This window comes from Mobula hypostoma, chromosome 2 (assembly GCF_963921235.1).
Source record: "Mobula hypostoma chromosome 2, sMobHyp1.1, whole genome shotgun sequence".
Taxonomy (NCBI): Eukaryota; Metazoa; Chordata; class Chondrichthyes; order Myliobatiformes; family Myliobatidae; genus Mobula; species Mobula hypostoma.
Window position 1 is genome coordinate 71,978,961 of NC_086098.1, and position 144,179 is coordinate 72,123,139.

The 144,179-nt window shown below is 41.7% G+C and overlaps 1 protein-coding gene across 1 annotated transcript in view; it reads left to right on the forward strand.

Moving 5' to 3' along the window:
* Window positions 1-135,783: 135,783 nt before the first annotated feature.
* Window positions 135,784-144,179, forward strand: part of alkal2b (ALK and LTK ligand 2b) — a 16,511-nt gene continuing 8,115 nt past the window's right edge. Inside the window, exons 1-5 of the mRNA XM_063071369.1 lie at window positions 135,784-135,886; window positions 136,282-136,582; window positions 138,006-138,062; window positions 138,147-138,227; window positions 140,037-140,104. Of these exons, the coding sequence (XP_062927439.1) occupies window positions 136,324-136,582; window positions 138,006-138,062; window positions 138,147-138,227; window positions 140,037-140,101 (462 nt within the window). The 5' untranslated portion in view covers window positions 135,784-135,886; window positions 136,282-136,323 and the 3' untranslated portion in view covers window positions 140,102-140,104. The remainder of the gene's footprint in view (window positions 135,887-136,281; window positions 136,583-138,005; window positions 138,063-138,146; window positions 138,228-140,036; window positions 140,105-144,179) is intronic.

The following is a 144,179-nucleotide window of genomic DNA, read 5'->3' on the forward strand; positions in this document are numbered from 1 at the left end:
GATATACAACATTGGTCCATAGACAAAGGCTCAACTCCCCCACCTCTAACAAGTTAAATCCAGATTTCACACGAATGTACAGGGATCATGCAGGACAATTTTAATCTGAGAATAGCTGGCAGTGCCATCATTGCCAAACAGGATCAAAGAATCATAAAACATACAGCACACATTTGGGCCATTTCAGTCCCTCTTATCTATGCAGACAATGATGTCTATCTACACTAATCTCTTTTGCCTGCATTATGCCCATATCTATCTACACCCTTCCTATGCATGAACCTATCCAAACACAGTCTAAGCTTTGTAATTGTATTTGCCTCTACCACATTCTCTGACAATCTATTCCAACTATTTAGCATATGAAAAGCCTTTCCCTGAGATCCTCTTTAATCTTTCCTTCTCTTCATAAACCTGGGCCCTCTAGTGCCCATTTTCTTCATGCCCTAGGAAAAAAAGACCTTCCTCATTTTAAAAACCTCTATAAAGTCATTCTTCAGTCTCCTAAGTTCCAGCAAGAATGAACTTAGCCAATCCAATCTCTGCTAACTACAGACATCCATTCCATGCAATGTCTTTGTGATCCTTCCTTCGTTCTCTATTGCTATCACACCCTTCCTCTAATATAGCCAGTGCCTTTTCTCACACCCCTTTCAATCTACGTTACCACTTTCAGAGAGCAATGGACTACACCCAAGGTCTCTTTGTATATCAAAGCTCCTAAGGTCCCTTCCATTTACTCTACAGGTCCTATGAGATGTTGATCTGTCACAGTGCATTGCCTTGCACTTGTCTGATTTAAATTCCATCTTCTACAAATCTGCCCAACTTTCCACCCAATTTATGTCTATGTATCTTTAAACATTTTTTGTTACCTATAACTTTACTATGTTTGATGCCATCTGCAGGCTTATTAATCAAACCATGTACATTCACATTGAAAACACTTACGTGTATTACGAACAATAAATGCCCCAGCACCATTTGCTGCGGTAAACTATTTAGTACAGATTTCCAGTCAGAAAAATGCTATCAGTCAGCCAATTATGGATTCAGTTCACAGACAAACCTTGGACCACTTATATCTGTACCTTCTGAAGCATCCAATTATGTGCACCTTGTCTAAAGCTTCACGAATGTCCAAGTTAATAACATTTACTCTCCTTCCTAGATTTTGTATTGTTACCTCTACAAAAAATACAATCTGATTTCTGATGATCACTCCTGCACAAAATAATGCTGATTCATTGAGCCTCAATGCAAAAAAAAAACCCTTAAGTCTCCTTTAAATTTCTCTCATCTCTCCTTAAACATTTACCCTCTAGACGAGACCTACCTGCCCTTGGAAAATAACTCTATCTTTCCTATTGATGTCCTTCTTAATTTAACAAAACTCTATAAACTCAGACTTCAGACTCTTAGATTCCAGTGAGAATAAAGACAGACAATCCAAACTCTCTTGCTAACTAGAAGATTCCATTCCATGCAGTATCCTGGGGTTTCTCTTCTGCCCCCTTTCCATGAATACTACATTCTTCCTGTAGTGTGGTGGCCAGAACTGTAATCAAACCCATTGTTTTATACAGTTATAAACACACAAAATTCTGCAGATGCTGGAAATCCAAAGCGACACACACAAAATGCCAGAGGAACTCAACAGGTCAGGGAGCATCCATGAAAATTAATAAACAGTCAGTGTTTCAGGCCAAAAGACTTCCTCGTGAATGGAAAGGAAGGAGAAAGATGCCAGAAAGGTGGGGGAAAGGAATGGAGGATAGCTCGATTGGGGTCTTCACTGTTGAGACCCGTCATAAATTAGGGAACGGTTTCATCGAGCACCTCTACTCCATCTGCCAAAAACGGAACTTCCTGGCAGTGAATCATTTTAATTCCCATTCCCATTCATGGTCCAACGTGATGGGCACGGCCTCCTCTTGTGCCACGATGAGGCCACCCTCAGGGTGGAGAAGCAACACCTTATATCCCACCTGGGGACCCTCCATTCTGATGGCATGGATAGCGATTTCTCTTTCTGGTTAAAAAAAATTACCTCACCTCCTCCTCCTTCTTCTATTCCCCATTCTGGCCCCTTACCTCTTCTCAGCTGCCTATCACCTTCCGCAAGTTCTCTTCCTCCTTCCCTTTCTCTCATGGCCCACTGTCCTCTCCTATCAGCTTCCTTCTTCTCCAGCCCTTTAAATTTCCAACTCATCAGGCTTCATCTATTCCCTTCTAGCTCTTTCTCTATCTCCCACCTTTTAATTCTGGCATCTTCCCCCTTCCTTTCCAATCCCCCCTTGCTTTCCAGTCCTGATGAAGATTCTCAGCCCGAAATGTCAACTAATTATTCATTTCCATAGATGCTGCCTGACCTGCTGAGTACCTCCATTTTTTGTGTGTGTGTTGTTTTGAATAGTTGCTATTTGACTTCTTAATTCAGTTACTCAATGCTTCAACCCATGAAAGCAAGTAAACCAAGCCCTTTCTTTGCTATCCTTTCTCCATACGTTCCTCCAGAATTTGACTTCCCAAAGTACATTTCTTCATGTATGTCAGGATTAAATTCCATCTGCTATCCTTCTGGTAAACTTTCTAGTTGACAAATGATCTATTGTATTCTTAGATGACCTTCCTCTCTATCTGCCGCTCTACTAATTTTTGCATCATCTGCAAATTTGCTACTCTAGCCATCTCCAATCTCATCCATATCGCAATCAGCTATGGTCATTTGTTACAAATTTCAGTCAGAAGAACATCCACCCACCACTAACCTCTACTTCCTTACGCTCGACCAACTTTGAATCTAGGTCATGATTAAATCTCAGGCGCCTTGTACTTTGACCTTCTGGACCGGCTTAGTATGTAGAACCTTGACAAAGGCCATTATGAACTCCAGTCCTTCATCAATTTTCTTAGGTAATACCAGTCATATTTGAGAGACATAATCTGTCCTGCACAAAACTATACTGACGTCTTATTAATCCTTGCTTTTCCAATTATGCATAAATACTATAATGAGCATATTATATTAAGAAGCTCTATTTATACAAAAAATGCATTACAGAATTACAGCCTTTAACTTTTAAAAATCTATCAGAGCCATTCTCACATTTTCATATTTAACTAGGCAACAGAACACAATGGAATAAATTGGTTATTATATATTTTAAAATAAAACTAATTAAAATGCCATCATATGGGAATGGAAGATCAATGTTAGTCTAGTTTTTGAGGAAGTTCGACCAGTTCTTCCATACCAGCATACTGTACCTGTGAAGTGTACCATCCACAAGATGCACTGCCACAGTTCACCAAAGCTTCTTGGCAAACCTATTATTCAGAAAGACAAGGGTATCAAGTATTTGGAAATGCCAGCACTTACAGGTTCCCCTCCAAATCCCATGTTTTCACTGATGAGGAATTACATCAAAGTTCCCTCAATGTTGTAAAGAAAAAAATTCTGTAAATACCGATCTAGCAACGCTTTGTCTACCTTCTTTCAGTACAGGGTCCACACGGTTTAAGAAAAGAATAGCTCATCACAACTTTCAGGGGAAGCTAGGAATACAGTAAATGATATTCTTACCAGGATTGCCTCTATCATGAGCATAAATTATTAAAGAAAGGAAAAGTTACATCCAACTTGCAGCACTGACCACAGTGACGCACGATGTGTTTGCTGTAAGTAAAACTAAGCGAACTAAAATAAGAAAAAATGAAACCTAGGAAAAAATCTATAATGGTAATTATTTCAAGCTCCTTAATGAGTCATTGGGGTGGGTAAGCTGATATTCATCTGCCTTTATTGTACAATTATATTGTAACCAATGAATTTTCATTTCAACATCAATCTATGAGCACACAGGATCAAATTCAGTTCCTAAGATTCTTTGCAGTAAACCTGTGATATTATTTACTTTCACAGTCAGCCAAAGTGTTTCACACTTGCAGGGAAAACATGATAGCTCTGACAATACAAAAATGCTTGATACAGTTTGATCTCACTACAGAGCTTTAGTTGCAATGATTTCTCTCCCCTCTTTATACATTGTGAGTACAGTAAATTATTAAATTGACATATTCCAAGTTTAAATTTGATGGAATTAATTTTAAAACCAAACACATTTCCAGAATCATAACTGAAATTAGTGGAATCACTGGTAAATGAAGAATGATGGCAAAGTAGGTACGAGTTGCAGTTATACAGGGCACTTTCAAGGCTGCATCTTCTTAATTACTTTCCTTTAATGTAATCGAGTTTATCGGTTTGATCTTAAATGGGCTCTGCTCTGCTCTTTTCCAGGAAGCTCCTCCTTTGCTGGAAGTGAAGTCAAATGCATTTAAATGAGCTTGCATGCACTCAGAGTGTAAACGGTTGTTGGTTGGAAATGCTTGAAGAAATTTGTAAATGCTGTGTACAGAGAAAAATCATCATATATCATCTATGGTAATGGATCCACAACCTGTCATCACACTCAAAACAAAAATAATGATAAATAATTAAAATTTCATTAACAATCAGACTGCTTATTTAATAGTTCCTTATTCTATGCCCCCAAAAAACATTTTTTTTATTATTATAGATTAAATATAGAAATTTCCAAGTTCCTTGATGCCACCAAAGTAGGTGCAATTGTGAATAGGGAAGAAAATATGAGGGGTTTCAGGGGGTATAACTCTCAGTGATGAAAGCATACACAGCAGATGGAATGAAAAAAAAATATGAGGTGATCCACTTCAATGTGCAAGACAGAAAGGCTGAAGTTTTTTTTTAAAAGACAATGTTTGGAAAATGTTGGCGTTCAACTAAGTCCACGTGTCCTTGTATGCGAGTTATTGAAAGCTAAAAGCAAGTTCAGCAAGTAATTGGTATACTAGTTTTTCTTCTTCTTCTTGAGCCCATTATTCTTGCTGGGCTATAGGCAGCTGACAGCAGCGCACAGGAGTCCTTTTTCCTGGGCCATTCTTTTTATTTGCCCCCAGGTGTAGCCCATCTTGTTGGTGCATCCGGGTATAAGGTCCTAGCAGTTGGCATTTCTGTAGCTCTTAGTTTTTACAGGATAGGGTTGCTAACCCTATGCCCAACCCTCTTCATTTGCAGCCATGCTTGGGTCAGTCCCTCACTGAAATATATTAACTTCCACTTTGACAAAATTTGAATAAAGATATATTTCTATAATTATATAAAGCCTTGTTGAGACTGTGCAAAGTTTTGGTTTCTTTACTTGAAAAAGAATATCAATACAATAGACAGAATAAAGTAATGCTTCAAAATTCAAAGTAAATTTTATTATCAAAATCCATATATGTCACCATATACAACACTGAGATACATTTTCTTGGGGGCATACTCAGTAAATCTATAGAATTGTAACTATAACAGAATTAATGAACGATCAACCAGAGTGCAGAAGACAACAAAATGTGCAAATGCAAATATAAATAAATAGCAATAAATAATGAGAACATGGGATACTGAGATAAAGAGTCCTTAAGGTGAGATGTGTTCCTGGGTTGGTGTAGATGAAGCCTGTATTTTGTAAATTTTTGACAAATGAGAAAACATCTCATTAAAATTTGTGAAGGGTTCAATAAGATTTTTCCCTGGCTGAGTAGTCTAGAACTGGTTCTTAAAATGAAGGAAGGTCCATTTAAGTCTGAGGAGAGAAACTTATTTCCTGAGACGGTGGTGAACTAAAGCTGAGAGGAACTCCTGGGCATTGAACACAAGTGCTCTACAAAGCAATCACCTCATCTGAAATTGGTTTTTCCACTGTAGAAGAGGTCACATTGCGAACACAGGATGCAGTACACCAGACCTGAAAAAGTGTCAGTGCTTCATCTGGAAGATGATTTGGGCCTTGGGTGGTGGGAAGGAAAAAAGTGAAGGATAGATACAGCATTTCTTATAGTGGCAACATGCCATCAGATGGGAAATAATTGGTGGGGATAGAAGTTTAAGGACACACACAGCTTCAGTTGCCAGCCTCTCTAATTCACCATTGCACTTCACTTTGACTTTTCTATTCATGGAGTCCTGACTTGTTTATCACGCAGGGTCTGAATGTGAAACTTCTCTATTTCCACAGAAGCTCCCAAGCCAGTTGATCTTTCTCATGCTAGCTTCTCAAATTATTTCTCCTGTGTACTTTTATAGTCTTTCCCAGGAACTTCTTCAGCAAACTTAACAAGCAAAACTTTTCAAGGCCCACATTAGTAATAAGTCCATGCACATCAGTTTGTCTTCCCAGAAAATCTCAGGCACATTGCCTAAAATTTTTCACGTGCTCATATAAATGGATGGAAAATCATTGATCATATACAATACCTATTTCTATTCTGCTAATAATTGTCAGTGTCTCATCAAAGAAATTAAGTATTGAAATATTTTGCCCATTTTTCTGGATGAAAGTGTTCAGATTAATTTCTTATTTCCCATTTGTAATATACGTTCTTGGGTGTTTGAACACTTCAATATAATGAGCAGTTTGTAGTTGCATGGATCAGTTTTTGTCAATGTGATGAAGAACATTATAGAAAGCTGACTATAGTGGAGGAACATTTTCAATAAATAGCATAGTTTATTCCAACCTGATTTATAGAACAGCCTCACAGTTGACTTGATTGGGGCAAAACCTCACTTGGAAAGATGCCTAAGTTTTCTCAAAATGAAATAAAAGAAATATCTTGGCAATAAATTGCTGAATTTTTATGCTGAAATATTGTGTTATTTAGTTCAGAGATGTTCAGAGATTTAGTATGTAATAAGTAAAATCCAAACAAAGGAGAAGATAAAAAACAGCTTTGCTGTTTTCTTAAGTGCAACTGAAAACCAGCAACGCTAATGAATTCCCTTTAGAGTTTTACCATCAAAGTTAGGCTTACTGAGTTCCTGCCTAATGGATCTTGCTATAGAAAATGGACTTGCAGGGTTTTATTTATCCCACAGGGAAATGCCACTGGGTTATAATCATTTTTTTTTCCCATTCAAATCTATTATTTATTTGGTGAAACATTCCTGCGACCATTTTCTGAAAATGGCTCAATATTCCTGGCATTATGTTGTGGAATGTTATTGAAACTTTTCCAACTGAACCTTTCTGTTTGTAAAGGAGTATGTATTAACAGGATCAGACAGCTTACAGAATAATTGGCATTTTACAAATTAAAATAAAATAAATGACACTGTAGCTAAAAAAGCTGCAGGAATTATAAAGAAATTCATAATGAGATGTTCCTCTCCAGTTGGTAGCACTATGTATATATTATATAATCATACCAGTTGTGTGTTCTACTCTGCTTAGGTAATTAACAGTCTCTGGAATTTTGAATCATGCAAATGCTAATATTTCATGCATTTAGTAAATTATTAACCTAATAGTCATAAAGTTCAATTTGAAAATGTTTTCTGTTGTATTAAAGTGATAATAGTGAAGTATATTGGCACTGGAGTTTCTGTAGATGATGAAAACACACAACATTGGAAGGACCCGGCTGGTTGGACAGCGGCTATGGAAATGAATGAAGAGTCGATATTTTTAGGGAAATCCTTTCATCAGGACTGAAAAGGAAGGGGGAAGATGTCAGAAAAAGAGGAGTACAAGCTGCAAGGTGATAGGTGAAGCCACGTGGGTGGGGGAGGAGAGATGAAGTAAGAACTTGGGAGGTGATAGGTGGAAAAAGTAAAGGGCTGAGAAGAAGGAATCTGATAGAAGAGGAGCATGGACATAGGAGAAAAGAAAGGAGAAGGGTACCAGGGATAGGTAATAGGCAGGTGAAGAGAAGAGGTAAGAGGCCAGAGTAGGGAACTGAAGAAGAGGAAAGGGGAAGAGGCAAAAAATTACTGGTGTAAATACTCGATGTTCATGTCATCAGGTTGGAGGCTACCTAGACAGAATATGAGGTGATGCTCCTCCAACGTGAGAGTGGCCTCATCATGGCAGAAGAGGAGGCAATGGACAGGTGTGTCAGAATATGAATGGGGATCAAAATTAAAATGATTGGTAACTGGGAAATCCTGCTTTTGGCTGATAGAGTGCTGGTCCTCAACAAACCGGTCTCCAAATCTAAATTGAGTCTTACCAATGCAGGGGAGGTCACATTGGAAGCACTTGGTACAGTCACTTCCTGTGTGGTTCCCTGTTCCATTCGTCCCTCCCCACTAATCTCTCTCCTAGCACTTATCCTTGCAAGCGGACTCCTCTATATTTGTGAGACCTGACATAGCTTGGGGGATCACTTTATTGAGCACCTGCACTCCTTTCATAAAAAGCAGGATTTCCCTGTGGTCAACTGTTTTTATTCCAATCCCCATCTTCTTTTTGACATGTTGGTCCTTGGCTTTTTCTACTGCCACAATGAGGCCATTCTCAGTGTGGAGAAACAAAACCTCATATTCCACCTGGGTAGCCTCCAAACTGATGGCATCAAATCAAATCAAATCAAATCTAATGTAATTATCATTCAAACCATACATAGTACAGGTGAATGAGAGCATTCCTCTGGAGCCAAGGTGTAACACATTCATAATAGCAAGCAAACTTCAAAATAGCGAGTAACATTCAAAATAGCGAGTAACATCATTCAAAATAACAAGCACATTCACTCGAAAAAAATATATATATAGTCCAAGACCCTGAGCAACAACGTCTGGCAAAGAATGGTACAGTTTCCTGACAGTGTGCAAATGACAGAATCCAGCCTGTCATTCCACCACTCGAACACGGGAGGATAGCACTGATGGGAGAGACCAGGACCCATCAGGGTGTGGACACTGTGCTGTTGCACTTCCACGCCTCTCACCTGGTCTGCAGCAGCAGGCAAGCCCGAGACTTGAGGCTTCACAACTCCCATGTCATCTGTTCCTCCACCAGACAAGGATAACAGGCTTGCAGCAACTTACGTTATCACCGTCCAACAAAGTCTTATGATAGCAAGTGAAATGTCCAAGACAATCTCCCACAGTTATACTCCACCAACTTTGATGCTTCCAAGTGGGCAGCTGCACATTCTGCAGCCAGGTGTCCAAACTAGCTCCGCTGACATTCTGGCAGGCTCTTCTGATATCCCTGCCATATCCTTTCCCCATATCCCAATATTCCCGGCTCCTTCTCCAACATTACAGTCAGTCACTTAGACACCAATCCAGCTACTCCAATCAATGAGTTGCTCACTGATGGAATAGCTCTGTCTTGGATTGGAATCGTTTGGATCATAAAAAACTAATTTCACAAAGAAAAAAGCACTTTTGGTTGGCTCCCAAGAGACTGCTGTGTTCTGCCATCTTATCAGAAAAACATTAATTTCTCTAACTGCCAGTAATTTTTCTTCTCCCCTTCCCTCTTCTTCTATTCCCCACTCTGGCTCCGCCCTACCTCTCTTCTCCTCACCTGCCTATCACCTACCCCTGGTGTCCCTCCTCTTTCTTATCTTCCAAGGTCCACTCTTATCTCCTATTGGATTCCTTCTCCAGCAGTTTACATTTTCACCTATCACCTCCCTGCTTCTTTCTTCATCCCCCTTCCCCCATCTATCTGCCTTAACCTATCACCTTCTGACTTGTAGCCTTCCCCTCCCATGCCCACCTTCTTATTCTGGCATCTTCTCCTTTCCTTTCCAGTCCCAATGAAAGGTCTCAGTCCAAAATGTCGACAGTTTATTCATTTCCATTGATGCTGCCAGACCTGTTGTGCTCCTTCAGCATTTTGTGTGTGTTTCTCTGGAGTATTTTTGTTTGATTTTAACAAGCACCCCCATGATAAGTAGGCTGAATATCACTTGCATTGGAAATTTGTGATGAGAATAATTAATCCTCAGAAAGTTCCAGCTTCTGAATAGGCTATTTCCTTAAGAAAGACATATTTGTTGATCGTTCAAGCACAGTTGAAGTTACTGACAAGTTTAAAGATATATTTTTGATTCCTTGTGGAGGGAATGGCTAGTCACCTTCTTAAACAGCTGCAGTCCATGTGCTGAAGTTTATCGTACAAAGTTTTATTTATTTTAGTTAGAGATACAGCACAGTAACAGTGAGGCCAATGAGCCCAAACCACCCTGTTGCACCCATGTGACCAGTTAACCTACTAATCCATATGTCTCTGGACGTGGGAGAAAATTGAAGCACCTGGAGAAAACCCTTGCGGTCACAGGGGAAATGTACAAGCTCCTTACAGACAGGAGTATGAATTGAACCAAGGTCGCTGGTGCTGTAATAGTGTTATGCCAACCTCTCCTAAGTCAATAGATAGTCAGTCTAAATGTTCTGGCATACTCCCAGTAAGGGAACAGCAATGTATTGCCAAGTTAGTATATTACATGATGGAAAGAGATCTGAAGGTCTTGGGGCACCTATGCCCTACTAAAAGTAGTGAACACGGTGCTTTGGTGAGTAGCCAGAGAACAGTGTGACTATAGTCCATCGGTGAAATAAGGAATAAATATTTAGAGTGGGCTTTTAGCTTGTTACAAAGCTCGTCTGAATACCATGCACATGAATTCAAACATCTTCACTTCTTGGGCTCTTTGAGAACTTATTTGCAAGAAGAATGAAGAAGGAGAAACATTAGTAAAATGTACAGAGACAGTTTTGTCCATTCACAAATCCCTGTATTTCCAAAACTAGCCTTCTCAAGTAAAATATTATTGTTTATAATAACATACTGGCCAGAAGAGTGATGGAGCACTGGCCTTAGAAGTATGTAGTTCCAAGATGCTTAACACTATCCAGAATGAAGTAAGCCAATTGATAAACACTTCTTCAATACACATTACTCTCTCCACCATTGTCACAACACACAAGCTGTCTTCTCCATCTCCAAACTGCACTGCAGTTACTTAACGAGGCTACTCCACAGCACTCCCAGATCTGTTACTCTACCAGGAAGAAAGACAAGGGCAGCAATTTTATGGGAGTACCACAAGCTGCAGACGACTCTGCAAGTCACATACCATCCTAACATGAAAAACGTATTTAAAGTATTTATCATACAGATAATTTATCCTTACTTATCAACACATTATACTTAATTCCTTGATAAGCAAATGTAAAATTGTATTTTCCAACAAGTTACTGCCTTGAGACAGAAATATTCTTATTCACTTTAACTTTAAACAACTTGCAATAACCTTCACTACATAAAATAAGGGTAACATTGCATTGGAGCACAGGCCACCTGCACAGCCATTTTAATTTATCGTTAAGTTTCTTATTAATACTAATTTATAGGAATCATAATATTATCCCACATCTGTATTCCTTAACTATTAATAGAAGCACCATTAATTCTAAACTTTTAGCATCTTGACCAATAGTTTGCTAAAACAGTGCAAACAAATGAACAAGTTATGATATTTAGACAGTTTGAAGCAAAGCAGCAGTAAATATTCCTCAGTGCTTTATTTTAAGCTGTATCCATCCCATAGGTAATTATTATGAAGCATTAAATCTCCTTTAACCGTTGCAATCCAAAATCTAAGTACCTCCTACTTGTAACTTTAATTCCTCAAAAATCTTATGATCTTCGCACTGTTCACACTTCCTCCACATTAGGACGAACAAACTCAATTACGTCCTGAGTTTCCTCCACATTAGCATTTCTAAAGAAGTGTAAGCTGTTCTGAAAATCTGGTGCATTAGAGTTCACTTTCCAACGTAGTCAGTTTGAAATTGGCTTGATTTCCATTTTCCACTGCCTCACTCTTAAGCTAGAAGTAGATTGACCAACAAATTTTGTTGATACTTTCTAGTTTTCTTTTGTTCTCTAGTCTGCATCTCATATGTGCCATTATTACTTAGAATCATCTCAGGCTAAACCAACTAAAAGAGTTGTATAGTCATCTGACATCTTCAGCAACTTGAAATGGCTGTTTTTCTCTACTATCCCATCCCCATTGTCAATGTAATTTTTTTTGTACTTAATAGGTTTTTAGTCTGTTGGAAAGTTTATTATAGAGGATCTAAAGGGTGTGGAATATATGTAGGTTATTCAAGATCTCATCACCAACATAGGATATAGAAGAGTATATCACAGAAACAGACCCTTCAGCACACAATATCAGTGTCAACCATGAAGCCCATGTAAACTGCAGATCTGCCTGCTCATGATCTATCACCCCTCATTTCCTTCCTATATGCCTCATAAAAGTTTTGATTGTATTTGCTTTCGTTGCTTCCCCTGAAGCAAATTCCAGGCACCTAGCACTCTGTATAAAAACTTGCCATGTAATTCCCCTTTAATGTTTTTCTCTCTCACCTTGAAGATACACCTTCTAGAATATGAGTTTTCCTTTCTGGGAAATAGTCTCTGACTATCTACCCTATTGGTACCTCTCATAATTTTATATACATTAGTCAGATCATCTCTCAGCCTTTGGTGCTCAAGAGAGGAAACTTAGAACTTTGTGTAAACATTGTTGCAATCCATAAAGAAGTTAGTCAGAAGATGCAAACTTTGAAAGGATGACAACTTTAAAGCAATGAATGTTTTTAACAGCTAATATTAATATTAATATTTTGAAAGAAAACAGTTAACTTCTGAAGACATCTTCAGAGATGTTTTTATTGAAATGGTAGTAGTAATGAAGCAATTGGATGATTAATAAAAATATTAGCATTAGTTTAACATGAAACTAAAACATGGATTTCAAAGTCTGTCAACTGCAGATGGAATTTATTTGTGAAGTGCATTAACACGAGGCATTTTTAAAAATCCCCTAAATTAGGGTCAAACACTCAAAAATTGCAATATTTAAACCACTATCAGACCATTACTGAGTAGAAATATTTATTTTATTAATCTTCTTTTCCTATTTCTTTGTAACATTTAAAGCACACAAATTTCTGTTCTTAAAAATCAGAGATCAGTAAAAATTGAATTGAATTGAATTGACTTTATTACTTACACCCTTCATATACGGGAGAAGTAAAAATCTTTACGTTACATCTCTGTTTAAATGTGCAATGTTCAATTATAGTAATTTATAATAAATATTATGTATAACAGGATAGTCAATATAACATAGAAATAAAGTTGCGTTAGTATGAATTAAGCAGTCTGATGGCTTGGTGGAAGAAACTGTCCAGGAGCCTGTTGGTCCTGGATTTTATGCTACGGTACCGTTTCCTGGATGGCAGCAGCTGGAACAGTTTGTGGTTGGGGTGACTTGGGTCTCCAATGATCCTTCGGGTCACACCTGTCTTTGTAAATGTCCTGAATGGTGGGAAGTTCACATTTACAGATGCACTGGGCTGTCTGCACCACTCTGTGCAGAGTCCTGCGACTGAGGGAAGTACAGTTCCCATACCATGCAGAGATGCAACCAGTCAGGATGCTCTCAATTGTGCCCCTATAGAAAATTCATAGAATTTGGGGGCCCATACCAAACTTCTTCAACCGTCTGAGGTGAAAGTGGCACAGTTGTGTTTTTTTCACCACACAGCCGGTATATACAGACCACGTGATGTTTATGCCGAGGAACTTAAAGCTGTTCACCCTCTCAACCCCAGATCCATTAATGTCAATAGGGGTTAGCCTGTCTCCATTCCTCCTTTAGTCCACATCCAGCTCCTTTGTTTTTGTGATACTGAGAGAGAGGTTGTTTTCTTGACACCACTGTGCAGGGTGATAACTTCTTCCCTGTCGGCTTCCTCATTATTATTTGAGATTAGGCCAATCAGCGTAGTGTCGTCAGCAAATTTAATTTGCAGATTGGAGCTATGGGTGGTGACACGGTCATGGATATACAGAGAGTAAAGGAGGGGGCTAAAGAGAGGTGCCTGAGGTTCAAAGGTTCAAAAGTCCAAATTAATGTCAGAGAAATGTATACAATATATACCCTGAAATGCTTTTTCTTCGCAACCATCCATGAAAACAGAGGGGCGCCCCCAAAGAATGAATGACAGTTAAATGTTAGAACCCCAAAGCACCCCCCAGCTCCCCTCCCTCTCACGCGTAAGCGGCAGCAAGCAAAGATCCCCGCTTCCCCCACCGGCACCCGCCACCGAGCACTCAAGTGTGAGCAAAGCGAGGGCAAAGACACAGACTTGCAGTTACCCCAAAGACTTCGCGTTTCACCAGGTATATGACATACTTGTGTTGAGGGTCAGAGCGGCAGAGGTGGGGGAAGTAATGGGTTACATCATTATTAAACATTCTTGAAATTAATAATATAACGTCAGGCAACATTTTAGAACTAAATATTCTACAATGGAACAGAAAATTAGTCAAAAGAATTTTTTCAACTTGTAACTTTAGAAGAAAATGGGATCATTTATTACCTTTATCATATTTATTAAATCACAAACTAATGATAATGTATTTGCTCACAAATGTAAGTTATATTTCCTAATTGTTCCAACTTGATAAAAGTACAGTAAACAAACTAAACAGAAAACAGAGCTGGGTTGCTAATATTAATCTGAATTCCATGAAACAAAATCAATTCTAAAATGCAATCAAAGAAAAAAAGCAACAGTAAAAATTCAGTAGATTAAAAATGAACTCACAATTGCGTATTCTAATTTTTTTACACTGAATCTAGTCCCTGAAAAACATGTTACTCATTAAGTAGTTGTATAGTTGGTAGTCAAAATGAAATTGATGCCAGTCACTTTTACAAAGAATAAATGGAGAAAACAAACATTCAACCTGCTGGCAAACCTGCCCACAAGAATACTGAAAAGAAAGGGAAGTTGTGGTACATATTGGTACCAACAACATAGGTAGAAAAAGGGAGGAGGTTCTGAAAAATGAATCCTGGGAGTTAGGAAGGAAGCTGAGAGGCAGGATCTCAAGGATAGTAATCTCAGGATTGCTGCCCTGCCGTGCGGTAGTCAGGATAGGAGTAGAATGAGGTACCAGATAAATGTGTGGTTGAAGAATTGGAGCAGGGAGCAGGGATTCAAATTTCTGGATAATTGGGACCTCTTCTGGGGCAGAGTGCGACCTATAAAGAAGAGACAGGTCGCACTTAAAACCAAAGGGGACCAATATTCTGGTGGGTAGGTTTAATAGAGCGATTAGAAGTGGTTTAAACTAATACGGCAGGAGGATGGGAACTAGTATAATAGAACTGAGGATGAGCCATCAGGTTTACAAGTAGATGATGGATGCAACATGAATATAAGGAAAGACAAGCCAATAATTGGGTACAAATACAGACAGAACAAAGAGTTAAATTGTATCACAGAGACATTCAAAAGAATGCAAGACTAAAGGTGTTGTATTTAAATCCTCTGAATCTAACAAGGAGCACTCTTTCTGATATTGCCCAATGTCCTAAAACACTTTTTGCCATGTTTTCATCCATAAGAATTCCTACTCCATTAGTATGGGATGTTCCACAAGAATAAATTAGTGTTTTATTTCTACTCTGACATGTTCCAGCACCTATCCAAAGAACTTCGCTAATTCCCATGATGTTAATCTTTAGTCTTTCCATTTCATTTATCACATTATCCAATCTTCCTGCTTGATACAGAGTTCTTACATTCCAAGTGGCAATAGTTGTTTTTGTGTTACTTGAATTTTATGAGCTGTAGCTTGATGACGGTCAGGGATCCCCTGCTGCCCAGAATCAACCCTACCGAGCGAAGCATCTTCAGAATTGTCTTGAAGATCCTCTTGATGCTGTTATTGTGTGATACATTTTGTGAGTTTGACCATGGTTTTCTTAGCAAATATATTCTAAGAAACCTAGTATCTAGCAATGATGGTTTGCTATTGACTTCCGTTGGGTAAACTAAAGAAATTGCCATTTCTCTTCCCAAATGTTTATCCGCCTGTACTATAGCCATTGACATTTGAGGTCCTAGCTCATCGGCCTTCTCCGTCATAAGTTCAATTACTGAACCTGCCAGATCTGCTGTTGGCCTTCACTCGTATCCTGAGCAGGAACCCTTGCAGGTGCTACTGTTCCGGGTCAGAACGGCCCTGGGAGCAATGAATGACTAAGGGGTAACTTCACTTTCCCCAAAGCTCTGAAAGTCCCCAATCAGAGCCTCATCACCAGTTGCAGTTTAGAGTCATACCCAGGACAAGAGCTAAAAGTAAGATACAAGCTGAAATAGGTAAAGAACAATATGGTTTTGTGAAAGACAAAGGTACAAGAAACGCAATATTAATGTTAAGGATACTATCGGAACGAGCTATTCAAATGCAAAAAGATTTGTTTGTTTAATTTATCGACTACACAAAAGCAGTTGATAAAGTGAAGCACAATAACTTATTTGAAATATTACAGCAAACTCTAGATCTAGATTTGAAAGACCTCCACCTAATCAGAAATCTGCTCTGGGAACAAACTGCCACTGTAAGAATAGATGGAAAAGTGAGTCTGTTTACGAAAATCAAGAGAGGCATTAGTCAAGGGTGTGTTTTCTCACCTGATTTATTTAATGTATACGGTGAAACAATATAACAAAAAATGAGAGACATCTTGGGAATCAAAGTTGGCGGTGAAAACATCAATAATTTCAGTTATGCGGATGACACTGTGTTAATTGCAAGTACAGAGGAAGAACTACAAAACTTAATTGATATAGTTGTCGAAGAAACTGCAAAAATGGGTCTATCCTATCTATCAATTGCAAAAATACAGAATGTATGGTGATATCCAAGTATAGACAATAGACAATAGGTGCAGGAGTAGGCCATTTGGCCCTTTGAGCCAGCACCACCATTCACTGCGTTCATGGCTGATCATCCACAATCAGTATCCAGCTCCTGCTTTCTCCCCATATCCCTTGACTCTGCTATCATTAAGAGCTCTATCTAACTCTTTCTTGAAAGCATCCAGAGAATTGGCCTCCACTGCCTTCTGAGGCAGAGCATTCCACAGATCCACAACTCTATGGAGAAGGAGAATCCTATAGACAGGCTGAGAATAAACAGGGAAGACATAAAACAAGTGCAGAACTTTCGCTGCTTAGGAAGCTGGGTGACATCAGATGGCAGGTGCGACATGGGCATCAAAAGAAGAATAGGGATGGCAAAAGATACCTTTACGAGAATGAAGAGTATACTGACCAATACTAAACTAGGCATGACAACTCGCCTCAGAGAACTGAAATGTTACGTTTATCCAGTTATTTTATACGGCTCAGAATGTTGGACAATATCTAGTAACATGAAGAAACAAATTGAAGCAGCAGAGATGTGTTTTTTGAGGAGGATGCAAAGAATATCATGGACGAGATGAATATCTAACGAGGATGTCATGAGCAGAGCAAACATAAAAAGCGAAATAATGTATGAGTTCATGAAAAGGCAACGCAACTTCATTGGACATGTGATTAGGAAAGAGGAGTTAGAATGCACGGTAATTATGGGAAAGATTGAAGGGAAGGAAGCAAGAGGAAAACAAAGATAAATGATGATGGAGACAGCAGCCAAAGAAATGGAAATGAATATCAATGAATTGATCCACTTGACCCGAAACAGGAGTGTGTGGGCCATGGCAGTCAAAGCTCAAACTGGGCATGGCACCTGATGATGATGATGATGATTTAAATGCACGTAGCATTTTGAATAAGGTGGACGAACTTGTGGAGCAATTAGAGGTTGGTCAGTATGATGTTGTGGGCATCACTAAGCTGTGGCTGAAAAAGTTAGGAGTTTAACATCAAAGGATGTACTTTTTATCAAAAGGACAGGCAGGAAGGCATAGGCAGTGGTATGGTTCTGTTGTTCAGAGATGGAATTACATCTTTAGAAACAGGTGACATAGGGTCGGAAAATATTGCATCTTTGTGGGTGGAATTGAGAAATTTCAAGGCTGAAGAAAACATTATAGGAATCATATATAGGCCTCCAAATAGTAGCCAAGATATGGGATTGAGATTGCAAAGGGAGCTGGAAAAGGCATGTAATAAGGGTAATGACACAAGTGTAATAGAGGACTCAATATGAAAGGAGATTAGGAAAATCAGGTTGTTGTCAGATTGCAAGAGAGGGAATTTACTGAACACCTATGAGATTGTTTTTTTGAGCAGCTTGTTCTTGACTCTACTCGGGGAAAGATTATCCTTGATTGGGTGTTGTGTAATATACCAGATCTTATTAGGGAGCTTAATGTAAAGGAACCCTTAGGAGGCAGTGATCATAAAATGATTGAATTCATATTGCAATTTGAGAGGGAGATGCATATCACTATCACAATGGAATAAAGCAAATTACAGAGGCATGAGCGAAGAGCTTGCCCAGATGGATTGGAGGAGGATACTGGCAGGATGGCTGCCGAGCAGAGATGGCTGAAGTTTCTGGGAACAGTTCACAGGGCACGGGATAAGTATATCCCACAGAAGAAATTCTCAAATAGAAGTGGTAGGCAACCGTGGCGGACAGAGTATGTCCAGGACTGCGTAAAAGCCAAGGAAAGGGCATATAAGATAACAAAAGTGAATGGGAAGTTGTATGATTGGGAAGCTTTTAAAATCCAAACAAAGGCAACTAAAAATGCTATAAGAAGGGGATAGATGAAATATGAGGGCAAACTAGCCAATTATATTAAGCAAGATGTTCAAAGTTTTTTTTTTCCCAGTTATGTAAAGGGTAAAAGGAATGTGAGAATAGATATTGGACCACTGGAAAGTGATGCTGGTGAGGTAGTAATGGGGGACAAAGAAATGGCAGATGAACTTCATGGGTACTTTGCCTCAGTATTCACTGTGGAAGACACTAGCAGTGTGCCAGAGGTCCATGAGTGTCAGGGAGCAGGAGTACGTGCCATTATTATTACAAAGGAAAACGTGCTAGGCAATCTCAAAGGTCTTAAGGTAGATAAGTCACCTGGACCAGACAGACTGCATCCCAGAGTCCTGAAAGAGATTGCTGCAGAGATAATGACTACATTGGTCAAGATCTTTCAAGAATGACTTGATTCTGGCATGGTCATGGAAAACTGAAAGATTGCAAATATCTTTAAGAAGGAAGCAATGCAAAAGAAAGGAAACTATAGGCCACTTAGCCGAACCTCAGTGGTTGGGAAAGTGTTGGAGTCTATTATTAAGGATGAGGTTTTGGGATAGTTGGAGATAATGATAAAATAAGTCAAAGTTAGCATGGTTTCTGTGAAGGAAAATCCTCCCTAACAAATTTGTTGGAGTTCTTTGAGAAAGTAACAAGCAGGCTGGACAAAGGAGAGGCATTGGATGTTATATACTTGGATTTCCAGAAGGCATTTGATAAGCAGCCAAACATGAGGCTTCTTTACAAGATAAAATCCTGTGGCATTACAGGAAAGATACTGGCATGGATAGCAGATTGGCTGACAGGCAGGAGGCAGCGAGTGAGAATAAAGGGGGCCTTTACTGGTTTGCTGCCAGTAATTAGTTGAGTTCCTCAGAGGTCAGTATGGATCTGCTACTTTTCACATTGTTTGTCAATGACTTGGATAATGGAATTGATGGCATTGTGGCAAAGTTTGCAGATGATACAAAGCTAGGTGGAGGGCTAAGAATGTGTTGAGGAAGCAGTTCAACTGCAGCAGGGCTTAGACAAATTGGAAGAATGGGCAAACATGTGGTTTACAGTATTGGAAAGTGTACAATAATGCATTTTGGCAACAGGAATAATAGTGTGGACTATTAACTAAATGGGGAGAAGGTTAAAACATCAGAGGTGCAGAAGGATTTGGAAGTCCTCATGCAAGACTCCCAGGTGGTTAATTTACAGGTCAAGTCTGTGGTAAAGAAGGTAAATACAATGTTGGCATTTATTTCAAGGAGAATAGAATATAAAAGCAAGAAGATAATGCTGAGAATTTATAGGATGCTAGTTTTGGGTGTCATATCTCAGAAAGGTTGAGTTATTATTGGAGAGCGTCCAGTGGAAGTTCAGAAGCATGATTCTAGGAATGAAGGGGATAACATGTTTGGTAGCTTTGGGCCTGTACTGTCATAGTCCGGACCGTGAAGTCCATCGACCCTTGCTCCAGGTTTTCCTATCTACCCTGTTTCTGTCTTGTTGAGCTCTAATTGAGTCAGCTGATGCTAGTTGGGGCTGGCTGCATAAATACCTCCAGAGACCAGGGTGTGGCCGCTGGATTGCTCTTGTCCTTACTCCTTGTATCCCTTCCCCTGCCTTGTCTTGCCTCACCTGAAGTTCTCGTCCCGTCTCGTCTTGCCTGGCTTTGCCAGTAGCCTTGCCTTATCTTGCTGTCTGGTCCTGGAGCCACCCTGTACCTAGCTCCTTTCTTGTCCCTTGTCTCCGCCCAGGTAAGCCAGGCCGTCTTGCCGTTACCTGGGGTTGGTTCTGTCCCTTCCTGTCCCTTGCCTCTGTCAGGTGGTGATCCGTACCCTGCCCAGGTGATCCGTGGCCTGCTCAGGAGGAGTCAAGGCTCGCCTCAAGTCTCCTGCCTCCAGCCTCGCCTCACCTCAAGTCTCCTGCCTCCGGCCTCGAGCCTCGCCTCGCCTCAAGTCTCCAGCCTCGAGCCTCGCCTCGCCTCAAGTCTCCGGTCTCCAGCCTCGCCTCGCCTCAAGTCTCCGGTCTCCAGCCTCGCCTCGCCTCAAGTCTCAGGCCTCCAGCCTCCAGCCTCGCCTCGCCTCGTCTCAGGCCTCCAGCCTCCAGCCTCCTGCCAAGCCTCGCCTCGTCTCTTGCCTAGCCTCAAGCCTGTAGACTCCAGCCTCCTGCCTAGCCTCTAGCCCCTCTTGCCAAGCCAAACCAAGTTTCTAGCATCGAGCCTCTTGCCAAGCCAAGCCAAGTCTCTAGCCTCGAGCCTCTTGCCAAGCCAAGCCAAGTCTCTAGCCTCGAGCCTCTTGCCAAGCCAAGCCAAGTCTCTAGCCTCTAGCTTCTAGCCTGAAGACTCTAGCCTTGTCCTGCCTGCCTACCAAGCCTCGTCCTCGCCTAGTTCTGGGGTCCAAGCCAGAGGCAAGACCCAGGTACTGGGTCCTTGTCCAGTCTCTGGCTCGGAGTCCAAGCCCGGGCTCCTAGCTCTCTTGTTCAGTCCTGTTCCAGGTTCCTGGTTTTCCTGTCCATGATAAAATGGTGGAGCAGACTCAATGGGCCAAATGGCCTACTTCTGCTCCTTTGTCTTATGGTCTTATGGTCTTATGGTTCTTGCCATCACCCTGTATCCTAGTCCTGTCCCTAGTACTTCAGTGTTTGTGTCTTGCACTTGGGTCCATTCCCAGCCGTGCCCCTATGACATGTACTCTCTGGAATTTAGAAGATTGCTTAGGGATCTCATTGAAACTTACTGGATGTTGATAGGACTAGACAGGGTGGATGTGAACAGGATGTTTCCTATGGTAGGGGTATCCAGAAAAAAGGAGAACAGCCTAAAAATTGAGGGGCGACCTTTTAGAACAGTGATAATGAGGAATTTTTTTAACCAGAGAGTAGTAAATCTGTCGAACGCTCTGCCACAGACTGTGGTGGAGGCCAAATCCGTGCGTATATTTAAGGCAGAAGTTAACTGTTTCCTGATTGGTCAGTACATCAAAAGATACGGTGAGAAAGCAGGTGTATGCAGGAATGATGAGTCACGATGGAATGGGTGCTCCTATGTTTTATGGTCTTAGGGAAGTAGTGACCATAATATGATAAGTTTTAATCTACAATTTGAGAGGGAGAAGGGAAACTCGAAGTGTCAGTATTACAGTTGAACAAAGGGAACTATGGTGCTATGAGGGAGGAGCTGGCCAAAGTTCAATGGAACAATACCCTAGCAGGGATGACAGTGGAACAGCAATGGCAAGTGTTTCTGGGAATAATGCGGAAGATGCAGGTTCAGTTCATTCCAAAGAGGAAGAAAGATCCTAAGGGGAGTAAGGGGAGGCCGTGGCTGACAAGGGACGTAATGGACAGTATAAAAATAAAAGAGAAGAAGTATAACATAGCAAAGACGAGTGGGAAGCCGGAGGATTGGGAAACTATTAAAGAGCAACAGAAGGTAACTAAAAAGGCAATACGCGGAGAAAAAATGAGGTACGAAGGTAAACTAGCCAAAAATATAAAGGACGATAGTAAAAGCTTCTTTAGGTATGTGAAAAGGAAAAAAATAGTTAAGACCAAAATTGGGTCCTTGAAGACAGAAGCGGGTGAATTTATTATGGGGAAGAAGGAAATGGCAGACGAGTTGAACAGGCACTTTGAATCTGTCTTTACTAGGGAAAACACAAACAATCTCCCAGATGTGATAGTGGCCAAAGGACCTAGGGTAATGGATGAATTGAAGGAAATTTATATTAGGCAGGAAATGGTGTTGGATAGGCTGTTGGGTCTGAAGGCTGATAAGTCCCTGGGACCTGATGGTCTGCATCCCAGGGTACTTAAGGAGGTGGCTTTAGAAATCGTGGACGCATTGGTAATCATTTTCCAATGTTCTATAGATTCAGGATCAGTTCCTGTGGAATGGAGGGTGGCTAATGTTGTCCCTCTCTTTAAGAAGGGAGGTAGGGAGAAAACAGGGAATTATAGACGGTTAGCCTGACGTCAGTGGTGGGAAAGATGCTGGAGTCAATTATAAAAGATGAAATTACGACACATCTGAATAGCAGTAACAGGATTGTTCCGAGTCAGCATGGATTTATGAAGGGGAAATCGTGCTTGACTAATCTTCTGGAATTTTTTGAGGATGTAACTATGAAAATGGACAAGGGAGAGCCAGTGAACGTAGTGTACCTGGACTTTCAGAAAGCCTTTGATAAAGTCCCACATAGGAGATTAGTGGGCAAAATTAGGGCACATGGTATTGGGGGCAGAGTACTGACATGGATTGAAAATTGGCTGGCTGACAGAAAACAAAGCGATTAACGGGTCCCTTTCGGAATGGCAGGTGATGACCAGTGGGGTACCACAGGGTTCAGTGCTGGGACCGCAGCTGTTTACAATATATATTAATGATTTAGATGAGGGAATTGAAAGTAACATTAGCAAATTTACCGATGACACAAAGCTGGGTGGCAGTGTGAAATGTGAGGAAGATGTTATGAGAATGCAGGGTGACTTGGACAGGCTGGGTGAGTGGGCAGATGCATGGTAGATGCAGTTTAATGTGGATAAATGTGAGGATATTCACTTTGGAGGTAAGAAAGGGAAGGCAGATTATTATCTAATTGGAGTCACGTTAGGAAAAGGGGAAGCACAATGAGATCTAGGTGTTCTTGTACATCAGTCACTGAAAGCAAGCATGCAAGTACAGCAGGCAGTGAAGAAAGCTAATGGCATGTTGGCCTTCATAACAAGGGGAATTGAGTATAAGAGCAAAGAGGTCCTTCTGCAGCTGTACAGGGCCCTGGTAAGACCACACCTAGAGTACTGTGTGCAGTTTTTGTCTCCAAATCTGAGGAAGGACATTCTTGCTATTGAGGGAGTGCAGCGTAGGTTCACAAGGTTAATTCCCGGGATGGCGGGACTGTCATATGTCGAAAGATTATAGTGACTGACCTTGTATACTCTTGAATTTAGAAAGCTGAAAGGGGATCTGATTGAAACATATAAGATTATTAAGGGATTGGACACGCTGGAGGCAGGAAGCATGTTCCCGCTGATGGGTGAGTCCAGAACCAGAGGCCACAGTTTAACAATAAGGGGTAGGCCATTTAGAATGGAGTTGAGGAAAAACTTTTTCACCCAGAGAGTGGTGGATATGTGGAATGCTCTGCCCCAGAAGGCTGTGGAGGCCAAGTCTCTGGATGCATTCAAGAAAGAGATGGATAGAACTCTTAAAGATAGCAGAATCAAAGGTTATGGGGATAAGGCAGGAACTGGATACTGATTGTGGATGATCAGCCATGATCACAGTGAATGGTGGTGCTGGCTCGATGGGCCGAATGGCCTTCTCCTGCATCTATTGTCTATTGTCTATTGTCTATATGGTCTTAAGCATGTCTAATTCACACTTCACACCAAAATCAAATTGCAGAGAGTTTATTATTTCAAAGAAAATAAGTGAATACATGAAGAATGTTGCAACTTCTTAACTAAGGCTTAACGTTAAAATTAAATGCTGCATTTTTTATTCTCTGCGCAATTTCTTTTGATTCAAGTCACCTCCAAAACAATAGTAGTGTTATAAACTTGTTTCATCACTCAGTTTTCTTTGATTCTGCAAATATATGCCACTTTACTTTTAATCATTGAGTGAGACATATAAATTAATTCTGAAAATGACTCACAAGTTGTTTAAACCCTTTGACTCTGACTCCATCAGTTCGATTTGACCATATTTTATGCCTTCTGAATTGCCCCCAGAAACTCCAGCCACTGCTGATCTGCCATCATACCTGACAGTGTCCCCTTCCAATCAACTTTGACCAGCTCCTCTCTCATGCTTCTTTAATTTCCTTAACTCCACGGAAATACTGATCATCTGACTGTATCTTCTCTCTCTCAAACTGCAGGGTGAATACTATCTTATTATGATCACTGACCCTGAAAGGTTTCTTTACCTTAAGCTCGCTAATCAAATCTGTTTTCTTACACAGCTCCCAATCCAGACTTGCTTTTCCCCTCATGGGCTCAACCACAAGCTACTCTAAAAGGCCATCTCATATGCATTCTATAAATTCCCTCTCTTGGAATCAAGCACCAGCCTTATTTTCGCCATCTATCTGCATATTGAATTCCCCCATAACTATTGTAATATTGCCCTTATTAAATGCCTTTTCGATTTCCCATTGAAATTTATATCCTACATCCTGGCTACTCAGTGAGGGCCTGTATATAACTTCTTTTTGCAGTTTCTTATCTCTACCCACAAAGTTTCTAATCTTCTGATTCTATGCCACCTTTTTCTAAGGATTTGATTCCATTTTTTACAAATACAACACCTTCTGTATATCTCTCTATCCTTTCAATACAATGTGTATCCTTGGATGCTAAGCTCCCAACTATGATCTTCTTCTGGCCACAACTCATTGATACCATAATGTCATAGCTGCCACCCTCTAACTGCACTACAAGATTATCTATCTTATTCTGTATACTGCGTGCATTCAAATATAACACCTTCAGTCCTATATTCATCACCCTTATCGATTTTGTCCCTGTATTACACTTCAGTTCATCCCACTTACTGCAATTATGCCTTGTCATCTGAGTGTCCATCCCCTCAGTCTCACTCCACACTGCATCTACTTGTATACCAATTGCCCCATCCTCAGCTCTTTCACTTCAGATACACACCTCTGCCAAATTAGTTTAATCAATCCCACAATAAAAACTCTTGCAAGCCTGCCTACAGGAACATTGGACCTCACAGGTTCAGTTGTTACCTGATCTTTTTGTACAGGTCATACTGTTCCCAGAAGAAATCGCAACGGTCCAAAAATCTGAAACCTTGATTCCTGCGCCAATTCTTCAGCCATTCATTCATCTGTACTATCATCCCATTCCTGCCATGACTAGCATGTGATACTGGGAGTAATCTAGAGATTGCTAGCTTGGAGGCTCTGCTCTTCGGACTCTTCCCTAACTCCCTATAGTCATTGCACAGGTAGTCTCCTATCACTGTGTCTTTACTATCGCATAGCACACACTTGGGCTTAGTGATTATATCGAACCACATTTAATTTTGCTGGTTGGGGGGAGGGGGATTGTTGCTTGCTGCTGCTTACACGCTGGAGGGGGGAGCTGTGGAGGGGACTTTGGGGTTCTCATGTTTAACGTTTAACTGGGGCACCTCTCTGTTTTCGTAGACTTTTTGCAAAGAAAAAGCATTTCAGGATGTACAAGGGTTGATTGATAAGTTTGTGGCCTAAGGTAGAAGGAGTCAATTTTAGAAAACCTAGCACATTTATTATTCCACCTCCCCTGGTGTTGCCACCATGTCCTTGTAGACCTCCTTGGGTGATAAGTCCTTGAGACCGAGGTAGCGGATGACTGCACGAAGGCTGATGATGTCAATTTTCAATTATCTGAAACAGATATACCACAAAAATCATTAACTTCCAACTTTCTACATAATCACTCAGAGTTGAACTGCATGTGCATGTAATGAGAGCTGTATAACTCATCTCTTTCTACTTTAGGCCACAAACTTATCAATCACCCCTGCTGTGGACCACATTCTGGAGGTCCAAGACACTGACTTCTACAAAGAAGGGATCCGTATGCTCCATGACCGCTGGACTAAGTATGTAAATGTAGGAGGGGACTATGTTGAAAAATTAATGTGCTAGGTTTTCTAAAATTGACTCATTCTACCTTAGGCCACAAACTTATCAATCACCCCTCGTATATTGTATACATTTCTCTGACATTAAACTTGACCTTTGAACCTTTGAACTGTGATGGTGTCCTGAATTACCCCTATGAACTGTGTTTTTGAAAAGAGAGAGAGAGCTGTTCAACACCAGACACCTTGTTCAAAAGAGAGAGGGAGAAAGAGAGAGAGAGAGGCGAAGACTGCTCACAGATTGTTTATACTTTCTGCAAGGACACTGGCAGCTTCCAAATTCTTACAGAGAGAGGAGGGAGGAGCTGTTTGATGGACAGTTGGTATTCAGCATGGTGAGATTAGATTAGATTAGATTAGATTAATAGAAGGTCATCTGTTAGACCTACAGACACATGGTTTTGGACACTGAATGAGCTCTGCTGTGCCCACAGAAAAGGTGGGTTTTGGAGGATCAATCAGGCGGATCGATCACTGCCTCTCACAGTATGAAAAGGGTGTAAGTGGTGGGGAGTTATTTGTGTGTCCAACCCTCGGCTGGGTTGATAATTCCACGACAGAAGAAAGGTCCCCTTTATTGTGGTCACAGTTGGTGACTTCTAAAGGATTTTGGATGACAACAGGAAGATCGACGGCATCAGCTCACCTGAAGACTCAAATCTCCCCCTCTCTCTCTCTCCATCACTACTCAACTCAATACCACGAACTGAACTGAACTTTACTCATCATCGTAAGACTATCTATTTACCCCTATACTTGAAGAAGCTTAGTTTTCGTATACTTCCGTACTTACTTATATCTAATCATTGCTAACCTGTTTGATATATCTGCACTTATATTACTGTATTGCGTAGTTACTAATAAATACCATTAGTTAATAGCAATACTGGACTCCAAAGTGCTTTTCATTTCTGCTGGATCTTTAACGCGTCAGGGGGTACACAACAGAGCCTTGTGTGCTGTTCATTGAGATGAATTTGTTCTACAGTGCATTGAGGTAGGACAAGGTAAATCAGTAACAGAACGCGGAGTAAAGAGCAACAGCTGCGGAGAAAGTGCAGTGCTGGTAGACTAAATAGTGCAAGATTATATTGTGAGGTCAAGGGTCCATCTTATAGTACTAGTGAACCTTCCAATAGTCTTATAACAGGAGGGCTGAAGTTACCATTGAACCTGGTGCTATGTGTTTTCAGGTTTTTGTATCTTCTGTTCGATGGGAGAGTGGAGAAGAGAGAAAGTCTCGAGGAGAGGTTGTCTTTGATTATGCTGATGCGGTGGGAAGTATAGATAGAGCCCATGGAGAAGTCTCTGGTTTCTGTGATGAGCTAAGCCATGTCTAATGACACTCTGCTGTTTCTTGTGGTAATGGCAGAGCAGTTGCCATATCAAATATCGATGAAAAAAATTGTTATCGATCGATATGGATATGCAAAATTTCTTTAACCTCCTGAGGAAGTAAAGACCTGGTGAGCTTTCTTGGCTGTGGTATCTAATGTGTTGGAGCAGGACAGGCTACTGGTAATGTTCACTCCTATAAACGAAGCTCTAAACCTTCATGGTGTTGAAAGAGTGGACAGAAGTTTAGCTAGATGTGCTCTCTGGAGTATTGGAAGCTAAGAGGACACCTGAATAAAGTTTTAAAGATATGAGAGGCATTGATAGGGTAGGAATGTCAAACACCAAAGGGCATGCCTTCCAGGTTAGAGGGGGAAAGTTTAAAGGTGACATGCAACTAAGGTTTTGTTTATGCAGAGAGTGGTAGGTGCCTGGAATGAGTTGCCAGGGCTAGTAGTGGAATCAGACAGTTTGATGGAATTTAAGAGACCTTTAGAAAGACAGATGAATGTAAAGGGAATGGAGGGATATGGATGATACACAGGAAGAGAATATTTAGAATACATCAGCATTAAGACTGGCATAATATCATGGGATGAATGGTCTGCCCAGTGCTGTACTGTTTCATGTCCTATGAAAATAAATTACTTTGTTATCTAAAGAATGTGTAACATTATATTTCCTGGAAGCTAAATATCACTCACATATTCTGTCATTTGCCTAAAAGCAGAGAGCTTCATATGAATCCAAAGTTTCAAATACAGATTTAGCCAATCTTATACTTCCCACTGCCTCAGAAACACTGCCAATATAATCAAAGATCCCTCTCACCCCAGCATACCCCAAACTCAAGAGCAGCTTCGATGTATGTGTCTTGATATGATGAAAGATGATCTCTTGATCTCCTAATTTAACTTGTCATGATCCGTGCACAACCTGCAATGCAGTTTCTCTCTAACTGTAATACAATATTCCACATTCTGAATTTTCTTTTATTCCTCATGTTAATTTGACATTCCATTCCCACAAGAAAATATGTTGTTCATCAATGTTATATTGCCGCTCATTATAACAGGTCATTGTGGAAATGCCATGTAGAACTAACATGAGAGACAAAGCTCTCAACCACTGTGCATTTGGTTTCTCCAAAGAAGAGACTACATTGTAACTCAGATGTAAGTGGGAAGGTATTGGATAAAGGGAGAAAAGAAGAATTTAAGGTAAGAAGTAGCAAAGTTAGTGGGCCAAGAGCAAACTGAGACAATTGGTTTGCCCAAAGAGTGCTGCTTGCGGATCTTTGACAGGAGATACAAGTGGGCTGTGGGGGATTTGGAGGAGGTAAAGATCTCCTGAAGAAATGGGAAGACGGAGATCTGATGCCAAGTATGTAAGTTGAAAAGGACTGGATGAGTGGAAAGGCCTGGATAAAACTATCACTTAAAATATACCACTGCCTTTGTTGGGTTAAAATCAATGGGATTTACAAGGATAGGAACAATTCAAGATGGCGGCTCATTCCATCTTCTCAGGAATCGGGCTGCAATGCTACCTTTGTTAGTGATGCCAACATTATGAATGATTTTTTTTTGGAATTCTTGATAATTATTGGGAAAAAATAATTGTTTCAGTGCTTCCAGCGCATAGCAGAAACTCATATCTTAAAATTCCATACCTCTGTTCATGATTTTCCATGCATTAAAATTTAACTGCATATGCTATTGATCAACCCATTGCACATTGTTAGTAAGAATATTTACTTACAAGAATCTTATATATTTTGAAGATTGTTGGGAAGTGGCTGCATTAAGTCATGGAACCAGATCAAGTCAAACCTCTTCATTTTAAGTGATTCTCAAGAGGAAATGCTATTAAGTAGTTTTTCTTTGCTTCATCTAATGTACATTTCATAGTACATGGCTTTATCAGACCTAACAGAAAATGAAAGAGATCATTCTTTGGATTTCACTTTCACTCTTTCTACTCAGATACTGGTATGTTGCTCAAAGTGGCATTCTACTGGTGGAATGATTTACATTAAGCCTGTTTAAACTACTGGTGAGCACATAATTAATATAGTAGGAATTCTATATTGAGCAGTGTTTGTAGATCTTATACTTGAGCTACCTACATTCTGGAAAGCACTCAGGATTTGGACATTTTACCAGCTTTGAGCTTCTGGTTATTATTTGGGATTTAATTTGCAGAACCAAACTTAAGAGTAGACAGTATTTGAATCTAGGGACAGTAGAACTAATGTCATTAAAGTTAAATTATTAAATAGGAATATGTGGTTAATCTTACCATCGAATTACAAAATAAAAAGTGCTTCACTTACTCACACAGGAAAAGCCCTTTAGGAAAATCTGCCAAAAGTTTGTTTATTACTTAAAGACATGGAAACTAGAAAAGTACGTGGCCTGGATACATGCAGATATATGAAAGCATTTGGTTCTGCGTAACCTAATTCACCATGGAGGATGCAAAATTTGCTAACCCTTTTATTCTTAAGAAATACATTGAATAAAAATGCACTCAACTTTCCAAGAGTTGAATGAAGCATTGTTGAAAAATGCTAAGTAAGCTTAAATAAAATATATTGAACAACATAACAAATTAGAGTAGAGCAGAAGGGTTAGAAATAAAGGCAAAAAAGTATGGGCAATACTCATCAGATCAGAGGCATTAGTGGTGGAAAAAGAAAATAATGTTTCATGATAGAGACCTTTATTAGAAAAATCAATAGATCAGCAGAAAGGTGGTTTATCTGTTTATTCTTAGTATTAATTCTTAGTCAAAAATATCCAAGGTACAGTGACAAGCTTTAATTAATCTCTCAATAAAGAGTTTAAAACCCTAATCAAAATGGCATTTATAATATATGATTCTGCTACTTTAGGGGAATGACTCCCCCTTCCCTTAGCACTACGTATTGATCTGTCATCTACGCATGCACATTGTTCTCTCTCTCTCTCTCTCTGCAATATGAATACACCAGTTAAATCCATCTCCCATGTGTGTACTTTCAATTAATATATATGTAGTTGTGCACAGACATAACAAATTGGCGACGAGTACAAACCTGAATATCAGAAAATATCATGAACTGCACCGAAAGTTATGGGACACAACAGCGAGAGTTAAACTGCATGAGAAAGTCATCACAAACACTAACAAACGTGTGAGTACAGTGTGTAGTGACAAAGAAAGATGAGCTGAATTTAAAGTGAAAATAATGTGGTGATGGCTTCATTTGGGAAAATTGATGAATCTGATAGCACTAATGAAGGCTAGAAGCTGTATATCAAAAGGGTGGAACTGTATTGTAATGCAAACAACATGGAGGAGCATAAGAAAGCCCCTACACTTCTTAGCTTAATGGGCCCCAAAAAATACAGTCTCTTATGCAGCATCCTGCAAAGCCAACCAGGAAGCAAATCATTCGATGAAGTTGGTACAACTTTACAAAATTGCTTGAACCCTATACCACTAGTTTTTTTTTAACGCCGGAATTAGTTACTTTCGGACACATCTTGTTAGCGTGGCAGCAGGATGGCCACATTGTGTATTCAAGAGACCAATTGATTGTGCTCATGCCCGTTGGTTTAGCAAACAGAGCAGCAGACATTCCGGCTGAAATCTGGAGGAAAACACACAGAGGATGCAGAGGGGGATCAAAAAGGCGAGGGAAGAGACCGGGTCGAGACAACGGAGGCTTATGGAGAAGAGAAGTTATAAGGCGTGTGTCCCCTCTCTCATCATGGGAAACGTGAGATCGCTGGGGAATAAAATGGACGAACTGACTGTGCTTGTCAGGAGTCAGAGAACATTTCGGGAGAGCAGTGTCATGTGCTTCACTGAGACGTGGCTGCACGAGGACATACCCGATCAAAGCATTTCCATAGAGGGCTTCCAGACCATTCGAGCTGACATCTTGGTCAATGTCTCCCATCCACTACATAATGTACTGGGTGGGCACAGGAGTACATTCTGCCAGAGACTTATTCCACCGAGATGCAACACAGAGTATCATAGGAAATCATTCCTGTGTGTGGCCATCAAACTTTACAACTCCTCCCTTGGAGGGTCAGACACCCTGAGCCGATAGGCTGGTCCTGGACTTATTTCATAATATACTGGCATAATTTACATATTTCTATTTAACTATTTATTACTATTTATTATTTATGGTGCAACTGTAACGAAAATCAGTTTCCCCCGGGATCTATAAAGTATGACTATGACTATGACTATGACTATGACTAATAGCTAAGATATTTAGATTTCACAAAAGGAACCACTCAAAAGATGAAAGCAAAACAAAATCTGCAGATGCTGAAAATCCAAGAACACACACAAAATGCTGGAGAAGTTCAGCAGGCCAGGCAACATCTATGGAAAAGAGTATAATCAACATAGTATAGTCGATATTACGTTGACTATGATGTTTTCCATAGATGTTGTCTGATCTGCTGAGTTCCTCCAGCATTTTATGTGTGTCGGCTGAAAGCATGAAAGCATTCCTGAGTACATTGCAGAACTGTGCAAACTTACCCAGTACCATGATTTTAGAGATGGACTTACTGATGTATTAAGGGATAGGCTTGTATGTGGCATGCATAGATAAAACACTCAAACGTGGTTACTATCCAAAAGAGACCTAAGCTTGGAAAGTGCATTGACCATTGCAATATCAATAGAGACTGCAGCAAATGATGCAGAAGAACTACAGAAGAGGTTAGACTGCGAAATACACAAAACGTTCCTGAATGGCTCAAAAAGTAAAGGATGTTATCAATGTGGAAAATCCTCCCATGATGCAAGTGATCAATGCTTCAAAGAAAAAGTCTGCAGAAAGTGTCATGGACAAGGCCATAGAGAGAATGTGCAAGGCAGACAAAAAACTCAAACAAGTGAGAAGTCTCAAACACAAAACTAAACAAATGCATAAAGTTACCAAATGTAAAACAAAATTAGACAACATAGAGTCTGACAAAGGTGAATCGTCATGCCTAAAACTGAAAAGTATAACTGAAGCAAACCACAAAAACATCTGAATCACAATAAATGTGTCTGGTGTAAAACTGAAAATGGAGCTGGATATAGGGTCAGCTTTGTCCTTAATTTCAGAGGCTGACTACAACAGACTGTTTTCTAAGCTGTCATTAGAAAAAGACTCCGTGATGCTGAAGACCCACACTGGTGAAAAGAGTCTCCCGAGGGCAAACTGAAAGTAAATGTGACATATGGAGTTAAAACACAACAGTTAGGCTTTATGTTTTGAAAAGTGGAGGAACAGCACTTTTCAGATGTGAATGGTTGAGAAAAATCCAACTAGACTGGCACTCAATCAAAGCTCTCAGTGTGGCAGCAACAGGCAATTGCAGCCCAAATGGTATCACTAACCAGAGCCTGTCAGAGCTGGTTAATGTTAATCAGAAGGTATTTGAGAAGGGAGTAGAAAAACAGATTGAAGACTTGGCCAACAGCTGTTTGAGATGCGAAAAAATTCAAAATGCATCCCCACAAGCAGTGTTACACCTGTGGGGGTGGCCATCTTAATCATGGCAAAGACCACATATTGACTTTGCTGGTCCATTCATGGACTCTATGTTTCTGATTGCTGAGAATGCTCATTCAAAGTGGCCAGAGGTTATACCAATGAAGTCAACTATGTCAGCAAAGTCTGTCTCCGCTCTGAAGACTAACTTCGCCAGAAACGGCTTACCCGAACAAATTGTGAGTGATAATGGGCCACAATACACATCAGAAGAATTCCGACTGTTCCTGAAGAAAAATGGCATCAGTTCCTCACTACCCAGCAGCAAATGGGCTAGCTGAAAGTTTTATCCAAACTTTCAAGAAGTCCATTAAAGTGATTGTCAAGGAGGACATTTTTCTGCAGCACAAGGTGGACAACTTCCTTTTTGGGTATCAGAACTATGTTCACGTGATGACAAATCAAACACCTGCAATGTTGTTCATGAACCGGAATCTGATCTCACATAGACCTCCTGAAACCAGATCTACAGAGGGAAGTGCAGAATAAGCAGTTCAGCCAGTTGCCAAGTGAAGCAGCAAGGAACTTCAAGATTTGACAGGAATTCCTAGCACATGAAGACAATTGGACTCCTGGTAGGAGAGCTACCAGAACTGGACCACTAATGTACGCAGTGGATATTGGAGATCAGACATGGAGATGTCATGTGGACCAGATACTAGATGCTCAACCAAAGAACACAGCTGAGTTGATTATATCCAACAAGATGGACATATTACATTTACCAGACTTACCTCTCAGTGCAGATCATGACAAGACACCTGCCAAACCTGATGCCACTCCAAAGGTCCAGAGGTGCTATCCTGAAAGAAACAGAGAGCCACCCAAGAGACTGAAGCTTTAGAACAGTGAAGTTGTTATGGGCTGTTATTGTGAAAGCATGTTTATTTGGAATGTGGATTTATGAAAGGAAAATTGAATGTTTTGTATATATACAGTTTTATAGTGCATTAATCTAAAGCAGGAGGAAGTGTAATGTATGGATCTACTTCTTTTAGAGCAATGACAACTCCCTCCTTAGCACTACATATGCATCTGCTGTCTACATGTAATGCCCAAGTTAAGCTTTTACTGCAAGTGCTGCATGTCATTTAATAGCTTTCTGCAGAAGCGGTGTGTTCGGCTGGTAGTGTTAGGGTTATCATAAAAGATAAGGGGTTGTGATGTTCTGCTTAGTAATGTCAGGTCAGCCAGTCAGGATGGTGAAATTGGGAGAAGGTTCTAGAGAAAACTGGGTGGAGAGGTTTGTGACAGACACTAAAGGGGTCGAGGCTTTTTCAGCAAGAGATAGAGAGAGGAAGATCGAGAGAACCGGCAGCAGGGTTTGGTCCAAATTGAATGCGCGATTCAATGGACTCCAGGATGGAAAGTTCTATCGGTGATCAGTGAAAAGGAGTTGACACCGTGAGTACTTGAAGACCACCAGCTTTTGGATAATCTAAGCTCTAACTTTGAGCACATTTGACTGTTTTAATTACAACAGGCCCTTTTACTTACTCTTTTTTTTCTTTCTTCTTTAATAACTGTTTGATTAAGTGGCATTCACAAATACACCTTTCTTATAATTGTATGCAGTGTATGATCTGTTGTTTCTTGCCGATGGGCACCTGCAAGTGGTCTGCATTTATACAGTATTCACTCAGATTGGGGTAAGGGTGGCTGAAACATCCCGGCTCTCCCGGTCTGGTGGGACCCCAGACAGAGTTCAAGAAAGATGGTTTTCTCACAGCTGAGTTCATTGGCTTGCTAGCAAGGGGCTAACCTGCCAGGTTTCTAGAGATACCCAGTAAACACTGTGGGGGCTATCATCCGCAATCTGATTCGCCAAACTATGTATTTGCTGTAAGATTTGATTAAGTGGTTTGTGTTTTTAAGCCTGTGTTTAATCTAGAGCCCAGAAAATGGTTAAGGTAATTGATTATGTGCTCTACTGGGATTAAGGGTTGGTGTGATTCAAAGAAATTACTCATAACTAAGGGTTGTGTTCTGAGCAGGGTGGATATCCACATTCCAGATGAATTGTTGATTAGAGTTTAAAGTTCGGTTCCAGTATTAGAAAAGTTACGATCATGGAACAGTGGTTTGACCAGCTGGTGGGCAAAGATGATATTTCAGTTCAGACTAGCAATGACATGATAGAAGTGGATCTGCCCATCATGATTGGGACACGCGGACTACCCCTACTACCTTTTTTGAACAAGAGGCCAACATTCACCTCCCTCCAATCCTCCGGTACCATTCCCGTGGACAATGAGGGCATAAAGATCCTAGCCAGCAATCTCTTCTCTCGCCTCGTGGAGCAGCCTGGGGAATATTCCGTCAGGCCCCGGGGACTTATCTGTCCTAATGTATTTTAACAACTCCAACACCTCCTCTCTCTTAATATCAACATGCTCCGGAACATCAACCTCACTCATATTGTCCTCACCATCATCAAGTTCCTTCTCATTGGTGAATACCGAAGAGAAGTATTCATTGAGGACCTCGCTTACTTCCACAGCCTCCAGGCACATCATCCCACCTTTATCTCTAGTCAGTCCTACCTTCACTCCTGTCATCCTTTTGTTCTTCACATAATTGAAGAATGCCTTGGGGTTTTCCTTTACCCTACTCGCCAAGGCCTTCTCATGCCCCCTTCTTGCTCTTCTCAGCCCCTTCTTAAGCTCCTTTCTTGCTTCCCTATATTCTTCGATAGACCCATCTGATCCTTGCTTCCTAAATCTCATGTATGCTGCCTTCTTCCACCTGACTAGATTTTCCACCTCACTTGTCACCCATGGTTCCTTCACCCTACCATTCTTTATCTCCCTCACCGGGAAAAATTTATCCCTAAAATCTTGCAAGAGATCTCTAAATATCGACCATATGTCCATAGTACATTTCCCTGCAAAAACAGCATCTCAATTCACACCCGCAAGTTCTAGCCTTATAGTCTCATAATTTGCCTTTCCCCAATTAAAAATTTTCCTGTCCTCTCTGATTCTATCCTTTTCCATGATAATGCTAAAGGCCAGGGAGCGGTGGTCACTGTCCCCCAGATGCTCACCCACTGAGAGAACTGTGACCTGACCCGATTCATTACCTAGTACTAGATCTAGTATGGCATTCCCCCTGGTTGGCCTGTCCACATACTGTGACCGGAATCCCTCCTGGACACACTTAACAAACTCTGTCCCATCTAAACCCTTGGAACTAATCAGGTGCCAATCAATATTAGGGAAGTTAAAGTCACCCATGATAACAACCCTGTTATTTTTGCACCTTTCCAAAATCTGCCTCCCAATCTGCTCCTCTGTACCTCTGCTGCTACCAGGGGGCCTATAGAATACCCCCAGTAGAGTAACTGCTCCCTTCCTGTTCCTGACTTCCACCCATATTGACTCAAAAGAGGATCCTGCTACATTACCCACCCTTTCTGTAGCTGTAATAGTATCCCTGACCAGTAATGCCACCCCTCCTCCCCTTTTTCCGCCCTCTCTGTCCCTTTTAAAGCACTGAAATCCAGGAATATTGAGAATCCATTCCTGCCCTGGTGCCAGCCAAGTCTCTGTAATGGCCACTACATCATAATTCCATGTATGTATTCAAGCTCTCAGTTCATCACCTTTGTTCCTGATGCATCTTGCTTTGAGGTACACACATTTCAGCCCTTCTACCTTACTGTCTTTACACCATTTATTCTGCTTCTCTTTCCTGAAAGCCTCTCTGTATGTTAGATCTGGCTTTACTCCATGCACTTCTTTCACTGCTCTATCGCTCTGGGTCCCATCCACTTCGCAAATTAGTTTCAACCCTCCCGAACCATGCTAGCAAACCTACCTGCAAGGATATTGCTCCCCCTCGAGTTCAGGTGCAACCCACCTTCCCCGGAAGAGATCCCAATGATCTAAAAATCTAAAACTCTGCTCCCTGTACCATCTCCTCAGCCACTCATTCAACTGCCATCTCCTCCAATTCTTACCATCACTGTCACATAGCACTGAGAACACCACCCTTGAGGTCCTGTTCTTCAGCCTTCTGCTTAGTTCCCGAAACTCACACTTCAGGACCTCATCCCTCTTCCTGCCTATGTCGTTGGTCCCAACAAGTATCACGACTTCTGGTTGCTTTCCCTCTCGTACCAGCAGGTCGTGCACCCGGCCAGAGACATCCTGGACCCTGGCACCCGGGAGGCAACAAACCATACAGGTGTCCTTCTCACGTCCACAAAATCTCCTGTCTGCTCCCCTGACTATAGAGTCTCCAATGACAACAGCTCTCCTCTTCTCCGTCCTACCCTTCTGCACCACAGGGTCAGACTCAGTGCCGGAGGCCCTGCCACCATGGCTCACACCTGGTCGGTCGTCCCCGCCAACAGTATCCAGGACGGTAAACTTATTATTCAGGGGAATGGCTACAGGGGTGCTCTGCACTACCTGTCTGCTCACCTTTGCTTTCCTCCCTCTGACTGTCACCCAACGACCTGCTTCCGACAGCCGAGGTGTGACTACCTCCCTGTAGCTCTCATCTATGACTGCCTCATTCTCCCTTACAAATTAAAGGTCATCCAGCTGCTGCTCCAGATTCCTTACACGCTCTTCCAGATCGCCCAGCCATATGCACATCTGGCAGATGTGACTCTGCGGGAGAGGGGAGTTCCCCCAAGAGTGCCACATCTCACATGAGAGGCACATCACCGTCTCAGGAGACATTGTAAAAACTAACTGCTAGCTAGCTTGTCCTCCGCCTCTTCTCGTTGAAGCCTCTCAAGTCAAAGCCTCAAAGCTCCACTCCTTCACTGGCCCACTCACTCACAGGTCACTTTCCACTGGCCGCTTCGCTTGAGCTATCCCTCTACTTATCTGTTTGAGCTTTTCAAAATGTTTGGTCACCTGACCTCGACTGCCCAATCAGCTGCTTTCTGCTGAGTCTGAGCTATTCAAATCTTGATTACAGTCAAATTCCTGAAGGCTTAGTGGGGCCAAGCTCCAGTGTATCCATACAGATTGAGGGTAATTATGTTAGAGCCACACTTGACACAGGTTCTCAGGTTACTCTTCTGTATAGATCCTCCTACAACCGGTATTGATGCATTTACCATTGATGCCACTCAGTGCCCAGGAGCTTTGGGGGCCTCAGTACTGAGGACTACCCATAAGATGGTTACTTGCCATTGAAGCTAGAGTTTTTGGAAGCAGTTGCTGGAGTAGCTGAGGCCCTTGATACATTGGTGTTGGTCTGTCCGGACCTGGCTGAGAAGAGAGAAGCTTCCATTTCTTGTGGGAACAAATACTCCTGATGTGAAAAGCTAGTGGGAACCTGCAAGGAGATAATTGGAGGTTTCTGAAAACCTTGTCCGTTCGCCCTGTGTTCAGAGCTGCTTTTGAGGAACTGTAAGCTCTTCCAAGGCTAGATGATGAGCACAAATGAGGGACTGTGTGATACACACAGCCCAAATCTGTCATGTTACAACCTGGGGAAGTAACTAGAGTGACGGGAAACCCCAGATTTCCTAGAATTCCTGATGCTGAGACTCTCCTGGAAGACCATGAAGCACACTCCCGGAAGACCACAAAAAGGAGTCATGCTTAACTGCTGGGGTACTGGTGCATCTGAAACCATCAGCTACTCAGATATAACATTGATTGTCAGGAACACCTCAGAGAGAGAGGTCATCCTCAGGAGGGAGGATGCCAATGGCACATCTTTTTCCAATGACTGTAATGTCTAGTTTTCCTGGGAGAAAAGCTGGAGAGAGGCCATCTCCTGGAATGGGAATGTTGACAGCCAAGTTATTCAACTTCGTTGACTCTCCAGTACTTGAGCGCTGGGGAAGGAGACTGACAGAGAAGATGTTAAAGCTCAAGGATGACTTTTCTACTGATGAGTTTGATGTGGGTTCCTCCAGGAGTACTCGCCATACCATCCGAGTGACAGAAGACACCTCTTTTAGAGAAAGGTCTCGACGATTAGCACCCGCAAAGGTGAAGGATGTTCAGCAGCATCTGCTGAAACTGAAGAAAGCTGGAATTATCACTGAGTCACAAAGTCCCTATGCGCCACTCATAGTTGTGGTGAGGAAGAAGAATGGGAAGGTACAAATGTGAGTTATCTATCAGACACTGCACCAACGTACAATCGCTAACCAGTGTACTGTTCCAGGGATTGAGGATGTGCTGGCCTGCCTGAGTGGGGTGAAGTGGTTCAGTGCGCTGGATCTAAGTGGTGGGTATTATAACATATCTATGAGTGAAGCTGACAAAGTGAAGACAGCATTCATATGTCCACTTGGATTCTTTCAAATTGGAAAGAGTGCCCCAGGGCATATCAGGAGCACCAGCCAATTTCCAACGCGTCATGGAGAAAACTGTTGGGGACATTAACTTGCTTGAGGTGCTGGTGTACTTGGATAATCTCATAGTGTTCGGGTCCACCACGGCAGAGCACGAAACAAGGCTACTGAAGGTGTGAGGCTGCCCGAAAGCTGAAGGGTTGAAAAGGTCTGGATAAGTGACAATTCTGCAAGCTGTCTGTCAACTATGCTGGGCACATAGTCTCATGGGATGGAGCAGCTATGGAGCTATCCAAGATAGAGGTGGTGATTGCATAGCTGAGGCCCAATAATTAGAATGCCCTTTGCTCATTCCTTACATTCTTTGGGTACTACCGGAGATTCATGAAGGACTACTCCAAAGTACACCACCCTTTGAACCACTTTCTGTGCACTTAGCACCCCTTGGAGAAGAAAGGAAGGGGAACAAAAGGAGAAAGATGGTAAAGTTTATTTTCGCCCTTTGGAGACTTTCAAACAAGATGGGATGCAACATGTGAAGAGGCCTCCCAGTCGCTAAAAGAGCTGCTGACTAAAGCACAAGTATTGGACTTAGCAAACCCCCAACTGCCAAATGAACTGCATAGAGATGCCAGCCGAGAGGCTTTAGGGGGCGTGCTGTATCAGGATCAGGACGCAGGGTTGAAACCTGTCGCTTTTGTCAGCTGGAGTCTGTTACCCTCCAAGCAAAACTGCCTCATGCACAAATTGGAGCTTCTGGCGTTGAAATGGGCTGTGATGGATATATTAAGTGACTATCTATATGGTGCCAAGTTTGAAGTGAGGACTGACAACAATCCTTTGACTTATATCCTGACCTCGGAGAAATTGGACGCCACAGGCCAACGATGGGTGGCGGCATTGTCTGCCTATGATTTCAGTCTGAAGTACAGGCCAGGGAGCCAGAACATTGATGTGGATGCATTGTCCCAACATTTGTATGACAGTCTAGAAATGGATGGAAGGGGGACAGCATTCCTGCCACTGGAGTTAAAGGAATGTGCCAGTTTTCTGCAATGGGGAGATCAGAGGCAAGATCAGGGCAGGATAGAGCTGTGGATTATTTGGAAGTTGCTGGTTGCACCATTCCACAAGATTACTGCAACCTGACCATTCTGAATATGAAGCAGTTGCCTGCATTGAGTCTGGGGAAGTGGCCACTGCTCAGTCAGGTGACCCCTGTATAGGTACCATTTGGTCAGCTGTTGCAAATGGGGAAGTGGCCCAAACGGAAAACTCTGCCATATCTCCACTGCTGACAGATTGGAACAAACTAGAGTTGAGGAACCAGGTTCTATGCCAAGTCGTGACTCCTCCAGACAGGCCTTGGACTTCATAGAAGTCACTTCATAATGATTCAGCTCATTTGGGATTTGACAAGACCTATGGATTGGTCCACGATCAGGTCTACTGGCCCCAAATGAAGCCTGAGGTCGAAGAGTACTGTCAGTCGTTCATTCGATATATTCGGAGGAAGACTCTGCCTGCAAGAGTCGCTCCCTTATCCCATTTTCAGAGTGCGGGGCATGGATGAATGGATTTCCTCTCCTCAGAGCATGATTCCAGCAAAACTGCGAATGTCTTGTTTATTGCTGATCGCTACACCAGATATGCTCATGACTTTCCTACAAAGGATCAGAGGCCATCACACCATAGCAAAACTGTCATGGGGAAAGTATTTCATTCAATATGGCCTTCCAAGGTGGGTGGGTACACAGCGATCAGGGAAGGGATTTGAGAGAAGGCTCATACAAGATTTACTGGGCATGCTTGTAGTCAAGAATTCAAGGACTATGCCTTATCACCCTGTGAGTGATCCCCAGCATGGGGAGTTTAACTGGGCATTGCTAAAAATGCTCGGAGCCCTGGATATCAGAAGAGCAAATGGAGTTAGCATATTGGGCACTTGGTCCACTGCTACAACTGTACACAGAATGAAGCTACTGGATATTTGCTGTACTATTTGATGTTCGAGCGCAAAGTGAAATTTCCTGTAGACCTTTGTTTTGGGACTGGGGGGGCAGATTTGTCACAGAAGACCTATCTTATGTGAAAAGAAAAAGATTGGTTAAGACAAATGTAGGTCCCCTACAGACAGAAACAGGTGAATTGATTATGGGGAGCAAGGACATGGCAGACCAATTGAATAATTACTTTGGTTCTGTCTTCACTAAGGAGGACATAAATAATCTTCCGGAAATAGTAGGGGACAGAGGGTCCAGTGAGATGGAGGAACTGAGGGAAATGCATGTTAGTAGGGAAGTGGTGTTAGGTAAATTGAAGGGATTAAAGGCAGATAAATCCCCAGGGCCAGATGGTCTGCATCCCAGAGTGCTTAAGGAAGTAGCCCAAGAAATAGTGGATGCATTAGTGATAATTTTTCAAAACTCTTTAGATTCTGGACTATTTCCTGAGGATTGGAGGGTGGCTAATGTAACCCCACTTTTTAAAAAAGGAGGGAGAGAGAAACCAGGGAATTATAGACCGGTCAGCCTAACATCGGTGGTGGGGAAACTGCTAGAGTCAGTTATCAAAGATGTGATAACAGCACATTTGGAAAGCAGTGAAATGATCGGACAAAGTCAGCATGGATTTGTGAAAGGAAAATCATGTCTGACGAATCTCATAGAATTTTTTGAGGATGTAACTAGTAGAGTGGATAGGGGAGAATCAGTGGATGTGGTATATTTGGATTTTCAAAAGGCTTTTGACAAGGTCCCACACAGGAGATTAGTGGGCAAACTTAAAGCACACGGTATTGGGGGTAAGGTATTGATGTGGATAGAGAATTGATTGGCAGACAGGAAGCAAAGAGTGGGAACAAACGGGACCTTTTCAGAATGGTAGGCGGTGACTAGTGGGGTACCGCAAGGCTCAGTGCTGGGACCCCAGTTGTTTACAATATATATTAATGACTTGGATGAGGGAATTAAACGCAGCATCTCCAAGTTTGCGGATGACACGAAGCTGGGCGGCAGTGTTAGCTGTGAGGAGGATGCTAAGAGGATGCAGGGTGACTTGGATAGGTTGGGTGAGTGGGCAAATTCATGGCAGATGCAATTTAATGTGGATAAATGTGAAGTTATCCACTTTGGTGGCAAAAACAGGAAAACAGATTACTATCTGAATGGTGGCCGATTAGGAAAAGGGGAGGTGCAACGAGCTCTGGGTGTCATTATACTCCAGTCATTGAAAGTGGGCATGCAGGTACAGCAGGCGGTGAAAAAGGCGAATGGTATGCTGGCATTTATAGCAAGAGGATTCAAGTACAGGAGCAGGGACGTACTACTGCAGTTGTACAGGGCCTTGGTGAGACCACACCTGGAGTATTGTGTGCAGTTTTGGTCCCCTAATCTGAGGAAAGACATCCTTGCCATAGAGGGAGTACAAAGAAGGTTCACCAGATTGATTCCTGGGATGGCAGGACTTTCATATGATGAAAGACTGGATGAACTAGGCCTATACTCGTTGGAATTTAGAAGATTGAGGGAAGATCTGATTGAAACGTATAAAATCCTAAAGGGATTGGACAGGCTAGATGCAGGAAGATTGTTCCCGATGTTGGGGAAGTCCAGAACGAGGGGGTCACAGTTTGAGGATACAGGGGAAGCCTTTTAGGACCGAGATTAGGAGAAACTTCTTCACACAGAGAGTGGTGAATCTGTGGAATTCTCTGCCACAGGAAACAGTTGAGGCCAGTTCATTGGCTATATTTAAGAGGGAGTTAGATATGGCCCTTGTGGCGAAAGAGATCGGGGGTATGGAGAGAAGGCTGGTACAGGGTTCTGAGTTGGATGATCAGCCATGATCATAATAAATGGCGGAGCAGGCTCGAAGGGCTGAGTGGCCTACTCCTGCACCTATTTTCTATGTTTCTATGTTAAGTATGTGTCTGACATGAGGAAGGAACTGCAAAAGGATAAGAACTAGCATAGGTCTCTGCTACCAAGCGGAATCAAGGAAACAAGGGGAGATGAGGTTCTCCCAAATGATGCCTGGAGATAAGGAACTTGGGACTATCAAGGAAGCACAAGTTGGCTGAATGCTGGGTGGCTATGCCTTACATAGCGAAGAGTCAGATGCCAAATGTGCCAGTTTTTCAGGTGAAACGAAAAGATGGGAATAAGCCTGCCAAAATTCTCCATTGGAATCACCTTTTAACCTCTAGGGCAGGAGGTAAGTGTTGACCCAGAGACTGACATGGACCCTACACCTAGTAGAACAGCGGTCCCCAACCACCGGGCCACAGACCAGTACCAGGCAGCAAAGCATGTGTCATCGGGCCGCGAGGAAACAATATGATTTGGCGATATGAGTCAGCTGCACCTTTTCTCATTCCCTGTCATGCACTGTTGAGCTTGAACGCACGCGAGGTCATTACGCACGCATCATTCATGTCAGCGCGGGAAGGAGATCAACTCCTCGAGCTTGCAAATGACAGCGGGCTGAAAAGTATGTTTGACATAACATCTCTGCTGGCATTCTGGATCAAAGTCAAGGCTAAATATCCAGAGATAGCCACAAAAGCACTGAAAATGTTGCTTCCATTTCCAACATATCTCTGCAACGAATGCAACGAAAACTAAATTGCGGAATAGACTGGACATAAGGAACCCCGTTCGAGTATCGTTGTCTCCCATCACCCTTCGATGTTGTTGCAGGGAAACAGGCCCAGGACTCCCACTGATTCAGCGATATTGGTGTGTTGCAATGATTTTATATGTTCATACGGGGAAAATATGTGTTGTGTGTTTAATATCCAAACATTACTTAAAGTGTTATGATGCTATTGACTTATAAGTGACTTATATAACCATATAACAATTACAGCAAGGAAACAGGCTGTCTCGGCCTTTCTAGTCTGTGCCGAGCACTATTCTCACCCAATCCCACCGACCTGCACTCAGCCCATAACCCTCCATTCCTTTCCTGACTGTATAGCTATCCAATTTTTCTTTAAATGATAATATCGAACCTGCCTCTACTACTTTTACTGGAAGTTCGTTCAACACTTACTTCCAGCTCACCTGTCCTCCCCTGATAATTAACTTATCACTATATTCATGCGAGGAAAATATGCGCTGTGTGTTTAATGTTAAATTTGTTAGATAAACCCTTTTAGAAACGAAATTGAGTGTATTAGCCACTTATCACCTATATTCCGGTCGTGACTAACACCTCCCCCCCGCCGAACAGAATCGGCAAAAACGATTTGTAGAAAAAAATCGACACGTACACGCATGCACACTGGTGCCCGCGCAAGGCTTCATGGTCATTGTAGTCTTTCTTGCGGTAAACACAATGTATTTGACTGCTACTCTTGTCCACTGGCAATCCTCCCCCCTCCCCTCCTGGTCGGCCGGTCCGCAAGAATATTGTCAATATTAAACTGGTCCGCAGTGCAAAAAAGGTTGGGGACCCCTGTAGTAGAAGGACTCTGCACCATAGAGGGAGAACAGAAAAGTAATCAATGGAATAGAGTTTTATAAAGCTGAAATATAACTTCCTGACTTTTGAACTCAATGCCCTGACTAATAGAATCTAGAACACAGAACACAGAAAATCTACAGCACATTATTGGCCGTTTGGCCCACAATGCTGTGCCGACCATGTAACCTACTCTCGAAGCTGCCTAGAATTTCCCTACTGCATGGCCCTCTATTTTTCTAAGGTCCATGTACCTATCCATGAGCCTTTTAAAAGACCCTGTTGTATCCACTTCTACCACCTTCGCTGACAGTGCATTCCACGCACCCACCGCACTCTGTGTGAAAAACTTTCTTCTGACATCCCCCTTGTATCTACCTCTTCATGTTATAACTATGCCTCTTCATGTTAGCCATTTCAGCCCTGTGTAAAAGCCTCTGGCTATCAACACGATCAATGTCTCTCATCATCTTATACACCTCTATCAGATCACACCTCATCCTCCATCGCTCCAAGGAGAAAAGGCCAAGTTCATTCAACCTGATCTCATAAGGCATGCTCTTCAATCCATGAAACATCCTTGAAATAATAAATGCAAGCATGCCAAATGCCTTCTTAACCATCCTATCAACCTGTGTAGCCACTTTCAGGGAGATATGAACTTGGACACCAAGATCCCTTGCTAATCAACACTGTTAAAGGTCTTGCTCTTTACAGTGTACTGTCTCTTTATATTTGACCTACAAAGTGCAACGCTTCATATTTGGCTGGATTAAACTCCACCTGCCATTTCTCCACCCATATCTTCAACTGATCTATATCCCTCCACATTGTTTGCCAGTCTTCTATGCTATCCACAACACCACCAGTCTTTATATCGTCTGTGAACTTACAAACCCACCTAACTACATTTACACCCAGGTCACTTACATACATGACAAATAGTAGAGGTCCCAGTACAGATCCTTGTGGAACACCAATAATCACAGACCTCTGGCTAGAGTAAGTCCCTTTGATATCTACCCTCTGTCTTCTCTGGGCAAGCCAGTTCTGAATCCAAAACGGCCTATTTACTATGGGTCTCATGCATCTTAATCTTCAAGATGAGTCGCCCATGTGGGACCTTGTGAAGTGCCTTACTAAAATCTGTGGAAACAACATTCACAGCTCTACTTCCATCGATAACATTTGTCACCTCATCAGCAAACTCAGTCAACCTAGTAAGACATGGCTTGCCCCACAGCAAAGCCATGCTGGCTCTCCCTACTTAGGTCAGGGTCTTCCAAATCTTTCCATATCCTATCCCTAAGAATTCTCTCCAGTAACTTTCCTACCACTGATGTAAGACACACTGGTCTATAATTTCCAGGATTATCCCTCGTTCCCTTCTTGAACAACAGAACATCAATAGTCACTTGGCAATACTTCAGAAACTTGCCTGTGGCTGAACAGCACACAGAGATAATGGTCAATGCCCCAGAAATCTTTTCAGTAGTCTCTCACAGTAACCAGGGATATATCCCATCAGGTCCTGGGAACTTATCCACCTTAACACTTTTTAAGAGACACAACACTACCTCCTCCTTGACTTCAAAACGTCCTAGCACATTAATACTCTCAGCACTGATTTCCACTATCCTCCATGTTCTTTCCTTGGTAAGGTATTCATTATGGACCTCACCCACATCCTCTGCATCCAAGCAAACGTTATCATTGAATTGCTCCTACCCTCTCGCTAGTTATCCTCTTGCTCCTGATGTATGTATGGAATGCCTTTCAATTCCCTTCAATTCTACTTGCCATCAACTTTTCATGGCCTCTCCTTGCTTTCCTAATTCACTTCTTCTGTTCTTTTCTGGCTTCTTTATACATACATTGGACTTTTGAATTCTTCCCATACCGTTTCATCTGATTATATAAATATCTCTTTACTCGTCTTCTTCTCTCATGTTGTCATTGATGAAAGAAGCAGAGTACTAACAACTTATAAGCTTAGATATTGTTGTTGTTTCTTATAGACCACACAATAGTAACAGGGACATTGAGGAGCAAATAGGGAGACAGATACTGGAAAGGTATAATAATAACAGGGTTGTTGTGATGGGATATTTTAATTTCCCAAATATCAATTGGCATATCCCTACAGCGAGGGGTTTAGATGGAGTTGAGTTTGTTAGGTGTGTTCAGGAAGGTTTCTTGACACAATATGTAGATAAGCCTACAAGAGGAGAGGATGTACTTAATCTGGTATTGGAAATGAACCTGGTCATGTGTCAGATCTCTCAGTGGGAGAGCATTTTGGAGATAGTGATCGCAATTCTTTCTCCTTTACCACGGCTTTGGAGAGGGTTAGGAACAGACAAGTTAGGAAGGCATGAACTTGGAAGCATAAATTGGAAACAGATGTTCTCAGAGAAACATACGGAAGAAATGTGGCAAATGTTCAGGAGATGCTTGTGTGGAGTTCTGCATAGGTACATTCCAATGAGACAGGAAAAGGATAGTGGGGTACAGGAACCATGGTTTACAAAGGCTGTTTTAAATCTAGTCAAGAAGAAAAGAAGAGCTTATGAAAGGTTCAAAAAACTAGCTAATGATAGGAATGTAGAAGATTATAAGGTTAGCAGGAAGGAGCTTAAGAATGAAATTAAGAGAGCCAGAAGGGGCCATGAGGAGGCCTTGGTGAACAAGATTAAGGAATACCCCAAGGCATTCTATAAGTATGTGAAGAGCCAGAGGATTTAATGTGAGAGAATAGGACCAATAAAGACCAATGAGAGGTGACCTGTTAGATGTGTATAAGATGATGAGAGGCATTGATCATGTGGATAGTCAGAGGCTTTTTCCCAGGGCTGAAATGGCTGGCACAAGAGGACACAGTTTTAAGGTGCTTGGAAGTAGGTACAGAGGAGATGTCAGGGGTAAGTTTTTTGCACAGAGAGTGGTGAGTGCGTGGAATGGGATGTCGGCAACGGTGGTAGAGGCGGATACGATAGGGTCTTTTAAGAGACTCCTGGAGAGGTACATGGAGCTTATGAAAATAGAGGACTATGGGTAACCCTAGGTAATTTCTAAAGTAAGGACATGCTCAGCACAGCTTTGTGGGCTGAAGGGCCTGTATTGTGCTGTAGGTTTTCGATGTTCTATGTTGCACTTACCAGCTGACAAATGTCTAAACCTATATGTGACTAGTTTCTGAACACCTCTGTAATAGCTATATAATGAGCTGACAAAAGAAAATCTTCAGATTCTGGAAATCCAAGGAATACAGTACACACAAGATGCTTGAGGAACTCGGCAGGCCAGACAGCATCTATAGAAAAGAGTATTGTTGACGTTTTGGGCAAAGACCCTTCAGCAGGCCCAAAAAAACGACTACACTCTTTTCCATAAATAGTGAACTGAATTGATTTCTTCTATGCACATGGAAAATTTATCACGTGAACATTATTTATATTTTACTGAGTGAATCAAATTGAATAATTTCTTCACTCATTAGTGCTTTAGACCTATTCTAAATTGGTTTATAAGAGGTAATCATGGCAATTGATCAAAAACTATGTTAATTACCAAGCTAATGTTTATTATCTCCCAGTATATCATTTGGAAGCAAGATATTGGTGAATTTGAGGATCTTCAGTGCAAGTATAAATTTTAAAAATTCTCAGCTCTTTATTACTGAAGTGATAATAATAATCTGGCCCACTGTGGTTCTGCAATTTAATTTTATGTTTGACAGGAATTGGAACAGCCTATTTGGCTAAAAGTTACATTCTTTGTAAGATGCTACATTCCTGTTCCCTATGAGTAATATTTACTATGGCAGCCCGTTCAATAGTTCAATAGATCCATTTAATAGCATACAAATGTATGCAATATACATCCTGAAGTTCTTGTTCTTTGCAGACATCCACTAAAACAGGAGTGCCCCAAAGAATCAATGACAGGAAAAACATCAGAACCCAAGGACCCTCCACTCTCCCTCCCATGCACAAGCAGCAGCAAAGGAGTGATCCTCCCTATCCTCAACCATTTCCACAAAAACAACAGCAGCACCCTCTAATCACCAAGCAAGCAATAGCAAAGCTCCCAAGAATGACCATGATCTGCAGTACACCAAAAATTGATCATTCACCCAACAATTTGAGATGACACACTCTCTCTCTCTCTCCCCAGTAAAGGGACAGGGATGTGTCCCTTTTCACAGCGACAGGGGAGACATAATAAAAACAACTCACTGATTGCAGTGATCAGGTCTGTCGTGTTGCTTTCTCCCCCACCGAGTTCTCCAACCCGAGAATCGGCAACAAACTCTACCTCAGCAATGAGAAAGAGTGAGCGAGCTCAAGATTTGCTGAATACAGAGCCTCCAACAGCTCCTGATGCTCCGCTTTCTCCTGCAACACTTCGGTCGGTGGCACCTGCAGAGAATCAGCTCATCCAGCTCATCCACAGGGCTGCGAAGCCTTAGATCCGTGAAGGTGCGCTCGTCTTCTAGGCCACGTCCTTGGGATTTTGAAAATCAGTCAGTTGTGAGCCGACACTGCAAAGGACTGAAGTCTGAGTGTAACTCCATGTCAGGGTCACATAGAATCACATCCATCCTGAAAAGGGAAAAAGAGACAACAAAAGTAGAAATTAAGCTGCTTCCACAGATGAGCTCGAAGGAATCACTGTTCAGCACCGTTGTAGGTCTGCCTGTGTGGAAAACAAAGGCATGACCTGTGGACCACCGGTTTATTGGAGCTGTGTTTCTGCACTGTTAGTATCTTGGAGTAGCAATATTTGATGATGAAAACCATCCTATCCTCCATAGACTCACTCCTCTCTGCTTCACTAAGTCAAAGACCCCTTCACCCCAGGTATTCTCTCTCCCAACCCCACCGCTACACATCCCACCATTGGGCAAAAGATACAAAAGCTTGAAAGCATATACCACCAGGCTCAAGGACGGGTTCCATTGCACAGTTACAAGACTATTAAAGGGACCTTTTGTAAGATAAGGTAGACCCGTTAATTCATAATCTATCTCATCATTGTCTTGCACCTTATTGCCTGCCTGCACTGCACTTTCCCTGTAACTGTCACACTTTATTCTGCATTCTGTTATTACTTTCCTTTGTACAAACTTGATGTAATGAAACAATCTGTAAGGAAGGCATGCAAATTAAATATTTTAACTGTATACATGACAATAATAAATGAATTTAGAAACTATATTAAACCATGAGTGATGTAAGATAAGGTGGATGGCCCAGTCTCTTTACCTCAAACTACAAGATATAAGTTTAAAATGAGAAGGGAAAGATTTCAAAGAGATCTCATGGAAACATTTTCACACGAAAGATGGTGGGCATATAGAACGAGCTGCAAGCAGAGCAGATACAATTACAATGTCTAAAGTGTATTGAAATGCATGGGAAATAAAGTACATATATAGAAAAGTTTTAGAGGGATAGGGGCCAAACACAAGCAAATGAGACTGTCTCAGATACACATCTTGCAAAACATTTCCCATCTAAATGGTTTTACTTCAACTTATGTTGCCTTGTTGTTTGATACGCCAGCCGTGGAAAAGGATTCTGATTCTCTACCCTCTCAATGCCTCATGTATTTTTATATACCCCTTTCAAGTCACCTTTCAGCTTCCTTTGCTTCAGAGAAAACAAACCCAGTTTCCCTTCATCTCCCCGTAACTAAAGCCCTCCAATGCAAATAGCTTGGTAGCATATGCTATTACAGTGCCAGTGCCCAGAGTTCAATTTCATCACTGTCTGTATATTCACCCCGTGAGTGCATGGGTTTTCCCTAGGTGCTCTGGTTTCCTTCCACATTCCAGAGATGTACGGGTTAGTATATTAATTGGTCACATGGGTGTACTTGGGCAGTGCAGGCTCATTGGACCAAAGGGCATGTTACCATGCTGGATCTCTAAACAAAATCCAAATTAAAATATCCCGGTAAATCTCTGCTGCATTCTGTCCAGTGGAAAGACATCCTTTCTATAGGTTTGTGGTCAGAGCTGCACACAATACTGCAAGTGCAGTCTAACCAATGTCCTGTAAAATTGCAATGTAACATCTCAACTTTCATTTTCTATGCCTTGATTTCCGAAGCTAAGCCTATCTACCTGTGTTACACTTTAAAATAATGATTTACTCAAACAACAAGGTCCCTTTGTTCATCAACATTCCATAAGGCCATAAAATCAAGGAGCAGAGTTGTACCTGCAAAATGCTGGAGGAACTCAGCAGGCCAGGCAGCATCTGTGGAAAAAAGTACAGTCAACATTTCGGGCCGAGACCCTTTGGCCGGATCTCCGAAACGTCGACTGCACTTTTTTCCACAGATGCTGCCTGGTCTGCTGAGTCCCTCCAGCATTCTGTGTGTGCTGCTTGGGATTCCAGCATCTGCAGATTTTCTCTTGTTTGTCAGCAGCCCATTAATCTCCTCCTCCATTCCATCATGGCTGATTTATTATCCCACTCAACCCCATTCTCTTGCCTTCTCCCCACAACCGTTGCTGCCTTGATTAATCAAGAACCTATCAACTTCTGCCTTAAATATACCCCATGACTTGGCCTACACAGCCACACAGACAAATAAATCCACAGATTCACTACTCTTTGGCTGAAGAAGTTTATCCTCATCTCTATTTTAAATGGACATCCCTCAGTTCTGAGGCTGTGCCCTTTGGTCTCAGACTCTTCCAGTGTGGAAAACATTCTTTCTACATGAACTCTGCCCAGGTGTCTCAATATTCGATAGATTTCACTGAGATTCCCCCCCACCCCACCAATTCTACTAAAATAAAGTAAGTACAGGCCCAGAGCCATCAATCACTCCTCATATGTTAACACTTTCATTTTAGAAATCATTCTCAAGAACCTCTTCTGGACTCCCTCCATTGTCAGCTTATCCCTTCTTAGATAACAATACTCCAAATGCAGTCTGACCAATGCCTTATAAAGCCTCAGCATTACATCCTTACATTTATATTCTAATTCTCTCGAAATGAAAGCCAACAATGCATTTACCTTACTTACAACCGACTCATCCCGCAAGTTAGCCTTTAGGAAGTACAGCACAAGGACTCCTAAATCCCTCTGCACCTCTGATTTTTGAATTTTTTCCCCATTTACAAATTCGTCCACACCTTTATTCCTTCTGCCAAAGTGCACAACCATGGACTTCCCTGCATTATATTCCATCTGCCACTTATTTGCCCATTTTCCCCAAACTGTCTAAGTCTTCCTGAAGACACCGTGCTTCCTCAATACTACCTGCCTTCCACCTATCTTCATATCATCTGCAAACTTGGCCATGAAGCTATCTATCCATTTACCCAAATTATTGACATATAAAGTGAAAAGAAGCAGTCCTAACATCAGCTCCTGTGCATGCCACTAATCACTAGCAGCCAACCAGAAGAGACTTATTTTATTCCTATGTTTGGCCTCCTACCAGTCAGCCAATCTTCTATCCATTCTAGTATCTTTCCCATGATACCATAGGCCCTTATTTTGTGAAGCAGCCTCGTGTGCGGTACCTTGTCAAAGTCATTTGCGAAATCCAAAAAAACCACATCCACTGACTCTCCTTTGTCTATCCTACCTGTTATTTCCTCAAAGAATTCCAAATGATTAGTCAGGCAAAATTTGCCCTTCAAAAAACAATGCTTACTTTGGCTTATTTCATTATGCGCCTCCAAGTATCCCAAAACCTCATCATTAATAATAGACTCCTATATATTTCCAACTACTGAATTGAAGCTAACTGTCCTATAATTTCCTTTCTTCTGTATCCCTCACTTCTTGAAGTGTGGAGTGACATTTGTAATTTTCCAATCCTCAGGAACCGTTCTTGAAAGATCTTTACTAATATCTCCACAATCTCTTCAGCTACCTCTTTCAGAATGCTAGAGGATAGTCCATCTAGTCCAAAACTGTCAGCTTCCCAAGCACCTTCTCCTCAGTAATAGCATGAGACTCACTTCTGCATCCTGACACTCTCACGTTTCTGACATCCTACTAATGCATTCCACAGTGAGGAGTGATGCAAAATACTAATTAAATGCATCCACCTTTTCTCTTCCCCCATTACCATACCTCCACTGTCATTTTTCAACGGTCCGATATCCACTCTCTTCTCTCTTTTGCTCCTTATATATCCGATAAAACTTTTTGTACCCTCTTTTATACTATTGGCTAGCTTACCTTCATATTTCACCTTTTCTCTCTTTATGGCTTCCGATCCTACATCATTTCTTTCTAAGGATTGATTTCATTTTTTACAAACAAAAGCATCCTATCCCCTCTGCCTATCTGCCTGCCTTTCCATACAATGTGTCAAACTCCCAACTATGATCTTCTTTCTGTCACAACTCAGAAATGCCTACAACATCATACCTGCTAATCTCTGACTACACTGCAAGTTTATCTACCTCATTTGATATACTGCATGCATTCAGGTTTAACACGTTCAGCCTTGTATTCATTACCCTATTTGATTTTTGGTCTTTTGTTACACTTTGACTCATCCCGTTGACTGCAATTTTACCCTGTCATCTGCATTTCCTTCCTCACATTCTCACTACACACTGCATCTACTTGTATATCAACTGCCACATCCTAAGTACGATCATTCTGGTTCCTATCCCCCAGCCAAATTAGTTTAAACCATTCCCACTATTTCGAGCAAAGGGGGAGAAGATGACAGCGCGACAGCAACGCGCGCGGCCACTTCGGTGGTGATATCTGTTATCTGTCAAGTAGGGGACCGTGCACAATTCTGATTTGATGGAGACAGACGTGAGAGTACGGAGGAACATCTGGAAAACCTCTGAAATGCCCACTTCGCTGCTACTGCTACTGTGTGGTAACTGGAATCTCCAGAGCAGAAGGCCCTGAAATCCTCGGCTTTGCTTGTTTCAGCGGCCGGGGTAAGGTCGAAGGCGCTCGGCAGAGGATGGCGCTCGGGAGGCTGTATCGGAGGAGCTGGTCGGAGGCTCGAAGTTTTCGGATGGATGGACTCAGTGTCGGCTGTGGTCGGCTGCTTCCAAGGCATCGGCAAGTTGACGGTGCCTGGAGATTTATGGTAGGGAGTTTCTCCCTTTTGCCACCTGCTATCGGGGACTCAGGAGTCGATCGACTTGGGGACTTTTGAGACTTTATTTACCGTGCCCATGGTTTGTTCTTCATCAAATTATGGTATTGCTTTGCACTGCTGTAACTATATGTTATGATTATGTGGTTCTGTCAGTGCTAGTCTTTGGTTTGTCCTATTTTCTGTGATATCACTCTGGAGAAACATTGTATCATTTCTTAATGCATGTATGCATTTCTAAATGACAATAAAAGAGGACTGAGTGTTCTCATAATCTAATCTAAAACCTCACCACATGATATTGGTCCCCATCAGTTTCAGGTTTAACCCATCCTCTTTGTACACATCATACCTTCCTCAGAAGAGATCCCAATGATTCACAAAGCTGAAACCCTGCCCCTGCACCATTTCTTCAGCCACACCTTCATCTGCTAAATCATCCTTGTCTTACACTCATGGCACAGGCAGCAAACCGGAGATTACTGCCTCAGAGGTTCTGTTTTTCAGCTTTCTATCTAAATCCTGATATTCTCTCTTCAGGCACTGCTCCCTTTTTCTAGAAACATAGAAAACCTACAGCACAATACGGCCCTTCACCCCACAAAGTTGTGCCGAACATGTCCCTACCTTAGAATTTACTAGGCTTACCCATAGCCCTCTATTTTTCTAAGCTCCATGTACCTATCCAAAAGTCTCTTCAAAAACCTTATCGTATACACCTCTACCACCGTTGCCAGCAGCCCATTCCACACACTCACCACTCTCTGCGTAAAAAACTTACCCCTGACATCTCCTCTGTACCAATCAGGTCAGGTCACCAGCAACTTTGATGTGTGTCAGTAGAGTTATTGACCCCTTCCTGTTCCTAACTTCCACCCACAGAGACTCCATAGACAATCTCTCCATGTCTTCCTCCTTTTCTGCAGCCGTGACACTATCTCCGATCAACAGTGTCACTCCCCCACCTCTTTTGCCTCCCTCCCTGTCCTTTCTGAAATGTCTAAAGCCTGGCACTTGAAGTAACCATTCCTGTCCCTGAGCCATCCAGATCTCTGTAATGGCCACTACATCATAGCTCCAAGTACTGATCCATGCTCTAAACTCATCCACTTGTTCATAATACTCCTTGCATTAGAATAGACACATCTCAATCTCAGTTTGAGCATGTCCCTTCTCTATCACCTGCCTATCCTCCCTCTCGCACTGTATTCAAGCTTTCTCTATTTGTGAGCCAACCGCCTCTTCAGTTTGGTTCCCGCCCCCCCCAGCAATTCTACAAACGTTTGTAGTTTAAATCCTCCCCAATTGCCTTAACAAACTTCCCCACCAGGATATTGGTCCCCTTGGAATTCAAGTGCAACCCATCCTTTTTGCACAGGTCGCACCTGCCCCAAAAGAGGTCACAATGATCCAGAAATCTGAATCCCTGCCCCCTGCTCCAATCCCTCAGCTACACATTTATCCTCCACCTCGTTCTATTCCTATACTCACTGTCACGTGGGACAGGCGGTAATCCCAAGATTAGTACCTTTGTGGTCCTGCTTCCCAACTTCCTTCCTAACTCCCTATTGTCTGCTTTCAGGACCTCCTCCATTTTCCTACCTCTGTCATTGGTACCAATATGTACCATGGTCTCTAGCTGTTCTCCTTCCCATTTCAGGATATCGTGGACACGATCAGAAACATCCCAGACCCTGCAATCCCAGATCATGCAAAGTGGTCATTGTCTGGCTAAGCTGTCATGATTAGGGATTTGCTATTTAGTTCAAGGACTGAATTGTAGAAGGGAAGAAGCTGTTCTTAAACTTGATGGTGTGGAACTTTAGTCTTCAGTTCCTCCTGCAGAATGGTAGCTGCAAAGTAGTGGCATGGCTCACATAGAGGGGATCTTTGATGATGACTGTTGCCTTAGATTCATAAACTGGCCCTTCAGCCCTTCTAGTCATCTAGTGATTTTGTATAATTCCATCAAATCTCTTCTCAATCTTCTATGTTCTAAGGAATAAAGTTCTAATCTATTCAATCTTTCCTTATAACTCAGGTCCTCCAGACCCAGCAATATTCTTGTAAATCTTCTCTATACTCTTTCAATCTTATTTACATCTTTTATATAGGTTGATAACCAAAACTGCACACATTATTCCAAATTAGGTCTCACAAATGTCTTGTGCAACTTCAACATAACATCCTACTTCCTATATTCAATACTTTGATTTATGAAAGCCAATATGCCAAAAGCTTTCTTTACAACACTATAATGCCACTTTTAGCTTATTATGGCCCTGTATTACCAGATCCGTTTGCTCTGCCATACTCCTCAGTGCCCTTCTGTGTAGTAACTTCCTGAGGTAGCTTCTCCTGCAGATGCTGCCAATTGTCAAGAAGGTCGTGCCTGTGATGTATTGGGTAGAATTCACTAACCTTTGTCGCTAGGATCAAGCACCTTGAAAATGTAGTACTAGACCATAATTCTACCAATTATGATAGTTCAAGCAGAACATCCGTAGAAATTTGTTTAAAGTTTTCAATGACAATCTGGACATCCCTAAACTTCTAAGAAAGTTAAGGTGCTAGTGCACTCTCCTTATGGTTGCATCTATATGCTGAGCGTAGGACAGGTCTTCCATAAATTAATACTCCAGAATTTAATTTTGCAGACTATTTCCACTACCAATCCCTAAATGTGGACTGGCACATGTTTGCCATCCTTCCCCATCCTAATGTCAGCAATAAACTCTTCAGTTTTGCTAATATTAAGGAAGTAGTTAGAATATTTTGGGTCAGAGCTGGTTGTAACAGAAAATGCATTGGCTCCTGTCCCTAGGTTTGTTTGTTACGAATTTTATATAAATATTTTGCCTATTAAATGTGTAAGCTTGTTATGTCACATTGAGGAAAACTGAGCAATTGCAACCCAAGTGAATAGGCAAGCAATGGTGTGTTATGTTAATAATTAGATTAAAAACTGTTGAAACAGTGTAAGATCTGATATAAAAAGTGTAACTCAGAATGCTTGAACTTAATGCTAAATCAGATCCAGTAACAAATAAAGAGGGATGAATAGAACAGTTTAAAATAAGACAAAAAGGGACAGAAATGAAAGTACAAAACAGTAAGCACTTTAATTTCTTTTGAACTATCTAGCAATTGATTAGAAAATGAGGCAGTTGATTTCTGGAATCAGAGTTAAATGGCATTATTTAAATATCCTTTGAGGAATGCATTAGAAATGAAATGAAAAGACATCTTTTAAGAGGCAGTGTAGTGCAAATTCATCCATTTAAAGGTTTTGACCAAATGGTAAATTGCCATTTTCAAGCAATTAATGGAAATCTTCATCTACCATAACAATAAAAATCATAGGAATTTCAATGAGATCAGTTCTAAAGTACTTCATTGATTGTAAAATACTTTAGAATATCTTGAAGGGATGTGAAAGGCATTATGTACATTGCTTACTCCTTCTTTAAATAGGATACAAAGAACAATGTTTGATTTGTTTGTCAAAACTGAACATGCCAATTTCAATACACAAACACAAGGAATTCTGCAGATGCTGGAATTTCAAGCCACACACATCAAAGTTGCTGGCGAACGCAGCAGGCCAGGCAACATCTCTAGGAAGAGGTACAGTTGACGTTTTGGGCTGAGACCCTTCGTCAGGACTAACCGAAAGAAGAGCTAGTAAGAGATTTGAAAGTGGGAGGGGGAGGGGGAGATCCAAAGTGATAGGAGAAGACAGGAGGGGGAGGGATGGTGCCAAGAGCCGGACTGAGCTCAGCTTGATTGGCAAAAGGGATATGAGAGGATCATGGGACAGGAGACCGATTTCAATGTTTTCTTTTAATTAGCTGAACCTTATATTTAGTTTTCTCTGAGGACTTCACTTGTGTTATCATTAATCCTGAAATGAAGGTCAAGTCGAAATAGCTTCATGGCTGAATGCCCCTCACAAGTGCCTAATACCTCAACTCCAAACTGACTGTTTTTCCATATATTTTAATCATTTTTATTCAGAAATTCAAACGAGATGTGCAGTTTTCTACACTGAGTGATTAATGTAAACAATGTGCTGCCAAGGGTGGTAGTGGAGACAAATACAGTAGAATGTTTCAATAGAGACATGAATATCAGAGAATGGGGGGAGGTGAATGTTGTATAGGCAGAATGGATTAGTTTAGTTAGGCATCTAATTACTAGGTTATTTAGTTCAGTGATGGGTCATACTGGACTGTTCTATGTTTTATGTTCTATACATAAAAAAGAATGTATCTTAAAAAATTCAGTATGACACTTGATACATTATTGCACCAACCATTACTACCAGATGTTAGTTCTTGTTACTTACTTTGGTGAACAGTGATGATGGCAAGCAGTGAGCACATTGGTTTATCAGTGAGCTGATGAAGTGCAACAGGTTCTTGCTACGTACATGGAACAAAATGAAGTGAATTTCTCTAAGTTGCATAAGAGAGAGAAATTTATATTGTCAAGTCTGGGAGAGGAAACAGGTGAGTGTGAGTGTGACTATACAATAAGGTGTATTGCAGGGTACGCTATTCTCATGTGCTGGTGGACCTGAGATGCTTGAGATGTCAGTGAGCTGCCATGCCACAAGCAATGGAAAAACTCTCATTTGAGGTCATTGTGAATGTCCTGAACTATTGTTTATGATACTCACAGCATAATTCTAAGTAATATCCAATAAGCACGCCTCAGTGATAATTTCACTTTGATGATGCTATAGAAGCTGCACCGAGATTTGCTTCTCGACAAAGAAGGTTTTTGCTAACTTTTCAGTAAGTGGTGACATGTAAAGTTCATTTTTGGATAAACTTCAGCCATCTAAAAATAAATTGCTAACTTCAAATATATTTTTAGATATTCATGAAAGCTTTTGTGAATGTTGGATGTTAATTACTAACATTAGTTGAATGGCTCTTACTTTAAAATAAAGCTCTTATTTTTGCAAACAAATCATTTACAAATACAAATCAATTTTGATCTATCACAGCAACAGAATTTTAAAGTTGCAAAATTATCTCACACATCCTACTGGGTCAGTAATTTATTTTGTATGCTAACATGACCATTGTCTTTTTGACTCAGGCAAGAGAGAGAGAAATGCAAAGATATACATTAATTTTTTAGCCCTATTTTGCAGCCTGTAGTCTCACGACATTTTAATTCTGGTTTATATTTATGTGAAAGTCCAAAGAATCTAAATGCTGTTTAGATGTCAACTGCTCTCTGCTCTTCAAAAAAAAAGCCACTTTCTACAAATTAGATCCAAGGCAATTTACAGGAAAAATACAGGATGTGTGCAATTTTTCCACTAAATCAACATTATCATTTCATGTCTGCTCATCTCCTAATAAAAATATTGCTGCAATTTATGGCAGCATTTAATAATTTACAAGCTAGAAGGCCAGCTCCAGCACCATCTTTGGTAGATGCTACTTATCTTGATTCAAAGTCCAAACCGAGAGTTCTGAATCAGAAGTAATAAAGAAAAAAAAAAGAAAGCTTAAAAGCTGTATTATTACCACATCCATTATATGCTTAGGATGTCATCTGCACTTTATAGCCAATTACGTACTTTGTCAAATATGGACATACTTGTGATGTAGGAAACACAGATCAAGTTCCCACTAACAGCGATGCAATAATAACCATATCATCTGTTTCTTGTTTAATTTGCAGAGGTCAATTAAAATAAGCTCACCCTTGCCTAAAGCAGAATCAATGTAATATTTTGAATCATACCCTGAGCAGGGAGGTTCTTCATTAAAGATCCATATGTTGTTACCTTTGTTAGCAGGCTATCAGGCCTGAGCCTGGAACTGTCAGCCTAACTCACTGGTTAAACCTACTGGAATGGGACCTACACAACTGCCTTTCTTACTCAAAATGTCTCCACTGAGCAATAATACCTGACAGAAGCAAAACCCAAAACATTATGTCACATACAAGACTTTTCTTCTTTCCTTGATTTTTCATGGATTTCATTCGCACATGGGATTTAGGATTCCAACGTAAATTTTTCACACTCAGTGCTCAAGAGAAGAGCAAACTGAATTATTAAGATTTCCTGCTATGGTTCTGCATTCATGTAAATGTTACTCATATCTCGTTCACCTCACTTTGTCCAGTACCATCAGTTTGGTGACCAAGCTGACAATCCCTCTGAACAAGTAAGCCTTAGACAGTGTGCCCAGACATTGATTGCAAAAGGGAAGAAATGTATTTTTATAATATAAATCAAAAAGAAATATTAAAATAGAGATCAGGGCTGAATGCCTTCAAAAATATTTGAATATGGTTACTTAATTGTACTGAACAAGCAAATGTGTGCAGGTGTCGATCGCTGCAGATGGAACTCATTCTGTGTATACTTCACCTGACTCGCATTCTCTCAGAGGAAATTAGCCCAATATGCTTCCTTTTCAAGGTGAAAACCTTATTAGTTGTCGGCATTGAGCCAACAACTTCTGGACAGACAATTCACCTGGGATTTTCTCAACGGGTTGCCTATTGTTAAAGAAGAGCTGTTCAATATCTGTTCTAAAAATCTTGTAGTACTTGATATTGCTCCTTTTGTTTCAAATTCAGCTCCACTACACTGAGTAACTGATGTGGGTCATTCAAAGTTGCAGCCATGGGCAAGTAGCTCTGTTTGAGTAGTTTTACATTTCTCAGATGGTTCTCAACTCTAACTCCTAACCACAACATTAACTGCATTTGTTTAGATGCAGTCTGGACCTTTCTAGGATCACTGTGAGTTATCTAAATCCTATTTGTTTTCTTTTTAGCATCTTTATTAAAACTGTTGGAACTGCACAAATCAACCCATATATTTATGTGGAGCAGCTGCAGTGAAGATTAATATGCCCTCTTCTGCTGTTTGTGAAGTCATCATAATCTAGCAATCAATGGATTATGTGCAAAGAAAGATAAAGGCTTTGAAACCTTTTATTCTAAATAGTTTAGAATCACCTCTAAGAAATTAAGAAGAATATTGCATAAACGGTCATATGCCATGACCTTATTCTATAAATCCCAGCTAGAGATAAGAATGCACAATGTTTTGATTTTAGTTTGAAAACTTTGTCATTCTATTATGAAGATCACAATGTTCTAGTTTTAAAAAAGTAAAAATTGCACCAAGAAAATTTCAAAAACAAGCTTACAAAACATTACAACAGGAATTCTGCAGATGCTGGAAATTCAAGCAACATACATCAAAGTTGCTGGTGAACGCAGCAGGTCAGACAGCATCTGTAGGAAGAGGTGCAGTCGACGTTTCAGGCCGAGACCCTTCGTCAGGACTAACTGAAGGAAGAGTGAGTAAGGGATTAGAAAATTGGAGGGGGAGGGGGAGATCCAAAATGATAGCAGAAGACAGGAGGAGGAGGGATAGAGCCGAGAGCTGGACAGGTGATAGGCAAAAGGGGATACGAGAGGATCATGGGACAGGAGGTCCGGGAAGAAAGACAAGGGGGGGGGTGAACCAGAGGATGGGCAAGAGGTATATTCAGAGGGACAGAGGGAGAAAAAGGAGAGTGAGAGAAAGAACGTGTGCATAAAAATGAGTAACAGATGGGGTATGAGGGGGAGGTGGGGCCTTAGCCTGCTGCGTTCACCAGCAACTTTGATGTATGTTACAAAACATTACATTTATTTACATGCCATCACACTCATAGACCATTGTTATATTTTAGTACACTTAGTGGCACAATTTCCATTGTAAACCTTTGTCCCTATTTACTTAGGAAGTAGAATTTGTCAACAACCATGTCTCCACTTCAAAACCTCCAGGTCCTCATCATCCTTTGGAGCTGAGGAATTCTTATGTAGCAACCAATTCTATTTTAAAGCTTTCCAGAATAATAATAAAACTTGTGCAAATTAACTACAAAAAAATAAATGTTCTGTAATCAGGAGTGCTAAAGGTCCAACATAAGTGGTTCTAAGAACTGTACTCTTCAGCGATTTTGTTCCAGAGTTAAGAAACTGAAAATTTGAAGGCATTATGACATCACATTTTGTAGTATGCAATGCAATCAGTATGTAAACAGAATTCATAGCTAGAGGATGCAAAACTCTAGTATGTCACAGTAAGTAAAAAGGTATTTATTTAGCAGGCGGAAAGAGAGGACATAACAGCAGTGCTCAGAGAGGACATTCCTGGCGATCATGCAGTGAGATCAAATGGGTAGAACAGAAACAGAAAAGGGGATGATATCTTTGATGGGACTGCTTGCTGTATCCTATGCCCCCAACCCATAATTAATTGAGATGAGAGAAGCAGATGTCTAGAGAGATTGGTAAATGGACAACTAGAAAGTCAGAGGTTTTTAAAAGTGTGATGTCAAGAGTTCAAAGGCAACATTGTGCTAATGATTTACAGCATGTTCCTCCTAGGGTGAAGGGCAATGCTGGCAAATATAGGGCATTCCCCTGTTGCTTGGCACAAATACCACCCATGCACATAAGGTATGTGAACAGCGCAATGACCAGCACAATGCACCCTGTACATTGGTATCTCACCACACCAAGACTTGAACTCAGTGCTGCTGTTCTAGCAGTTAAAATGGCAGAGATGATAACTGAAGAGTTGGACACAGAATTAGATGACTTCAAGTTCTTAACCAACAGCAAGGTTGTGCTCAGTTATACATTTAAAGAAACAAGGAGATTATATTTAATGAAACAAGGTTATCCACGTGATATCAAGAAACGGCTGAAAGCACTGGATACTGCAAAGGCTATGAGCCCAGACAAAATCCCAGCAATAGTTCTGAAGACTTGTGCTCCAGAACTTGCCGCACCACTAGCCAAGCTGCTCCAGCTACAACACTGGCATCTACCCGGCAGTGTGGAAAGTTGCCCAGGTATGTCCTGTACACAAAAAACAGGACAAGTCCAACCCACCCAGTTACCACCCTATCAGCCTACTCTCAATCATCAGTAAAGTAATGGGAGGGTTCATCAACAGTGTTAACATGCAGCACCTACTCAGCAATAACCTGCTTACAACTGCCCAGTTTGAGTTCCGTCAAGGCCACTCAGTTCCTGACCTCATCACCTCCTCGGTCCAAACATGGACCAAAGAGCTAAATATCAGAGGTGAGGTGAGAGTGATAGACCTCAACATTAAGACAGCATTTGACAGAGTATGATATCAAGGTGCCCTCGCTGAAATGGAGTCAATGGGAATTAGGGGGAGAACCTCCGCTGGTTGGAATCATACCTGACACAAAGGGAGATGGTTGTGATGGTTGGAGGTCAATCATCTCATCCTCAGGACATCACTGCAGGAGTTCCTCAGGGAAGTGTCCTAGGACCAACCACCTTCAGCTGCTTCTCAATGACCTTCCTTCCATCGTATGGTCAGAAGTGGGGATGCCTGCACAATGTTCTGCACCATTCATGACTCCTCAGATGGAGAAGCAGTTCATACCCAATTGCAACAGGACCTGGACAATAGCCAGGCTTGGGCTGACAAGTGACAAGTAACATTCAAGCCACGCAAGTGCAAGGCAATGACCATCTCTAACAAGAGAGGCTCTAACCATTGTTGTTTGACATTCAGTGGCATCACCATCACTGAATCCCCTACTATCAACAACCTGGGGGTTACCATTGACAGGAAATTGAACTGGTTTAGCCATATAAACACTGTGGCTACCAAAACAGGTCCAAGGCTAGGAACCCTGCAGCGTGTAACTCACCTCCTGACTCCCCAAAGCCTGTCCATCATTTACAAGACACAGGTCAGGAGTGTAATGGTATACTCGCCACTTGCCTGGATGAGTGCAGCTCCATCAACACTCAAGAAGCTTGACGCCATCCAGTACAAGGCAGACCACTTGATTGGTACCCCTTCCACAAGCGTTCAATTCCCCCACCACTGACGAACAGTTGCAGCAGTGTGTACTATCTACAAGATGCACTGCAACAACACACCAAAGTTCCTAAGGCAGCACCTTCCAGACCCACAACCACTACCATCCAGAAGTACAAGAACAGCAGATACCTTGGGAACATCACCACTTGGAAATCCCCCAGCAAGTCACTTACCATCCTGACTTGGATACATGTCGCCATTCCTTCATTGTCACTGGGTCAAAATTATGGAATTCCCTCCCTAACAGCACTGTGGGTGTACCTACACCTCAGAGACTGCAGCGGTTCAAGAAGGCAGTTCATTACCACCTTCTCAAGGGCAACTAGGGATGGGCAATAAGTGCTGGCTTTGTTGACAATGCCCGTATTCCGTAAATGATTAAAATAAAAAATAAATCAATAAATAAACTCTTCTCAGACTTCCATCGAAACATCAGTTGGAATCAATACCTGCACCCGGCTGAAAGCCTGAGAAGAGTTTATTCATCATATACTTTGAGAAAGCGCTAGATCCTTTCTCAAGGAGATTCTATACTTATGTACATAGCTGTGTAGTAAGACTGTTTTCAAAACCAGTCTCCGAGACTATCCTTCTTATACCAAAGACTAGTGAAGTGATCACTTGACTTTTAGTTTAAGTAGTTAAGTTTGACATTCTACGGATGCCAGGCATGGAGAGTTCTGGTCTGTAGAGGCAAAATTTATCTTGTATGAACATTACTTCCTATAGGTAAGCTGTTTTTTTATATCATTTCCTGAGTGGGTTCGTTTTGATTCAATCTGATGTTGCTTGGTAGAATGATACACACATCTCCATTCACTTTTTATTTGCCCTTGAAATAGGAATATCTGTAAGTCCTAAGTTTTTGAAAACATTTTGGTAAACATCTAGTGGACATATTTTGAAGGAAGTTTATTGTTGAGCCATAAGTTTACACAGCATAGTTACGGAGTGTTGCATATGTTGTACTATCTTGGTTAACACCAGTTGTTAGAATAATCTGCAGTGTTAGTATATTCAGGCACAGAATGATCCTGCATTGAACCTAATACATATTTTACTTAGCTTTCTGCAGTTTCACAAGTAAGAAATTTCATTAAAAACTCTGAAAAATGTTTCTGCCTTGAGTGAATATTGGGAAGTTGTTTAATCTGTTGCATAATTGTGTATAGACGTATAGCAAGGGCATTAGAACTCTATTCTTTCCTCCAATCACTTTAAAATTCTGCCCCCTTGTATTAGCCTCCTCTGCCCTAGGGAAAGATCTCTGGCTATCAACTAGCTCTATCTATGCTTCATCATCTGCTCCAGAGAGAAAACCACTAGCTTGCTCAAGCCATTTTCAGAAAATATGTCCTCTAGTACAGGAAGTATCCTGGCAAATCTCCTCTGTACCATCTGTAAAGCTTCCACATCCTTACTATAATGAGGCAACCAGAACTGAACACAATATTCCAAGTGTGATCTAACCAGGATTTTATGAAGCTCCAACATTGCTTCTGACTCCAGGCAAATATTTCCTCTGTTATTCTTGTTTGCTCCTACACTCCGGCCATCCTCCTGTTCTTCTGAGTTATTCTTCACATGTGTGAGCCTTGCTTCCTAAACCCTAAGTAAGCCTCTTTCTTTCTCTTTACTAGATTTTCCTCATCACCTGTCAAACATTGTTCCACCCTTCCATACTTGCTCTGTCTCTATATAACAATTCTATCCAGAACCCCCTGCAAATGCTTCCTACATAGCCTCCACATTTCTGTTGTTCATTTCCTTGAGTACGTGGGTCCCCAATTTGTGCTCCCCAGTTCCTGCCTAATAACATTATAACTTGTCTTCCCCCAAAGAAATACTTTTTCAATACTGTCTCCTCCTGTCCCTTCCCAAGATGATATAAAAGTGGGAGAATTGTGGTCACTATCTCCGAAATGCCCTCGCATAGAGATCTGACACTTAGCTCGTTTGTTGCCTAGCAAAACATTCATTATGGCCTCTCCTCTGTTCAGCCTGCCTACATATTGAGTCAGGAAATCTTTGTGAACACATCCAACAAATTCCACCTCATCCAAATAGTTTGTATTAAGGAAGGTGCTAGCAGTGTGCCAGATGTAGAACTCTGTGAGGGAAGAGAAGTGAGTGCAGTTACTAGCACAATGGTAAACGTGCTCAAAAAGCTGAAAGACCTAAAGGTACATGAGTCACCTGGACCAGATGAACTGCACCCTAGGGTTCTGAGAGAGGTAATAGTAGAGATTATGGAGGCATTAGTAATGATCTTTCAATAATCTTTGGACATTGGCGTAGTTCCAGAGAACTGGAAAATTGCAAATTTCACTCCACTCTTTAAGAAAGGAGGGAAGCAGCAGAAAGGAACTCATAGACCAGTTATCCTGAACTCAGTCATTAGGAAGATGTTGGAGTCAATTGTTAAGGATGGTTAAGGAGGTTATGGAGTACTTGGTGACACAAACCAAGATAGGACAAGGTCAGTATAGTTTCCTTAAGTGCCTGATGAAACTTTTGGAATTCTTTGAGGAAATTACAAGTTGGGGAGGCAAAGGTGATGCAGTGGATGTTGTACATTTGGATTTTCAGAAGGCCTTTGACAAGGTGCCACTGGCTGCTTACCAAGTTAAAGCCGATGCAACTACAGAAAAGATACTGGATTGTCTATAGTGTTAGCTGATTAGTAGGAGGCAGTGAGTGGTGTTACGTACCCCGTAACTGGGTTGCCAAACCAGCAGAAATGGACCACTTAGTTGGAGTCTGGATTACTGGAACTAAGAAAGTTTTATTAAAGAAATAAGCAACACAGTACTCTAATAGTAAGGATATAAATGCAACAGGTTAGCAATGAATAAACACACATGTACACAGAACTAGGATAATAGGATCAATCAAGCTCTATCGCAGTCTAGGGGTAAAATGATCAGTCTCAAGTGACACAGAGTTCAGTTCAATTTAGTTCAGTTCGCAGTAATCGCTGTTGTGCTGTTGGGGAGGGAGAGAGAGAGAGAACGAATGAATATGCAAATCGGATTCCAAACAGACCTTCGATATTCCTCGCAATTAGCTTTCGGGCGAGCCCTTTGTAATGTCTTCTTTGGTCACCGACTGTGACCCCTCCGTACCAGATACGATCGTTCTTCTGAGGTGAACCCGGCACCCAGGCAAGGGCGGACACATACACCGGGTTCCTGCCCGACCGCACCTTTCCACCCTGTGCGTCTATGGCTGGTCCCGCGACCAGACCTCCAGAACTTCCACCAACTTGTAGGGGCACACCGCTCCCAGGGTCTTGTTACCTCGTGGTGTCGTGGTGTGTCCTGCCTTAGCGAACCTGTTCCCTTTTATCCCCCTGCTGGGGTATCGCATGTCCATCAAACTTCAAACAGTTCGGGTTCAAAGCAACCGGTCTCTGACAATACTCAGAACTGTGTCTCCTTTCGGTAATCTCTCTCATCTCTCTCTTATTAGCATCTTGAATGTTTCCCCATTGTCCTCTTATTGGCATCAATCTTCTGATAATTTGGTCTGTTGTCACACCCCTATCCTTCAAGGATTTTTACCGGGGTAAAAATTATAGTCATGAATACACTATTAGATACACACAGATATACATGTTTATCAGCTACTTGGCTAATACAGAGAATTTTAAGTTGTCAACACCTGACAGACAGTCAGCAATCACATTTTCTGTTCCTTTTATATGTGTTATTTTAATAATCCTCTAAAACCAGGCTCCAATTTAGCAAACTTCATAGTGGCCAAAAACACTAATGACTGGTGATCTGTGTAACTTCTCAGTGGTTTTCGTCCCGGACACAGATAACAAGAGTCGTCCCATACCAACTTAGCATTCTTTGGCAAGGGCTTAGTAAGAGGGTGGATACTATCCGCAAAGTTGTTTTTTTTTCTGCAAAACTTCTGATAGTACCCCACCATCTCCAAGAACCTTCTCAGGGCTCTCTTGTTTGTCGGGGTGGGGACTTTAGAGATAGCCCGCCCCTTAGCTTGCATCGGAGCCAGCTGCCCCTGTCCTACCACAAATCCCAGATAAATGACATTTGCGTGGCCGAATTCACTATTTGCAAGGTTCACTGTCAGGCTGGCTTCAAACAGCTTTTTAAACAGCTCCTCCCACGTGTTACTCCAGACCATTACATTGCCAATATACACTTCTGTGTTCTTTAGCCCTTTTGTCACTGAATTAATCATTCTATAGGGATGTTGCTCACTAGGCTGACCTGACATGACAACAACACCATGTCCCGGGACATTCAGACATACGTGTGTGTGCCGTTTAATTAGCTCTCTTAACAGGTCGCTTTGTTTGGGGATTAAGTGAGAGAACTCATCAGCAAAGTTGGTCAACACAATAGAGTTCTCCCATCTGGTCAGCACCACACTTACCTTTTCAAAATGGGTTTTCCCCTTATCAGGTGACACCCTAGCCTCATTAATTTTCATGCTATCACCAGCTAGATCTGTTTTCTGATCGTGGTGAGCTTTTAACATGTTAATATCCTCCAACTGTGTTAACTCACGTCTGCATTAGTCAATAACATCCTTCCTCCTGTGCAGCCAGTAAAACTCTTTCATGATTCAGGCGACTGTTTTCCTCCCCCCAAAATGTCCACCGAGGGGTATCTTGTGGGCCAGGTTAAGAATCTCATCCCCATAAATTTTTGGCACTATCCCCCATTCCTCATCTGCGGGCACGGTACCTGGTCTCCCTTTCTTCTTTAGCACTCCCTCCTCCACACAATAGCCCACTGGCTCCCTTTTGATTCTGCTTCAGAGAGAGCTATCTCCGCCAAAACCATCAGCTCCTCGTCTCGCTCCTGTGTTTGTACAAATTCCTTCCTGGCTAATGCTAAATCTGCCTCAGCTCCCTCACTTCCTCCTGTTCCACTACGCTCCTTCTTTTCACTTTCTACCTCCCCCTAGTACAAGGCTGGTAGAAACGTCTCAGCTAACTCTATATCAGCCTCTGCAGCCTTTCTAGACATACGCCGAGTCACTGCGCAAACGGGATGAACCTGTGAGTCCATGGGCGGGGCCTCAATGCTGGCAGGCTGGCCTGTCAGTTTTACTGCTGAGAACACATTTCCGCCAGCGAGGTCATTACCGAGTAAGACTTCCATGCCTTTCATCGGTAGTTCGGGCCTCACCCCGATCGTGACCGGTCCAGAGACCAAGTCGCTTTTTAGGTGTATCTGGTGCAAAGGTACTGCCTCAGTCCCTTTCCCAATGCCCTTTATGACCCTGACTTTCCCAGTCTCAGTCTCTGAACTAAAGTCTATCACACTCTTTAATATCAATGACTGACACGCTCCCGTGTCTCTCCAGATCCATACTGGAACTGGGATTAACCCCTCCTTCACCGACACCAATCCGGCCGAGATAAACCTCTCACGCCCTTCCTGAACTTTGTCAGACCTCTTCTCTCCTAGCGTTTTGCTTACCAGCTCAATACAGCCAGTCGGAACCGCCACCTTTCCTTTTCCCGTCTCCTTCTTTGGGGTAAAGCACCTGGACGCAAAGTGTCCGACTTTCCCACAATTATAACATACGACCCCAGGAGACTTCCTACCAAACTGCTCCCGGTCTACCTTATCCTTCTCACTAGTCCCCGGCTTACTTTCTGACTTTTCTGGCGGACTCTCCCCACCGTCCTGACTACCCTTCTGGTAGCCTTTACTCAGGGAAAACTTCGTTTTATGTGTCAACGCTTACTCATCCGCTATTTTAGCAGTTGCGGCTAACGTGGCTGCCTCTTTCTCATCTAGGTAGGGTCTCATACCTTCAGGGACACAACCTTTAAACTGCTCAATCAGGATTAGCTGTAGCAGTCTGTCATAATCCCCATTTACCCCCTTTGAGGCGCACCAACGCTCACAATATGTCTGCATCTCACGGGCAAACTCTAAATACGTGCGGTCCCACTACTTCCTCACATTCCGGAACCTCTGCCGGTATGCCTCCGGGACCAACTCATAAATCCTGAGGATGGCCTCTTTCACCACCTCATACCTCTGGGCATCTTCTGCGGACAAAGCTGAGTAAGCTTGTTGGGCTTTTCCTTTAAGTACACTCTGAAGCAAAACAGCCCACTTATCCCTCAGCCAGTCCTGACTTGCAGCAACTTTTTGGAAATGGAGAAAGTACCGATCCACATCGGTATCGTCATATGGGGGAACCAGCCTAACCTCCTGGGTCGCCCTGAACCCTCCACCTTAGTTCGGCATGGGCCCCTGCTCTGCCATCATCTTTAACCTCTCCAACTCAAATTCCCTTTCCCTCTGTTTCTCCAACCGTCTCTCTTCTCGCTCCAACTGCCTCTCTTTCTCTTGCCGTTCTAACTGTTTCTCTTCGTGTTCTAGCTGCCGTACCCGGAACTCGTGCTGGAGTCTCAATTTTTCAATCTGCACCTGTCCTGCGTCTCCACCAGGTTTTCCAATAGACATCACCTCCAGCTCCCCTTGGGGAAACACACCTTTAGACACATAATGCTCTATGATAGCTCTGTGCATCTCCTCTCTCCTCATTGTCGACTTCCCCATAACAAGATTCAACCGTTTGGCCACAGCTGCCAATTCCGCTTTCCTGGCATCCTCTAATGCCTCCAAGGTCGGCGCCTTTAGAAATTCCTCAATCTCCATTTCTGCTGTTTGCCTTTTCTTTCTTTCCGGAATTTTCAACCCAATCAATTACCCCGTCCCAAATTTAGCGTTCAAAATCGCGGACGAGAACCCCACTTATGTTACATACCCCGTAACTGGGTTGCCAAACCAGCAGAAATGGACCACTTAGTTGGAGTCTGGATTACTGGAACTAAGAAAGTTTTGTTAAAGAAATAAACAACACAGTACTCTAATAGTAAGGATATAAATACAACAGGTTAGCAATGAATAAACACACATGTACACAGAACTAGGATAATAGGATCAATCAAGCTCTATCGCAGTCTAGGGATAAAATGATCAGTCTCAAGTGACACAGAGTTCAGTTCAATTTAGTTCAGTTCGCAGTAATGGCTGTTGTGCCGTTGGGGAGGGAGAGAGAGAGAACGAATGAATATGCAAATCGGATTCCAAACAGACCTTCGATATTCCTCGCAGTTAGCTTTCGGGCAAGCCCTTTGTAATGTCTTCTGAGGTCACTGACTGTGACCCCTCCATTCCAGATACGATCGTTCTTCTGCGGTGAACCCGGCACCCAGGCAAGGGCTGACACACACACAGGGTTCCTGCCCGACCGCACCTTTCCACCCTGTGCGTCTATGGCTGGTCCCGCGACCAGACCTCCAAAACTCGCACCAACTTGTGGGACCACACCGCTCCCAGGGTCTCGTTACCTCGTGGTGTCGTGGTGTGTCCTGCCTTAGCGAACCTGTTCCCTTTTATCCCCCTGCTGGGGTATCGCATGTCCATCAAACTTCAGACAGTTCGGGTTCAAAGCAACCGGTCTCTGACAATACTCGGAACTGTGTCTCCTTTCAGTAATCTCTCTTGTCTCTCTCTTATTAGCATTTTGAATGTTCCCCCATTGTCCTCTTATCGGCATCAATCTTCTGATAATTTGGTCTGTTGTCACAGTGGGAATAAAAGGACCCTGTTCTGGTTGGCTGCCAGTGACTAGCTGAATGAAGATCACAATTGGGAGCATAACATCTAAGGACACATATCATACTGAAAGGACAGTGACTAGAGCAGGACATCCTCAAAAACTGAGTGACCTTGCAAGAAGGGGACTAGTCAGGGAGGTCACCAAGAGACCTATGACAACTCTGGAGGAGTTACACACTTCAGTGGCTGAGAAGGGAGAGACTGTGCATACAATGGACAATAGATAATAGACAATAGGTGCAGGAGTAGGCCATTCAGCCCTTCAAGCTAGCACCACCATTCACTGTGATCATGGCTGATCATCCACAAACAGTACCCTTTTCCTGCCTTCTCCCCATATCCCTTCACTCCGCTATCTTTAAGAGCTCTATCTAACTCTTTTTTGAAGGAATCCAGAGAATTGGCCTCCACTGCCTTCTGAGGCAGAGCATTCCACAGAACCACAACCCCCGTGTGAAAAAGTTTTTCCTCAACTCCGTTCTAAATTGTCTACCCCTTATTCTTAAACTGTGGCCTCTGGTTCTGGACTCCCCCAAAATCGGGAACATGTTTCCTGCCTCTAGCATGTCCAATCCCTTAATAATCTTATATGTTTCAATCAGATCTCCTCTCATCCTTCTAAATTCCGGTGTATACAAGCCCAGTTGCTCCAAAATTTCAACATATGATAGTCCCTCCATCCCAGGAATTAACCTCGTAAACCTACACTGCACTCCCTCAATAGCTAGAATGTCCTTCCTCAAATTTGGAGATCAAAACTGTACACAATACTCCAGGTGTGGTCTCACCAGGGCCCTGTACAACTGTCGAAGGACCTCTTTGCTCCTACACTTAATTTCCCTTGTTATGAAACCAGCATGCCTTTAGCTTTCTTCACTGCCTGCTGTACCTGTGTGCTTACTTTCAGTGACTGATGAACAAGGACACATTGTATTGTATTACACATCTCATTGTACTTCCCCTTTTCCTAACTTGACACCATTCAGATAGTAATCTGCCTTCCTGTTCTTGCTACCAATGTGGATAATGTCACATTTATCCACATTAAACTGCATCTGCCATGCATCTGCCCACTCACCTAGCCTGTCCAAGTCACCCTGCATTCTCATAACGTCCTCCTCATATTTCACACTGCCACCCAGCTTTGTATCATCTGCAAATTTGCTAATGTTACTTTTAATCCCTTCATCTAAATTATTAATGTATATTGTAAATAGCTGCGGTCCCAGTACCGAGCCTTGCGGTACCCCACTAGTCACTGCCTGCCATTCTGAAAAGGACCTACTCTTTGTTTCCTGTCTGCCAACTAATTTTCTATCCATGTCAGTACCCTACCCCCAATACCATTCGCTCTAATTTTGCACACTGACCTCCTATGTCGGACCTTATCAAAGGCTTTCTGAAAGTCCAGGTACACTACATCCACTGGCTTTCCCATGTCCATTTTCATAGTTACATTCTCAAAAAATTCTAGAAGATTACTCAAGCATCATTTCCCCATTGTAAATCCATGCTGACTCAGACCTACCCTGCTACTGCTATCCAAATATGCCACTATTACATCTTTTATAATTGATTCCAGCATCTTCCCCACCACTGATGTCAGTCTATCTGCTCTATAATTGCCTGTTTTCTCTCTCCCTCCTTTCTTAAAAAGTGGGATGACATTAGCAACCCTCCAATCCACAGGAACTGATCCTGAATCTATAGAACATTGGAAAATGATTACCAATGCATCCACGATTTCTAGAGCTACCTCCTTAAGAACCCTGGGATGCAGACCATCAGGCCCTGGGGATTTATCGACCTTCAGACCCATCAGTTTACCCAACAGTATTTTGTGCCGGATGCGAATTTCCTTCAGTTCCTCTGTTACCCTAGGTCCTCTGGCCACTATTACATCTGTGAGATTGTTTGTATCTTCCCTAGTGAAGACAGATCCAAAGTACCTGTTCAGCTTGTCTGCCATTTCCTTGTTCCCCATAATAATTTCACCCGTTTCTGTCTTCAAGGGCCCAACTTTGGTCTTAACTAATTTTTTCCTCTTCACATACCTTAAGAAGCTCTTACTATCCTTCTTTATATTCTTGGCTAGCTTACCTTCGTACCTTATCTTTTCCTCCCGTATTGCCTTTTTAGTTATCTTCTGTTGTTCCTTAAAAGTCTCCCAATCCTCTGGCTTCCCACTCATCCTTGCTGTGTTATACTTCCTCTCTTTTATTTTTATACTGTCCTTGACTTCCCTTGTCATCCACGGTTGCCTTTACTCCCCCTAGAACCTTTCTTCCTCTTTGGAATGAACTGATCCTGCATCTTCTGTATTATTCCCAGAAATACCTGCCATTGTTGTTCCACTGTCATACCTGCTAGGTTATCTTTCCAGCCAACTTTGGCCAGCTCCTCCCTCATGTGTCCATAGTCCCCTTTGTTCAACTGTACTACTGACACTTCCGATCTTCCCTTCTTCTTCTCAAGTTGTAGATTAAAACTTATCATATTATGGTCACTACCTCCTAATGGCTCCTTTACCTCGAGTTCCCTTATCAAATCTGGCTCATTACACAACACTAAATCCAGAATTGCCTTCTCCCTGGTAGGCTCTAATACAAGCTGCTCTAAGAATCCATTTCTGAGGCACTCCACAAACTCCCTTTCTTGGGGTCCAGTACCAACCTGATTTTCCCAGTCTACCTGCATGTTAAAATCCCCCATAACATCCGTAGAATTACTTTTGCGACATGCCAGTTTTAACTCTTACCATACAGTTGTTGCCTGGGTGCTTTATGGGAGAGTGGCAAAGAGAAGACCACTGGTGAAAAATGTGAAATCTGAGCTAGGGTTTGCCAAAGGCATGTGGGAGACTCTGAAGTCAGCTGGAAGAAGGCTCTATGGTCTGATGAAACCAAAATTGGTCTTTTTAGCCATTAGACTAAATGTATGGTGTAAGCCAAACACTGCACATCATCAAAACACACCTTCTCTACCGTGAAACATGTTGGTGGCTGCATCATGCTGTGAGGATGCTTCACTGCAGCTGACCCTGGAAGACTTGTGAAGGTACAGGGTAAAATTAATGCTGCAAAGTTCAAGGAAATCCTGAAGGAAAACCTGTTGAAGTCTGCAAGGGAACTGAGACTTGGGAGAAGATTTGTTTTCTAGCAAGTCAATAACCTCAAGCATAAAGCCAAAACTACATGAGTGGCTTAAAAAGAGCAAAGTTAATGAACCAGAGTGGTCAAGTCAGAATCCAAATCTCAATCCAATTGAGAATGTTTGGGTGGACTTGAATAGGCTGTTCACTCACAATCTCCATGCAATCTGACAGAGCTTGAGAAGTTTTGTATAGAAGAATGGGGAAAAATTGCAGTGACCAGATGTACAAAACTGATAGAGACCTATTCACACAGACTCAAGGCTGTAATTGCTGTCAAAGGTGTATCTACTAAATACTGACTTGAAGGAGGCAAGTAATTATGCAATCAACTATTTTGTGTTTTATATTTGTAATTTATTTAGATCACTTTGTAGAGATCTGTTTTCATTTTGACATGAAAAAGTCTTTTTCTGTTGATCAGTGTCAAAAAGGCCAAATTAAATCCACTGTGATTCAATATTGTAAAACAATAAAACATGAAAACTTCCGGGGGGGGGGGGGTAAATGTCTTTTATATCGACTCTATGTCAGACAAAAATGCTAGTACCATTTAGCTGGTTTGAAGTACCCAAAAATAAAGTGACTCAGACTGATCATATGGGCTCTATTATGAAGCTTGTTGCTAAAATTAAATTTATTGGGAGCATGAAGAGTGTTTTGACTGTGATAATTATTTCCAGAATGATTATGTGGTATTGTCATTGCATGAACCAAAACTATAGACTCCATTAACTTCACTGTGCTCCAGATCCTTCAGAGACCTCTGAACTCAGTGATGGCTATCTAATTGTTAACAATTTTCAATATTGTATGCTACCATCATTTCAAACAACTGACCTCTGTCTACAAAATAACAGATGGTATCGCTTGATATGTAGCATACTGAAGGAAACTTTGTTCCACAATACTTCATATATTACAAATTCCAATCAAGTACGCTGTATGATATTCTTCCAGCTGAAGGCGGTGTTCTATGGATGCAGATTTGCAGATTTGATAAATGAAACCACTGACATTGATTGCGAGTAAGTGCAGAAACTATTTATTATCAAGCAAGCAATGAAACACTTTACTCAATTTAAGTCAAAGGAGTACTCATCCAAGTCAGCAAAACTATACAAAGTACAACACGAGACATTTAATACTCTTGTTAAATCTGTCCAAGTTACAAGATAAGATCAATAAACAACTACTTAATTAGGTGTGCTCTCAAAAAACAAACCATTCTCCCTATTAACTGTAACACTCCTTCCAAATGGTTTCTATGGCTCACAGACCGAAGTGGCTCAGGGTCAAGAGAAAGAGTACAAGCATATACGTGCATTCACTTAATACACCTGAAGACCGGAAATCAGTCACAGGTATCACAGCATGTAACCGATGCTGCAGGACATGGGAGCTAATCAGTGGGAAGGTGGTTACATACCTTGAGCAGGCCCATCGTTAACCAACATGGAGGAACCAACTTTTGGAACAAAATTTGATCGGCAGATAAGTTAACCTTCCATATTATAGGCAGTAAAATAAAACAATTATCTTTAGATAGTCAGGGCTACATCCACACATCTGTTAGAGGTTCTCTACTAAACAAGCCTGCATTTGCTAGCATACTGCGATTGTTCAGAGAACTCAGAATCACTTTTATTATTACTGCCTTATAAGACATGAAATGTGTTGTTTTGCAGCAGCATTACAGTGCAAAGGCATAAAAATATCATAAACTATAAAATAAATAGCGCAAAAAAAATGGTTATAATAAGGTACCATTCATGGGTTCATGAACCATTCAGAAATATAATGGTGGACTGGAAGAATGTGTTCCTGAATCATTGAGTGTGTTTCAAGCTACTCCCCAGTGATAGTAATGAGAAGTTGGCATGTCTTGGATGTTGAGAGTCTTTAATGGTGAATGATACTTTCCTGCAGAAACACCTATTGAAGATGCCTTCACTGGAGGGGAGAATTGTCCCTGTGATATGAGCGTACAGCTCACTGCAGCCTCCATACCAAGTTGTGATGTAACCAGTCAGAATGCTATCTGCTGCACATCTTTAGACACTTGTAAGGGTCCTTGGTGACATAACAAATCTCAAATTCCTAATAAAATTTAGCCACTGGCATGCCTTCTTCATGATTGTAATAATGTGTTGGGCCCAGGAAAGATACTCCAAGATGTTGACATACAGGAGCTTAAAGCTGCTGACCTCTCAAAAAGGAATTGTGTGTGATCTCCCGAATTCCTCTCCCTGAAATCCACAGCCAGTTCCTTGATCGTACCGATGTTGAGTACGATGTTGTTGTTGCAACACCACTCAATCAGACAATCTATCTCACTTCACTCCTGTACACATCCATCTGAGATTCAGTCAACAGCATTGGTGTCATCTGTGAACATAAAGATGGCATTTAAACATCGTATAGACACAGTCATGAACATAGAGAGAGTAAAGCAATGGGTTAAGCTTCCAGTCTGGAGGTGTACTTCTGCTGATTGTCAGCAAAGAGTTTTTATTCCCAATCTGTTCTGACTCTGGTCTTCCAATAAGAAAGTCAAGGATCCATTTGCAGAGGGAGGTACGGAGGCCCAGGTTTTCAAGCTTGGTGATTAATACTAGGGGGATAATGATATTGATTGCCAAGCTTTAATCAATGAACAGCAGCTTGACATATATTTTCCTGTTGTCTAGGTTCTCCAAAGCGTAGTAGAGGGCCAGTGAGATTACATCCACTGTTGAGGTGATATGCAAATCACAGTGGATCCATGTTCTTGGTCAGACAGAAGTTAAGTCTAGCCATAATCATCCTCTCAAAGCAGTTTGTTACAGCAGCTCACCTTGCTCTTCTTGGGCATGAGTACGATTCCAGCCCTTTTGAAGTATGTGGTAATCTTGGACTGCAGTAGTGAGAAACCGAAGATGTCCTTGGAAATCCGCCCCCCCCCCACCACCAGCCAGTAGGTTGGCACAGATTTTCAGTACCCTGGCAGGTCCACCATCAGGCCTGATGCTTTGTGAGGTTACATCCTCTAAAAAGGATGTTCTGACATTAACCTCGTAGGCAGAGATCCCATGGTTACCAAGCGCCATGGGAATTCTCACGTGTAGCGTTAATCTGCCTTTCAAAGCTTGCATAAAAGGTTTTGAGTGAAGCATAACTTACGTTTATGCTGTTAGGTTTTGCCTAATAGGAAGTAATAGCATGCAAATCCTGACATGGCTGTCGTGCATCCGCTTATTATTCAGAGTAGTTCCATCAACCTGCAGCTGGGGATAGCCCTCCATAACCCTTCTATCCATGAAATCTACCTATCCACATTTCCCTTCAATGTTAACATCAAACCTACATCTACCATTTCTGCAGGCAGCTCATTCCACACTCTAATCACCTTCTGAGTGAAGGCAACCCCCCCCCCGCCAAGTTATCCTTAAGCATTTACCTTTCACCTTTAACCCATCACCTCTATTTCTAGTCTCACACAACCTCAGTGGAAAAAAAGCCTGCTTTCATTTACCCTGTCTATCATCCTCATATTTTTGCATACTTCTATAAAATCTCCCCTCCTTCTCCTGCATTCCAGGGAATGAAGTCCAAACCTGTTCAACTTTCCCCAAGAACTCAGGTTTGCAAGTCGCTGCCATGTCTTTGTAACTTATCTTGCAACTGCAATTTTAAAAGGCATAATTTTTAGAAGCATGATAGGCATAGATAGGGTGGACAGTCAGAATCTTTTCCTCAGTGTAGAAATGTCAACTAGCAGAAGACGTGCTTTCAAGGTTGGGAGGTGGGGGCAGGGTGAAAGAAAATGCAAAGAGAAAGTTTTTTTTTGTGTAGAGAGTGGCAGGTGCCTGGAAGGAATTACCAGGGTAGTAGTGGAGGCAAGCAGCTTGACAGAGTTTTAAATAGATATATGAATATGCAGGGAATGGAGGGATTTTGAATGATACGCAACAAGAGGACAGTTAAATTGGAATCAAGATTGGCACAGCTAATCAAGTTCGGCCTGTCTAAACTGTTCTGTTCTATTTTTTTATACTAAACTCCAATAGTAGTCTTTGTTCATTCACAACTCTCCTTGTCTTGTTCATTGTCAATTTCACCCATAACAACTGTATGATATTGTTAGCACACCAAAACACTTGATTTGGTCCAATTATTTTCTGAACACTTGCCATGGTTTAACATAGTAACAGCACAGTAGCAAAATGCTCAGCACAATTTACAATACCAGTGACCTGGGTTCATTTTCCATTACTGCCTGTAAGGAGTCCAGTCTGTATGTTCTCCCTGATTGCATGGGTTTCCTCCAGGTGCTCCAGTTTCCTCCCAGAGTCTAAAAACATACCAGTGTTGGGTAGAACTAATAGAACATAAAACATAGAACAGAGAATAGTACAGCACAGTACAGGCCCTTCGGCCCACAATGTTGTGCCGACCCTTAAACCCTGCCTCCCATATAAGCCCCCACCTTAGATTCCTCCATATACCTGTCTAGTAGTCTCTTAAACTTAACTAGTGTATCTGCCTCCACCACTGACTCAGGCAGTGCATTCCACGCACCAACCACTCTCTGAGTAAAAAACCTTCCTCTAATATCCCCTTTGAACTTCCCACCCCTTACCTTAAAGCCATGTCCTTTTGTATTGAGCAGTGGTGCCCTGGGGAAGAGGCGCTGGCTATCCACTCTATCTATTCCTCTTAATATCTTGTACACCTCTATCATGTCTCCTCTCATCCTCCTTCTCTCCAAAGAGTAAAGCCCTAGCTCCCTTAATCTCTGATCATAATGCATACTTTCTAAACCAGGCAGCATCCTGGTAAATCTCCTCTGTACCCTTTCCAATGCTTCCACATCCTTCCTATAGTGAGGTGACCAGAACTGGACACAGTACTCCAAGTGTGGCCTACCCAGAGTTTTATAGAGTTGCATCATTACATCGCGACTCTTAAACACTATCCGTCGACTTAGGAAAGCTAACACCCCATAAGCTTTCTTAACTACCCTATCCGCCTGTGAGGCAACTTTCATGGATCTGTGGACATGTACCCCAAGATCCCTCTGCTCCTCCACACTACCAAGTATCCTGCCATTTACTTTGGAGTTCCTGCCTTGGAGTTTGTCCTTCCAAAGAGTACCACCTCACACTTCTCCGGGTTGAACTCCATCTGCCAATTCTCAACCCACTTCTGCATCCTATCAATGTCTCTCTGCAATCTTCCACAATCCTCTACACTATCTACAACACCACCAACCTTTGTGTCGTTTGCAAACTTGCCAACCCACCTTTCTACCCCCACATCCAGGTCGTTAATAAAAATCACGAAAAGTAGAGGTCCCAGAACAGATCCTTGTGGGACACCACTCGTCACAATCCTCCAATCTGAATGTACTCCCTCCACCACCACCCTCTGCCTTCTGCAGGCAAGCCAATTCTGAATCCACCTGGCCAAACTTACCTGGATCCCATGCCTTCTGACTTTCTGAATAAGCCTACCGTGTGGAATAAATAATAAAGATATGACCATATTAATGGTATAATACTAAAGACCACCTAATAATCCACAAAGTTTAGAGGAGCAAATTTGTAGAGAGGTCGCAACTGCTGCAAGAAACGTAAGGTTTGAAATAGTAAACAAGAGAAAATCTGCAAATACTGGAAACCCAAGCAATACATACAAAATGCTGGAGGAACTCAGCAGGCCAAGCAGCTTCTATGGAAAAAAGTACAATCAATGTTTCAGGCCAAGACCCTTCAGCAGAAAAGAAGATAAGGAATAGATTTAAAAGGTGGGGGGGGGGGCAGGGGGAGGGAATGGATAAAGACACAGTGATAGGTGAAACCCGGGGGGTGGGGTGAAGTAAAGAGCTGGGAAGTTGACTGATGAAAGAGATAAAGGGCTGGAGAAGGGGGAATCTAATAGTAGAGGACATGGAAGAAAGTAAAAGGAATCAATGGGCAAGCAAGAAGGTAAGGTAAGAGAAGAAAAAGGGGATGGGAAATAGTGAAGGAGGGGGTGTAGGAGGCTTTACTGGAAGTGTGAGAAATCAATATTCATATTTGAGGCTACCCAAATGCAATATAAAATGTTGTTCCTCTAATCTAAGTGTGGCCTCATCACGACAGTAGAAAAGGCCATGGATGGACATATCAAAATGGGAATGGGAAATGGGATTAAAGTTGGTGGTTACTGGGAGATCCCACTTGTTCAGGCAGACGGAGCGTAGGTACTGGGCGAAGCGGTCTCGCAATCTACATCAGGTCACACCGGGAGCACCAAACACAATATACGATCCCAACAGACTCACAGGTGAGATATCACCTCACCTGGAAGGACTGTTTGGGGCATTGAATGTTAGTGAGAGAGGAGGTGTAGCACTTGATCTGCTTGCAAGGATAAGTGCCAGGAAGAAGATCAGTGGGGAGGGATGAATGGACAAGTGAGTCATATAGGGAGTGATCCTTGCTGAAAGCAGAAGGTGGGGATGGGGAGGAGAGAAAGATGAGCTTGATGGTCGGGTCCCATTGGAAGTAGCAGAAGTTTCAAAGGTCTATATGCTGAACACAGATGCTGGTGGGTTGGTAGGTGAGGACATGAGGAACCCTATTCCTGGTAGGGTGGCAGGAGGATGTGGTAAGAGCAGACATGCGTGAAATGGAAGATATTCGGTTGAAGGCAGCATTGATGGTGGAGGAAGGAAGCCCTTTCTTTGGAAAAGGAGGACATCTCCTTTGTTCTAGAATGAAAACCCCCATCCTGAGAGCAGATGTGGCGGAAACGGAAGAATTGAGAAAAGCAGATGGCATCTTTACAAGTAACATGGTAGGATGAGGTATAGTTCAGGTAGCTGTGAAAGTGTGAGTTTATAACAGAGATTGGTGAATAAGCTGTTTCCGGAGATAGAGAGAGTGAGATCAAGAAAGGGGAGCAAGGTGTTGGAATTGAACCAGGTGAATTTGAGAGCTGGGTGGAAATTGGAGGCAAAGTGGAAGAAGTCAATGAATTCAGCTTGGGTGCTGGAAGCAGCACCAATGCAGTTGTCAATGTAGCATAGGAAAAGTGGGGGGGGGGTGGGCACCAATGTAGGCTTGAAACATAGACTGTTCCACATAGCCTAAAAAAAAGGCAGGCATAGTTGGGACCCATGCGAATGCCTATAGTTACACCTTTTGTTTGAAGGAAGTGGGAGCACCCAAAGGAGAAATTATTAACAGTGAGGACAAGTTCCACTAGGCAGAGGAGAGTGGTGGTGGTGGAGGGGAACTGGTTGTTTCTGGAGAGGTTTGAGGCCTTCCTGGTGGGGGATGGAGGCGTATAGGGACTGGACATCTATAGTGAAAATAAGATGATGGGAGCCAGGAAACTTTAAATCATTAAAAAGATCCAGAGCATGTGAAGTGAGATAGTAAGTGATTTTAACTTTCTGCATGTCAGAGGATCTGTCCTGGGGCATGTATGTTTGGGTGGGACATCGGCGCAGTTGTTAGCATAACGCTATTACTGTGCCAGCTGTCCAAGTTCAATTCCCGCCACTGTCCATAAGGAGTTTGTACATTCTCCCCATGACCGCATGGGTTTCCAGCGGGTGCTCCAGTTTTCTTCCACATACAGAATTTGTTACATTGGTATAATTGTGTGGCATGGGCTCATTGGGTTGGAAGGACCTGTTACTGTGCTGTATTTCTAAAATAAAATACAGCAAGCGCTGTTACAAAGAAGATACAACAACATCGCTGTTTTCTTAGAAATTTGCACAGATTCAGCATGTCATCTGAAACTTCAACGAACTTCTATAGATGGACAATGGAGAGTCTCCTGACTAGTTGCATCATGGCCTAGTATGGAAACACCAATGCTTCTGAATGATAAACCTACAAAATGTGGTGGATAGAGTCCAGTCCATCACAGGCACAGGCCACCCACCACTGAGTACATCCACAAGAAAGCAGCAGCCATCATCAAGGACCCCCACCATCCAGGCAATGTTCACTTCTCACTGCTGCCATCAATAAGGAGGTACAGGAGGAGCCTTAGGTCCCATACCTCCAGGTCAGGAACAGTTATAAACTTCAACCATCAAGTTACTGATACTGCATGGGCAACTTCATTCACCCCAAAGCTCAAATGATTCCACAACTTACAGACTCACTTTCAAGAACTCCACAATGCATGATCTCAGTATTAGTTTATTTACCTTTTTTGTCTTTGCATAGTTTGTCTTCTTCTTCTTTCTTCATTTATCAGTCTTTGTGTGTAGTATTTGATTGACTCTATAGTATTTTTGTTCGACTGTGAATGCTGTAAAAATGAATCTCAATATGGTGACATATACATATCATGATAATGAATTTTCTTTGAACATTGAAGTTTATCCAATAACACAGGATACTGATCATTTATAAAAATGGACAAAGAAATAGCATAGTGGTTAATTGGAACAAGTGTGGGGTATTGGACTTTGCGAGGTCAAATGTAAGAAGAAAGCACTCAGTAAAGGCAGGGCCTTTGGAGCATTGATGTACAAAGGAATCTGGGAGTGTAAGTCCATTGTTCCCAGAATGTGGCAACACAAATTTATAAGGGCAGTGAAGGAGGTGTACAAAATTCTTGCCATTATTGCTTGGGGCACTGAGTATAAAAGCATGGAAATGATATAGCTGTATAAAAATTTGCTTAATGCACATTTGCATTATTATGTGCAATTCTAATTGCTGCATTACAGGAAGGCTTTGGATAGGGTGCAAAGGAAATTCACCAGGATGTTGCATGGACTAGAAAATCTTTTTTATAAAGAGAGGTTGGACAAACTTGCATTGTATTGAGTTCAATATTGAGGGATAGTGCAGAGCACACCAGGTCACCAGCATGCAGGATATTCAACTCAACTTTACTGATAATTCTGCTTGTACAGTATGTGAACATCTCCCATTCAGGAGTAGCTACTTGAGTGACATGAGAATGACATTACTAACTACCACTACGTTTGCTCTCCTTGAAAAAAAGAAAGCCTAGGTATGTTCTTCTTGTTGATAGAACTGTAATGAAATTGTTGTCACTGAAATTGAGCCATAGCTGTTCAATTTACCCATAGTATATAACTTATATTCCTTACATAAACATAAAAAAAGAATTGCCAACATTATAGGTGTCTTTCTCTTTGTTTTAAAGGTTTTTCTCTCTCTTTGTTTTCCTCCTTTTTTCTAATTCCCTTCTTTTAAAAGAACAGTTTCATTTTGTGAAATGTTTTCTACATTAGAACTCTCTTTAAAGAAACACTAAATCTAATGGCATTCAGGGTAAAACACTCCAGCAAAGTGAGAGGATTATTATGTTCTTTAGTCACTTCTCCCAAACTATTATGCTAAGGAGTATATCTCTGTGATGGGACAGTTAAATGACCCAGTCTGGTACAGGTTCCAGGAAGTGTTGGAGTAAATAGAGAAATACAATCCCAGTAGCCACTTCACAGGAAGCTGTGCAGGCTTTGAAGAGTGTATAGAAGAGATTCTCCAGGATGTTGCCTGGATTAGAGGACCTTAGCTATAAAGAGAGGTTGAACAAATAAGGATGAAGTGATGGAGTACTTGGTGACACAGAACCAAGTCAACATGGTTTCCTTTAGAGAAAATCTTGCCTGACGAACATATTGGAATTCTATGAAGAGATTACAAGTAGGATAGATAAAGGGGACGCAGTGAATGTTGTATATTTGGACTTTCAGAAGGCCTTTGACAAGGTGTCTCACATGAAACTGCTTAGCAAATTAAGACACCATGATGTTACACGAAAGTTACAGGCATGGTTAGAGCATTGGCTGGTTGGTAGGAGATGCGAGCAGAAATAAAAGGATTCTTTTATTTGACTGCCAGTGACTAGAGGTGTTCTGCAGGGAATGGTGTTGGGACCACTTCTTTTTATGCTGCCTATGAATGATTCAGATGATGTAATAGATGGCTTTGTTGCCAAGTTTGCAGATGATACAAAGATGGGTGGAGGGGCAGTTAGCATTGAGGAAAAAAGAAGGCTGCAGAATGATTTAGACAGATTAGGAGAATGGGCAAGAAAGTGGCAAATGAAATACAATATTGGAAAATGCATGGTCATGCACGTTGGTGGAAGAAGTAAATGTGCAGATTATTTTCTAAATGGGGATAAAATCAAATGGATTTGGGAGTCCTTGTACAGAATATCCTAAACATTAACTTTCGGGTTGAGTCAGTGGTGAGGAAGACAAATGTAATGTTAGCATTCATTTCAAGAGGTATAGAACACAAGAGCAGCGATGTGATGCTGCTGAGCTTTTATAAGGCAATGGTGAGGCCTCAACTTGGGTATCGTGAACAGTTTTGGGCTCCTTATCTAAGAAAAGATCTGCGGGATTTGGAGAGGGTTCAGAGGAGGTTCACAAGGATGATTCCAGGAATGAAAGGGTTATTATACGAGGAATATTTGATGGCTCTGGGTCTGTACTCGCTGTAATTTAGAAGGATGAGGAGCTATCTCATTGAAACCTTTCGAATGTTGAAAGGCCTAGACAGAGTATATATGGAAAAGATGTTTCCCATGGTGGGGGAGTCTAGGACAAGAGGACACAACCTCAGGATAGAGGGGTGTGCATTTAAAACAGAGATGCAAAGAAATTCCTTTTGTCAGAGGGTGGTGAATTTATGGAATTTGATATCACAGGCAGCTGTGGAGGCTAGGTTGTTGGGTGTATTTAAGGTGGAGATTGATAGGTCCTTGATTGGACATAGCATCAAAGGTTACTGGGAGAAGGTTAGGGAGTGGGGCTAAGGAGGGGAAAAAAATCAACCATAATTGAATAATGGAGCAGACTCCTGACCACAGTGGGAATAAAACATCAGAATCACTGCAACACTTGCTTAAAGTCTCAAGTTTATTTACTAGCACATTTCCTTAAAAAAAAACAGAATGAGTTGTGGTAATTAGTAGGAGACCCTGCATAGTGCAGAGCACAGGAAGTTAATCAATCCTGGTTGAAAACATAGAGATTTAACAGGTAGACCAACTTAGAAAGATAGAAGATATAGCATAGAGGAAAAGGCAGGAAAGACTCAGGCTGGATATATAGAGTATAGAACATAGAACAGGGTAGCATAGGAACAGACCTCTATTCCCAAAATGTCTCTGCTGACCAGAATGTCAATTTAAACTAAACCTATCCACCTGCACATGGCCTATTTCTCTCCATCCACTACCTATTCACATATACATGCCCCTTAAATTCCCCTATCATATCTGCCTCTACTGGTTCTTGGCAGTATATTCCAGGAACCAACCACTCTCTGTAAAAAGGATCTTGTTTTGCAAAATTGTCTGAACCTCCCTCATCTCACTTTAAACCTATACCCTCAGGTTTGTGACATTTTCACTCTGCGGAAATGATTAATTATCTTCTGTATCTATGCCTTTCATAATTTTATCTAGGTCTATCAAATCACCAATCAGCTTCTGCTGCACCAAACAAAACCAATGTGTAGTGACAGTTAACAGTGTTACTCCTACATCACTCAGTTAGCCACTCCCACATGGGAGGATTTCACATACTGTACAAGGAGGGTTATCAATTAAGTTCAGTTGAGTATCCTGCATGCTGGCGTCCGGGTGTGCTCTGCAATATCCCTCAGTAATGAACACAATATGGTGTCAACAGTGGTTGCATCAATGAAATGGTGCTACAAACTGAGTGAGATCCCCAAGAAGAAAGAATTTACAATAAAACTGTTCTTGTTTTCATATATTTATAAAATATATCCAGAGACTTGTCAAGCTAAACTGCCTATGCTAGTTTGCTAATTGCATGCACAACATGAGCTGAGAACTGGCAAGGGATGCTAGGCAGTGACTTGGAGCTACACCCATAAGTGAATACATTGTAATAATCTGTAGACCACAAGCCCAAAGGAGACAGAGAGACAGCAGAGAAGTCAGAGAAGTCAGTCAAACTCTCAGGGAGAGAAAAGAAGACTATTGTAATCCAAATAAATAAAATAATATATAAAGAAACAAGCAGGAAAATGGAGAAAATATCTGCAGTACCTACATCTCTACATCTACTTACCTAATAAAGCCCCCCCCCCCCAGACATTTGTTTCCTCTGAACCAGGAGTCTCTGAGAGATGGCATCAGATGCTTTAAGAGGTTTAGGGTTGCAAGCAATCTAACTCAGGCTTTAGAAGAGTATCGAGTATGCATGTTGATATACTGTATGGGTGACAAATCAGATAACATCATGGGTGCATTAGGACTGACAGATGCTCTGAAAAAGGAATACAAAACAGTGTAGAACAGTGGAGAGTGAAAAGTGAAAGTGAAATAGAAATAGAAAAGTGAAATGCGATATATGAGAGGAAATAAGGTGCAGTCAGAAAGGTTACAGAAGAGGTGACAGTAAGGCTCAGCTGAAACATAAAAGACAAGTGAAACAAAAAGTGGGCAAAATGACCAACTGCAGGAGATGTGGTAAGTCTCATCCATTCAAAGAGCTCTGTCTAGCAAAAGAAGTGAAATGCCACCAATGCAATAGACTTAGTCATTATAAACACCAATGTTACTCAAAAACATTTCCTTAGGAGGTCAAAGGAGACGATGATTCAGATCAAGAGACAGTTTTCCTTGAGGCTTTAGGTTCAAATAGACAAGGCTGGTGTACTATGATTCAGTTGCAAAATGAGGCAGTGTTTGTTCAAAATGGATACTGGGGCAGATGTCACTGCCTTCCCCAAAAGTCTGTTCACAAAACTGGTGATGAAAACAAGCATTATGCTAAACCCAACAAAGAAAGTGCTCATTGAGCCAGGAAAACATAAGCTTAGCATAAAATTTACTGCTGTACTTCAATCCTTAAAAATACGAAACAGTCAAAGAGGATGTCTATGTTGTTCAAAATCTCTTGTCACCACTACCGGGATGACATGCCATGGAGAAGCTGAAGCTCATCGCAAGGCTGGATTTGCTAAACAATGTTCAGTAGCAGGAGAAATGTTCACAGGCCTGGGGGTACAGAAAGAAGAGTACCTTATCCAGCTGAGGCCAGGAGTGATGCCCTACAGGCTGACCACAATGAGGCTTATACTAGTCCCATTGATGAACAAAGTCAAAGCTGAACTTTAGAGGGTGGAGGTGCTTGACATCATAACGAGAGTGAATGGACCTGCTGACCGTCAGAATCTGAATCAGATTTAATGTCACTGACATATGTTGTGAAATCTGTTACCTTAGCAGTAGCAGTACAATGTAATACATAATAAGATAGAAAAAAATAAATCAGTAAATCAATTACAGTAAGTATATATATTGTACTCTTGACAATCATCCAAGGCAGTGTCTGTATGAAGTTAGAAGAATTGTAGAATAGACATAACATTGATACTACAGCTACCTCAAGTGATTCAAGTGTAACATGCTGTAGGGTTTCCCTGATGTGTAACATGCTGTGAGGTTTCACTGATAATGCAATGGTTTCTCTGCAGCAGCAATGTTTGGGTTATGACCAGAGATAACGAGGTTTGGAATGCTGCTGTTCTTTCTTGTGAGTCTGGAAGAGTGATTTTTGTGCTCTTTTGCCAGCGAGAGATGAGGAGAGAAGACATGAATGGAGAGAGTTGGTAGACCGCTGGACAGGATATATTTGGAGCGAGGGTCCGGAGGGCAGCGACAATTGAGGGAGGTCAATGTGGACGAACAGCTTATCAGTGAGCTCCAACATTGTGCAATAGACTGTTTCATAAGATTGGGTCCTTTTTCTTTTTTTTTTGTTTCTTTACTAACCATATAGTCAAAATAAGAATTATAAAGCTTAATCATTTAATCACATATTGCATACTGTTTGTGATTTCAGGGTACTGATTTGTAACAGGGGACACATCACATAGCATCCACCCAAATGGGATTTCTTAAGTTTGGCTGGGCCGGGGGCTATCACCCCCTATATTTAGCCACTAGCCAAAGTGAGTTACACAAGCAATTATGACAATCATAAGAAAATGGGATTGACAGCCATACGTCAACTAGCTCCATTGCAGTCCAAGTAAGTGAAACTGTGCAGGAAAGAAATCAGATGTATTCTCAGAAACCTTCTAAATCAGAGAAGATTACGAGATGGTCCATAAAGGTCCCACATCCTAAACGAGTGTGTTCAAAAACTTGGACTAACCTTCTGCATATTATGAATATACTGTATATACAAACTGTGAAGTGAGAAACAGAATTAATATTTCATTAATCATTTGAATTAATTATCTATTCTAAAATGTTGACAGTTAAGTATCCAATCAAGAACCTGAAATTCTATTATCTATTGCCACATAAAAGATTACATATATAACATTTATTGCTATATAATAGATAAATTATTAACAGAGCTAATGAATAGCATTTGTAATTTGATATACATAAAGCACAGAGAAATTCAGCCTTTTGTACTTCTTTGTAAATTATGTTTTTTTTTACTACATTATATTCATTTTAATCTCAGCTAATGGCAAGTAAAGCTGACTAAGTTACTTTTCTGCACAGGTCAACATCATTAACAATTTACACCATCAAGGGTTTTCAGTTGAGGTAAAGTGCAAAACTTACGCAGACATTTGCTGGATTTATGTTATCCTGCCCTCCACATTACTGCCACAATCTACTGCACCCTGCTATGGTTTCCCAGTGACTCTGAAAATCACCCCAAACAAAAAGCTGCTTTGCAATAACATTATCCTGCAGTAAATTTTGTGGTCACCATTGGTCATTTGCTTCAACTGAGAGATTGTGTTGCAGCAAGACTTCTTCTCATGCAGTTAATGAAACCAATCTCAAGTGGGTTTCAAAGTATTTTTTCTCCTTTCTAGAAGAAATTTGTGGCTTAATGTACATGCCTCCCAACATCAGAAACTCACTACATTAGGAATGCTGGAATGCATACACTTTAAACCCTTCATAACATTATTCCAGCAAATGTGTTACTAATAATTCATAATGTGTGCCTGGGTATTGAGAAAGTATGTTAGCTATCAGAATCAGCCCATCAAGTATGCTCCACCATTCCATCATGGCTGACTTACTATCCTTCTCAATCCCATTCTCCTGCCTTCTACCTGCAAATTTCACAACCTGACTAATCAAGAACTTATCAACTCCACTTTAAATATACTCAATGATTTGGTCTCAACAACCATCACTGACAATGAATTCCATAGATTCGCTATCCACTGGCTCAAGAATTTCCTCCTCATCTCCGTTTGAAATGGATGTCCTTCTGTTCTGAGGCTGTGCCCTCTGGTCCTAGACTCACCAATGATAGGAAACATCCTGCACACACCCACTCTATCCAGACTTTTCAAAATTCAATAGGTTTCAAAGAGACATCCCTCATTCTTATAAATTTCAGCAAGTACAGGCCCAGAACCATGAAACGCTCCTCATATGTCAACATTTTGATTCCCAGAATCATTCTCATGACCCTCTTCTGGAGCTACTCCAATGCCAGCACATCTTTTTCTTAGATAAGGGGCCCAAAACTGCTCACTATACTCCAAGTGCAGTCTGACCAACATCTTATAAAGCCCCTGCAAAGTATCCTTGCATTTGTATTCTAGCCCTCTGGAAATAAATGCTAACATTGGATTTGCCTTCCTCACCACTGACTCAACCAGCAAGATAACCTTAAGGGAATCCTGCACAGGGACTCACAAGTTCTTATGCACCTCTGATTTTATTTTTAATTTTCTCTCCATTTAGAAGATTGTCTTTGCCTTTATTCCTTCAGCCAAAGTGCATGACCATTCTCATCAAATGCAATACTCCATCTGCCACCTCTTTGCCCATTATCCTAATCTGTCATAGTCCTTCTGCAGAATCACTGCTTCCTTAACACTCCCTGCCTTTCTACCTATCTTCATATTGTCCACAAACTTTGCCACAAAGCTATCAAATCCATTATCTATATCAATGACACATAATGTGAAAAGAAGTGGTTCCAACACCAACTATTGCAGAACACCAATAGTTACTGGTCGCCAACCAAAAACAGCCTGCTTTATTCCCACTATTAAAACAATTGAAGGTTATTTGAAATGATTTTGGGAAGTAATGAAATAGATACAAAGTATGAGAAGATCAAAACAAATGGATCTTACTTCCAAACTGGAGCTAATTTCTTCAGAGACCTTGTGAGGAGACACATCTACAAATGAAGTATTCTGGTCACGTGTACCTCTCTACCTCAAATAACTGTTGATACTGGTGATCAGATAGGATTTCTGAAGCTGAGTGTAATAGATATTGGCTATATCTACTTTATCTTTCAGTACAAATAAAGAGTCTCAACTTGATAAGTATCTATTTCTCTCTATGGATGCTTCCTAACCCATTGAATTTCTCCAGTGTCTTGTGTGTTTCTCCATATTCAAGCACCTGCAAACTCTGTGGCTCTGTAATGGACAATTGCTTGATGAGAATAATAAAGGATATGGAGGTAAAGTCAAAATGATCTAAATGAATGATGACGTAGACTCACAGGGCTTCTCTTTCTATTTTCCATGCTTCCATTCACAAAAAGAAAGCATTGAAGCAGGCTTTCCCCTCATTGACACATTGATACAAGCAGCAAGATCATGGAGATCTCAAAGGAGACATCTTCAACTCTCCAGTAGCCACAGTTGAACCTGAATTCATCCCATCAGATCTAAGGTAGTTTGTTAGGCCATGGGCTGATCCAATAGAGAATGATATTCAATAACCTAATTAGTTGGATTCTAGACACTGATATAATTTGTGGAGAATACTCCCGGGGGGTTGGAGCAAAGCAGAGAGTGCAACTTTATTCTCTTTATGTTGCTGCTCGATAGTGGCCTCTGTTTAATGGTTATTTACTCCACTGTGGTTTCCTCATATTCTCCTCATAACCTCAATGAATATTTCTTCTGTATTTCCTGGAGGGAGGTTGTATTCCATGTCACAAGTTACACAAATCATTTCAGTTCTGTTTATAACATTTCTAATTACTTTCCAGTAAGAATAATACTGATGACAGTGTTCCTCCATTAGGCAGTAGACCATTGTGGATTTTTCAATAAATAGTTTATGGCTGATGCAGTTAAACACCTTTCAATTTCAGTTTATGTAATTAGTACAGTTTTGTTTAATGTAATGAACACAGTTCAGTGATGTTTTGTGTAATTAAACCATTCCACTCATCTCAGCAGCTGAGTACTAATGATCTTATCATAATCGAACCAAGCTGTTCTAAACTGGGGCTCAACGTTCTGTATCATTTAATAGCAAAATTACACCAAGCAGTTTTAATATTCTGAATCGGTCAATTTGAGTGGTGGGTCTCCTCTCCCTTACACAGAGGAGATACTTCCAGCTAACATTCTTTTCAGCAATACGTGTTTAAATTCAGACATTATTAAAACACATTTAAAACTCGCGTAGGATCTCTCTTATGAAAAACTTCCAAATTAAAAACAAAACATAGAAACATAGAAAACCTACAGCACAATACAGGCCCTCCAGCCCACAAAGCTGTGCCGAACATGTCCTTACCTTAGAACTACTTAGGTTTACCCATAGCCCAATATTTTTCTAAGCTCCATGTACCCATCCAGGAGTCTCTTAAAAGACCCTATCGTTTCTGCCTTCACCACTGCCGCCAGCAGCCCAAAGGATTTATAAAACACAGGGACAATTTCTATAAGCTAAAAAAGACATACCAATGAATTCCTCACAGAAAATGAAGGCAGAGGAATGGATGAGAGCATAGAACGGTACAGCACGGGAACAAACCCTTTGGTGACAGTGTTCAAGATGCTATGATTCTTATTCACCTCGTGCTTCTCTTATTCTGCTTGATGTTCTTTAACCATTCCTAAAAAGCCTCCACTGCTGTCTATATTTATACTATTTCTTTGCCAATTGGGTGACTTCATACATATGTGATTTTTTTTTCACTGTGTACATACATCTATTGATGCTTCTGGACACATCTTCAGTGATGTTCCTGGAATCATCGGGTGTTTCGGGTCTTTCAACATCATACAACCTCCTCCAGGTGACCCAGCCGGGGCTGATCAGACCCCAGCTTCTGTCCAGATAGCTAGCTACTTATGACTCCATGGCTCTCCAATTGGGTGACTTCATACATATGTGATTTTTTTTTCAGATACCTTTTCACACTGGTGATCTAAAAGCTTCTGGAGATAGCATTCCCAGGATTCCCACTATTAATGCTGTCAAGAAGGTTCAGTTGCTTCACATTCAAAATTAAGTAGCAAATTGGATTAGACATTTGCTTTGTGGGAAAAGTCAGAGAGTGGTAGTAGATGATTGCCTCTCTGGCTGGAGGCTTGAGACTAGTGGAGTCTCACAGGGATTGGTGCTAGGTCCGTTGTTGTTTGTCATCTATATCAACAATCTGGATGATAATGTGGTTAACTAGATCAGCAAATTTGTGGATGACATCAAGATTGGGGGTGTCATGGACGTGAGGAAGGTTATCATGGTTTGCAGAGGAAAAATGGGTTGAAAATGGCAGATGGAATCTAATGCAGACAAGTGTGGAGTGTTGCAGTTCAGTAGGACCAACCTGGGTAGGTCTTACACAGTGAACAATTAGGGGACTGAGGAGTGTGGTGGAACAAATGCCCCAGCACACCACCACATAGAAGATTGTACTGGTGACAACAGACTGGTAGAACATGTGAAGGAGAGAGCACATACTCCAAAGGACCTCAGTCTCCTCAGGAAGTTGGTGCTCCACTCAAGTCTGTCATCTAGGTGCACCCCCAGGTACTTCTAGGTCCTCACCACATCCGCGTCCTCACCATTAATAGTAACAGGTAGCAGTGCAAGAGAGTACAATAAATAAATTAGGATGGCAAAAAGAAGGCATGAGGTTGCCCTAGCTAAGAAGTTAAAAGAGAACATAAAGGATCCTAGAGGTATGTTAGGAGAGAAAGAATTGCAAGGGACAAACTAGTCATCTGAAGATCAGAATGGTAATCCATCTGTGGGGCCAAAAGAGTTGGAAGGGATCTTAAATTAATTTTTTGCATCTATATTTACTCAGGAGATGGACATAGAGTCTACAGAAGTGACGCAAAGCAGCATCAACTTCCTGGATCCCAAAAAGAGTCCGAGGAGGAGGTGCTTACAGGGAATTACAGAGGCATAGAGGAGTTGGGCAGAATTGATTGGAAAGGAACACTGGCAGAGATGATGGTGAAGCAACAATGGCTGGAATCTCTAGAAGCAATTCTGGAGGCACAGGATATGTACATCCCAAAGTGGAAGAAGTATTCTAAAGGTAAGATGACACAACTGTGACTAACAGGAGAAGTCAAAATTAGCATAAAAGCAAATGAGAGTGCATATAAAAGAGCAATAATTAGTGGGAAGTTAAAGGAGTGGAAAGATTTTAAAAACAACAAAAGCAACTAAAAAATCATTAAGAAGGTAAAGATGAAATATGAAAGTAAGCGAGCCAATCATATTAAAGAGGATACCAAAAGTATTTTTAGATACATAAAGCTTAAAAGAAGGTGAGAGTGGATATCAGACCGCTGGAAAATAATGCTGGAAAGGTAGTAATGGGGACAAGGAAATAGCAGATGAACTGAATAAGTACTTTGCATCAGTATTCACTGTGGAAGGCACTAGCAGTATGGAGGAAGTTCCAGTGGTCATGAAATGTGTGAAGTTACCATTATTAGAGAAAATGTTCTTGGCAACCTGAAAGGTCTGAAGGTGGATAAGTCAACTGGACCAGATGATGTACATTCCATGGTTCTGAAAAAGGTGGCTGAAGAGATTGTGGAGGCATTCGTAATAATGTTTCAAGAATCAATTGATTCTGGGATGGCTCCAGAAGACTAGGAAATTGCAAATGTCACTCCACTCTTGAAACATAGAAACATAGAAACATAGAAAATAGGTGCAGGAGTAGGCCATTCGGCCCTTCGAGCCTGCACCGCCATTTATTATGATCATGGCTGATCATCCAACTCAGAACCCTGCACCAGCCTTCCCTCCATACCCCCTGACCCCCGTAGCCACATGGGCCATATCTAACTCCCTCTTAAACATAGCCAATGAACTGGCCTCAACAGTTTCCTGTGGCAGAGAATTCCACAGATTCACCAATCTCTGTGTGAAGAAGTTTTTCCTAATCTCGGTCCTAAAAAGGCTTCCCCTCTATCCTCAAACTGTGACCCCTCGTTCTGGACTTCTCCAACATCGGGAACAATCTTCCTGCATCTAGCCTGTCCAATCCCTTTAGGATCTTATACGTTTCAATCAGATCCCCCCTCAATCTTCTAAATTCCACCGAGTACAAGCCCAGTTCATCCAGTCTTTCTTCATATGAAAGTCCTGCCATCCCAGGAATCAATCTGGTGAACCTTCTTTGTACTCCCTCTATGGCAAAGATGTCTTTCCTCAGATTAGGGGACCAAAACTGCACACAATACTCCAGGTGTGATTAGGGGACCAAAACTGCACACAATACTCCAGGTGAAGAAGGGAGAGAGGCAGTAGAAAGGAAACTATAGGCCAGTTAGTCTGATCTCAGTGGAGTGGGAAGATGTTGGACTCGATTATCAAGGATGTCAGGGTACTTGGAGGCACATGATAAAATAGGCCATAGTCAGCATGGTATCCTCAAGGGAAAATATTGCCTGAAAAATCTGTTGGAATTCTTTGAAGAAAGAACAAGCAGGATAGTCAAAGGAGAATCAGTTGATGTTGTGTACTTGGATTTTCCGAAGGCATTTGACAAGGTGCCACACATGAGGCTGCTTAACAAACTGTGAGACCATAGTATTATAAGAAAGATTCTAGCATGGATAAAGCAGTGGTTGATTGACAGGACGCAAAGAGTGGGAATACAAGGAGGCTTTTCTGGTTGATCATCCTCAGTGACAGGTGAGTTATCAGAGGACTGCAGGATAGCTTATGTTGTTCCACTATTTCAAGAAGTTACCAGGAAAGTTGATGAAGGCAAAGCACGTTGACTGCATGGACTTTAGCAAGGCATTTGACATTCCTTCAACCAGTATTGCCAGATCCCTTTGTTCTATTGTGCTCCTCAGTACCCTACCACTCACTGTGTAAGACACACACTAGTTGGTCATTCTAAAGGGCAACACCTCACACTTGTCTGCATTAAATTCCATCTGCCATTTTTCATCCTATTTTTCTAGTTGGTCGAGATCTCGCTGCAAGTTCTGATAGTCCGTCTCACCATCCACTACAGCCCCAATCTTGGTGTCAACCACAAATTTGCTGATCTAGCTAGCAGCATTATCACCTAGATCATTGATGTAGATGGCAAACAACAACAGACCCAGCACCAGTCCCACGGCACTCCCCTAGTCACAGGCCTCCAGTCAGATAGGCAATCATCTACTACCACTTCCTCATTTGTTCCTAGAGCCTGTCTTAAACACCAGAATGACATTAACTATCCTCCAATCCTCCAGTACCTCACCTGGCACTAAGGATATTTCAAAGATCTCTGCTAAGACTCCTGCAGTTTCTGCACTTGCCTCCCACAGGATCCAAAGGAACAACTTGCCACAAGACAGCAAACACCTCCTCCTCCGTGATCTGTATAGGATGCATGTCCTCACTGCTGCTTTCCCTCGCTTTTATCTATTCTGTGTCCATCGCCAAGGTAAATAAAGATAGAAAAAATCTGTTTAAGATCTCCCCAAGCTCTTTCGGCTCCACACATAGATTATGTGGTAAACCGTATATATGTTGTAACTGGGTTAACTCTGGACACGCCCCTCTCCTGACTGCCCCTGTGGCTCCTCCCACAGATCCCTGAATAAAGGCGTTTTCGCCCTGCTCCTCCCCTTCAGGCCAGGGGCAGACACTCAGCATGGAGGTCACGTCTTACTGCAAATGTGCTATCCTTGGGTGTGTCATGGAGAATGGAGTCATTGACCCTGTCCCCGACCATATGCGTCCCCTGTTGGAACTCCCTCTTCCCAACACCCTCAGAGCCCTCAAGAGGTGCCTGGGCTTCTTTTCATATTACGCCCAATGGGTCTCTAACTACGCAGACAAGGCCCGCCCCCGGTCAATTCCACCACATTCCCCCTCTCAGCCAAGGCCTGCGCGGCCTTCAGCCGCATAAAAAGGGGACATTGCCAAAGCAGCAATGCATGCGGTGGATGAGGCCATTCCCTTCCAAGTAGAGAGTGACGCCTCCGACTTTGCGCTGGCTGCTACCCTCAACCAGGCGGGAAGACCAGTGGCGTTCTTCTCCCATACCCTTCAAGGCCCTGAAATTCGGCACTCCACAGTGGAGAAAGAGGCCTAGGCCATAGTGGAAGCTATAAGGCACTGGAGGCATTATCTCACCAGCAAAAGGTTCACCCTGCTAACTGACCAGTGCTCAGTCGCATTCATGTTTAATAACTAACAGCGAAGCAAAATCAAAAATGATAAAATTCTGAGGTGGAGAATTGAACTCTCCACCTACAACTATGACATCATGTACATGCCTGGGAAGCTCAACGAGCCCTCCTATGCCCTATCCCGGGGAACATGCGCCAGCACGCAGATCGACCGGCTATATGCCCTACATGTAGACCTTTGCCACCCGGGAGTCACCTGGCTTTTCCACTTCGTGAAAGCCCGGAACCTGCTTTACTCCCTTGAGGAGATCAGGATGATGACCAGGGACTGCCAAGTCTGCGCAGAGTGCAAACTGCACTTCTACCAACCCGAAAAGGCACAACTCATCGAGGCCACCCGCCCTTTTGAGCGACTGAGTGTTGACTTTAAGGGCTCCCCTTCCCTCCACCGACCGCAATGTGTACTTTCTTAATGTTATTGACGAGTACTCGCGGTTCCCCTTCACCATCCCCTGCCCCGACACCATTACCATGTCAGTTATAAAAGCCCTGCGCAAGCTCTTCACTCTGTTCGGATACCCATGCTATATCCACAGTGACAGAGGGTCCTTGTTTTTGAGTGACAAGCTGTGCCAATACCTACTGGTTAGGGGAATTCCAACTAGTAGGACCACGAGCTATAATCCCCGGGGAATGGACAGGTGGACAAGGAGAATGGCACGGTGTGGAAAGCCACACTCTTAGCCCTCAGGTCAAAGGGACTGCCGGTCTCCTGCTGGCAGGAGGTCCTTCCTGAGGCACTCCACTCCATCCGCTCCCTGTTATGCACAGCCACCAATGCCACCCCTCATGAGCGGCTCTTTTCTTTTCCCAGAAAGTCGACCACTGGAACCACCCTATCAACTTGGCTGACGTCTCCGGGGCCAGTGCTGCTCCGGAAACATGCGAGGAGCAATAAATACTCCCCGATGGTCGAGAGGGTTCACTTACTTCATGCGAACCCTCAGTATGCCTATGTGGTTTTACCTGATGGGCAGGAGGACACGGTCTCCATCCGCGACCTGGCGCCCGCAGGAGCACCGGGCCCCTACCCTGAACACTCCGTGGTGACTGTTAACCCCACGTCCACCAGTATATATACCCACCAGTCACCGCGCACACCAAGCCATACACGGACACCACATGACACTCCCATACCGGGCGTAACGCACATGCACGAGGGATTACCGACGCCTAACGTGCTGGCACCTCAAGTCAGGCCGGAGCCAGCACAATCGCCGTCGCCAACGCAATCACCATTGGTGCTACGTAGATCACAGCGACGGACTCAACCACCTGATAGACTTGACCTGTAAATATATTTGTTTTAAATATTGTCAGTCACTTCACCCCGTGGGACTCTTTTTAAAAAAAAGTAGGGGTGAATGTGGTAAACCATATATATGTTGTAACTGGGTTAACTATTTGGACACACCCCTCTGCTGACTGCTCCTGTGGCTCCTCCCACAGATCCATGAATAAAGGCATTTTTGCCCTGCTCCTCCCCCTCAGACCAGGGGCAGACACTCAGCATGGGGGTCGTATTGTACAGCGAATAAAAGCCTTTACCCTACTTCAGTCATTTGGAATTATTGAAGGAGCTTCAGATTACCAGTCTATCTTGCACAGGACCAATTTTGACCCTTACAATCCTTTTGTGCAACATAACTATAGAAGCCCTTAGGATTTTCCTTCACCTTGTCTACAAAGATAACTTTGTGCCTTCTTTTAGCCCTCTTGATTTCTTTCTTAAGGGGACTCCTGCATTTCTTATACTACATAAGCACCTCATTTGTACCTACCTGCCTATACCTGCAATGCACCTCCTTTTTTTCTTAACCAGCCTCAAAATGTCTCGAAAGCCAGGGTTCCTTAAATATGTTATCCTTGCCTTTATTTCTGACAGCACATACAAGCTTCACTCTTGAACGCTTCCCACATATCAAGTACATCTTTGTCAGAAAGCAGCCTATCCCAATCCACATTTGCAAGATCCTTTCTGATACCATCAAAATTGGCCTTTCTCCAATTTAGAATTTCAACCCACAGACCAGACATATCCTTTTCCATAATTACCTTGAAACTAATGTCAGTATAATCACTAGATACAAAGTGTTCCCCTACACAACATGCCCTGTCTCATTAGTTAATAGGAGATCAGGTATTGCACACTCCCTCTGAGGGACTTCCATGTACTTTCCTGAGCACATTTGACAAACTCTATCCAACTAGTCCTTTTACAGTATAGGAGTCCCAGTTAATATGTGGAAAGTTAAAAGCACCCACTATTACAATCTTATGTTTCTTGCAATGGTCTGCAATCTCTCTAAAAATTTGTTCCTTTAAATCCTGCGGACTGCTGCGTTGTCTATAATATAGTCCCATTAACACAATCATACCTTACTTAATCCTTAGTTCCACCCAAAATACCTGACTAGACAAGTTCTCCAGTCTTTCCTGACTGAGCACTGCCGTGAGCTTTTTTCCTGACTAGTAACGCGACCACTCCCCCTTTAATCCCTCTCACTCTATGAGATCTAAAGCAATGGAATCCTGGAACATTGAGCTGCCAGTCCTGCCTCTCCTGCAACCAAGTCTCACTAATGGCTACAATATTATAATTCCATGGTTGGTCCACACCCTGAGCTCATCTGCCTTTCCGAAAATATTTTCATTGAAATATACACAACTCAGAACATTAGTCCCATCCATGCTCAACCTTCCAGATTCAAGAAATCTTCTTGTCCAAGATTTTAACAACAACTGTCTCCACAACTACTCCACTATCTGTTCTGGCAATCTGATTCTTTCCCCTGAAACTCCAGTTTAATCCCCACACCCCACCACCACCCTGTGCAGTACTGCCAAACCTTCCCACTAGGATATTAGTGCCTTTCCAGTTTAGGTGTAAACCATCTCTTCTGTACAGGTTCCTCCTTCCCTGGGAGAGGCCAATGATCCAAAAACGTGAAGGCTTCCCTCCTACACCAACTACTTAGCCACGTGTGAAACATTACTTATTTATTTATTTACTGAGATACAGTGCAGAATAGGCCCTTCTGTCCCTTTGAGCCATGCCACACAGCAATACCCTCACTTAATCTACGCCTAATCACAGGACAATTTACAATGAACAACCGGTAGGGCTTTGGACTTTGGGAGGAAAACAGAGCACCCGGAGGAAACCCACGATCTTTCTATTTCTGGTCTCATTTGCTAATCTGTGTGTGATTGACATCTGTAATTTACATTTTTATAATGAGTTTTTGGGCTGACTGAATGAACTGGTTCTTTTGTTGTCTCCAAGGGAATTCGGCATCGTTGATAGCAAAGTCGAGAACGGAGTATGTGGCCTTATGGCGGAGCACGAACTCATGATCGGCTCCAATTCTCATACTAACTTGCCGATTAAAGCATCAAGCAAGATTGAACTCAATGAGGACGAGAGCAGAAGGCAAGCAGATGCTCAGTACCATCTGCCTACATTTGATCTGTCTCCCTTTCTCTCTCACTCGCCGCTGCCAGAGGAACCGTGCAGGAGCAAGGTTTCATCAGCATGGTTTGTGGATTAGGATTGTGCATTTTTGGAGAACTCTGTAGTTCATGTTATATTAGTTTCTGGTTTCTGGTTTCTCCATTTTTGATTGCTATTTTGTGCAATTTTGATCAGGGCAGACTGGCTCTGCGGCCTGCATTCAAGGAACGACACAGCTCTACATTGAACTGAACTGAACTAAGCTGAACACTCCTAGGCTGTTTCAAGAACTCTGCAGTTTGATGTTTAATATTCTGTGTGTTATTTGCTCATTTTTTGTTGTTTGCGTGAATTTTTCTTCTGTTTTTTGCACATTGCGCGTTGATGTTTTCTGTGAGTGGGTTCCATTGTGTTTCTTTGTTTTGTGGCTGCCTGTGGGAAATCTCAGTGTAACCCAGGTTGATTAAACACAAAAATGTGATGTGGAGAAAGTTCTACCTGAGGAGGGATGAAAAAGACATTTACCGATTTTAAAAAAAGAGAATTTTTAAAAAACGCTCTGCAAGAATTGGCATGGTTGAACCAGGCATGGACAAGGAGAGAAACACCACAACTATTAGAAGTTGAAGACATGAAGAGTGGAATTAGTATGAGTATCTTTACTCTCAAAACTTGAAACCCTCTGGTTGAAACCCCTGGAGAAGAGACAATAACAATAAAAGATTTAATGAAGCTATAGCCATAACGCACAGCAGCTGTAACAAGACAATATTGGCAGAGATCAGTGTCCTAAACCCCGACCGTGTAGTCAGGAATTAGTTCTGTAAAATCATACCAAGGGATTTGGTCAAGTTTTTGTACAGGTTTGTGAACTGACTTGCTGTGGATGATAAACTATTTCATTCCAATGGACCAAGAAACAAGATGGCAAGTCACCCAAGATGAAGAACCAGTGCGAGAACAAAATGTGTAATGGCGCAGAGGATTTAATACAGTTGGATGTGTAAGTTTATTTTCATTCAAAGAATCTGTATTTGATTTTCTGTAAGAACTGATTATTTTTGCAAAGACTTTAGTTACTGAATGAGATTTACTTTGTTTAAAAATTGTGATGTTGGAAATTTGTGGTGAAAGGAGTTAAACTGTGTATATATAATTTTTGAATTTGAATTTAAACTTGTAGATATACTGCCTGGAACTGAAACTGAAGTTAACTATAATACTTGAGAATAGGAGTTATATTTGGTTTTCTAACTAGGGATAAGTTAAAAGCAAAGTTTAATCTGTAAATTTTAAATAGGGAATAACACTAAATCTATTTAGTTAGAGATTAGAGTAATAAAGGAGTCTCACTGATTCTAATTAAAAAGGAATTTGTTGTGGTTTGATATCTAAGAATTGGATCCTAAACAGAATGTTGGAATTTTGAATTGTTCCAACTCATGTAAATAGTTTGTACACATTGCTTTTTTCTTACAAACAAAAATTATCTCCAGAAGTGTGTGGTTTCTATTCACTGTCTCCTTCAGATACCTAGAATCTTCTGATGGCCCTCTAGCACTTCATGTAATTTGATTTTCTCAAAGAGTGCACACGCAATGCAATGGGTGCTACACAGGTGTTACATGAGGGTTGTATAGTGCATACATACTTTTATAATAAATGTGCTTTGAATCTTTAATTGATGCACAGGACCACTTCTGTTCATTATACGCCTTAATAATCTGAAGAACAACATTGACAATACATTTAATATACCTATCTTACTGTACAGTTATGAGCCTAAAAGAGGGAAACAGAATACACAGAAGGTTGACATAGGCAGGGAAAGTAAATCAGAGACAGACTCCATCAAAATCTCAATTTGTAAGATATGTTTGTGGCAACATCAGAGAGAGCATTTTTATTCCATCCGTGGTACTTATTGTGCAAGAGACGCATTCTTGGTTGATATTTTCCATCACTTCCTTTTGTCGGCCAAGCAACAGGTGGATGTCATTACAATAATTGCATTGTTTAACCACATTTGTGTTTCCATATGGACAAGGCAAGTTTGCAGTCTAACTTAACCAGAACAGACTGTACTATCTGAGTAATTGACATCTCGTTTGAAAAACAAATATACATAGTGTAAATTTCATAAATCAAAGCACTAAACTGTGGTTACACACATCAAAGTTGCTGGTGAATGCAGCAGGCCAGGCAGCATCTGTAGGAAGAGGTACAGTCGACGTTTCGGGCCGAGACCCTTCGTCAGGACTAACTGAAGGAAGAGTGAGTAAGGGATTTGAAAGTTGGAGGGGGAGGGGGAGATCCAAAATGATAGGAGAAGACAGGAGGGGGAGGGATAGAGCCAAGAGCTGGACATATTACTTTCTGTTTTAACCATTTTAAATGCATTTACACAATTTTCTTTCAACAATTATCTTTTCCCTGGATTTCTTTCATGAATCATGATCTAGATGCTAACATTCCTACAGCCCCTCTTTCACATACGACAGGAGCTACAGAGGTAGAACATACGGTTGTAGTTAAAGAAGCTTGGCTCCATATTTCTCTAATACCATTAAAGAAACATGGTATTAGAGAAAGAACATTTATTAAAACACCAGCAAGCTCTGTGTATGCAATTCATGGGCAGCTCAGCCTTGAAAATAATTTTCCTTTAACTCTTTTGAAAGATTTCCCGTAACTACTTTGTCTTTCCAACGTTTGCTGATCAGTTTATTGTTTCTGTCTTCTTTTTCTTCACCTAGTCATTTAAGTCCATGGAAAATAATTCCTGTAAATAAGTAAAACAATACTATATACATAATGACGGATATGAAATGAACTAAATACTCATCCTTAAAATCATATAAGTGTTAAAAACCTACACTATTATGCAAACAAGAACTTGTCCTGGTTTTACCTGAAGGACATTTAGTAGCTTTTTAAACAAATCTGCAAATGACCATTTCTGAATTTGTGCTTGTGAAGTGAAAATCTATATGATATGGGCAACCTGAGCAGAGAAGAAAATAATGGAAATGATCCTTCTGATTTAATTGATTCTTATCAGCACATATTTCTGAGGTTGCTGCCTATTTCATGAGGGAGTTCTCAGCACTCACATATCCCAGTCAGTAGCAAAATAATACCTCCAACTGAAGGTCAATGGGAAACACATGTCACCTCTAGAAAGCATGGTAACATTTATAGAAAATAGCACTGAAAATTCTTACAGCTTAGATGGCATCAAGCTCACCAGATACTTTATTCTTAAACATCTGCTGTATTTGCCACTTATTATTTTTATGTTTTGTGATTTATTTTATTTCTCAGAATGGCAGATGTATGTACAGGGTTACAGTATTTCTGACTCTGAAGCACTCTGAGCTGATGACTAGTGTAGAGTATGATCGTAGTTACTCATTTCTAAATATTTCAAGTCATTTGTCTACAATTTCAGTGTATTGTTAATGTTAATAAAAACTTAACGTAAAATGTTTCAAATGCTTTATAAAGAGAACTTCTAAATATATCTGGCTTCATAATGCTTAATGCAAATTAAAGTTGACTAAATCTGATTAAGGACCTAAAGTAAGTCATCAAATAGAGGCAAAGTGATTGGCTGACAAGGTGAATGAAGAAGAATCTAGTGCTTTCCTGGCATATCTGATGAATAAATTCTTCTCGGGCTTCCAGCTGGGTACAGGTATCAATTTTAACCAACATTTTGAAGACAAGCTCCAATGTCCTCATCAGGGCTGATGCTAAGGCACATCAAGTTTAGTGATATTTAGGCCTCCATCATCTGTCCCTCCTGATTGGTTAGTCCTCAGCCAATCAAGTTTCCACTGTCCCACCTGGTTTATAATTGAATTCCAGTTCTTACTCAGAGTGAGATATTCATCTTTGTTAAAATTCTTATTTTCTAGTCTTATTTCAGTGGCTTCCTTCACCAGGCAGTCCCAAAAGCCATTGGTGCGGCACGGTATTTGTATGCCAGGGTGCACAATAGAAACTTGCATCAAGGAGGTGTATCCATTTGGGTTACCCAGAGAAATCGGCGGTAGCAGAAGACTGCATACGCAATGGCCTTAAGGTTGACTTCAACAACACAGAACTACCGTGCCGCACCAATGGCTTTAAGTACTGCCTAGTGAAGGAAACCGTTGAAATAAATCCAGAGATTAAGAATTTTTACGAAGATGAAAGTCTCACTCTAAGTAAGAACTGGAGTTCAATTGCAAACAAGGTCGGACAGTGGAAACCTGATTGGTTCAGGATTAATCGAGGAGGAACGGATGACGGGTATTAAATATCATCGAACTAGCCATGCCTCGGCATCACCTCAGATGTAAGATACCGGGGGGTATTCTATAGACCCATGGTAGCAGCAGAGATACAGAGGAGCAGATTGGGAGGCAGATTTTGGAAAGGTGCAAAAATAACAGGGTTGTTATCATGAGTGACTTTAACTTCCCTAATATTGATTGGCACCTGATTAGTTCCAAGGGTTTAGATGGGGCAGAATTTGTTAAGTGTGTCCAAGACAGATTCCTGTCACAGTATGTTGACAGGCCGACTAGGGGGAATGCCATACTAGATCCACACGGTAGGCTTATTCAGAAAGTTAGAAGGCATGGGATCCAGGGAAGTTTGGCAAGGTGGATTCAGAAATGGCTTGCCTGCAGAAGGCAGAGGGTGGTGGTGGAGGGAGTACAGTCAGATTGGAGGATTGTGACGAGTGTGTCCCACAAGGATCTGTTCTGGGACCTCTACTTTTCATGATTTTTATTAACGACCTGGATGTGGGGGTAGAAGGGTGGGTTGGCAAGTTTGCAGACGACACAAAGTTTGGTGGTGTTGTAGATAGTGTAGAGGATTGTCAAAGATTGCAGAGAGACATTGATAGGATGCAGAAGTGGGCTGAGAAGTGGCAGATGGAGTTCAACCCGGAGAAGTGTGAGGTGGTACACTTTGGAAGGAGAAACTCCAAGGCAGAGTACAAAGTAAATGGCAGGATACTTGGTAGTGTGGAGGAGCAGAGGGATCTCAGGGGTACATGTCCACAGATCCCTGAAAGTTGCCTCACAGGTGGATAAGGTAGTTAAGAAAGCTTATGGAGTGTTAGCTTTCATAAGTTGAGGGATAGAGTTTAAGAGTCACGATGTAAAGTTGCAGCTCTGTAAAACTCTGGTTAGGCCACACTTGGAGTGCTGTGTCCAGTTCTGGTCACCTCACTATAGGAAGGATGTGGAAGCATTGGAAAAGGTACAGAGGAGATTTACCAGGATGCTGCCTGATTTAGAAAGTATGCATTATGAGCAGAGATTAAGGGAGCTAGGGCTTTACTCTTTGGAGAGAAGGAGGATGAGAGGAGACATGATAGAGGTGTACAAGATAATAAGAGGAATAGATAGAGTGGATCGCCAGCACCTCTTCCCCAGGGCACCACTGCTCAATACAAGAGGACATAGCTTTAAGGTAAGGGGTGGGAAGTTCAAGGGGGATATTAGAGGAAGGTTTTTTACTCAGAGAGTGGTTGATGTGTGGAATGCACTGCCTGAGTCAGTGGTGGAGGCAGATACACTAGTGAAGTTTAAGAAACTACTAGACAGGTACATGGAGGAATCTAAGGTGGGGAGTTATATGGGAGGCAGGGTTTAAGGGTCGGCACAACATTGTGGGTTGAAGGGCCTGTACTGTGCTGTACTATTCTATGTTCTATGTTCTATCTAGTACTAGGTAATGAACCGGGTCAGGTCACAGATCTCTCAGTGGGTGAGCATCTGGGGGACAGTGACCACCGCTCCCTGGCCTTTAGCATTATTATGGAACAGGATAGAATCAGAGAGGACAGAAAAAATTTTAATTGGGGAAGGGCAAATTATGAGGCTATAAGGCTAGAACTTGCGGGTGTGAATTGGGATGATGTTTTTGCAGGGAAATGTACTATGGACATGTGGTTGATGTTTAGAGATCTCTTGCAGGATGTTAGGGATAAATTTTTCCCGCTGAGGAAGATAAAGAATGGTAGGGTGAAGGAACCATGGGTGACAAGTGAGGAAGAAGCAACACTCAGTGAGGTGGAAAATCTAGTCAGGTGGAAGAAGGCAGCATACATGAGGTTTAGGAAGCAAGTATCAGATGTGTCTATTGAGGAATATAGGGAAGCAAGGAAGGATCTTAAGAAGGGGCTGAGAAGAGCAAGAAGGGGGCATGAGAAGGCCTTGGCAAGAAGGGTAAAGGAAAACCCCAAGGCATTCTTCAATTATGTGAAGAAGAAAAGGATGATAGGAGTGAAGGTAGGACCAACTAGAGATAAAGGCGGACGATGTGCCTGGAGGCTGTGGAAGTGAGCGAGGTCCTCAATGAATACTTTTCTTCAATATTCACCAATGAGAGGGAACTTGATGACGGTGAGGACAATATGAGTGTGGTTGATGTTCTGGAGCATGTAGATATTAAGGGAGAGGAGGTGTTGGAGTTGTTAAAATACATTAGGATGGATAAGTCCCCGGGGCCTGATGGAATATTCCCCAGACCGCTCCACAAGGCGAGGGAAGAGATTGCTGAGCCTCTGGCAAGGATCTTTATGTCCTCGTTGTCCACGGGAATGGTACAGGAGGATTGGAGGGAGGCGAATGTTGTCCCCTTGTTCAAAAAAGGTAGTAGGGATAGTCCGGGTAATTATAGACCAGTGAGCCTTGCATCTGTGGTGGGAAAGCTGTTGGAAAAGATTCTTAGAGATAGGGTCCATGGGCATTTGGAGATCATGGTCTGATCAGGGACAGTCAGCATGGCTTTGTGAAGGGCAGATCATGTCTAACAAGCCTGCTAGAGTTCTTTGAGGAGGTGACCAGGCATATAGATGAGGGTAGTGCAGTGGATGTGATCTACATGGATTTTAGTAAGGCATTTGACAAGGTTCCACATGGTAGGCTTATTCAGAAAGTCAGAAGGCATGGGATCCAGGGAAGTTTGGCAAGGTGGATTCAGAACTGGCTTGCCTGCAGAAGGCAGAGGGTCATGGTGGAGGAAGTACATTCAGATTGGAGGATTGAGACTAGTGGTGTCCCACAAGGATCTGTTCTGGGACCTCTACTTTTCGTGATGTTTATTAACAACGTGGATGTGGGGGTAGAAGGGTGGGTTGGCAAGTTTGCAGACGACACAAAGGTTGGTGGTGTTGTAGATAGTGTAGAGGATTGTCAAAGATTGCAGAGAGACATTGATAGGATGCAGAAGTGGGCTGAGAAGTGGCAGATGGAGTTCAACCCAGAGAAGTGTGAGGTAGTACACTTTGGAAGGACAAACTCCAAGGCAGAGTACAAAGTAAATTTCAGAATACTTGGTAGTGTGGATGAGCAGAGGGATCTGGGTGTACATGTCCACAGATCCCTGAAAGTTGCCTCACAGGTAGATAGGGTAGTTAAGAAAGCTTATGGGGTGTTAGCTTGCATAAGTCGAGGGATAGTGTTTAAGAGTCGCGACGTAATGATGCAGCTCTATAAAACTCTGGTTAGGCCACACTTGGAATACTGTGTCCAGTTCTGTTTCTCACTATAGGAAGGATGTGGAAGCATTGGAAAGGGTACAGAGGAGATTTACCAGGATGCTGCCTGGTTTAGAGAGTATGCATTATGATCAGAGATTAAGGGAGCTAGGGCTTTACTCTTTGGAGAGAAGGATGATGAGAGGAGACATGATAGAGGTGTACAAGATATTAAGAGGAATAGATAGAGTGGATAGCCAGCGCCTCTTCCCCAGGGCACCACTGCTCAATGCAAGAGGACATGGCTTTAAGGTGTTACGTACCCCGTAACTGGGTTGCCAAACCAGCAGAAATGGATCACTCAGTTGGAGTCTGGATTACTGGAACTAAGAAAGTTTTATTAAAGAAACAACAACACAGTACTCTAATCAAAAGGATAATAAATGCAACAGTTCAGCAATGATAAACACACATGTACACAGAATTAGGATAACTGGATCAATCAAGCTCTATCATCGTCTTGGGGTAAATGACCAGTTTCAAAGTGGAGCAAAGTTCAGTTCAATTGAATTCAGTTCAGTTCGCGGTAATCACTGCCATGGGAGATGGACAGTGGGGGTAAGGAGAGAGAGAGAGCAAAACGAATGAATATTCAAACAGCTTCCACACAGACCTTCGATATTCTTCGCAGTCAGCTTTCGGGCGAGCCCTTTGTGATGTCTTCTGAGGTCACCGACCGTGACCCCTCCGTTTCCAGATTCGATCGTTTCTCTGCGGTGAACCTGGCACCCAGGCAAAGGCGGACACACACCAGGTTCCCACTGATCATGCCTTTCCACCCTGTGCGTCTATGGCTTGGTCCCGCGAACAGCCTCCAAAACTTCCCACCGACTTGTGGGAGACGCACCGCTTCCAGGGTCTCATTACCTCAGGGTGTCGTGTGTGTCACTTTAGCGAACCTGTCCCTTTTTATCCCCCTGCTGGGGTATCGCCTGTCCATCACTTCAAAGAGTTCAGGGTTCAAAGGGGGAGCCGATCTTGACAGCTCTCCTTCCGTTAAACTCTCCCGTCCCTTCATTAACATCTCCAAATGCTGCTCCATTTTTTTCCTTATCTTTCTTTCTCCTGAAGACAGGTGGCAGACCAACTGCTGATCCCACTGGTGCCAGCACAGGCCAGCTAACATCTTAATCTATGTGTATTCTCGTCACACTTCCCACCTTTAAGGGTCTTTACTGGAGTAAAAATTACAAACATGAATACATTATTTGATACACACAAATATACATCTTTATCAGCTAGTTGGCTAATACAGCGAATTTGAAGTTGTCAACACCTTGACAGACAGTCAGCAATCACATTTTCCGTTCCTTTTATATGTGTAATTAATAATCCCTTAGACCAGGCTCCAATTTAGCAAACTTCATAGTGGCCAAAAACACTGATGAATTGCGATCAATGTAAACTCTCATTGGGTTTCGTCCCGGACCACAATAACAAGGGTCGTCCCATTCCGACTTAGTTTTCTCTCGCAAGGGCTTAGTAGGAGGGGGAGGGGTAGTAACCGCAGAGTTATTGCAAAACTTCCTACAGTACCCCACCATCTCCAAGAGCCTTCTGGGGGCCCTCTTGTCTGTTGGGGTTGGGATGTCAGAGATAGCTCGCACTTTAGCTTGCATCGCTGCCAGCTGCCCCTGTGTCACCACAATTCCCAGGTAAGTGACCTTCGTGTGGCCGAACACATTTTTTTCAACGTTCACTGTCAAGCTGGCTTCAGATAGCCGTATTACATCGTCAATACACACCTCTGTGTTCGTCAGCCCTTTCGTCACTGATTTACTCATTCTATAGGGACGTTGCTCGCTAGGCTGTCTTGCGTAACAAACACCACCCACGTCCCAGTTCTTTGCATCGCCTCGGGACAATCAAACACACGTGTGCGAGTCGTTTAATTACTTCTCCTAAAGAGTCGCTTTGTTCGGGGATTAAGGGAGAGACTTTATCAGCAGAGCTGGCTAAAACGATAGCCTTCTCCCATCTGGTCGATACCATACTCATCTTTTCAAAATTGTTTTTTTCTCTTATCAGGGGGACCCTAGCTTCATTGATTTCCGTGCTAACACCGACTAGGTTTGTTAGCATATCAAAAGCCTGTGACCGTCTCAGTTCGTGTCGGCCATAATCAATAACATCCTTCCTCCGGTGCAGCCGGTAAACCTCTTTCATGATTCCACCAACTGTTTCCTCCAGCACCTCAAAATGTCCACCGAGGGGTACCTTGTGAGCCAGGTTAAAAATCTCATCCCCATAACGCTTTTGCAGCACCCCCCATTCCTCATCTGCGGGTACGGTACTTGGTCTCCCTTTCTTCCTTAGCACTTCCTCCTCCACACAATAGCCTACTGGTTCCCTTGTTAATTCTGCGTCAGAGAGAGCTGTCTCTGCCAAAACCATCAGCCCCTCGTCTCGCTCCCGTGCCTGCGCAAATTCTTTCCTGGCTAATGCTAAGTCTTTCTCAGCTCCCTCACTACCTCTTGTTTCACTACACTCCTTCTTTTCACTTTCTACCCCCTTCTCGTACAAGGCTGGCAGAAATATCTCAGCTAAATTTACTACCGCAGTCCTGTGTTGAACCTGTGAGTCCATGGGCGGGGCCTCAATGCTGGCAGGCTGACCTGTCAATCTCATGGCTGGGAACACAATTCCCCCGGCGAGGTCATTACCGAGCAAGACTTCCACGCCTTTCATCGGTAATTCGGGCCTCACCCCGATCGTGACTAGTCCAGAGACCAGGTTGCTTTGTAGGTGTATCTGGTGCAAAGGGACTGCCTCTGTCCCTTCCCCAATACCTTTGACCTTGACCTCCCCAGTCTGGGTCTCTGAGCTAAACTCTAATACACTCTTCAATATCAATGACTGACACGCTCCCGTGTCTCTCCAGATCCGCACTGGAACTGGGTTTACTCCCTCCTTCACTGACAACAATCCGGCCGAGATAAACCTCTCGCGCCCTTCCTGAACTTTGGCAGACCTTTCCTCTCCTAGCGGTCCGTTTACCAGCTCGATACAGCCAGTCAAAATCGCCATTTTTCCTTTTTCCGTCTCCTTCTTTGGGGCAAAGCACCTGGACGCAAAGCGTCTGACTTTTCCGCAATTATAACAGACGACCCCAGGAGACTTCCTACCAGACTGCTCCCGGTCTACCTTATCCTTCTCACTAGTCCCCGGCTTACTTTCTGACTTTTCTGGCGGACTCTCCCTGCCGTCCTGACTACCCTTCTGGTAGCCTTTACTTGGGGCAAACTTCATTTTATGTGTCAATGCATACTCATCCGCTAACTTAGCAGTTGCGGCTAACGTGGCTGCCTCTTTCTCATCTAGGTAGGGTCTCATACCCTCAGGGACACAACCTTTAAACTGCTCAATCAGGATTAGCTGTAGCAGTCTGTCATAATCCCCATCTACCCCCTTCGAGGTGCACCAATGCTCACAATATGTCTGCATCTCACGGGCAAACTCTAAATACGTGCGGTCCCACTACTTCCACGCATTCCGGAACCTCTGCCGGTATGCCTCCGGGACCAACTCATAAATCCTGAGGATGGCCTCTTTCACCACCTCATACCTCTGGGCATCTTCCACGGACAAAGCGGAGTAAGCTTCTTGGGCTTTCCCTTTCAGTACACTCTGAAGCAAAACAGCCCACTTATCCCTCAGCCAGTCCTGACTTGTAGCAACTTTCTCGAAATGGAGAAAGTACCGATCCACGTCGGTATCGTCAAATGGGGGAACCAGCCTAACCTCCTGGGTCGCCCGGAACCCTCCACCTTGGTTCAGCACGGGCCCCTGCTCTGCCCTTATCTTTAACTTCTCAAGCTCGAATTCCCTTTCCCTTTGTTTCTCCTCTCGCTCCAACTGTCTCTCTCTCTCCTGCCATTCTAACTCTTTCTCTTTCTCCCGCCTTTCTAACTCTTCTCTCTCCAACTGTCTGTCCCTCTCTTTCTCTTCTCGCTCCAACTGTCTGTCCCTCTCTTTCTCTTCTCGCTCCAACTGCCATACCCGGAACTCATGCTCGAGTCTCAGTTTTTCAAGCTGCACCTGTACCACGTCTCCAGCAGGTTTTTCAATAGACACCACCTCCAGCTCCCCTTGGGGAAACACACCTTTAGATACATAGTGCTCTACGATAGCTCTGTGTATCTCCTCTCTCCTCATTGTCGACTTCCCCTTAGCAAGATTCAACGGTTTTGCCACAGCTACCAATTCCGCTTTCCTGGCATCCTCTAATGCCTACAAGGTCGGTGCCTTTATAAATTCCTCAATCTCCATTTCTGCTGTTTGTCTTTTCTTTCTTTTGGGAATTTTAACCCAATCAATTTACTCGGTCCCAAATTTAGCGTTCAAAATCCCGGACGAGCCCCCACTTATGTTACGTACCCCGTAACTGGGTTGCCAAACCAGCAGAAATGGATCACTCAGTTGGAGTCTGGATTAATAGAACTAAGAAAGTTTTATTAAAGAAACAAGCAACACAGTACTCTAATCAAAAGGATAATAAATGCAACAGTTCAGCAATGATAAACACACATGTACACAGAATTAGGATAACAGGATCAATCAAGCTCTATCGTCGTCTAGGGGTAAATGACCAGTTTCAAAGTGGCACAAAGTTCAGTTCAATTGAATTCAGTTCAGTTTGCAGTAATCACTGCCATGGGAGATGGACAGTGGGGGAAAGGAGAGAGAGAGAGCAAAACGAATGAATATTCAAACAGCTTCCACACAGACCTTCGATATTCTTCGCAGTCAGCTTTTGGGCGAGCTCTTTGTGATGTCTTCTGAGGTCACCGACCGTGACCCCTCCATTTCCAGATTCGATCGTTTCTCTGCGGTGAACCTGGCACCCAGGCAAGGGCGGACACACACCAGGTTCCCGCTGATCGTGCCTTTCCACCCAGTGCGTCTATGGCTTGGTCCCGCGACCAGCCTTCCAAAACTTCTCACCGACTTATGGGAGACGCACCGCTTCCAGGGTCTCGTTACTTCGGGGTGTCGTGTGTGTCGCCTTAGCGAACCTGTCCCTTTTTATCCCCCTGCTGGGGTATCGCCTGTCCATCACTTCAAACAGTTCAGGGTTCAAAGGGGGAGCTGATCTTGACAGCTCTCCTTCCGTTAAACTCTCCCGTCCCTTCATTAACATCTCCAAATGCTGCTCCATTGTTTTCCTTATCTCTCTTTCTCCTGAAGACAGGTGGCAGACCAACTGCTGATCCTACTGGTGCCAGCACAGGCCAGCTAACATCTTAATCTATGTGTATTGTTGTCACAAAGGTAAGGGGTGGGAAGTTCAAGGGGGATATTAGAGGAAGATTTTTTTACTCAGAGAGTGGTTGGTGCGTGGAATGCACTGCCTGAGTCAGTGGTGGAGGCAGATACACTAGTGAAGTTTAAGAGACTACTAGACAGGTACATGGAGGGATTTAAGTTGGGGGGTTATATGGGAGGCAGGGTTTGAGGGTCGGCACAACATTGTGGGCTGAAAGGCCTGTAATGTGCTGTACTATTTGTAATGTGCTGTACTATTCTATGTTCTGTTCTATGTTCTATGGAGATGGTGGAGTTTGTCACCAAAACTTCAATTAATGTCATTACTTGCACCCGGCTGGAAGCCCGAGAAGAGTTTATTCATAGTGAATGAAGATTTGATATTTACCTTCAGTATGAAAGCTGATGCTCCCAATTTTATAATAAAGTAGGCAATAGCAAAATGAAGTAGGCTAAATGGGTTAAAATAGATAAAGAGAGGGCATGAAAAAATAACAATGCTCAAGTAAATAAATTTACATGATTTAGATTTTAGATGGGTTGCAACCATGAAATTTCTATAGACAGAAATGAAGGTGAAAAGTTGACAATTTTCTAGATGTAAGGAATGGTTTGCTACCATAGGAAGATTGCAAGACATACAGTCATAAAGTAATACAGCACATAACAAGCCCTTCAGCCCTACACATTGATGCCAACCAAAATGCCTTTACAAACTAGTCCTTTTGGCCAAAGTTTGGCAGGTGCCACACTTCAGTCAGAAAAAGAAAGAATTAGACCTGTCTATTATAATCTGGTCAACTGTTTGCCAGTTCAGAAACATTTAAAGCCAAGGACAAGGACAAAGTTGGTTGTCACAAGAAGGGCATAAGTTAAAAATGTTATATTTGAGCTAACATTTCAGGAAAATCATGTAAAGAGATATGGCAAAAGTACTGCAAACTGATGATGTTTTACACCTGGTCTTCCAAGAGATAATTGATTCATAAATTGCTATAGGCTTCTTGACAAAAATGATTTATGGTGTTAAATTAATGATTATTGGAATAAAATGGGCTAGAAGAAAGAAGGCATCAAACTGTTGTTTACCAAACTGAAAGAAAACATGGAATGTAAAAATGTAAAGAGAAGTTGGTAACTCCAGGTGTTGGCATTAGTAACATTGTTCTTTTGGATATATCAATAAGTTTATGCTTATTCAGGACTATCATTAAACATTTCAAAATGACTTGCACAATATAGTAAATAGTATGGAACGATATTATGACATTGAGAAGTGAAATAAGGAAACATGGGCAAATATGGTGATATATACATTCCTTGTATAATATTATCTTTGGTCAACAAGACCCTAACATTTAAAAAAGACTGGCATTGGGATTATCCTTTGTACATCATTTTCACTTTACTTCTGAAATGCCTAGCTCTAATCAATGACAATTATAGAATGTAGAACAGAACATTACAAGACAGTACAGGCACTTCAGCCCATGATGCTGTGCCAACCTTTCAAACTACTCGAAGATCAATCCAACCCTTTCCTCCTAAATCACTCTCCATTTTTCCATCATCCATGTGTTTATCTAAGAGTTTCTTAAATGATAATAATGTATCTATTTATACCACAACGCCTGGTAGTGCCATTCCATGCACCCACTAATTTCTGTGTTAAAAATGTACCTCTAACTGCCCTCCTTTACTTATTTCCAACCCCCTTAAAATTATGCCCCCTAGCTATTAGCACCTTGGGAAAAAGTCTTTGACTGCCCACTCTTTCTAACCTCTATCAAGTCACCTCTCATCTATTCATTCCAAAGAGAAAAGTCCCAGCTCACTCAAACTATTCTGACAAGACATGCCCTCAAGTCTGGGCAGCATCCTGGAGAGGAGAACCTCTCCACCCTCCCTGCAGCTTTCACGGACTTCCTATGATGAAACAACCAGAAATTTACACAATATTCAAAGTGTGATCCAAGCAGGGTTTTATAGTGCTACAATATTACCTTGTAGCTCTTAAATTCAATCGCCCAACTAATGATGCCCAACTCAGTATTAGCCTTCTTAATCACCCTATCGATTTCTGCAGCAACTTTGAGTAAACTATGGACATAGACCCAAGATCCCTCTGTTTCTCCACACTGCTAACAATCCTGCCATTAACCTTATATTCTGCTTACAAATTTGACCTACCAAAGTGAATCACTTCATACTTTTCTGGGTTGAACTCCATCTGTTTCTTCTTAGGCCAGCTCTGCATCCTGTCAACATCCAGTTGTAACCTACGACAACCTTCCACACTATCAACAACACCACCAACAACTGCATCATCTGCCAAGCTAATAACTCTTCCTTCTACATTCTCATCCAAGTCATTTTTAAAAAATCACAACAAGCAAGGGTCACAGACCAGATCCCTGCGGGATACCACTGGTCACTGACCTGCAGGCAGAATGTGCTCCATCAACAACCACACTCTGCCTTCTATAGACAAGCCAATTATGAATCCACGCATCCAAGATCCCTGGATTCCATGTATCATGTTTCTGAATGAGAGTGGTGAACCTTATCAAATGCCTCATTAAAATCTCTATACACCACATACACTGCTCTACCTTAATCAATGAGCTTAATCATATCTTCACAAAATTCAGTAAGACTCATGTCCTGCCCCTCACAAAGCCTTGCTAACTATTCCTAATCATATTTTGCCTCTCCAGATGCTCATAAATAATGCCTGTAAGAATCTTCTGCAATAATTTACCCGCCACTGAAGTAAGTAATGGTCTATAATTTCCAAGGTTATACCTACTCCCTTTCCTGAACAAAGGAATACCATTTGCCACACTCCTATCATCTGGTACCACTCCTGTAGCCAGTGAGGATGCAAAGATCATTGCCAAAGGTGGGGAAATCTCCTGATCCTCTCTTCCCATAGTAACCTTGGGTATTGATATACCATCCGCCCCGTGGACTTACCTATCCTAACGTTTTTTTCAAAAGTTCCAGAACATCCTTTTTCTTGATATCACCATTTTTTAGCCTATCATCCTGGTTCATATTGTCAGAACAATGTCAAGGTCCCTCTCATTGGTGAATACTGAAGCAATGTATTCATTAAGTACCTACCCTACTTCCTCTGACTCCACACAGATGTTTCCACTACTGTTCTACATGCTTGTCATTATCCTGTTCTTCACCTATCTAGTTCTTGCTTATTAAACCTAACATACTGTAAGCTCCTTTCTTCTTCTTGACCAAATGCTCCACATTTCTTGTCAACCATCGTTCCTTCAGCTTACTATTCTTTCCATACCTCATTGGAACACACTAATGCAGAACCCCATACAAGAGCTCCCTAAATATTTCTGTATGCACTTTTCTGTGTACATCCATTCTCAATTTTTGCTCTCAAGTTCCTGCCTAATAGCATTATAATTTCCCCTCCTCCAGTTAAGTACTTGCCTGTATCATCTCTCTTATCCCTCTCCAAGTCAAGGAGTTATGGTCACTATCTCTGAAATGTTCACCCACTGAGAGATCTGACACTTGAGCTGATTCATTACACAGCACCAGATCCAGTACATCCTCTCCTCCACTTGGTCTGTCTACTTATTGTAATTGTAATCATTCCTGACACACCTAACAAGTTCTGCCTCTTCTAAACCTTTTGCACTAAGGGGGTGCCAATCAATATTAGGGAAGTTGAATTCCCCCATGATAACAACCCTGCTATTGTTGGACTTTTCCAAAGTCTGCTTCCTGATCTGTTCCTCAGTGTCTGTTGCTTTTGGGAGGTCTATAAAATACTCCTGACTTCTGACTTCTAGCCACGCTGATGGTCTCTCCATGAAGTCCTCCCTTTCTGCAGCTGTGATACCATCATTGCTTCCATATGGCACTCTCCCACCTCTTTTACCTCCTTCCCTTTGAATTCCTTGCCATTACCATTTCAGAGGATCTGTCCGGGGACAACCATATACTATAAGTACCATAATAAAGAAGGCATGGCAGTGCCTCGACCTCCTTAGAAGTTTACGCAGATTCAGTATGTCATCTACAACTTTGACAGACACATGGAAAAATAATGAATACAGGCCAATCCATCACAGGAAAAGCCCTCCCCAGCATTGAGCACATCTGCAAGGAGTACTGCACAAGAAAGCATCACCCCTCATCAAGGACCCTCACCATTCAGGCCATGATCTCTTCTCATTGTTGTCATTGGGAAGGAGGTACAGGAGTGTTAGATCTCACACCACCAAGTTCAAGAACAGTTATTACCTTTCAACAATCAGGTTTCTGAACCAGCGTGAGTAATTTCACTTCACTCACCTCAACATTGATCTATTCTACAACCTTTGGACTCATTTTCAATGAATCAATTAAGATCCTCCATCTCTGGTGGTGTTTGGGGCTTCCTTCGATATGTCAGTAGCTTCCTCTTGATTTTAACTACTGTCAGCCATGCAAGACCTGGGAGGAGACCCAGGAATACAGTCTCACTCAGATGTGGAAGGATTCTTCATTGTTTCCATAACAATTTTGTTTTACCAGTAAGGGTTATTAGCTTGAGCAGAATCCCAAACCTGGAGGACCAGTGGATCACTCTTTGTCTGGCCTCTACACTTTGATCTGTTCGCCTGGGCGCCTCTACCAAGAGCCAGAGTATAAAGCCTTGGCTCCAGCCAACATACTGTAGATCTCTGGATCATTGAGGCATGCAGGTCTCCAAGCCATGGCAAAGTTGTGGTACTCTTGGGGTCTTCTATGAATGCCCTCAAGAAAATGTGTCTCAGGGTAGTATATGATGGCATATATGTGCACTAAAAACAAATTTACTTTGAATTTTTGAACTTTGATTTCTTCATTCCTTTTGAAACATCTAAATCCCAGGAAATCCAGTTCCATTCCTGCCATTGATACATCCAAGTCTCTGTATGGCCACAGCATTGTAGTTCCATGTACTGACCATACTCTAATTTCACCATCTTTATTCATGATACTTCTTGCATTGAAATATACATGTTTTAACCCATCCCACAACTACAGTTTTGCCTTATCAATTGCCTATATTTCCTCACAATTTATTTACATGCTGCATCTACATGCATATCAAATGTTCTATCCTCTGACCTATCACTTGGGTTCCCAAACCAATTTAAACCCTCCCCAACAGTTCTAGCAAATCTGACTCAAGGATATTGATACCGCATTCTAATTCGCAAATCCTCAAGCAATGAAAATGATTGGTCTTTAACAGTTCTCTACATAACTTACAATAGAAGAATCCTTCAATCTTCTGAATTCCAGGGAAAACAATGTTTTTTTTCTGTTCTTTCTCATAGCATTTTCACAAATTACTTATAAAAAGAAAATCTCCATTCATCTTTTTTCCAACTCTTTCAGTCTAATTTATGGAGACAAGTAAGTGCAAGTGTTGGAATCTGAAGCAAGCATTAATCTACTGAAGGAAGCACTCAACGGGTTGAGCAACATCTAAGGAGGCAAATGGATAGTCTACATTTCAGCACTGAGAGTGGAGAAAGAAGTTAGCCTGTATAAAAGGTAAGAAGAGGAGGTGAGACAAAGGTTGGCAGGCAGCCAATGTAACCAGATGGGTGGGAAAGGAGGGGAATAGAGTGCTGGGGAAGAAAATGACTCGTAGCATTCCCCAACTCCCACCAGGCCCCAGCTGACCATAATTCCCTCCTCCTCTGGTTCCACCATTCAGCTTCTAGCCTTCCCTCTTGCTCTATAAACTGTCTATCTTCCTCATACACTTTCTTGACACAGGGTCCCAGCCCTGATCATCAATAATCTATTTTTATACAAATGCTGCTCAATGAGCTAAGTTCTCCCAACTGTTTTTTTTTCCATCCAATTTATATTTTATATCATTTATTTCTAAACTTGATGTTCATTCTTCCTAACCATTTTTTTAAGAAATTTGATGTACTTTACAGTGTTGCTCAGGGAAGCTGTCTTGGTCCCCATCTCTTCTCCTTACACCTTCTCCCCGTGGAGACGTTATTAGAGAGCATAATATCCACAGTTAAGCAGATGATGTACATTTCTCAGTGAAGCCTGTCTCTGACTTCTGTTATGGCTGCAATAAACAAATCACTGAGCAATAATTTCCTAAAACTGAATGAAGTTAAAATTGAAATACTTTTGGTTGGTCGCAAACCCAAAAGAGATAAACTTTTTGATAACTTTGGGAACTTGGCTCCCTTGTAAATTCAAAAGCAACAAGCCTGGAAGACAGAAAACAACCCTTGATTCAGATTTGAATTTTAAATCCCATATAAAGAAAGTGTCAAGAGCAGCATTCCTACACTAAAGAAGTATTGCAGGGTATATCTATTTCTGTCATGTAATTATACTGAAAAATTAATTGACTACTTTGTATTGAATAGACTACATTACTGCAATGCATTTTACTGGCATTCCAAAGCAATCAATTGAAAAACATCAACTCATTCAGAACACTACTGCTAGAATTTTAACTAAAAACGTGATGACAGAGCATGTCATTTCCATCTTTGCTACTCTGCATTGTGGAATTGATTTTGAAGTTCCGTTACTTGTGTTTATAGCTCTCAATGGTCTGGACTGGACTACATCACACAAGCACTTACATTTTGTAACCCTGCTTGAGTTCTCAGGTCTTCTTCTGGTGGTCTCTTAAATTTAAACATCTCCCACAAAAGATAATTGAAAGATCAGCTTTTTTTGAACTACACTCCTAAACTGTGGAACTCAATATCAAATACTATAAGGAATGCAGACTCAGTTGACATTTTTAAATACAAGCTCAAAACCTATTTTTTAAACTTGTCTTTAACTAAAACCTGTGAACTAGCATCTTTTTGTCTTTTATTTTTATGTTTGTAATTTATCCCATTATAAAGCACTTTGAACTACATTGTCAGCATGAAAAGTGTTCAACAAATAAATTAATACTATTATTATTATTTTTTCTCAGCTCCATCTGGTAAAAATCTGATGTACGAGCATAGCCAAGCTCACTCATTTCTCAATTGCTAGGAATTTATCAAATATTCTAGTGGTGTTTAATATTGTAGTTTTCTGGAGAATTACATAAATATTCCTGTGTATGCCGAATTGTTTAATGCTATTGTGTAGTGACTTTGGGAATTTACCAGTTGTGGATGTTACTATCAGGACAATGTATATCCTGTTCATGTTCTATTGTCTCTCAATTTCCTCCTTTACTTCAGCATATTGCGTTTTTATATATTATGTGTGCTTGGAATGACTATATCTGTATTGGTGAACTTACAGTCCCCTGGGAAGACAACATCGATGAAGCCCATGAGCGCAAGTTAACTAAGTATACAGAATTAAGATCAGAGTGCAGAGACAGAAGGTGGAAGGTCCCATTTGAAGGAGACTGCTGTGGGTTTATTGCGTTCACTTTCCAGAAGTGGCTGCGTGACCTTGGCTTCACTAGAAGACAGATCAAGTCAACCAGCAGGGCTGTAGCTCAGGCAGCAGAGAAAGGATCAGCATGGGTGTGGACCAAGTATGTCCACAGGGGCAGATAGTCAGACAGTGTATACATCTTTTGCAAACCCTTCAGTAGTTGCATAGACACCTGAAGAGCAGACTATCTGTTGGATGGAAGTGATCAACAACTCTGATAGAGGCAGATGCCAAGTTTTTAAGCTCACCAGTGGGAGGTAGTGCTTTAGCACTGCTGGCCCACCACCTTGAGGGAGTCTTGATCATAAGCGGGCTGAAACTGCTGAAGACAGGTGGCAGATCAACTGATGATCCCACTGGTGATAGCACAGGACAGTTAACATCTTAGTCCACGTGTATTTTCAATTCTATCTATTAAGTAAATTGTTCTTACTTGTAATATTATATCCAGACAGTTATTATAGATTGTCCTATCTAAGATAATTGATCGGTCATATAATTTGAAGGATTCTGCCTCTAAAACCGGATCAGTCTTATACTTATAGTAAGATATGATGTCTTTTATGAGTTTGTATTTTAAAGCAAGATTTTGATGAATGATGTTTGCCTCTTGATTGTGCCTGTGTAAGTAATCAGATTGAGTTAAACTGCTGTAGGATCCTGTAATGTGATGAGTTGTTTCTGGTTTGTCTTGACATTTTCTGTATTTATCAACCAGAATTTGTTGGTCTTTTATTATGTATTTTAGATAATTGTTAATGTTATTCACCTGGTCTTGTATTGCCACAAGTTTCCCCTCTGTTTCTGGGAAGACATCTCCAACTCTGAGCCAGGCATTCGACACTTCCTTGTCGACAGCTAGTCTGCTCATATCATGGGGATGTCTTCCATGCTCTTCCATTGATTAACATTTTCTTCAGTAGTGATAATGTCTTCATTTTTTCTGGGTTGTGCTTACATTTAAGTTTAATAGTATGTACTGCTTATCAGAATTGCTCACATGGAATACTGAATCGTGTTTTCATTGATGACAATATATCTCTAAATGTTTTATGTGACTGTCATTTAAAAATTTTACGTCTGTTATTCCTCTTATCCCTTATATCCTTCGTAGTGGTTAATCTAAGTGCTTTCAAGTGTATATAGTGTTTTCTACAATTTGTCATTTCATTTCTTAATTTTCTTTGTAAATTTTCCAGATTGGTTTCAGACCAAGATATTATGCTAAAAGAAAACATTAATATGAGTATACTGGAAGTGTTGATTGCCTTTGTCATATTTTTACTGTTGAGCTCTGTTTGGCAGACTTTCTTAAGCCTTGAAGAAAATTCTTTCATAAGTTTTCCCTTTAACACATTATGATTTAGTTTCCTTGCTTGCTGATATCCCAAATACTTATTATCATAATTGATTTTTTTTTCTCAGCTCAAGCTGGTAAAATCAAGGTGTGGAGCATAGCCAAGCACATTAATTACTCAATTGCTAGGAATTTTCGGGCTAATCTAGTGGTATTCAGTATTGTGGCTTTCTGGGGATTCACATAGATATTGCTGTGTAGCCTTAATTGTTTAGTGCTATTGTATAGTGCTATTGGGATGATACCAGTTGTAGATAGTATCATTGGGATAATGTATATCCTTTTCATGTTCCATAGTCTTTCAACTTCCTCTTTTAATTCAGCATATTTCTGATGTTTTTCATGTATTGATTTCTGTGTGTTATATGTGTTTGGAATGGCTGTATCTATCAAGTAAGTTGTTCTTGCTTGTTTATCCTGTATTATTAAATCCAAACGGTTATTATGGATTGCCCTATCTGTAATAATGGATTGGTCATAATATAATTTGTGGTATTCAGACTCTAGAAATGGATCTGGCTTATATATATAATAAGGTATGATTTCTTCTATGAGGTAGTATTTTAAACCAAGATTTTGGTGAATGATGTTTGTCACTTGATTGTGCCTGTGTAAGTAATCAGATTGTGTTAAACTGCTACAGGATTCTGTAATGTGTTGGATTGTTTCTGGTTTTCCTTGGCATTTTCTACATTTAACATTTTGAATTTGTTGGCCTCTTATGATGTATTTTTGAGAACTGTTTGTGTTAACCACCTGGCCCAGAATTGCATCAAGGTACCCTTCTGTTTCTGGGAAGAGGTCCCCAACTCTAAACCAGGCATTTGACATTCCTTGGCGACAACTCGACTGCTCAGATCATGGGGCTGTCTTCCATGGACAGACATGCTCTTCAATTGGTTAACATTTTCTTCAATAGCAATAATTTCTCTATTTTATTCCTGGGTTGTGCTCTCATTTAAATTTAGTGGCGTATACATCTTATCAGAATTGCATATGCTTGCATGGAGTGCTGAATTCTTTTTTCATTGATGAAAGTATGTCCTCAGAATTTTTATCTGACTGTTGTGCAGATTTTTATTGTTTGCTATTCCTCTTTCCCCTTCTGTCCTAGGTAAGCACATTCGATTGTACATAATGTTTTCTGAAATTTGTCATTATAGTTCTTACTTTTCTTTGTAAATGTTTCAGCTCAGTTTTGGACCAAAATATTATGCCAAAATAGTACATTAATATGGGTATAGCGAAAGTGTTTAATGCCTTTGTTATATTTTTACTGTTAAGCTCTGTTTGACAGATTTTCTTAAGCCTTGAAGTAAATTCTGTCAAAAGTTTTTCCTTTATCGCACTGTATCTATTTTATTTGCTTGTTGATGTCTCAGGCACTTATATAGACAAAACCATAGTGGACTTAAGGAGTCACCTTGTAAAATACCTCGGTGTTCGTTCTCTGTTGGTTGTTAATCTATAGGGTGATCATAGTAAACTAGTGCTTCATCAGATGTGGAAGGAATTTTACAAGTATTGAGTGCAGCTAATATATATTAAGGACTTCTATTAATCATGAATGTGGGACAGAGTCAAAAGCCTTTTGGTTGTCAATATAACAACATGAAAGATTTCTGCTTATCCACCGGGCTTGATTTAGAATGATGGAATTATCAGATGTCCTTTACATCCTTTCATACCCTTACAACAACTTTTCTGCTCTTCTTTAAGTATATTGTGGTTATCTAAGTGAGTGGTGATTAGTTGCAAGATACATGATGTTACAGTTTTATAGATAGTTTGCAAACAAGTAATAGGATAACATTTTGATGGAGCTATTGTGATTTCACTTTTAGGTAAAGGATATGTTTTATGTTCGGTCAAAAATTCAGACATTTTTTTCAGGATTCTCTTTAGAACATTGTTGATAATCATTAAAACTTATGGATGAAAGCAAAAAAATTTTTATACCAGTAATTATGAACATTTTCACTGTCAGTACTTTTCCAGTTGTGGGTATTTTTATAACCACTTTCAGCACATCCATTGTAACTTCAGGTATCTGCATTTCTTCGAATGTGTGTGTGCTTTCCTCTTCCTCCCTAATCTAGCTTGCTTCTTGATTGTGAATCACCCTGTTTGACCAGACATTAGACCAAAAGTTCATTAGCTCTGTATTTGTTGGTAATTCTCTGGTGATATTTTGGTGCATTGAAATTAGTTTCAATGTCTTAACTTTTTCATTATTTCTGAATTGATAATTCTGTTTCCTTCGTCTGGTGCATTTCATGTCTCTATTTTGCCTGGTTTTGTATGCACCTAGATTCTGTTTTAGTGTACCTATAAACACTACAATGCTTTTATTAGGTTGATCATATCTTGTATGGACCTTATATTTCCTTAGATTTTCTCTTAACTTTTCTGCTTAGGGTGTCCTTCTTATACTCCATTAGGCAAGCTATTACTGCTCTGAAGGTTTCAATTTTGTTTTTTTTTAAATTTCTTCTGCCATTTCAGTGTTCTCATTTCATTAGTAAAGTAAGCTTTATTAGTAGTGGTTAGGCTTTGGTTCAACAGGGCTTCAGTGGGAACAGGCAGAGGCAAGGTAAGTAGGAAAGTTCATTCCTTATTCCTTATTTATTTTCTCTTATTTAACTATTGAGAGAATAGGGGGTATTTTACAGGGCCTGTGTTCTGTTTGGGTGTCAGATGCAGGATTTCTAGGAGACTACCAGCCTCCCCGATGGCCGCATCTGCATCGGATGCATCAAGATGCAGCTCCTTAGAGACCATGTGAAGGAACTGGAGCTGATGCTGGATGACCTTCGGCTTGTTAGGGAAAGTGAAACAGCAACAGACAGCAGAAACAGGAAGGTAGACACCTCAAGGCTACAGGAGGCAGAAAAATGGGTGACTTCAGGAGAGGGAAGGGAGAACGTCAGAGAGTGGAGAGCACCCCTATGGTCATCCCCCTCAACAATAAGTACTCCATTTTGGGAGATGACCTACCTGGGGGAAGCAACAGTGGTCATGCCTCTGGCACTAAGTCTGGCTCTGTAGCTCAGGAGGGTAGGGAAATGAAAAGGATGGCAGCAGTAACAGGGGACAGATAGACAAATCTGTGGACATGAAAAAGAAACGTAGATGGTAGTTTGCCTTCGCGTGCCAGGGTTCGCGATGTTTCTGAATGCATCCACAATATCCTTAAAAGGGAGGGTGAGCAGCCAGAAGTTGTGGTACATATTGGTACAAACAACATAGGTAGAAAAAGAGAGGAGGTCCTGAAAACAGAATACAGAGAGGTAGGAAGGAAATTGAGTAGCAGGATCTCAAGTGTAGTAATCTCAGGATTGCAGCCATGCCACGCGACAGTGAGGATAGGAATAGAATAAGGTGGCAGATAAATGTGTGGATGAAGAATTGAAGCAGGAATTCAGATTTCTGGATAATTGAGCCCTCTTCTGGGGCAGATGTGACGTACAAAAGAGACAGGTTGCACTTAAATCTGAGGGGGACCAATATTCTTGCGGGCAGGTTTACTGGAGTTGTTGGGAGTGGCTTAAACTAATATGGCGTGGGATGGGAACCAGTATGATAGAGCTGAAGATGAGCCAGCAGGTTTACAAGTAGAAGGTGGGCGTAAGATGAATGTAAGGAAGGATAAGCCAATGACTGGGGTACAAATGCAGACAAAGAGTTGAATTGTACCACAGAGACAAAATTCAAAAGGGCTGAAATGCTGAACTGAAGGTGCTGTATTAAAATGTTGCATGTAGCATTTGGAATAAGGTGGACAAACTCGCGGTGCAATTAGAGATTTGTCAGTATGACATTGTGGGCATCACTGAGTTGTGCATGAAAGATGGCCACATTTGGGAGCTTAACATCAAAGGATATACTTTGTATCGAAAGGATATCCAGGAAGGCATAGGCGGTGTTGTGGCTCTGTTGGTAAGAGATGGAATTACATTTTTAGAAAGAGGTGACATAGGGTCAGAGAATGTTGATCTTTGTGGGTGGAGTAATGAAATCGCAAGGGTGAAAAAACCATTATGGAAATCATATTTTACAACTCCTCCCTTGGAGGGTCAGACACTCTGAGCCAATAGGCTGGTCCTGAACTTATTTCCATCTGGCATAATTTACATATTATTATTTAATTATTTATGGTTTTATATTGCTATATTTATACTCTATTCTTGATTGGTGCAACTGTAACGAAATCCAATTTGCCTCGTGATCAATAAAGTATGTCTATCTATCTATCTATTTATCTATATATAGGCATTTGAATAGTAGGCAAGATGTGGGATTGAGGTTGCAAAGGGAGCAAGATAAGGAATGCGATCAGGTTAATATCACAATCATAATGGGGGACTTCAATATGCAAGGGGATTGGAAAAATCAGGTTGATATCAAACTGCAAGAGAGAGAATTTGTTGAATGCCTGTGAGATGGCTCTGTAGAGCAGCCTGTGCTTGAGCCTACTTGGGGAAAAGCTGTCTTAGATTGGGTGTTGTGCAATATACCAGATCTTATTAGGGAGTTTAATGTAAAGGAACTCTTAGGAGTCAGTGATCATAGTATGATTGAATTCATATTGCAATTTGAGAGGGAGAAAGATAAGTTACATGTATCAGTATCACAACAGAGTAAAGGGAATTACAGAGGCATGAGAGAGGAAGTTGCCCAGGTGGATTGGAGGAGGATACTGGCAGGAATGCTGGCAAAGCAGAGATGGCTGAAGTTTCTGGGGATAGATCTAAAGGCACTGGATAGATATGACCCTCAGAAGAAGACATTCTCAAACAGCTATGGTAGGCAACCGTGGCTGACAAGGAAAGTTAAGGACCACTTAAAAGCCAAAGAAAGGACATATAAAGTAACAAACATGAGTGGGAAGTTGGATGATTGGGAAGCTTTTAAAACCCAGCAAAAAGCAACTAAAAAAGTTAGAAGAAGGAAAAAGATGAAATATGAGGGCTAACTAGCCAATAGTATAAAGCAGGATACTAGAAGTTTTTTTCAGATGTACATTTACAAGATGCAATTTATTTTTCAGATGCAAATTTTAGAAGATGTATTATAAAGACTAAAAGTAAGAGTAAGAGTAAGAGTGGGAGTTGATATTGGACCACTGAAAAATGATGCTGGTGAGGTAGTAACTGGGGATAAAGAAATAGCAGATGAACTTAATGGGTAATTTGCATCAGTCTTCACTGTGGAAGGTACTAGCAGTGTGCCAGAGGTCTGTGAAGGTCAGGGAGCAGCAGTGAGTACCATTGCCAAATTTGTACTGTAGTTCCTGAAAGTGGTGACATGGGTATTTATTTTATTTTGTTTATTTAGAGACACAATGCAGAATAGACCCTTTGAGCCACGCCAACAAACAACCGCCAACAATCGCAATTTAACCCTAAGCTAATCGTGGGACAATTTACAATGACCAATTAACCCACCTGGTGCATCTTCAGAATGTGAGAAGAAACTGGAGTATTCAAAGAAAACTCATATGTTCCATGGAGTGGACGTACAAAAACTCCTTAAAGAAGACTCAGGGATTGATCTCTGACTCCCCAAGCATTAATAGCATCACGCTAACTATTCTGCTATCATGGGTAGACAAAGTAATAAAGAAGATGTTGCCATCATCAGAAAGAGCACTGAGTACTAGTCGTGGAACAAAACTTTGAGACTGCACATGGAATAATGTGTACTCTAAGGTAAGGTCACCATGCTAAAGAGCGGCTGCAATTAAATTAGACAAGATGATACTTGCCAGGGTAGGGGAGTCTAAGTATAGAGTCAACAAATTTTTGAAGTAAAACAGTACAACCCAATATGGGCCCTTTGGTCTACGATGAGAGGAAATAGAGGTTACAGAGTTAAAAGGGATATGAGAGACATATTTTTGCACACAGAAAGTAGTACCAATCTGCCAGTGGGAGTTTAGCTGCCAAGACAAGTTTAATGGCAGCTGCAGTAACAAAGTTTAAAAGAGATTTGGGAAGGTAGATTGGCCGGAAAGATCTAGAGGAATGTAACACCCTGGTTCACAATTTTATTTCTACGCTGCAGCTACTTCATTTTAACAGTTCTGTAAGAGCATTCTGTTCTGCTTTCAGCCTGCTTGGGTTATCATTGAAGATAAGGGATGCTTAGGAATGTGTGTCATCCAATTAGGATAGTGGATCTGGGAGAATGAAGGGGGAAGAGGTTTTGTCAGGGGAACGAAAGTTGCACTTGGTCTTTGCTCAGTGAGTGATAGAGAGAGAAGACACTGGATAGAAGTGGTCGAGGGATTCAGTCCGGTGGGAAACACAGTTCAATGGAGTCAAGGTGTAGCAGTCTGACGAGGATCGGTGAATATGGCTTTCGGAAGATTTGAGCTCCAACTTGACTGTTTAATTATAAAGGGCTCTTTTTGTTTTTTTTTCTTTCTTTTCTTTACTAATGATTTATTCAAATTAACATTCAAAAATATACTTCTTTATAATTGTATGCAGTGTGTGATCTGTTATTTCCTGCCTACAGGCTGTAACAAGGCAGTAAATCACACAGCATTCACACAAGCAGGGCTTGGGTGGACAAGACATCCCAGCCCCACAGATTTTGCAGAACTGGAGTCATACATACCCGAGGTGCACAAATCCAGAGAAAGGTGTATTTTCTCGGCACTGAGTCCAGTGGCTATTAGCAAGGGTGTAACAAGCCACTTACACAGATGCCCAGGAAAAAGGGGTATGGATTAAATGTGGACAAATGGGACTTGCTCAGGAAGGTCTTTAGGTATTATGGAAAATTGGTTTAAAAGACCTCTTTTCCGCACCTTATCACTCCACAACTCTACGCTGAAGCCTTGGAGATTTGAACCAATTTCCTTAGTATGAGAGCCACGTCTCAGCAATCAGAAATCAGCGAAATTATTTGATGCCTGCCTTTGAATTGCATCATTGATACCTCTTTAGGAAAATTTAGGTCAATTGAGGAAATTTTCATTTGAAAATTTGAAGATTTACATTTGAAGATCATAACCTCAGACTTAACACAAAGCACATGGTCCACTAGGCAGCATTGATTCCTGCCTTCCTAGATTCTGCTGATACAAGGATAAACCACAGCTATCTCAAGAAATGGAAAAAAAAACATACACCAAAGCTTTCTCCATAACATCATCCAAAATTAATGGAAGGATAAAATAAATCAACATTATTGCATTTTGCCAAGCTGTGATCTCTGACACTGAAACATTAATTACTCTTAGGTCTGTAGGGCAGCCCATCATTAGTTGTACGGTCCTGAAGCAGCTACTCTATTTCAAGCTCTGTTGGGATGAAAATCAGTTGAACAGTGAAAAAAAATTCAAGGATGTGCTCAGAGATGACTTGAAGAAATTTAGCATCTCCACTGGGACCAGCACTTCTAGCCGTTGACTGCACAAAGTGGATAAGGAGCACACAAGATAGTATTAAGAACATTATGACCATGGATTGGAGCTCACAGAGTCACTTCTCCAAGTTTCTAATGCATGACCTTAAGGTTCTCAAGTGGTAGAAGAAAACCGCCTCACAAGCTTTTCATCCATCCATCTCATCAGCTACCTGATGCCCCTCTGAGGAAGAGAAAGCTGTTCACACATTGGCATCAGTTACACCTCAAAACCCTAAAACCAGAGAGGAATCAAGTTGCTTTCAGAACTGAGGGACCTCCTAAATAGATGACGAATATCGGATCAAGGAAGAAATGTGGATCACAGGAAGGAGAAGAGCATATTTTATGGATTAGATAATCTTGGAAAGAGATTTAGACAAGTTTTGGAACGAAACTATCCAATGGTTAAAAAACAGTCATTTCAGTATAATAAATTGAAAACCCATTTTGTATAAAAGCAATTTCAATTATATAGATGATTTAATTCTTAGAATCACTGTTGTGGTAACAACGTAACACCACTAGTCATTATAGGGCTTTTGTGATTATCACACTGACTATGGAAATGCTTTTAAGGTGTGATTTCCAGAATGTTTCTGGAGAAAAGAAGGGGTAAATATGTATATCTTTTAGGAATGTTCACCTAGCAATGTAATGCATAGCTCACACAAATATATTCATATACAATAAATTTACACTAATTGTGTCACAGATACAATGTTGAGAAATTTCACTGTAACTGTTCCTGCCACTTTAGAGTCTTCCATTGGTGTTATTCTGATTATTGTTTGTCAGTAAATCAGAATTTAATTTTTTTTATTTTGCCATGTGTACTGAGATACACTGAAAAGCTTGTCTTGCAAGCTTCATTCAGATCAAATCATTCCACAGTGCAATCATTGAGTGAAAACAAGGTAAAACAATAATAATGCAGAATAAAGTGTAGTGGAGGAATAAGGTGGAAGATCATGACGATGTAGATTGGGAGCTCAAGAGTTCATCTCATCATAGTAGACAATTAGCAGAATAGAAGTTGTTCCTGGACTGATGATATGTACTTCCAGACTTTTGTATCATTTGTCCCATGGAAGAAGAGGGAAGAAAGAATGTTTGGGGTGGGTAGAGTCCTTGATTACACGAGCTGCATTAGTGAGGCAGTGAAAACTACAGACAGTGTCCATGAAGGGTAAGCTGGTTTCCATGATGTGCTGAGCTGTGCCACAACTTCCTGCGGTTTCTTGTGGTCATGTGCAGAGCAGTTGCCGTACCAAATCATCTGCCATCCAGATGGGATGATTTCCATAGTGCACCAATAAAATTTGTAATGGTCAATGGAAGCATGCCAAATTCCTTTCAGTGGTGTCATTGTGCTTGGACCAGAACAGGCTATTGATGTTCCCCCCCTTCCTGAAGTCAATGAGGTCCTGAAGTCTTTTGTTTTTCCGACATTATTTTTTTATTTGTTCAGAGATACAGCATGAAATCCACTCCCCCCCCCATTTAACCCAATCTAAACAAATCATGAGACAATTTACAATGACCAATTAACCTACCTGGTACATCTTTCCACTGTGAGAGGGAACTGCCGCAGATGGGGAAAACTAAGCATTCCATGGGGAGGACATCCAGAGACTCCTTACAGAGGATGCCAGGATTGAACTCTGAACTGAAATGTTCAGAGCTGAACTAGCACAACTCTAACTGCTACACATGAAAGGTTGTTATCATGTTACTAAGCTCTCTATCTCCTTCTTGTATTCTGACTCATCATTGTTTGAAATATGGCACATTTCTGTGGTATCATCTGCGAATGTGGAGTCAGAACACAGCTTGACCATGCAGTTATGAGTTTGTAGGGGGCTGAGTGCACAAGCTTGTGGAGCACCAGTGCTTAGAATAAACAGGGTGGAGGTGTTGCTAAGGATTTTTACTGATTGCACGCCGGTGGTTAGGAAGTCAAGGCTGCAGTAGCAGAGGGAGGCATTGCCTCCGAGGGTCCAGAGTTTGTTGATGAGTTCCATAGAATTATAATATTAAAGGTGGAGATGTAGTCAATAAAAAAATCTTCTGGCATAAGTGGCTTTATGGTCCAGATGCTCTTGAGCTTAATTAGGGCCAAAGAAGCAGTGTCCACCATAGACCGATTTCAGCAGTAGGTGAACTGCAGTGGGTTAAGGTTGTCTGGAACACTGGAGTGAATGACTGCATCTCAATGTACTTCATGATGGTAGATGATAGAGCCACTGGGAAGATGTTGTTAGGGCACATTATCTTCTATTTCCGAGATATTATTGAAACCAGGTTGAAATTCACTCTTACAGCAGAGTCTGGTAAAGAGAATACCACGGAAATATTGATGCAGTAAATTATCCAAGAACTCCAATTCGTGTCCTAGTAAATCTACACATCCTTCAATTCATCATTGAAGTCATCAACTATATATTGTATATAGATAGATAGATACTTTATTGATCCCAAAGGAAATTACAGTGTTACAATAGCATTACAAGTGCACAAATATAAATATTAGAAGACAAGTAGAAAGAATAAAAAGTAAGTTACCACAAACAGTCTAATAGGAGGAGGTCATCACTTTCCTGGCTATAGGTTGACTCATTATAGAGCTTAATGGCCAAGGGTAAAAATGACCTCATATAACACTCTTTGGAGCAGTGGAGTTGGCCTAGTCTATTACCAAAGTGCTCCTCTGTTCAGCCAAGGTGGCATGCAGAGGGTGAGAAACATTGTCCAGAATCGCCAGGATTTTCCATAAGGTCCTTTGTTCTACCACAGCCTGCAGTGTGTCCAGTTTGACTCCTATAACAGAGCCAGCCTTTTTAATCAGTTTATTGAGTCTGTTGGCATCATCTGTGTTGATGCCATTGCCCTTGCACACCACTGCATAGAAGGCTTATTGGCAAAATCAGATTGGTAGAACATGTGAAGCAGAGGTCTACATACTCCAAAGGACCTCAGTCTCCTCAAAGCACAGAGAGCCGGGACTAATGCTTCGAAAAGCCGGGACTCATTTTTAACTCAACACAAACATGAGACTGGACAGTACATAGACCTAGAGCCAGGACTGATCCATAGACAAGCCGGGACTCAACTTCATCTCCACACCAAGGTGGGACAGGTCCACCTGTTGGGTAATGGCAGAACGGCCGGACTTACCCAACAGAGGCGAGGACAAGACAAGGCAGATCCCCCCGCAGGGCAATGGCAAAACAGCCTGAATTACCACCCCCCCCCCCCCCCGCCGGCTCTATGTCTATGTACTGTCCAGTCTCATGTTAGTGTCGAGTTAAAGATGAGTCCCGGCTCTCTGTTGATGTACAGTTCCCAGTCTGCCTCTGAGCTCCAGCCTCCGTATTCCAAGACCCAAGACACCAGCCTGCAAGCCTCAAGACCCAAGACCCCAGCCTGCAGCCTCAAGACCCAAGACCCAAGGCCCCAGCCTACAGCCTTAAGACCCAAGATCCAAGACCCCAGCCAGCAGCTAAGCTCAAGATCCAAGACCCCAGCTGGCAGCCAAGCTCAAGATCCAAGACTCCAGCCTGCAGCCAAGCCTCAAAACCCCAGCCTCCTGTCCTGTAGTCATGTCATGTCCTTGCCTGGTTCTGGGGCCCGAGCCCGAGGCAAGACCCAAGACCTAGCCCAAGTCTGCATTCTTGTCCCTGCTCCTTGTCTGTATCCTGTCACGTCCCTACTCTAGTCAAGTCCTGTTCCTTGTACTTCAGTGTCTGTGTCTTGCATTTGGGTTCGTTCCCAACGCCCCCATTGTGACACCTTGCTCCTTATTGTCCACTGGCACTGCACTTTCTGTGTAACTGCAACACCTTATCCTGCATTCTGTTGTTTTACCTTGCACTATCCCTATGCAGTGTTGTAATGGATTGATCTGTCCTACCCCCCATCCATATAATTATTAATTTTGGACTGCACTCCTGAGGTTTTAGAGTTTATTTTATGTATATATTCTTTGTCATGCTGCAAAACGTTGAGCTGCTAAACTGTGTTTCATTGCTCCACAACAATGACAATAAAGATATTCTTCTTCTTCTGTATAAAGGGTATGCAAGACATGTTTTCACTACCTTGGTACATGTGGCAATAATAAACCAACTGGTATGTATAAAGCAATGTTCTTCAATGGAAAAATTGACAGAAAGTAGTGGATACAGCCCGGTCCATTATAGGTAAAGCCCTCCCCACTATTAAGTACATCTACATACAAGAAGTGCGTTCTCAGGAAAACAGCATCTCTCATCAAGAACTCCATCAACCAGGCCATATGCTCTCTTCTTGCTGCATCAGCAAGGAGGTACAGGAGCTTCAAGTCCCACACCACCAGGTTATTGACCCTCAATTATCAGGCTCTTGAACCAGAAGGGCTAACTTCACTCAATTTCACTCACCCCAAAACTGAACTGTTTCCATGTGTAAACTCACTTTCTACAATTCATGTTCTCAATTTGCATTTTTTTTTTGTATTTGCACAATTTGCTGTGTTTTGAATATTGGTTGTTTTCCATCTTTGTGTGCAGTTTTTCATTGATTCTGCTGTGTTGTTTGTATTTACTTTGAATGTCCACATGTAAATAAATCTCTAATATATCGTGATACATCTGTACTTTGATAATAAATTTACTTTGAACTGTGAATTTACCAATTCAATAACTTTTTTGTTGTTTTCAGATGTGAGATTTCTCCATGGATTTTCAGCAACTTGATCTAGAATGAAGCTGTTAACCTGCAATTCGACCCCAAAACTCCAGTTGTTCAAGTTCCCATTAATGAGTGCAACAAGATCTTACTCACTTTTAGCCAGTATTTGTAACGCCGCGTTTGAATAGTACAACCTTCAGATCAGATTAAAAAGTTCATGTTAGTCACTTTTTCTCACCAAGCTTAGTAAATAGACAATTGAATCACGTTTATTAAGACCAAACGTTAAAAAATGACTCATAACATACTCATAACTTAGCGAATGAGTGGCATCTAGTGGGAGGAAGTGGGGTAGTCACCGATATTTTACATAACTCAACCCGTTTTCAAAAATAACATCCGTCGCTGGTAAACAAACTTCCATATATATATTCCCCAAAGTGATTTTCGCAGCAATTAAGTCTGCTACTCATGTGCAACCATTGCTTGAATGGCTTGATCACGACCGGCGGAAGCTCGCATTAAAAGACTGTGTCAAACTAATCCTATTGCAAATAGGCCCCCAAGGTTCACGATCGCTTCAACAGGATGAGTAGCCCTCGTCTGTCGCTGCATGGCGCTGTTGTCGATTCCTCCGCCATAGAATACTTATAGTGACCGTATGTCTTGTCTGTGGTTTGACATGTGATGTATTTTCATTGAAAGCAGTAAGGGGGAATACTGTAATCATATATTATATAGCAAGTTAACTTCACTCAATCGAAATTGCCAATTTCAGGAGAATTGGCCAAACAAATGATGTTTCCGTTTTTATTCAGATTGACTTTAATATTTGTTTTTGCTTGAAACGAGTGGCGGACACTCGAGTAAATACTCGGGTGGAAGGGAATTATATTTCAACAAGTTAACACGGGTCACTCGACTGCTGCGTCCTGATTCCCTTCCGAGCCTGGTGCTTCGGGGATTTTTAATCAAAGGCTCTTCGGGTCAAAATGAACTTACCTTTAAGAAGCTCTGTGGACAGTGGAAGAATTGCACTGCAATATATAGTAATGTGTAAATGGTAAATACTTCCCGCCGTCTTTAACTGTTTTCCTTATAACAGCGTTTCCAATAATTTGCCACGTCGGAAATTAAGCAAAATGATAAATACGTCTATGAGAAATCGCTTCCTGGTGACCATCAAATAAACTGCAAAGGCCAGGAATATATCGCCAGTTACGGGTTTTCATGTTTCAGAGAAGGAAAATGAGAGAGAGAAAAAAAAAGTTCCTGGTATCCACGCAGCCCTGTCATTCAGCGCCGGCCTCATCATCATCCGGGCTGACGAAAATAATGCAATTCTAGGAGTGTCTGATCGGGAAGGATGAATTTTTCAAACAATGTTAACACGTTTCCAATTAAAGACACGCCGGGGTAATCCGGTGGGACCGATTACGTCTGCAAATAGTCAGTAAAAGGCTGGGAACAATCTAACGAAAGTTACTGAACAAAAGGTTGCCAAGTGGACTTTTATTGTTAACCACCCACCCACCTCAAGTCGATAACATTATATTGAACTACCACATGCATCATTTACTATATAAGGGCCTGCGCTTGGAGGCACCACTGAAATGGTGTAGTTTATGGAATAAAGTGCACACCGAGAAGAATTATATATTTTTTGAGCAACTGTCCATTTTTTCCCGAACGGTGACAGGAAAAAAGCCACGAGTTGCAAAGCGAGAGCAACCAGGATCCATTTGATCATCCATTGTTTAAAGGTATGTGTTTTTTCTCTTGAATAGACATCCAATTGAAATAGATATTTTGAAATTATTTGACTACAGTTAGGCAAAACAGAGAATGCTTAATGCTATTTGTCTGATCGTGTTAGCTATCCCTTGTAAAATAACATCAGTGACCATTTATCAAATGTGTATCCTTTTTTAAAAGTTTAGTCGGATATACTCAACAAAATGCTCATTAGTGAATAATCGGCCGAGCTTTGAATTATGTTTTATGTAGTATCAGAAAGTTTAATTTCCATTCCCGGAAAACCAATAAAGGGTTTACTGCAAACGAAAGTGATGCATGGTTATGGGTGGGTTGGCATAACCTTGAGGTTATCTAACCAAAGCTGTTAAAGATCATCATGTTGGTTTCCTTGCTCTTTCAGTGTTATCGGTCGAGGTTTGGAGGCTGTAATCTTTCTTCAGAAATGAGCGGACTGAGATTGCCGTTATTCTTTGGACTTATGTTTTTGATAGTCAGAGCTGGACATTGTAAAGAGAGGACAGATCTCATGAAGTTGCGGGACGACAAAACTCTCTTTAACTTGATACTGGAAATCATAAATCAATTACAGAAACACCGCGAGGAGGAAGCCAATGAAGTTATGTATCTCCCACATCAAGTCGACCATGTATTTGATCCTCAGGAGTTACCTGACTATGATTTAACTCACAAGGAGAAAGTTGGTAAGTGTCTTGGATTTATTGATTCGCGTTATTTCTTGATCTATTTCGCAATCTATGTTTTGAGAGTGTGAATCGTACTAATATTGATATGTGTATTACAGATATTTTTTCAAAAAAGTGTGAATTGACGATTCTGTGGGGGGGCGGGTCATTTTTAATTTTGGTACGCGCTAGGTAACATCGCCGTGCTCCCGTGAGAACGCGAGTGGTCAGTAAGTCAGCTTGCACATCTAACAGACACGAAGTGATGCCGACAGGAGGGTGGTTTCACACCGAAACCCGGAGGTAAATGAATTCAGAGGAGAGAAGCAAAATCAAAATGATAAATCAGCACAAATGCAGCTCCGCGCATTTTATGAATGGATACAGTCTGACCAGGGTGACTTGAGGACAGAAGTCCCGGGGTTTTCAGGCGAATGGGAAACCCGCCTGCCTTTGTTGTTTTTCTTGCAAACACCGCAGCGCTACAGTTGCTTTTCAGACCGCCGTCGTGATGAGATGCGTTTTACGTTTATCAGGCAACAGGCGAAAATTGTTTTCCCGTACAGTAGTGCATTATTTTTAGAGTTGCTTATCCGATTGGAAGCGAGAGGAGATAGATGAAAGATTAGAGCAATTATATGTAAGGCAATTATATAGAGAGTGCCCGTTTTATAGCAAGCTGATGCCGGTTTGGATGCCTTTACTTGGGAGCAATTGAAAAGGCTGGGCTTGTTTTCCATAAGAGGCATAAATAGATTCAATACAGTATTTTTCTTTGCGGTAGGGGTATAAGACAGCATGGGTTTAAGTTAAGAGGAAGGATTTTTAAAGGGGATTTGAGGGAAATGCTTTTTTACACAGAGCGGTTGATAACTAGAACTCATTGCCAGAAGCGTAGGGGGAAATCAATGATTACATTTCAAAAACATTTATAGAAACACGCATAGACAGGGCACAGAAAGACACTGACCTTGCGTGAACAAATGGGATTAGTGCAAATGGACAAACGCGTTGGCATGGATACGGTGGGCCGAAGAGCTCGTTTCAGCACTGTAACTAGCAAAATTTGAAGTTACCCGCTGATCATTGTCGATCGCGACTGAGGCGCTGCACTTTATTTAAAGCTTTTAGAATCCGCTGTTCTCCGACCTAACATCGAAACAAGGGGAAAGCTGTTTCGTTCGCTGTTTTGCCCTCCAGTGGAAAGTATTTTCCACTGAGCTAATTCTTTGAATAGTAAATGGCTGGAGTCGATGTTTTTACGAATCTATCCATTTTAAGAACAAACCTGAAAATATCCGTTCAGTACACAGCTACATCGACCCCACGGTAAAATCAATAAAAAATCTCCAGCCCCGAATTATTACAAAATCTAATTGGTTACGTTACTGCTAGTAGATGCTGTCACTAAGAATGTACACAATATATCATTTTCCTACAGAAATAGTACCCAGAGATCTCAGGATGATGAAGGACAAGTTGCTAAAACACTTAACAGGTAAGGTCCTTTCCGTGTTTTTTCCGTGGTCGTCAACATTTCTAACTATCAGCTGATTTTAATCGACTGCTAATGTTGTTTCAGGACCTCTTTACTTCAGCCCCAAGTGCAACAAACACTTCCGCCGGTTGTACCACAATACCAGGGATTGCAACATACCATCGTGTAAGTGCTTCTGCGTTACGGTCACATCAGCAAGAACTAACTTTTTAACATGAACGGTCGCTTTAGATTGATGCGTAAATTTGTTGCTGGCATTCTTTTCAAAATGCTTTGAACTTGTGGGCACTGAGGATACTGGAAATATGAAAAGGTATTTCAGGTGCACAGTCTTTTGCCAGGGATTCTTGATGGACCCATTGCTTGTTATTGGGGTAATTGGACCCAAGCTGCCTGATCTTTAATTTTATATAGTAGTGACATTTCTGAAAGGGCCTTCTGTACAGTTAGGTGGAGGAAAGGGCTTGGAGAATCTATAATTGGCATTTGCTCCCTGGACCATGTCCCATTCTGGCACTTACCCACAACAGAATGATGACTGATTAATTTGAAAAGATTAAAGTTCCATTCTTATTGACATTTAGCAGTATAATTTCCACATGAATATATAGTTACTGGAAGTTAGTATAGCTCCAATTGAGCCAAATCTAACTTCAGATCTCATTATTTTAGACAGTTCGGGAATGACTTGATTCCAATCCAGTATAATGGGTTCTGAAAGAACCGTAGACACTTCCAGGGATGGGAGCTCAGTTGGAGGGTTTTGGCAATTAAGGAAAACTTAACAGAATTTCAGAAGCCATTGCTTCATTGACACCATTTGAGTGAAACTGTAGTTTGGATGGCTGCACGTATTTGGTATGTGAGAGAAAAACTGGAGCTCCCGAGAGAAAAAAAAACACGTGGTCACAGGGAGAAAGTGCAAAGTTCACTCAGAAGGCACAGGAAGTCAGGATTTAACTGAAACTGCCAGAGCTCTTCTAGCCCAGACACTATGACTCCTTGAAATACTTTTATTGGAATGATTCATCATTGGAGAAAAGAAAATATCTCAAGAGGACAAGAACATAAAAGCAGTATGTGATGCTAAAGCATTGGTCAGACAGCACTTCAGTATTGAGAAACAATGTGCTGGCACTGGAGATAGTCCAGAGGAAGTTCATGAGAATGCTTTCTGGAATGAAAAGGTTAAGGCAGAAAGAGCATTTGATGGCTCTGTGTCTGCACTCACTGAAGTTCAGAAGAATGAGGGGGGATTTCACTGAAACTTGCCAAATATTGACAAGTCTAGATAGAGTGGATGTGGAGAACATGTTTCCAATAGTGGGGGAGTCTAGGGCCAGATGGCACCGCCTCAGAATAGAGGACAGTCACTTTAGAACAGAGATGAGGAGGAATTGTCTTAGATAGAAAATGGTGAATCTGTGGAATTTATTGCCACACACATTTGTGGAAGCCAAGTTATTGGGTATATTTAAAGCAAAGATTAATGGATTCTTGATTAGTAAGGGTGCATAGGTTACAGGGAGAAGGCAGAGAATGGGGTTGAGAGGGTTAATAAATCAACCATGATGGAATGGTGAAGCAGACTTAATGGACTGAATGGCCTATTTCTGCTCCTTTGTCTTATGGTCTTAAAATGAATGCCCATAAATAGTACAGCCAGTGAGAAATTTAGAAGAGTACCGCAGAACAACAGGCCTTTAGGCCCACCAAATGAAACTCGTCCCACCTGCCCAGGTGTGGTCCAGTAGAAACAGGCATTTGTAGTTATTTAATCAGAATGATAATGATATGATCAGTGAGTCACCAGACAGGCTGAAGGGAAATGGACCAGATCACTTAAAGAAGAAACCATGCTTCTCCAGCTACTTCTGAAGGAGATGCCAATGGAAGGGACAATCTTCTTGGAAGTGTGTGAATGTAATTTATTACCTGTGCTTGTTAGTGTTTGATGACATTTTCTTCCCACAGATTTTGCAAGATGTGCCAGGCTTCTCACTAGATTGGCGGCCAGCCCGTTGTGTGCAAAAGGATAAATGGTGAGTGTTATCAAGCTGAAAAGCAAGTCTAGTACAAAGTTTTTGTGAAAATTCAGTGGGTGAGAGATCAAGTTGACAGACTGAGGCACACCTGTGGGAAGAACAGTTTGTTTAGTTGGTACATCTTGCATCACGTCCCCACCACGTGCTTATCATATAGGGAGACCCTTTGCTTAACATGCTAAATGCTGCCCTCAGATTAATCACCCACTTCACATGTAAAACTTTAGTGCTGCTTTCAATTCAGTCAATTTGTTTCATTCAGTGAATGTGTAAATAACCTCTCTCTCATCCAGCATAATCAACATTTGAAGTCAAAGTCAAGCACTTCATTTTTAATTTTTTTTTCCAAAGATCCACAAGTAATGAAACAAGTGTTTCTGTGCTTAGGTAGAAGTGTACAGTTTCATCCTGATTAAATTACAAATGACCCAATGCCATTGCATTGAATAATTACTCAAATCCAAACAGGTAGAGCTTCCCAATGCCTTTGCCATCATAATGTTCTCTGGGTTTGACAAGGCCACACTAATTACCATGGCTACAATTCAATAATAAATTGATAATGATTGCATCATTTGTTGCACTCATCATGGTACACAGCTTTATAATGAATTGTTCATCCCACACACTTTGAAACTGGAAAATCTAGCCTTGAATACCTACAATGGATTTTGAAAAATACTTCTACCTCACAGATCAAAGGGAGGCACAATTCCATTGAGTGTTCAGATATACAAGGTAGAAAAGGATATAAATTTGAAAAGAGAAACACTGAGCGTCATTCCCATTTATAGAAAATGATGCTATATTTTTGTGTCTCCTCTAACGTTATATAACTGACTTCCATTGTGGAACCAACAAGTGCCTGTAAAGTAGTGGCGATAATATCAACCTCAAAATAAAATTAGCAGACACAGGAACACAGTAGGAAACAAGATTTTATAAATAAAACAGGACTATTCTACCTATCGTATGTGTGCCTTTAAAAAAAGAATACCAGCCTTTTCCCAACATTGCATTCTAACAGGTGTATCATTGAGAATGACAGTTTTTGCCTTGGTAATCCTTGCAGTGAGAATAAACCTTATAGTTCTTTTGGTGGGATAAAACACCTTTTTCAGATCTTTAATCTTTCTATTAATTATTTTACATTTATGTCCACCATCCCAGTACCCATTTTTACAGTTTTGCTGAGGAAAATAAGTCCTCTTCATATCCTTATAATTTAATATAGTTCACCTTAAATAACCATCAGACTTAACTTTTCATTGAAAACAAACCCAGCCTATATAGTCTTCCCTTATGACTGCAAATTTCCAAGGCTGACAAAATGCTGGTAAATCTTCTCTGCAGCCTCACCAGTACAATCACATCATTCTTACAATGCAGTGTCCAAGGCTGTTTGTATCCACTACACTTAGGTTCAATGAGTGTTATAAAAGTTCTCTCTTTTTCATTTCATGCTCTACATACAAACAGAAGCATCCAAAAATCCTTTTAAACCACCTTGTGGATCTTTTTGTGTTCTGCTTAAGAATCTGAGGAAAGATCCCTTTGTACCCCCACACCACTCAAATTTAAGGTATTTTTTGTTAGCTTTCTGCAGCTTTCAAAGTTGTGCTCTGACAGATTTTTGCATCTTCATTAGCTATGTGTGAGGTACCAGAAGAATGCAGGGTAGCTAATGTTGTCCTGTTGTTCAAATACTATAGAAGGGATAGCCCGGAAAATACATGCCAGTGAGCCTTGCTTCAGTGATGGGGAAGATTTTGGGAGAAGATACCAATAGATAGGAATTATGCTTAATTGGAAGAGCAGGAACTGATAAGGAGTCAGTGTGTTTTTGTGCAGAGGAGATCATGTTCACAAATCTGAGTTTTTTGAGGAGGTACCCAAGATAACTGATGACTGTGTAATGAAAGACATGGACTACCGGTATTCAGTAAAGGCTTGGGTAAGGGTTGGCATCATAGGTTACTTGTGTGGTTAAGCCATAATGGATCCAAAAAATATTGAGGAACTGAGTCCAAAATTCACTGGGTGATGTGAAGCAGAGGATAATGATGAAAGGGTGTTTTTCTGATTGGAAATCTGTAACAAGTGGTGTACCACAGTGCATTGCTGCTTGAAAATACATATAAATGACTTGGTTAACAATATGTGATCCAATTAGTAAGTTTGAAGACAAGAAGAAAATTAGTGGAGCTGTATATTGCAAATGTAGTTTTCTGAGGACACAGCAGCACATAAATTAGTGGAAAAATGAGGTAGCAGACGGAATTTAATCCAGTCAAGGTAATGCACTTTGGAAGGTCAAACTCCAATGGGATACAGTAAATGGCAAGGAGTGTTGATGTACAGAGGAGGTTTTGAGTGCAAGTCCCTGAAAGAGGTGAACAATTGAAGAGGCAAGTGAAAAAGGCATTTAGTATACTTGTATACCAGTAAGAAAATTATTGGAATATTTATAGAGTTCTGATTGCTACATTATAGAAATGATGTTTTGGCAGTTGGGGTGAACTTTTGGAGGTGTATAAAATGATGAAGGGCAGAGATAAGATAGATAGTCTTTTCCCTAGGGTAGGCGAGTCTGAAATCAAAGAGTTCAGGTTTATGGTGAGAAGGAAAGAATTCAAAGCAGATCAGAGGAGTAAGTTTTTGACACATTGTTAATTGTCTAGAATATGCTGCAGCACAGTGGTAGAGACAGATACATTTAAAATGTTCAGAAGACACTTGAACAGGTGTTTAGATGGGAACGATGAACATTGAGACTAGCGCAGGTTAATGGGATGAGTGTAGATACGTGTCATGGTCAGCTTGAATGAGGTATGTTTCAGTGGTGCATGATCTGACAATTTTTTAATTCTGTCCACATTCAAACTTTCCTGGATTAATTCCTATTTGCAGCCTTTCTGAATTCCTGACGAGATGATCTGTATCTTCCTGCAGGCTAAAGCATTCCTCCTGTCAACCATATGGTGAAATATGCATCACTTACAAACTTCCTTACCACGCACACGAAACTTGTGAAATCCAAGGGACTGTGTACAGACCCCGATGATTATAGGCTTCCAGCTCTAAAACCCACCCAACCAGTAACTATTAGCCTTTGCTTCCTGCTAGTGAATCGATTTCAGATCTAATTCGCCATAGATCACACTTCATTTATTTTTTGACTTGATCCCATATGGGGTATTGTCAAAAGCACTGCTAATATTAATGCAGACTAGATCAAATGCAATAGCTTCATCAGCACCACAAAGACAGGTACAAATTATTTATTAAGTATTTATGTTTGTCCCAGTTTAATTTCTGAACATTAAATCCATGAATGCCTTCCATTTGTTGCACTAACTTTATATGAAGTCCAAAAGATGGTGTCTATGAATTTTAGCAATTCTGACTACTCCAAACACATGGGATGTTTGATTCAGATACACAATCCATGAAAGGGGCTTAGAGTATGAAAAAAATGTTGAACAGGTAGATCTTTCCAATTTTAAGAAAGCCTCGATTGGCTGGGCTTGTTTTTGTTGGAGTGGAGGAACTATCCAAAATTGTGAGGGGCATTGATATGGTGAATATTGAATTTTTACCTTTTAAAGAATACAACTAAAACCCGAAAGCACAGGATTAAGATGAGGAATAAAAGCGATAGAGGGGATGCAAGGAGAAGTTTATTCACCAGAGCATGGTGACATTTGTGTCATAGAGTCATAGACCACTACAACACAGAAACAGACCCTTCGGCCCATCTAGTCCATGGAAAACTATTAATCTGCCTAGTCCCATTGACATGCACTTAGACTGAAGCTCTCCATACTCCTCCCATCCATGTACCTATCCAAGTTTCTCTTTAATGTTGAAATTGAATCCACAACTACCAATTCTTAGCACCCTGTGAGTGAAGAAATTCTCCCTCATCTTCCCCTTAAACATTTAACCTATCACCCATAACCTATGACCACTAGTTGTAGTCTCACCAAACTCCAGTGGAAAAAGCCTAGTTGCTTTTACCCTATCTATACCCCTCATAATTTTGTATGCCTCTATCAAATCTCCCCTCATT